The sequence below is a fragment of the Hibiscus syriacus genome, unplaced genomic scaffold (genome assembly GCF_006381635.1).
Source record: "Hibiscus syriacus cultivar Baekdansim isolate YM2019G1 unplaced genomic scaffold, ASM638163v2 tig00116997_pilon, whole genome shotgun sequence".
NCBI lineage: Eukaryota > Viridiplantae > Streptophyta > Magnoliopsida > Malvales > Malvaceae > Hibiscus > Hibiscus syriacus.
Window position 1 is genome coordinate 442,188 of NW_024063513.1, and position 144,179 is coordinate 586,366.

At 34.7% G+C, this 144,179-nt stretch overlaps 8 protein-coding genes, 1 long non-coding RNA gene and 9 pseudogenes across 10 annotated transcripts; 11 read left to right on the forward strand and 7 right to left on the reverse strand.

Moving 5' to 3' along the window:
• Nucleotides 1-3,040: 3,040 nt before the first annotated feature.
• On the forward strand, nucleotides 3,041-11,265 carry LOC120194227 (protein piccolo-like). The gene is made up of 15 exons (XM_039196605.1): nucleotides 3,041-3,439; nucleotides 4,531-4,734; nucleotides 4,835-5,016; nucleotides 5,548-5,674; nucleotides 5,756-5,950; nucleotides 6,302-6,349; nucleotides 6,499-7,095; nucleotides 7,347-7,469; nucleotides 7,604-7,711; nucleotides 8,567-8,640; nucleotides 9,530-9,581; nucleotides 9,702-9,788; nucleotides 9,859-9,902; nucleotides 10,213-10,284; nucleotides 10,363-11,265. The coding sequence occupies exons 1-15, from the start codon at nucleotides 3,338-3,340 to the stop codon at nucleotides 10,874-10,876; spliced, it is 2,529 nt and encodes an 842-aa protein (XP_039052536.1). The 5' UTR covers nucleotides 3,041-3,337; the 3' UTR covers nucleotides 10,877-11,265.
• Nucleotides 11,266-22,773: 11,508 nt separating this feature from the next.
• On the forward strand, nucleotides 22,774-24,352 carry LOC120194027. The gene is made up of 2 exons (XR_005522927.1): nucleotides 22,774-23,356; nucleotides 23,799-24,352. It is a non-coding gene; the product is annotated as an uncharacterized LOC120194027 (long non-coding RNA).
• A 799-nt stretch (nucleotides 24,353-25,151) lies between these two features.
• On the reverse strand, nucleotides 25,152-30,217 carry LOC120193827 (transcription initiation factor TFIID subunit 5-like). Its single transcript, XM_039196258.1, has 19 exons — nucleotides 29,990-30,217; nucleotides 29,464-29,545; nucleotides 29,317-29,395; nucleotides 29,089-29,186; nucleotides 28,929-28,985; nucleotides 28,738-28,825; nucleotides 28,541-28,650; nucleotides 28,235-28,342; nucleotides 27,909-28,060; nucleotides 27,452-27,562; nucleotides 27,307-27,376; nucleotides 27,160-27,199; nucleotides 26,915-27,079; nucleotides 26,688-26,764; nucleotides 26,432-26,548; nucleotides 25,912-26,177; nucleotides 25,714-25,809; nucleotides 25,530-25,602; nucleotides 25,152-25,416 (listed from the first exon to the last, which is right to left on the reverse strand). The coding sequence occupies exons 1-19, from the start codon at nucleotides 30,151-30,153 to the stop codon at nucleotides 25,363-25,365; spliced, it is 2,007 nt and encodes a 668-aa protein (XP_039052189.1). The 5' UTR covers nucleotides 30,154-30,217; the 3' UTR covers nucleotides 25,152-25,362.
• Nucleotides 30,218-40,346: 10,129 nt separating this feature from the next.
• On the forward strand, nucleotides 40,347-41,791 carry LOC120193918 (probable WRKY transcription factor 40). 2 transcript variants are annotated; one of them, XM_039196340.1, is made up of 4 exons: nucleotides 40,347-40,531; nucleotides 40,622-40,681; nucleotides 40,764-41,084; nucleotides 41,168-41,791. In XM_039196340.1, exons 1-4 carry the CDS (start codon nucleotides 40,460-40,462, stop codon nucleotides 41,648-41,650), a joined length of 936 nt encoding a protein of 311 aa, XP_039052271.1. In that variant the 5' UTR covers nucleotides 40,347-40,459; the 3' UTR covers nucleotides 41,651-41,791. The 2 variants fall into 2 exon arrangements, with proteins under 2 accessions (XP_039052271.1, XP_039052272.1); XM_039196341.1 differs by having other exon boundaries at nucleotides 40,622-40,661; nucleotides 40,768-41,084.
• A 6,158-nt stretch (nucleotides 41,792-47,949) lies between these two features.
• LOC120193920 (BTB/POZ domain-containing protein NPY1-like) lies at nucleotides 47,950-52,203 on the reverse strand. The gene is given in 5 exon segments (XM_039196342.1): nucleotides 47,950-48,555; nucleotides 48,784-49,281; nucleotides 49,283-49,954; nucleotides 50,293-50,362; nucleotides 51,671-52,203. Coding segments are annotated over 5 exon segments (1,800 nt in total). The 5' UTR covers nucleotides 51,733-52,203; the 3' UTR covers nucleotides 47,950-48,057.
• An 8,198-nt stretch (nucleotides 52,204-60,401) lies between these two features.
• LOC120193886 lies at nucleotides 60,402-65,201 on the forward strand (annotated as a pseudogene).
• Nucleotides 65,202-65,609: 408 nt separating this feature from the next.
• Nucleotides 65,610-66,384, reverse strand: LOC120194228 (annotated as a pseudogene).
• Nucleotides 66,385-66,503: 119 nt separating this feature from the next.
• LOC120193930 lies at nucleotides 66,504-67,247 on the forward strand (annotated as a pseudogene).
• A 7,491-nt stretch (nucleotides 67,248-74,738) lies between these two features.
• LOC120194443 lies at nucleotides 74,739-78,661 on the forward strand (annotated as a pseudogene).
• Nucleotides 78,662-79,753: 1,092 nt separating this feature from the next.
• On the forward strand, nucleotides 79,754-81,037 carry LOC120193951. The gene is made up of 4 exons (XM_039196371.1): nucleotides 79,754-79,946; nucleotides 80,287-80,357; nucleotides 80,466-80,643; nucleotides 80,733-81,037. Exons 2-4 carry the CDS (start codon nucleotides 80,299-80,301, stop codon nucleotides 80,880-80,882), a joined length of 387 nt encoding a protein of 128 aa, XP_039052302.1. The 5' UTR covers nucleotides 79,754-79,946; nucleotides 80,287-80,298; the 3' UTR covers nucleotides 80,883-81,037.
• Nucleotides 81,038-81,306: 269 nt separating this feature from the next.
• On the reverse strand, nucleotides 81,307-83,155 carry LOC120193841 (annotated as a pseudogene).
• Nucleotides 83,156-84,739: 1,584 nt separating this feature from the next.
• Nucleotides 84,740-85,433, forward strand: LOC120194144 (VQ motif-containing protein 33-like). Its single transcript, XM_039196533.1, has one exon. The coding sequence runs from the start codon at nucleotides 84,810-84,812 to the stop codon at nucleotides 85,347-85,349; it is 540 nt and encodes a 179-aa protein (XP_039052464.1). The 5' UTR covers nucleotides 84,740-84,809; the 3' UTR covers nucleotides 85,350-85,433.
• Nucleotides 85,434-95,096: 9,663 nt separating this feature from the next.
• LOC120194535 (ER membrane protein complex subunit 4-like) lies at nucleotides 95,097-97,314 on the forward strand. The gene is made up of 6 exons (XM_039196811.1): nucleotides 95,097-95,225; nucleotides 95,318-95,374; nucleotides 95,966-96,119; nucleotides 96,608-96,705; nucleotides 96,845-96,910; nucleotides 97,106-97,314. Exons 1-6 carry the CDS (start codon nucleotides 95,097-95,099, stop codon nucleotides 97,139-97,141), a joined length of 540 nt encoding a protein of 179 aa, XP_039052742.1. The 3' UTR covers nucleotides 97,142-97,314.
• An 8,090-nt stretch (nucleotides 97,315-105,404) lies between these two features.
• On the forward strand, nucleotides 105,405-108,723 carry LOC120194417 (annotated as a pseudogene).
• Nucleotides 108,724-108,732: 9 nt separating this feature from the next.
• Nucleotides 108,733-110,396, reverse strand: LOC120194418 (aspartyl protease family protein At5g10770-like). Its single transcript, XM_039196728.1, has 2 exons — nucleotides 110,279-110,396; nucleotides 108,733-110,215 (listed from the first exon to the last, which is right to left on the reverse strand). Exon 2 carries the CDS (start codon nucleotides 109,761-109,763, stop codon nucleotides 108,999-109,001), a length of 765 nt encoding a protein of 254 aa, XP_039052659.1. The 5' UTR covers nucleotides 109,764-110,215; nucleotides 110,279-110,396; the 3' UTR covers nucleotides 108,733-108,998.
• Nucleotides 110,397-114,917: 4,521 nt separating this feature from the next.
• On the reverse strand, nucleotides 114,918-116,300 carry LOC120194229 (annotated as a pseudogene).
• Nucleotides 116,301-117,286: 986 nt separating this feature from the next.
• LOC120194231 lies at nucleotides 117,287-131,544 on the forward strand (annotated as a pseudogene).
• Nucleotides 131,545-133,751: 2,207 nt separating this feature from the next.
• LOC120193967 lies at nucleotides 133,752-135,058 on the reverse strand (annotated as a pseudogene).
• Between the last annotated feature and the right edge of the window lie 9,121 nt (nucleotides 135,059-144,179).

The following is a 144,179-nucleotide window of genomic DNA, read 5'->3' on the forward strand; positions in this document are numbered from 1 at the left end:
AACGAAAATATAACACAATAAATTTTTTACACATCAACGTAAATAATTTAAATAATATAATTTTATATTATTACATGTACCGCAAAACTATTTTGACGTATGCTCCTGCTTTTTAATTTTACAAACACAAAAATTAATTGAAAATAATTAGTATAATATTTTTTCAAATAATCATAATAACAATAAGTATAATAAAAAAAATTATAACGAAAAATCGCACGAACTTCTAAATCAAATATGAGAAAATTACCAGAATTATTACTCGTTGACGAAATTGTTGTATTAATTTATAAGTTGGGAGGAGATATATGAGGAGATGTGAGAAACTTAACCGGGAGTGAAGGGTATTTATAACCATATAAGACGCAGTACCTGCACCGCACTATATGTAATTATTCAGATAAAAGGTATAGCGTGGACCTAAATATAATTCATACCCAGGTATAGCGTTGAGCAGGGGCGGCGTTATACCCCTACGTGGCGTATAACGCAGATCAAAGGGCGCGCTATACCCACGTGTAAGCCATGTCAGCATATAACGCGGTACATGGGGCGCTACACCCTACGTGGTGCCAAATCAGCATATAGCGCTGGCAGGGAGCGCGCTTTACTGCTACAGGTGTTAGATCGGGAAATATAATCTGACCGGTGTTAGATCGATAAATATACCGGTCACCAGTGATTTTTCGAGAAAAACGCCCTTATTAAGTAGTAATGATTGACAATATATTAGTTGAAAAACAGCGATTTTCCCAATAAATCACTTTTTCTCTCTTTATTTTTCTGTCAGACACCCTTCTATCTTTATTTATCGATCTAACATCCTTTGCAGAAAGGCGCGTCTCATGTACCGCACCTTACGCTGATGTGGTGCCACGTGGGTCGCGCCTACGCTGATGTGACACCACGTGTAAAAACCAGATTTTAATTTTGTAAATATTTTTAAAATGATGTATAATATGTAATTAATTTATGTTAGGGTGATTTTGTGTAAAAACGTCAACTTTATTTATTTATTTTCTGTGTGTGAAAAAAACTTTCTATATTAAAATCTTTAAATATTTTTTTTGCAAATTATTTTATAAATCGACAAATTTTATTTTTGCATAAAATTACACAAGACATATAATCTAGTATAGGAAAACTTTGAGCGTAAGTAATTTAAAACATTAATAATTTTATAAAAAAATTATAACTAGTATTTCTTTTACAAAAATGATGATGATGATAAGAAATATTTTATAATTTAATAAATTTCATATTTTTTTGAAAAATTTATTGACTTTTAAAATTAATTGTTTAAAAATATAAAAATAATTGATTCTTTAGCTTTACATTATTTTTTTATTTAATTTTATTCACTTTTAATCCTGTTTTATTGTATTTTTATATATTTTTAAATATATGAGTTATAATTCAAACTAATCATTTATTCTGCTATTATTCAAATTAATTAAGAAAAATTATGGTAAAATGTTTTTAAAAGAAAAGTATAAATACATACAAGAAAATCTAAAGTTTTTCCTTTCTTTTGTGTTACTCTCTAAACTTGTAACAAAATTCAATAAAAAAATGTAAAATTAAAAATATCACATATATATTTAAAATATTCTTTATTAATTTAAAAATAAAATAAAATAAATATTAAATTTTATTTTATTAAAAATGAATAAACATTATTAAATGTTGTTAAAAATAATAATTAATGAATAATAATTCATTTGATCTCTCAATTGTATTTAAAAGTTTATTTTAATATTTTTTATATTTTTAAATATTTTTAAACAATTAATTTTAAAAGTCAATAAATTTTTTAAAAATATATAAAATTTATAATTTTTTAAATTATAAAATATTTCTTATCATCATCATCATCATTTTATAAAAGAAATACTAGTTATAAAACTTTTATAAAAGAAATATTTTAAATTACTTACACTCAAAGTTTTCCTACACTAGATTATACGTAATGTAATTTCATGAAAAAATTAAAATTTGTCGAGTTATAAAACAATTTGCAAAAGAATATTTAAAGATTTTAATGTAGAATTTTTTTTTCACATACAAAAATAAAATAAAAAAGTTGACGTTTTTACACAAGAATCGCCCTAACAAAAAATAATTACATATTTATCATAATTTTAAAACAAATTTCGAAACTAACACTTAATTTTTAGTCGCGATGCATGGATTGTACCTTTCTGCAAATGGTGTTATATCGGGAAATAAAGATAGAAGGGTGTCTGACAGGGAAATAAATAGGGAAAGGGTGATTTATTGGGAAAATCACCTTGAAAAACATCATGATAGAAAATAACTTTAGATATAATTAAGTTAAAATTAATAATTTAGTTATCTTTGTAAATTAATTATATTTAAAATTATTAAAATAATTTTTTTATAGAAACCATTAAAATAAAGTATAAAAATTTCCATAAATATTATTTTAAATTTAATCATTCAAATACGAACTAAATGATCTCTATGATAAATAAATTATTGTTGTTTTTCGAGTTTTTTGAGCATCATAAATACCAAAAGTATAAACATGCAATATAAAATAATTCAGAGTTATCTTTAAAATATATATTCTAAATTAATTAAATAAAAAAAAGTATTCATTCAAAAAATGAATGGCTGTCCATATATTAGAATATTTCCAGAAGTAAATAATCAAAGAAATTCTGAATACTTTTCCCTTTTTTTCATACTTGTAAATTACATTTTTGGCAGGAATGTAATTTTAGTGGTAATAAAAAAGGGGGAAGTAAATAAGGCAACAATATAATCAAACGGTTTAAAAAGCTCCACGTCGTCCCCACGCCAACAAAATCAAAAGGTGGATCTAAAGTACGTAATTTAACTCCAATTATGAGCACGGCAGAATCCGAGCATAGTCGTGCTGCATTCCGCTTTTGGTTTTTCTTTTGACCAATGCTGGAGCGCACAAAAAATAACACAAAAATATCGATCAAAGGAGAAAAAATAAAATAAAAGAAAAGAAAATTGCTAAAATGTATATAATTAAAATATACATTACTCCCTCAGCAATTTCCTCAATTAACCATAACCAACAACAACAACAAAAAAACCCTCACCCCATCAACTTTCTCTTTATCTCTCCGGGGAAAAACCCCCGAAAACCCTAGCTTATTCTCGAGTAATTCCTCCTCTCTCCATATCTCGCTGAATCGACCTTTCGTTTTACGTTTAGTGGCTTTTTACATGAATTTCTAGGTTTTTAATGGTGTGAAATCGGGGCCTCAGACTCAGATTTGAAGGATCTGTTTCTGTATATCTAGGGTCATATATATTCTTTATACAGAGGAAAAAATATATGGCGGCATCTGAGAAAGAGCTGGAGCTACAGTTAATGGAGGCTGGAAACAGGCTCGTTGAACCCCCTTCATCAGTTGATGAGCTCATCCCTCTCCTTGACGTAATCCCTAATCCATTCTTTTCTATTTTCCCTTTATTCCGTCTTGCTCTTCGTTATTTTTTTTATCGTTTTCTGTGGTTTATCAGCTTTTATTAGGTATGCGTTTTCTAATTATTTTTGTCGTTCTTTATACGCTCTTAAGTTAGTTGGATTCCCCCAATAAATCTACTTTTACCTTTGTTCTTAGGGTTTCCTTCTGTTGCACTGTTTTGACGTGCTTAGTCGCTCAATTCTGCTACCGCTCTCACTCCTACAAGATTAAATAATTTTAAAAGTGTTCTTTTCTAATGGATAGTGTTTAACGCTCTTAACTATTGTAACTTTCTCTCTCTATATGTTATAAGTATTTTTTTTATTTGTCCAATTACTGATATGTTCAACTTAACATCTTTACTTGACTTTAAATTCTAGAATCTTTTTTTTATGCAAATGATACGCAGTAGATAATAAATGGATGAAATGGTTTTAAGTTTTGAATTTCTTTCGAATTCAAAACTGTGCGCAAGCAGTATTTAAGTGATTCTGCATGCGATAGCATGAGATTTTTCTTCCTAAATCAAATACCATGTCAAGCTTTAAGTTTATGAAATCTGAGGCTATGGATATAACAAATATATCCTTAATTATTATTATTTTTTCAAATAATCAAGTACCATCTATGTTTCACAATTATTGTTTGACAGACTAGTTAATTTTTTTATGACTGGCAGGTGATGATGTTGAAACTAATGAGAGTTAATACATAATGTGTACTCATGATGTCTAGCAATGTGTTCTTGGATAGATGGATGCAGTAAAACCTTATATAGTTCCATTGTAGAATGATCCTAGGAATTTATCAATATACTTAATTGCAGTGTGATTTCAATTTTCAAGATGAGTGCTTGCTGAAGCCTTTAATTTATGGTTAATTTTTGTACTTCTCAGTTTTGGTCCCCTTATTTCCAAGTGAATATGCTTTGTGTTGCTTTTGATAACTGCCAGCTTGCCCTTACAGTTGGACTAGGCCATGTTTGTTTTCTTTTGGTAGAGCGTTATTGCTCTACAGTTGACAACGATTGTTTATTCCTTTCTATCCTGTGTGAATATAGCAAGTTGAAAGTTGTCTTTCAAGGGTGGAACAATCACCAAGCCAATCGATGCAAAACGCACTGTCTCCGTCACGTAAAGCATTGATTGCAGAGCACCTGTTCAGACATCCTGATGATGATGTTAAAGTTGCAGTTGCCGCTTGCATCAGCGAGATAACAAGGATAACTGCACCTGATGCCCCTTATGATGATGACCAAATGAGGGTACTTTGAATTCATTGTTTTGGGATGTTTATGCAGACCTCGATCATTTTAAATTCATTTTCTGCATCTGAAATATTGATTCCCATTAATGTGTATGCAGGATGTTTTTCAACTGATTGTGTCATCCTTTGAGAATTTATCTGACAAGTGCAGCCGCTCATACATTAAGAGGACTTCAATTCTGGAAACTGTTGCCAAAGTCAGATCATGTGTGGTGATGTTGGATCTTGAATGTGATGATCTTATTGTTGAGATGTTCCAACATTTCCTTAAGGCAATAAGGTAAAAAATGAACTTATTGATTGGAGAGTTCATTCTCTGGTTGAGATTTTTTTTCATCTGTCACTCTTCAGCTATTGCCTGCTAGCTAATGTGCGATTTATAAGTTTACAATTGATTACTTTCAAGATTATTGCTTTTTTAAATTTTTTTCTCAGTTTTTTGTTTTTGTCTCTCATTTATGAATCTGTTCCTTTTCTGAAGTTCTTCATATGTTAAGCGATGACCATGGCTGTTATGAATTTTCAGATGTGGGTTTAATATGATAAACTGCTATATAGGTTTTGAATAATGAAGATTTTCCCCCCTCTTGAGTGTCTACAGTTAAACCTTCCTCTAACTAGTTACCCCCTTTTGGTCAGTTTAATGTTCAATTCAACCAAAAAAAATGTTTAATGTATGTTTGTTATCGTCATGATTTTTTCCATTCATTCTAATATATTCACCCAAATGCAAGGAGAATAAAAGTGGCTTTGTATTTCATATATTCTAAATCACTAGCTTCCTTATGATTCTTTTTGTTTGTGTTTTTAGGGATCATCACCCGCAGGCCGTCTTTACATCAATGGTGACTATTATGAGCCTTGTACTGGAAGAAAGTGAAGACATCCCTGTAGAACTGCTCTTCCCAGTCTTAGCTAGTGTAAAGATAGATAATGAGGTCTGTTGTCCTATGAGTAGCTTACTTCATTTCAGTTTTGCAATCTTGCTTACTTCAGCTAGGGTTTCTATTTCTTCTCAGGAAATTCTTCCTGTTGCTCGAAGGTTGGCTGAGGAAGTGCTCAAGAACTGTGCATCAAAGCTTCAACCGTACCTTACCCAAGCTGTAGAGAACTTGGGAATTTCTTATGATGATTATAGTAGTGTAGTTGCTTCTGTATGTCAAGTAACAGCTCATGCTGTGTACTCGAATGACGCTGCCTCTGGAAAACATGTGGTAATTACATCATTACTTGATTCCTTTTTGTTTGAGAGCAATAATTTACTCATATTGTGCAATTTTTCTATGGATTTATGCTCAGCATTATTTGCAGATAGATTATATGTATGCCCTGGTTACTCAATTAAGTGTCAATGCTTTCTATTTATTTTGTGTGTTCACCTTTTGTTCCGGGTCTTTTTGTTTTTTGTCTTAATTTTTATTTTCCTTCAAAATATCCTTCAAATCAAGACAAGTTTTTGCCTTATGCGGACATGCTATTGATGTTTTTCTTTTATATACTTTTTTGTGAACATTGAGCTTATTTGGTCTCCTTAATGCTCCTTTTTCGGGGTTGATTTTCTTTAGGATGACAAGAGCATACTGGTGGAGGCACCTTTGGAGAAGGCAGCCCAGGTATGTTTTATTTCATGTATTTATTGTCAATTTTCATTACCCTTTTTCCATGTGGAGTGAAGTCCTTTGTTTATGTTTTAACATTTTCATTGAACTTTTACGAGAGTTTAGTGCCTGAAATTGTCGTTTATAAATCATCATATTCTCAGGAGGATAAACAGATTCCTGAACAAGTGGATCCTGCAAACAAAAAATCTCCTAAGGCAGTTGTTTGTAATGGCATTTTCCGAACTGCTGAAGATGACTCGTTGGCTGATTTGAACTCTGTAAAGAAGGAAGAGGGTGACCATATTGCTGACAAGTCCAAGAATGAAACATCACCTGTTGCTGAACCAAATATATCAGAAGCTGAGGAAGTAGTTAATTCAGGTCCTACATTAGAGAAAAATACCCATGAAAAGGAGAGGAAATCTGATTCAAAATTAACTGAACCTTCTGACAGCTCCCATGTTGATGGGAAGGCAGTTGAGACCTCAAAAGATAAAAAAACTGACAGCAAGGATGACGTTGGTGCACCTCGTCTGTCTATTGGTGGGGTTCTGTCCTCTGAAAATAGAAGAGAGACAGATGATCAGCATTCCTCTCTAAAAGCAACTAAGGAAGAATTGAATGATGTTGCATCCCCAACTCCAAGTGGGACTGATAGCCATTCCACACGGGCAGCAAGACCAAAAAAGAAAGAGAGCGTGAGCAAGGAAACCACATCCTCCCTTGATGATGTCTCTAAATCGAATAGTGATTCAGAAGCAAAAAACAAATAGACGATCGGGGAAAGAGTTTACTACTGTGGTTTCCAGCGAGAATAATGCTCCAGTTGATGTAGATGGAACTAAGAAAGAAAGTGACCCTGCAAGTGATTCAGGGGCAAAATTGCTGAAGAAGTCATCAAAGAAGGTAGACTCTAGTGGTAACAATGCGGCAGATGAAACTAAGAAAGAGAGTGACACTGCAAGTGATTCAGAGGCAAAATCACTGAAAAAGTCATCAAAGAAGGTAGATTCTAGTCGTAACAATGCAGATGAATCCACTTCGAGACAACTGTCTGATAAGAAAAGGAGAGGTCGGGAAAAAAGTTCCTGAGAAGGATAGAAAGAAAATCTCAACCAAGAATGACGACGAGGTACTTCCTTTTTGGCTTTTAACTTGTAATTTTGCTATTGTGATGATGGTGTTCTTTTTAAAGCTTTATGAATTATTTTTTAGATGTTCTAGATCCTTCAACCAGGGAATCATTCTTGCTTATTATTGATTTAGGAAATGATTGGATCGCCAAAGTCAGTGAAGCCAAACAAACATGATTCTCGCATGGAGGAGAATCTCAAGACAAATTCCAAGAGAAAGAATACCCCGAGTAAAGAAAAAGTAATTTCTTTTTAAATCTTTAAAGATCAAATTTTAGTAGTGGTGTATTGTAGTTTCCATAGGTCTTATTTAAACGAAGGCGTCTGGATGGTGCTCTGATAGACTGATTCTTCATTTTTCTTGATGCATCTATGTATGTCACTGTCTGACCCATATCTAGACATAGATATGTTCATATGTTCTTTCAAGGAAACTCAAAATGCATGGAGAACTTGAAAAGAATTAACATACCTGTTTTTGACACTCGCACCCGAGTCTGAGTAACATAGGCCAGCATTATAGGTGACCTTTGATGATCCTTGTATGTTTGAACCCTTCCATTCTTGCATCCTTAACGATTGTTATGCTATTTATAGGCCATTTATTTATTTTTCTTGCTTCTGAATGTTCCTTTGATCGTCTGGATTTAACTTTTAGCTTTTCTGAAGTCCGTGACTGCTTTTATTTTTCACTTTTTCCAATTCATCTACTCTCTTACTTCCTTCGTGTTTTTATTTGTTTCTTAAAGATTTTTCTTCTTTCAGAATAAAGTCTATTTAGCAACAAGCTGCATTTAACCATCTCTGAGGTCCTTTATCTTTGGAGAGTTATTTAACATTATTTTGATTTTTCTGCAAGGTTCCAATTTTGTGTTTCCTTGTAACAATAATCCTGCAATACCATCATTACTCCTTCCTATTGCATCCATTAAACCCCACCAAAAAAATGGATTATATAGGCCCAAATAGTTTTATAGTAACCCTTTATTAAACTCTGTTCTTGAATGCTGCAATCTGAACATAGTTGAAGCAATGATATTACATGCCATTCTTCTGGAGACCATTGATTTCCTTTTTTATGTTACTTCATTTTCAGGCTTCTGTTTCTATGGAGTATGGTGAGAATCTCGTTGGCTTGAAGGTGAAGGTCTGGTGGCCCAAAGACCGTGAGTAAGTATATATATGTTACAATTGTCGCAGAAATGATACTCTGAAATAGTAACCATGAATTTTATTTGTTTCTATTTCGTCTTTGAAGTGTATGCTTGTGTGAGCATGTATCTAATGTGAATGTGCTTATATATGTGGATCCCACCCTGTCTGTCCGTCCATCCGTTTTTCTGCATTATAGTTTGTCTCAACTTTTAAGGTCATTGTATTAGAGTTTCTTTCCAGCCTTAAACCTTAATATCATGTTATAATCCTTTTTTACCTTGTTCTCACACTCGAGTATATGATTTGCTGCAAGGTGAAAATTACATATACAAGGTGTTCCTTGCCAAACATGGCATGTGTGCAAATATAAGATCTGATTGTGTAAAAAAGGAGGTTGGAATATGAAGCTAATAGGACCGATTAATGATGAAACCAAAAAACTTAGCATTGAAACCGCTGGTGTTTTTCCAATTCTGCCCAACAAACTCTTGAAATGAAAAAGATCGAAAGAGCAAGGATGATACAAAAACCATTATCTGATTCCCAACTATCTCACCTTTTTTAATCTTATCTCCTTTTATAATTTTTGTTGTAGACAGTTCAGAAAAATAAATAACTTCTATTAAGAATAAATTACTAATTATTTGGAATGATGTTGTCTAGGGTGACATATGGTTCTTTATTTGTGACTACTTGTCTGGAACATTTTCCTCAATGGTTAATTTACTTTTTAATTCTTTCATCAAGTCACATTTGTATTCTTTGGATGTACAATGTCTTTTCCTATGCTGACATTTTCCATGGAATTTAATCATGTAAAACACATATTGGAGATTATCTTTATATGAGATCTGAATTATTGCTCAATTTTCTTACTCTGCTTATTGATGATATTGTTTTGCAGGTTCTATGAAGGTTTTATCCATTCATTTGATCCCTCTAAAAAGAAGCACAAGGTGACGCATGAAATAAAAGTTTCCTTTAATGTTTTTCCTTCGTATGTTACCAGGGTTTTTCCCCCCCGACTACTCATGCTAGAATGTTTAAATTTGTTTTCATTTATCGTTTGTTTGTAGGTGCACTATAATGATGGTGATAAAGAAATTTTAAATCTTAAGAGAGAAAAGTGGGCAGTGATTGAAGATGAATCTGGGTCCGATGAGGTGAGCACTTTAGGTAATTAACTTTTAATTGTTCGTGTTATAGGTTTGCTAATTTACTTCACTGAAACAGGAAGGCGCAGCTAATCATTCAAGTCCTGATGTTTCATCTGACATGTATGTGATTCCTTTTCTGTTTCTAGAATGTTAAATTTGATTGCACCACCATCTTGGTTCTAGAAAGTTCTTGTGTATTTTGGCCTTGTGCGGTGAAACTTCACTTGGTTTTTGTAGTTTAAGTTGATACTTCTTCCATTTTGTAGCAATGTTAATTTTATCTGAATGATGGAGTTCGCTTCAGATTTAGGTATTAAACTTTGGTATGGCTTTGCATTTGACTGTTGGTTTCTAGGGAATTTGGTTCATTACTGTCTCACTGTTGGTCTGGGCTTATCTTCCTTTCCCCTTGTTCATTTTCCATATACAGGCCTCAAAAGAAGAAAGCAAAAGCAGCTGATCTCTCTAGCAAGAAAGCTAAGATGGACGCTACACCAAAAAGGTGACTAGATTCTTTCAAATGGAACCCTTGATATGGTTCTTTATTTGATTTATGAAAATCCCATTATTGGATGGTCAGGGGTGGAGGAACTTGGACTGGGAAATCCAAGGTTGCGGCCACAAAGTCTGGTCGCAAAACAAAGGATGTCAAATCCAATGATGGCTCTAAAAGTGTCGGTAAATCCAAGGGTCATACCCCTAAAACTGGTGGTAAATCAGTTGACATCGTTTCAAAAGTAAGTAAGAAGTCCAAGAATGAGGACAGTGGTGATACACCGAAGTCCATGAAATCCAATAATGAAGGAAGTGCCACACCAAAAGCTTCCACAAGATTACAAGACACTTCAAAGACGGCCAAGTCCAAGCAGGAAGCCCCAAAAGGTTCCCCTCTTCCTAAGGGCAGATCTCTTAAAAGTGGTGGCAAATCCAGTGCTCATGGCACTAGTAAGTCAAAATCTGATTCATCAAAGGTGAAAGAAAGTGAGAGCACAACCGATTCAGAAAAGATTGTGGGAAGTGCGAAGCGGAAAGCATCAAGTTTGTCGAAGATACAGGGAAGTGATTCCAGGTCTGGAAAAAAGCAGCGAAGATGAGCTTAAAATAGCATCAAACTGCATCGTCATTGCCAAGGGTTGGTTCTTGTCCAATGTGGAACTTGGCTGAAAAGAGTTATTGCGGGCAGTCTTTAGAAGTACGAATGCTGAGCCATGCAATTGGTATTTCATGTAGTTAGGCTTGTGGGTAGAAAATATTCGTAGGTAGTGTTTGTATGGTTTGTGTTTCTCTTATTGTTGATGCACGCCTTAGGATTACATCGGGTTAGCCTTTTTTGTCTTTGTACCAATGAGTTGCTTCCATAACGTAATAGATTCGAGAAACTTGTGGAAGCAGTGGCCGTGTATCTATTCAACCCCAAACCCTCTCTCTCTCTCTCTCTAATGATTGCATCTTTATTTGGTTGGTAGCAAAATTACATTTTTTTAATGTTCTTTACGTATATACTATAATTATTTGATTGGGTCCATGACTATTAAGCTATTGGTGTAGTTGATGCATCTCACTTTGTAAAGTTATAACAGGTTAACCCTTTTTCAAATGCATTGATTGACGGTTAAGCGAGGAGGGAACAAGAGTTTTTAAGGATAGAAAAAGAAGTAAAGCCTGGTTTAGTACAAACGCTTTGAAATTGAAGCAGCGAATCAGGATGATAGCAATGCGTTAAAACAACTAAAGCAGCACTTCTCAGAGATGGGTCAAAACGTAGGTATCCTATAACATCATATTAGGCCTTTCACAGTCTTTGAGAGACTAGAGCCACACTTTCATGATATACAACTACTATTCAGACCACCTAATAAAACCTCCTTTTTTCTCTCAGATTTCTCCTATGTTTCTCGAGGTAAATATATGATGATAGATAAGTATTACGTAGTACTAATTTAAACTCAATTATTAAATTTGAATCAAAATAACTGAGTTTGATGTGATGTGAAAACTATCTCGAGAGACATTTATGATTTTACGTTTCTTAATTTTTAATATAGCTTCTTACAAGTTTTTATTTCTTAACTTTAACTTTTATATTAGTCTTTAGTTATCTTAATTGTGAAATCATTAAAAACCAGAGATTATATTATATGTTTTCCTGTTATTTTTATATAAATTATAATAAATAAATTATTTATAAATTTGTTTGATTAATATTAATTGTATTTTAAACATATCTAAATTTATGATATTTTAAATGTTACAGCCGCGCAAGACGAATAGTTTCTTCCGTTTGACTCTTCATGCGTGATAGCGGTAGTGATTTCTGGTAATTTTTTCCACTTGAATTCTGGCATTGCAACTACTGCACCGCCATGATTACATTCAATGAAAATGGACTCAAACACATGCACCATAAAATATATTTATATTATTACTTAATATATTAATAATGGAATCTTTTTATTTTACAAAATATTAAAAATTATTTACATATGTTCTTATATTTTAAAATACAATTTAACAAGTGTGTCCCATTTTTAGTTCCCTCCAAAAAAAAAAAAAAAACTCCACCAAAATTTCAGAAAAAAAATTAGCTGACGTTTTTTCCCATATGTAATGGGGTAAGTGAGAGATATGATAGTAGGCTGCCCCCAACGCCAGGTTAAGAGCAACTTCCGTGGGAGACCTCCGAATTATGAAATGTCTTAAATTCATTTAATTAGTAACATTTAACGAAAGTGATGATGTGTCAGTTAATAAAAGTGATATAATTACACATTTGATCATTGATATTTATACATTCTTTCAATTTAGTCATAATATAATTTAATTCAATAAATTTAATATAACATTTTTTATTATAATTTTAATTTATTCAATAAATAAATTTTTTTATTATAATACATTTTTCATTCAACTAAATGGTGATATGTGTCACCATCAGGTTAAAGTAAAAACATATATAAACAAATCGAAAAGGGTGAGATTCAAGCCCGTGTACTACACGCATGGAGAAGGAAAGCAAGCATTGCCGTTGAGCCTAGCCCTCATTTGTTACGTAATTTGTATAAAATTTATTGTGGTTACTGAAAAAAAAATAAAGAAATAAAACTACTTCTTTAGAGACTTAAATCTAAGCAAATTATATGAATAGGGCACTCTAATAACAAATTAATATTTTGACTGTTACATTTTAAGACAAAATTTAATATTTTTTCTTTCTCATAATTATAATTTAATGATTTTAATTTTTAGATTTGAGTCGAATAATATTTCTTTAACTTTTGAGTTAAAATTTTCATTTTTAAAATTATTATTTTTTAACTCAAATGTAAAAGTTAAAGTCATTAAATTGTAATTATGACACAAAATATTCAATTTTGTCTAAAAATGTAAAAACAAATCTTATATTTATTTTTAATTTTGTATTAATTTGTGATTAGAGTGTCCTAATCATATAATTTGTTTAGATTTAATTCCCTAAATAAGTAGTTTTCTTTCTTTATTTTTTTGTAGTAGTCACAATAGGTTTTATACAAAATTATGTAAAACTGATCATAAATGAAGGCTTGGCTTAGTGGTAATGCTTGCCTTTCCTACACCATGCGGCAGTACCTGTAATCGAATCCCACCAATTTCAATTTGTTGAAATTTGTTTTTCCCTTTAACCTGATGGTGACACGTGTCACCATCTGATTGGATGAAAAAAATATTATATTAAATAAATTAAAATTATAATAAAAAAGCTCTCCAATCACATGATGACACATGCTATCATATGATTAGAGGATTAAATTTATTGAATTAAATTATAACTAAATTAAAAGAATATATAAATATCGATGATTAAATGTGTAATTATATTAGTTTTATTAACCTCCACGAACACTAGTGGTTTAATTGAATGCATTTAAATAGTTAGGGTGGTCAGATTGACAAGAATTCAAAAATGATGATCGAAATTAAAAAGAGTTATAGTTGGATGGTATCTGTTATAGTTTACCCTATAAAATATGATACGCGCTTATCCAAAATGGCAGCCTTCCAAAACGAAAAGCAACTTATCCCAGCCCCAGCCTTGTTGACTTACTGTCAACGAATATTCTTTGCAGCCCACTAGATGTAGTGGTCGGGCAACAAAAGTTGCCCTAAAACTTTGCTGCTTCCCATTACTTCAATTGTCTTATAAATGACACACATAGGGTTAAATTCTTATTACTAATATCTCTCGTATTAATTCCAATGGTGATAGCTCCAACTTTTGTGTGTATGGCTGCAATCCCCATATGCACCAATCTGCTCAAAATTCAATATAAGTAAGCATTTTTACGTGGATGGTCCAAGCAAATTGGGTCCTTTCTATTCAGTTCTTGGTTTTTGGTCCCTTGTTGTTTGCTTGTTTCGGTCAATTCTTGCTGCTATTTGAAATGTCGTACCGTATCTTTAAAGGAACACGACACCTGAAAATACGTTTCATGAAGCGACGATGACCATTAAAGCTACTGCTGATGCAAATGTAAATCTCAAATGCCCTTTCCCTTTGTGTACTGTACTTGTTTCGTCTTTAGCTTGGGCCTCCGTATGTTAAAACTTTCAAAGCATATAAAGTGAAGATTCCGTTTCAATGGAGTTGCAAAAAAAAAAAAAAAACAAAGAACTATAAAGCGTTTAGGATTTGATCCCCAGATAAATATCCTTATCCCGTTTCTTTTATGGATTTGAATGAACCCTAATGCTTTTGTTTTGGTGCATGTCGGAGAGAGTAGACAGATAATTAAAGTGATTTAGGAGCAGTAGTATTAATCCTAGGAAAATGCAAATTGTAGGAGGATCATGACTTATATTAAATGATTACCGACATGATGCGTGCTTATTTAAAGCAAGGGCACGAGAGAAGAATATTCCAACCACTCGACTCATGATAACCTTTACTTGCTTATATTCCAACCTGCCAAAACTGTACATTATAACCGGAATCGTTTAGATGCGTTTTAGGGTTAGGGTCGAACAGGTCGGTTGATTATCCGACGAACCCTGAATTACATCCAAACCGCAACTTGTCACGTGGGGTTTGAAATCCGATTCCCCACTTGCCATTGTCAAACAACAAAATATGCTGTTTAATTTCTTTCCGTCCATACTAGAACCTTTTAGAAATGGAATAACACACTTTGCAAGGCATAGAGAAAGAGAGATGGGATCATCTTTAAAATGATCAATGAATACTTTGTTATGAATATTGAGGATTAATTTATAGTCGTAATTAAGGGAGGAGGTAATCAGTAATTAATATTGAAATCTATATTTTTGGTGAATATTTTGAAAATGGGGATGGAACTGGAAATAAGTGTAAGAGGACATAAAAGTTGATTAAAACGGAGTGATGGTGGAGTTGGGAAGAATGGGTGGTCCATCGCCTATCCCTAAAGTTGTAAGCTTTCAAGTATTTAAATCATGAATTTTTTTTTTTTTTTTTTGTGTGCGACTTTTGGAGGGGCTTTAAGGGCGTGGCTTCTGCTTCGCACATGCACACTATCACACAGCGGCGGATCCATATATACACACACATGAAAATAGATACGTTTACGTGTTCCTTTTAAATTTTCAATTTTTTTTCAATTAATTAATTATTTTTATTAAAGATGTTCACGCTGACTTTGTTTATGTCTATCTCATTAACTTATATTAATCAGTCCAATGCGTAACATAACTCTCTTGTCGCTTTCTTTGCTGTGTAGAAGTTTCTTCTACCTCTACTCTCCGTCAACTAATAATAATAATAATAATAATAATAATATAGAAAATAAGATCAGTTGATGGTTGATTAATCAGGTAAAGACCTTAAATTATTATCAAGTTGTTAATTGAAATCAGTATTATATTCAAATATAAGACAATTACTGCATTTAATGTACTAAAAATTAGTGTTTTTGGTAAATATGTTGTTAAACCTAATGTATTAAAAAACTACTTATCAATTAGTCTAGTGGGATGAGGCATTAAATCCCTTAAGTAAGGTCAGGGGTTCGAATTTTGGTAATTGCAAATGGATTAAAATGGTTTTGGAGGGGACGTTCTTGTTTCTACGGTACTCAATGATTTAACCGATCAATAAATCATATATTAGTGTTCATACCAAAAAAATGCGATCACATGATAGTTTGGGGACTAACATGGAAGTTAAAAAAATATTTTTTATTTTATCACATTAGATTCCTTATAAAAATTTGTGATTTTCAATCTTTTTAGTCGTAACCACAAATCATTACCCTAGACATAAATGAACATTGTTTCATCTTCCTCTACAATATTAATTTAGAATTTTTTAAAATCTTATGAAAACTTTTAATTTTAAAATAAAAATTCATCAGTTTTAGGGTTTAAAAATTTCTCATAGATTTAGAATGTTTATTGGAAAATATGAACGATGAGGAATATTATTTTGAAAAGACGAACAACATATCTCGAAACTAGTATAATCAGACGATCGTTGAACGAGATTAAAGTATTAGAGCATCAACATTTAGATAGATTTTTATTGTGTTTGACTGAGTTTCATAAAAATATATTTCGAAGAAAAAAAAGGTGAGTTACAAATGTTTTTATAGTGATATTACCACGAACAATAATCGATGACGGATAACGATTGACCGATAATAGTGATCTAATGAGTTGACAATTCTTTTACAGAAACATAAGAAAAAAGGATCAGCTCATCATATCATTGACGAACGACCAAGTGCTCTAATTAAACCCATAACCAAACTTTAATACTATAGTTAAAAAATAAATAATTTTTAGCGACTAATTGTATAGTTTGTCCTAATTTAAAAGAAATTGAGACAACTTTCAGCAAATCATATTTATTATTCACGACTATAAAAAATATTCCCTAAAAATGATATATGTATTTTGTTAGCGCTATATATAGAACAAACAAAATTTACAAATTTGGGCCAATCATAATAATATAAATGGACATCTTTTAGAGGTTCAGATTTCATATTTTTTTTAATAGTAGGAGTTAGTATTATTAAAAAAGAGGCCATCATATCCAAGAATTTGTGAAGCGTTTGTGGGAGGTTCGTTTTGTTTTCGCTCCAAGAGAACATAACCAAGCGGCGGAGTGCATGGCGAATTTGGCGTGGAAATGGCCGTTTGGGTTTCATGTTTTTCACAGCCCATCCGTGGAGGTGGGAGCAGCGTTCTTCGAAGACAGCCGGCGAGATTAGCAGCAGCTATGTAAATCCTGTTTTGTTTCCTGCCTTTCCATTAAAAAAAAGTGAAATATCTATAATTACTATAAAAGTTTATAATAATTATCGTAAATTAAATATATAATTTATACATTTTCCTATAACATTGAAACTAGTCATTTTAAATCATATATGAAAAATGTTAAAACTCAAGCAAAAGACTAACAATAAATAGATGTGAATAGTATGTGAAGATACTAATTTTTTACCCATTTTTTTATTATTGATATTATTATTATTATTTTATTTATTATTATTATTATTATATTATTATTACAAACAGGCCAAAATCGGGGCCCAATTACAAATCTGGAAGCCCAACCAATGGCCTAACTAAAACCCTAAACTAATTTGGGTTTCAACTAGGGTTTCTAAACCCTAGCACCCCAGCCGCCTTCAAGATTCCAGAAGGCCAGCCGTCGCCTCTGCCAGGTGGTCCAACGTCCAGCTGCCGACACTCTAGTGCCACGCCACCTCGCCGTCGAAGCCTCTAGAAGCTCTGCTGCCACGACTCTGATCGTCCACGTTGTTGCCTATGGTGAGTCACCACCATAGTTATGGTGACTCACCGAAAGCTTCCTAAGGGACCGGTCCGACGAAAGCCTCGGTGGTGGCTATAAAAGCCACCACACCTGCAAAATAAAAAAAAACAGGGAGGAAGAACCGGAGATAACAGAAACGAGAGCAAGAACCCGAACAGACCACAACAGCAAGCCAAACAAAACCCATAGCAACAAATCAAAAAGCAAAGAGAGAATAGAGGGAGAAAACTTACCACCGAGGAAGCTACGCCGTCGTCAGAACCTCCACACGCCGTAAAAGAAATTGAAATACCGAGAGTATTTCTGTAGATCTAGGTAACTACAAGGCTTTTTAGAGAAAAAGGACATCGAATTCGTCTTTAGGACGTTCTGATTTTTATTTTGGGAATTTTGAAATTTTCCGCCACTGGCAGCGGTTGCCGGCGGTGGTTGTCAATGCCGGAGCACGGCTGCCGGCCGGTGGTCTCTCTCTCAGTTTTAGAGAGAGGCGAGAGAGTTAAAAATTCTCTCTCAGTAAGAGAGAGGCGAGAGAAAGAAGAAATGAGGATGCTGGCCCGAAGGGCCAGCCGTTTAGGGTATTTAAATACCCTCTCCCAAACGATGCCGTTTTGGGGAGGGTGTTTCTGTAATTTCATAAAGGGTAAACCCCGTCCGTAGTGCTCCAAGTTTGTATACCTTGCAATTTAGTCACTGAAAGTAATTTTTGCCTATTATAATTTAGTCTTCGAAGTTTATTTTATTTTATTTCAGTCATGTCCAGTATAATTATATATTTAGGATGAATACTGAATTTAGTCCCTTATAGTTTAGTAATTATTATTTTAATCATAAACAGCATGTTTTAATTTGTTTTAATTTAATATTTGAATTCAATATATGTTTATTTTAGTCACTACATTAATAAATAGGTAATATAGTATGTTTAGCCACTATATTTTTAAGTAATTATGAATTAGGTATTTAATTATATTAGGTTATAATTTAGTCACTAATTTTAATTTTTATTTATTTTTACAAGTTTTATTTATTTTAAATATATAGTTTTAATTTTGTTCATTATATGTTAATTTTATATGTTTACTTTTAATTATTATTACTATTATTATTATTATTTAGCCATAAATATATATATTTATAATATTTATTTTATTTATTAAAATCTTATTTAATTACTTTTAACTTATTTTAATCCTGTTTTAATATTTATTTATTTTTCAATATTAAGAAAGGGCAGTCTTAAAACAACTGGATGTCCATTTTCTGATATTTTTAAATAAATAAATATCCTATTTTATAAATTATATATTAATTTTAATTATTTATTTATTTTTTAATATCAAAGAGAAAATAGCTGTCTTAAGACACCTAGAAGTCCTTTTCTGATATTTTTAAATAAATAAATAATTTTATTTATAAATTTATATAAATTAATAAATTTACTTAAAATCATAATTATAATTTTGAAATAATAGGATTATAAATTAAATATATTTTTAATTTTTAAATTTCTAATAATAGAGATAATTTATAATTAAAAAGTACCAATTTTGGGCGTTGTAGGGGTGCTAATCCTTCCCTAAACGTAACCGACCACGAATCCCTTTTTATTATTAAAAAGAACGAATTTTTGGTTAAAACGCAGATCAGTTTATCTTTTAATCGATGTTTTCTTAAAAACTCTTTTAAAGGATGATTTTTAGGTATTCGACCTACCTGACCCAAAAGGCCGATGGCGACTCCCAAATTATTTTAAAAACCATTTATTCACATCACTTTTCCCGCCAAATAAATATTTTGTGCCCGAACGAAAACCGGTTACGACAGTCTGAGTGAATCAACTATTAAAAGACCACTGAGAATGGTAAACCAGTGCTCATCGTCATGAGAAATAATCCATGAACACAAAATCCCGCATCCAAATTCAAATTTGAGGGTTCACAATAGGAAAGAACATCAGGATTATAAATAAATGTTATCTTGATCAGTCGTGGAGTCGTCAAAATCAACCATGGGAAAACATAAAAGAACGACCAAACGATTGGAAAAAAAAACAAAATACGTGCAAGAAAGTCAAAATTATTCTTATTAAAAAATAAATAAAAGACACAAAAAAAAGAATCGACCTTCAACAACCAGCATCAAAATTAATATTATCGCCTACTAAACAAAATAAAAAATAATAATCTAATCTATGAGAAACTACACAAACTAAAAAGAAAACAAAGGAATGTTCACATTTCATAATTACAATTATAATTGAAATAATAATCAAAATTAACCATTATAATATACTATAAACTAATAACAAAAATATTTGAATCTAAATTATAATTAATTACATAAATAATATTTTTTTGATAGCGCATTATTCTAATAGTTAAACGACTTCCACACTTTCTTTATTCATGGTTCGATTCCGGGATTATTCACCTAAGTATGCCCTACACAATTATAACGATGATTGGTTTTTTTATTAATCTGGATATATCCAATATATTGACTGACTAATCTAAATTGGGTTCTGCAAAAACGAGGGTGACCCTCCCAATACAGTTTGCTCCATTCGCAAACGCTAAGATTCGAACCACTGACCTTGCTCAAGAGACCTAGTGCCTCATCTCACTACACCAACTTATTGTTTCATAATTACTATTATTATTAGAGATACACTATTACCTAAAACAATTATAACTATGGAACATCATAATTTAATTTTCTTGCTAAAAATGACACAAATCACATTTCGTGGACGACATCTTTACTTTCCGCTATCTGATACTACTCCGTATTCTAAATGAGAAGGACAAGTTATCCATCCTATATAACGATGAAGTTATAACGGGAGAAGGTGCAAGGGTTTCCTCTTCTCAATCTTCTTATCGTTTCTCTTCTTCCTTCCTTTCCTAAAAGGTCGGGGATGGGGGATTTCTTTGATTTTTTTTTCAGTGGTATTTACTGGGTTTGTTTTTGTTTTTGTTTTGGTATGAACAAAAAACCCTAAAATCTTTTGAAGCCTTCGTGGCCACACATTACTGAAGACGTCAAGGGTCTTGAATTTAAGGTCTTGGTCTTACTTTTGGTACACTTTTCCTTAAACGGGTTTAGTTTATTTAGTTTTCAGATCTGACTCATTCATTTTAATATATATTTTTTGGTCTCTGGGTTCATGTATTATGTAACAGTTTTGTTTCTTTGTTTTGGTAAATTTCTGTGTTGTTTGCTTTGTTTCCCATGGGAATTGATTTACTATTTCTTTCATTCTTTTTCTTATTCATTTGTGGGACGTAGAAATTGACAGAAGAGAGTGAGCACACAGAGGGAATTGTATAAGGCTATACTTTTGCTTTTGCGTGCTCACGACTCTTCCTGTCAGCTTCCGTTGCCGGAATTTGATCTTAATTTCCTTTTGGTCACTTCTCGGCCTGTTTTTGTTCCATCCTCTCAACACTCATCTCTTAATATATATCATTGTTGATTTATCTCATATGATCTTCCCTTCATTTCTGGGATGTGTTGATTCCGACGCCACCGGAGATATTCTACTCTGAGATTATGCTCTATGTCTGAATGGATCTTTTTTTCCCTTTTAATATGCTCGATATGTTTAATTTATGGATTTAAATAAAAATTCATATTTTCAAAGCGTGGCGTTTGATGCTACTGTGCGGGTTTAACGGCAAAACTATGAATAACATGGGACCATTTACGTTAATCAATTGCCTATTAGTAGCTAGCTTACGCCTGTATGGTCCTCCATCAAAAAATCATCTTCTCTTTGTTTTCCTTTTTCTTTTTTTATTACTGCGCATGCGATCATATTCAGTACGCAGGATTGGAGTTAGCTTTCACCTGGATCTTGCAGAACCTGGCTGGTTGCTTCTTCTCTCAGTCCCAAACGAAGGTTTCTGTTTGGAACCCTACTCTCGTAAAACTGATGCGTTGCTTGTTTTACTGTCTCTGACTAACGGGTGTTCTTTTTTTCTCTCTTTAATTTAGTGAAAATTTAGTCATTTGCAACTTGGTTTTACTGATTTTATTCTGTACCAGGGGTGATTTGTAGCTGTGAGGGCTGAAGCGAAGAAAAGCCCTGGGGGGACTAGGTTTTGGGTGTGGTGATGAGTCTTCATTCACAATTTTTATGGACCTGTATCTTCTCTCTTCCTTTTTTCCCATGTTCCTTTTGCAGGATTTGAGTTTTGCAACTTTAGATGGAGATGTGCAGAAGCAAATCTTATAGAAAGGTCTAATTTTCTTACCATCGTTAAAGCCAAATCTTCTTTCGTTTGAAGTACTCGCATATGTCTGTTTTAGGAATAGTTTTTGGAGACATACAGCACTTGCAGCATTGTAACGTTTTTTATTATTTCTTGCATCTTCGAAAAGCATTTAGTTCTATAATGGACTGCATCGAGGTAAATAGTACCCATGAAATCAACAATCTTCGAACTTTAAGATGCTTCTTTGTGAAACGATATTTCTGACTTTGCAAGTACCTGCAGATAAAGATGAGAGTTAAGAATACGTAGCAGGTGTATGCCTATAATGGTTTGCTTAAAGCAAAAACTTTTGGTTCATGTATAAGATTATCTATGAGTCGTCAGCATGTTATGCTGATCTGTGGAGGCAAAATATGATTAGTCTTCATTTAGAAATAAATAACAAAAGAGGGAAGAATAAAAGATTGAATTAAACGGATTGCAGTGTCATGCTTACATGATTCATTGTATCATATGTGGCAACTTTCAACTAATTTGCCTTTTGAAGCAGCTGAATCCATGAATAATATGTCTGCATTACAAAGCAATGGTTGATAGTTCTTTCACCTTATTTTGATTTACTTCATCAGTTTTGGCGCCATCATCATTTTGGCTGCATTCTTCTCCGCTATGTAGCTCCAGCAGAAGACTGGAATAAATGGGGTTGTCTGATCAAAGGTATAGTCTGGTTTTATGGGGTTAACATTGATACACCAAACACTGAAATCCTCAAATGATATGGTTTCAAGAAGAAACATTGAATAGAAGGTATTTTGTATGCAATCATAGTTATTTAACTGGGTGTATTGTGGGCAATGGAATTTATCTTTTCTATGATAGGGATAATGATGATGATGATGATAATAATAATAATAATAATAATAATAATAATAAACAAGGGTATCATAATTGACTCGTTTCCCTCTCACTATTATATAAATGAACAAGCTAAATTGGCTGGCTGCTTTTATTTGAGTGGTTTTTGCCTTTACTGCTTTTTTGCTTTGTGCAATGAGAGTTACCTACTATATAAGTCACAGATGACTTGATAGACTTTGAATCGATGACCGAATTGTGGGATCGTCAATATCTGCCTGTCTGCATATACTGTTTTTTTAGTTCGTGAAAATGAAGCAACATTTGTTTGTCATCGACCTTTCATGGGAATCTATCTTGGGGCTATATGGCGGAGTGAATGCTTTTCTCTTTGATGCAGTGAAACAATTTCAATTGCTGCGCATTAGTTTATTTTATTGGGACTAGCAATGATAGTTGCTGTGCTTTTTTGTTTTGTTAATGGAAATCATTAATACAAGGCTATAAGTTGCTTCCCTTTTAGTGTTTTGGAGAGCTTTTTACAATAATACATCAAATTAGTTTCGTTGAATGATTGATATGCACGGGTTTCTTGTTTCTATAGGCTCAAAACACTGCACTTCTGATGGATTCTCTCCTGCAGCTTCCTTTGAAGTGGCAAGCGCATGTGGGGAGCTGTTTTTCTTGTTTCGGAGTATCTTGTTACTTGATAGGTAACATAATTTGTCCTTAATTATGACTACTTTTTTAATCTTTTAATCGTACAATATGCTGATCCCCTAAGGTGAAATCAAACGCTATCCTTGAGTGAGGACAGCAGTAGTTTCTCAAAGAGGTTGATCCATATGCAAGCTTTAGGCAAATCATAACCTTTGCACTGTGTTCATAATCTATGGAAAATATACTTTTGAAAGATCAAGCTGTGGGTTTGAGATTAGACTTTTTGCTATTACGTTGTGGGGGTTCTGAATTTTAGATATATCTATCAGGAGAGGTGCATACTTATTTTTATCACTTTTCTTCCTCGTTTCCTATCATGTTGTGTACAATTTGGGATGTTTTCCATATTGTAGGTAGTTGAGACCATCTTAGTTTTTGATTATTAATATGGGCACCTTCTGCCCTAAAAGCGAAAAGCTTGAATTCTATTTCCAGGGACAACTGACAAGACCTGCTTGGGGAAATCTTTATTTAGATCAAAAAAAATAGTAGAGGCTGAATATGAACCTGTAGTAGGGTGCCAGTGAAAGCTCTCTACTTGAAGTGAAAGCATGTACTCTCTTACTGGATACCTAGTTGCATCGCGGCAAGTGGTGAAGAGGAAGGGGTTTTGTGCATGAATGCCATGGGAAAGAGGATATATGCAAAGAATGTGGGGAGGGGATGGTGGAGGCATAGCCATATGATTTGTACGACCAGTGGAAGTGGGACTCTCTATCTCGCTTGACACGTTCTGTCTATGCTGCTTTCTGGAATTCGGTCTTATCTTCTTCTTGGCTTCTAATAATTACCGACAAAGGCATGCATCACCACTTGGTTACTGTGTTAATTTCGGTGTTCATATTTTATGCATATGATTTTACTAAATGTACCAGCTAAATTCTTAGCTTTGTAACCATTTGCTTTTTTCTTTTTGGTTTGTTCTTATCTCCTTCCTGTGTAACCCACACCTTTATGTCAACCAAGATTGGGAACTTTTAGAGCCATCTTATCATTTGTAAATAAATATGTTAAATGGCATGTAACCCGATTAGGGCGGTAAATGAGACGAGACAGATCGCAAGTTATTCGAGATCGACTCGATCAAAACTCGATAAATACTCGGATCGAATGGACTCGAGCTCGACTCGAGTTCTTAACGAGCTGAAACGAGCTACTCGATATTCGACTCGAAAAACTCGTGAGCAACTCGAAAATATAATATATTAAAATTTTATTTTAAAAAATAAATTAATAATAATATTAATATTTATGTATTAATTTTTTTAAATACAGTAAGATTTCATGTATTTAAAGTTCATGTTTGAGACTTATCGAGTTAAGTTTAATTTTTTTTTCATTTCGAACATTTTCGAACTGCTCACGAACTTCAATTAGAATTTCGAGTTCGAGTTGATCTTAAAAATTTTAAACTCGCGAGTTTTCGAGTCGAGTCGAGCTCCATTTTAAAATTTTCGAATCAAACTTAACAATATTCGAACTCGACTCGTTTACACCACCTAATCCCGATCCACGACTAATTTAAGCACTGCTGAATTCTCGTATGTTCTAACCCCGTGTGGGATTTGAAGATACGATTAGACATTCATCTTATTTTTTAAAAATGGGAAAAATTATATAAAACATAAAAAACGAAAAACAACCGACACCTTTCATAGCTCCAATCAATCATGCTCTATATTATATTATTATATGCTTTTAAGGGAAGCACCGCCAAACTCGTTGAGATTTGACAGCATGCGTCCTTTCCAATTGTGAGAGATATCATACACTTCCAACCCGACAACGAAACAGGAAGCTTGTGTTTGATTAATGATTCCGTGTCATTACAATAACAATAACGAAGATGACAAATTTATTAGACAGAGGAATGGTACATGGGTTAGTTCATGGTAAAACCATAATAGCAGCACATTGTTACTGTGCAAGTGCAGAGAAGGTAGACTGTCCTAACTGCGCCCCAACATCAAATTTGAGGTCATGGGGGGGAGAGATTTTTTTACATGTTCTTTGACAGCGCCCCAGCAGCAAATAGCAGATTCCTTCTAGAAAACTGACCCAAACATGAAGTTCATCATATATACTACGTACTATTATGACCGCCATAGAAGGCGCGCGCACACAAAATTGAAATAGAAGCATCTGATTCCCAAGAAAAGAATTTACCTGCAAACTATACACCGGAGTGGACTTGGTTGCAAGGGTTTTCAACAATCTCAGCCTGATTGTATTCCCACTCCTGTTGATTCAAACCAATTTTACCACATAAATAATGATTACTACAAGAATATATGACACGAGACTATATATATATCACACAACCAAATTTGTTGCACTGCTGAAAACCTACTTTTCTTCATTCCTGGGGACCTTTGCGCTTGTTGTTACATCCCACAATTTTACAGCGCAATCAGCAGATCCAGATGCCAGAAGCGAACCTTCGCAACTGAATGTCCAAGAACAGGGAAGAAATGTTAAGAAATTCAAATGTGCAATTAAAAGAATTTTCAAGATATGATTTGGATTATCTAGGAGCTATATTTTCCACCTGAAAGCTAGTGTCCACACGCACGATGTGTGACCCATCAAAGGTGTAATGCACCTTCCGCTTGAAATGTCCCACATCATGATCATGCCATCTTCATCACCAGATGCCATATATCGACCATCAGGCGACATTGCTAATGACAATATCATACTTCTATGACCAATGAAAATTCGAATGCATTCTCCATTTTGTACATCCCACAATCTGACTGTTTTGTCACTAGATCCCGTGGCAATATAGTTGCAGTTTGCATGCCATTGCACACACTGAAACAAAAAGGTTGAACCATTTGTGACCGGTTGAAATATAATACAACATCAAACAAGAGCATGTACCCTGCTTTCAAAAATAAAAAGAAGAAAACTCTGCAAGATAGACAGGGAAAATGTTTCCTTCTAGATATCAAAATGGTGCGACTTTTTTATGGGTCAGATCTAACAGAAAAGATTGGCCGCAAAGTTGATTATAAATTTAGAGCAGCATGTCAGAGAAAGAAAGAGAAAGATACAAGACTACTTACATCAACATCAGACAAGTGCCCTGCCATTATTCTCAGAGGTTGTATTCTGTCCATCGACCAAATCCTTGCTGTTCGATCATGAGAAGCACTGGCAAAATAGTGACCCGCAGGACTAAACTGCAGGGAGGCAAGGACATCAAATGTATTAGAGGTAAAAACAAAAATGAAAAAAAAGTGTAGTTCTAAAGAATGAAAGGGAGTGAAGAACTTCAAAAGTAGTATTTATTATCAAACATCCATGGAAGATCAGATGTACCTGAACATCCCAGACAGGATAATTATGACCCTTGTAGCAAACAAGATTTGCATTTAGTTTTGTGCTCCATAAGCGAACTGCAAGAAGTCCATGTTTTTAATGTTGCAATAAGTTTCAATATAGAAACAAAAGCGAAGTACTAAGACAGAAGGGAGGTGGGGAGAGGTGAAGAAACCGAGATGTGAGGGAAGACAAGCTCTATGAGAATGCATTACTGTATGACATACTTGTGGTATCTGCTGAAGAAGAAAGAATAAAATCACCAAGAGGACTAAAGGTGGCTGAATGAACTGGTCCTGAATGACCCTGAAACAATGTATATGACCTTTTCCCACCATTTTGCCCCACAACATGTTCACTTGAAGTAGAATCATTTTCGGCCTGCAAAATAGCTGACACCATACTTTGTGTCAAACAGAAATATAAACAGGTATATTAGAATTGTAGAGTAATATAGAAAGAGATATCTTACAACTGCCACCTTGTTGGCCCATTTTTGCCATATCCCAAACCTGTGGTGCAGAAATCAAATTAGCAACCAATAAGTTTCCTTTAAAGGGAAAAGGACACCAATAAAGAAGCAATCATATATCGGGCAAGCTATGATTTAAGATGCAACCTTCAGTGATGAGTCTGAGAAGCCTCCAGCAACCAAAGATCCATCCTGGGATATTGATGAACAATTCAAACTGACACAGGTATAATGCACGTTAAATATCTGAAAGCATTTAAAAATGACGAAGACTATTATTTATGGACATTACCCATTATGTGTGTTGAGGAAAGTATAAAAGCTGACAGATGGCAATAAAACACTGCTCAATTGTACACGATTTCTTAAATCCTCAAGAATAGACTGCTCTACTTCTGTTGACCTGAGGCAAGCATTAAAAAATAATTTAAAGAAACAACATACGCACAGAATAGCAAACCAAGACTCGAATAAAGAATAATGTAGAGATGTCTATTCAAAACTTATTTACAACCATATATTGAACCCGTTAAGAACTTATTATAACAGGCATGCTAATAGAAGCGACGCACATCCAAGCACTTTTCTCCATCTCTCTCTCTCTCTCCATTTTTCTCATTTCACAGAGTAAAGAAAAGAAAATTGATAATTCTATGGTGGTTTAATTCAGTGAAAGTTTACCACAGTCTGTTAAGAATCAATATTACGTCATCTTGCAAGAAAAATCACGAGGGAATTACTGAATGTACATTAAGGGCAAAGGTAGCTTTGATTTGACTCGTGGTGCAGCAGGGGTTGTGCTAGCCTCAGTACGAGCACTTTTTGCTGTTGCATTAAGACCTTTCTCCTTTTTCAACTTTTTCGTTGAAGCACCTTGCTTTCCACTTTCAACTGATCTTTTCTGAACAAGAAACAGATAAAGTAAATTAAAGAACAAAAACCTGATTCTGCCATTAATCACACAATTTCATAATCCTACTACAGTATACTTGAACATCATCTAAAAACTAGCAAAAGTAAAACATATTCATTCAAATGCTGAAGGAATACAATGAATTGTTACAGCAAAAAGTACCTTAGTCTCATCTACATCCCCCTCTTTGTTCTCTTCTTCTGTCTTTTCAGAATCAGAAAGCAAACTTCCTGCTTTCTCCATGCGTTCTTCTAGGGAGTCTTCAAGCAACTATGAGATGTATAATAAGTTAAAAGTTAAAAAAAATTAGAAATATGTGAATAAGTATTCAAATGTGTATTTAAGTGGAGTACAAATAGGATTCAGTATAGAGCTGATGGCAGCAGGAACCCTTTTACTTTTACTAATGGAGGGAGAATTATATCTGCTAAATCCATAGATAATTATAAGGCCAGTTCAGCAACTCACTCCCCAATGTATTTCTTTCTGGTTTATCTGATTAGCAGCGTCCTGGAAGCTTCCAATAAGTGTTACAACCTCTGCATCATCAGAAAGGGAACTGGGCTGTCCAGAAGAAACTGGAAGGAAAAAAAGAAAACCATAATCAGACAGCACCTATTTTGCATATATAGTATGCAGAATATGAGCAATGAAAATGGCATCACCTTGAAAGTTGATGTGTTCATTTATGACCCCAAGCATTGCAGTGGATTGCGTTTTATGCAAATATTGCAACAGAAGATCATACGAATACTGCCGAAATGATTGACAACAAATTCAGCAATTAAAGAGGAAATGAATAGATTCTTTTCTTAGCTTATTAGCAGTTACCAAAGAAAGATTTTACAGCTTTTACCTGACATATCTTGATGTTAACTTTACTCTGCCTAAGAGAACGAGCAAATTCCATCTCCTGATTAAGGAAACAACAACTGATGGTGAGTACCAAAAAAAGCAAGCGACTCTAGTATGTGGTATGTAGTAAAAAAAAAGGAAGAAAGAAGAGTATGTTCCACCTCCAAATGAGACTGAGAAAGAACCCCTTCCAACTTTTGAAGGTCTCGTGAGTGCATCAATTCATGGTCTTCACGAAAAGTATTGAAGAAAGTTCTAGCTGCAATAGAAATCAAAATTATTTGAGACAAACTTATCAAAGGTTTTCCCAGTAGATCCCACTTCAGGAGGTCAATAACAGCACAGGATTCAAGAAAAAAAATCAAAGTCTAGTATGCTTTAATAAATACCCTCTTGCAGATGTCCTTTTGCCACCATATCCATGAACGAATGTATAAAGACAGGATAAAGCACACGAAGCAATTCATGCTGCACGCATTCAAAGACTGTTATGTCACTGATTCAAACACTCACACACTAAATATAAAATTGATTACCTTATATAAATCTAGCGAACTATAAGTCCATGACCTCAGTTTGCTATACCCATCCTGGTAACGTGCCACATCATCCTCCGACCTGTAAAAAAGCAGAGTGATCAGAAACAAGGAAAAGAAACCTACAATAAAAAGTGAAATTCAACCAAAAAAGGAAAGCATTCATCTTCTACACAAAAACACTATCTGTATTTAGCATTCTTTACTGCGCCATTGAAACAGCATTCATGTTTAACAAACATGAGACTTATTTTAATCCGACATGTAAGTTAGGTCATTACGCTGGAAATTGCTTAGTTAGGAGTCAATGTTTGCATTTGTTTGGAATGTTATCGAACCCAACTTCTACCAATTAACACTATTCCACATAATCTAAACAAAGTTTCAATTCTGAACTGTTCCCCTAGCCGGAATTAAAGTAAAACCGAGCATGAACACCAAACACTGATTCCGCACTCAGTTAACCAAAACGAAGGAGATGGGAAATTGGTGGAATTTGAGAGTTAGGGTTTGCATTTGAACTTACTGGGAGAAGCGGTGAATGAACTTAGCTAGTTCAGGGTCGTTGTGGAAATCGATAGGAGCGGAGTCCTTATTCTGAAGATCCTCTAACAATCGCTCCGCTTCTTTGAATCCTTTCTTCTTCAAATAAGCTGCTACGAAGTTATTCACTGCCTGCATATTTTCCATTGTTGCTTTTTTCTTCTACAACCCCTAAAACTTATCGAGTAAAAACAAACATACGCTTTCGTCTTCCCAATTTTTTCTTCTATGCTTCGCTAGTTTCCTTGAACTATGATGAAGTGGGGATTTTATATCTGGGTTCGGATCTTCGTAAGTCCATGACTATTTGGATCGTTTTTACTGTTTCATGGGCTCACTACAAATAGTTTTATGAGCCCAAAGTAATGGATTGGGTCACAGATAGGGTTGTTCAAAGTTATGTTTTAAATGAAATAACTGATCAAATCAACGTTTTTTCCGGTTAATTGCAGGTTCAGACGATTAATAGTTGATGATTTTTTCAAATTTCAGTTATCGGTTAATTAACCAAATTAACCGAAATTATTATATATTTAATATATTATTTATATGTTACTTAGTCTTAAGAGTGTTTAAATTTCTATTTTGACTAAATTAACCGATCGAATTAATCAAAAATATTAAATATTAAATATATTATTTATAAATTCCGGTTAATTCGATTAACCTGACAAATTAACTGAACTTTGTTCACTTCGGTTACAAATTTTCGAAAAAAATCGATTTGATTAACAGTTAAAGGAAAAAATAATGAATTTTAAGTAATTTGGTTCAATCTATTAACCAAACCGACCAATTGAACACTCCTATTCATGGATGGACAGTTAAAATAATTATTATCAGTTGATCGTTGGTACTAATCGTGAATTTGATCACCGATAACTCTTATTTATATAAACATATCAATTGGGAAATACTTAGGTCAAGGGTGACTCTTCCAGTCTAGGGCTATGGCATACTTAAGACTCAATTGAGATTTATATAAGAATGGCATACCTAAGACCCAATTGAGATTTATACATGAATTTACATATTACCCACCAAGAGTGATGGTGGTAGTATTTAAATTTAGCTTTATAAACTCAAATTTCTGAACTCCAACCACTTGTGCCAACACTCATTGACTCTCGCCAGATGTTCATCAACTATGATTGTCGTGGGAAATTGTCACGATTTAATTTTAAAGAGAAAAAAAATCCATAAATCATTTCCTGGTTAAAAATTATTATTTTTTTGTAAGCTTAATTTTTATAGTTTTCTTAAAAAATTATTATTAGTTTACATTATTTTAAAATTTCAATTTGATTTGAAAGAAATACTTAAATTAAATAAATACTAAATTTTAGATTTCAAAAATGACGATGATACAACGAAAGTAATTCGTGGGTTGATGAAGATATTTTTTGAAGAAGAATAATAAATAAAATCATATTTTTGTACCGACACTAAAAACATATCAAATATATTAAAAACATTTAATCCAACTAATTTATTATTTATCCTCTAATTCCAATCTACCCGACCTTATCCTTTTTTTCTTTTTTTCTTTTAGGATTCCCATTAGTCTCAAAGACAAAGTTTGTAACCTTTTTTAAGGTTACCACATTCCCCCAACATAAACAATGGGAAAGATACATAAGCTATAACCAATATGTTTTTGCCCCGGTCACGCCCTACACTTTGGACATTTTCCCATTACAAATTTGGTGCACCCCACCATCATAAAACATGAATAAAAAAGGGGTATTGGGGGTTGTAAATCATGATGATCAACTCAGACAAAACCATAAAAACCCCAAATAAAAAGAACGACTCCCACTACAACTTTGTTTTGGTAAATTCAACTCTCTGGTAGTGGATTTTCATGTAAGATTATAGGGCGTCAGCCAACACACGTCATATTGCTGATTACATGAAGGGGATTGGGTTAATGGAATAATACAAATTGTATTGCTCTACTTGTTACAAACTTTATTATATTCAGGTTCCAACGTGAACCGATTATTCTTTACAATTAAGTTGGTGGAGCTTACGAGTGAATGAATTTAATAGAGGGGTTGTCTTTGAGCGAGGAGAATTATAAGAAGAAAGTTTTATGTATACTGATTTAAAATAATAATAATAATAATAACAACAAGTTGGTTGTTAAGTTTAATATTGAAGTTATGTTAATGTAAAAGAGATTGTAAAGTTTTATAAATATATAAAATAGGTTTATAATCTTCAAATTGAAAACACGGTGCAAATATTTCAACGAGTCTAAATAGAACCCAGATTTGGTCATTTATTTTCCTAGCAAGTAGCAACCTTTGATAAACAAACGAACGAGGGAGCTATTATATTCCTACACGCAACTTGTATCGACGGTGATCAATCTTTTGCCACTCATTGGGGAGCGGGTTGTAGCATTTTTCTCTCCCAGCCGCCTAATTAACCAAGTTGTTCACGTTGGTTGGCGTTGCCGACATCTCCGGTGCCTGTAAATAAACTTCCATGCTTGTTTTGAATTTAGGGTTACTTGGAACTCCAGGTTCGTCTTTCAAGTATTGGTCAAGACCGTGGATTGACTAGAGTGACATTTACCAAAGAAAACAAGGTTGCCAACTGCCACCCAGTATGAAACTTTGAATTACTTTTGTGAAAAATTATGTATCTTGACACGGTGAATGAAGTAAATTAAATTGAAAGATACGTTCTTATCTTATAATTGATTAAAAAGATATAAATCCTATATAATTATTTTCTAAAAAAATCATTAATCAAGCATTATAATGCATAATTAAACTAACAGTTGAAATGTAAATCAAACATTGTGATAAATAATCAAACTAGCGTTTAGAAATGTAAATCAAGTGATAATTTTTCAGTTGTTAAAAGAATTCGAAAGGCTTTGGTCTGAAGGTTTTAACTTGTTTAAAATATTAATGTCGGGCAACGATCTGAGATTTGTGGGGACAAACTTGGCAGAAAGAGTTTAGAAATTTTGAACACCAACTAGAGTTAATAAAGCGTGTTAAGCTTCTTTGCATCAAATCTCTTCTTATACCCATTTAGATCAATTTCGGCCTAAACAACACACGTGTGTGCAAGAAAATCCAGAGAAATAACCTAGAAAAGCTTAGACTCTATCATGTTATTATTTTTATTTGACTTTAAATATGAAATCATATTAGGATTTATTAAGCAACCACAAAAGTGAATATGGTTGTTTCTAAATAGGGCCGTGGCTGGGGGCGCAAAGGCGCAGGAGCCCCAAAAAAATGGGACCAAAAAAAATATATAGTGGCGTTTTACCAATAAACGCCATATAGATGGAACTATTGCGACGTTTATTCAAAAAAAACCACTATTATTACGGCTTTATTGATAAAACGTCATTATAGATGGATTTATTGCGGCGTTTGTCAAGAAAACGCCACTATTATTACTCCGAAATTGAATATATCTAGAAAATAGGGGCCCCTTTATACGAATTTGTACAGGACCCCGAAAACCCTATCACGACCCTATTTCTAAATGTTCCGGTCTAAACAGCTGCGTGTGTGCACGTTTATTGTCAATTAACAAATAAAATTATGAACATATATTATTTTATAATCACTCTAAGCTAATAAAAAATTATTTTTTATTATTTTTAATAAATTATATTTTTTCAGACTCATATAATAATTATTATTATTTTATTAATACTTTCTAGATTATTAAAAGAAATGGTTTGAGAGAAGAAAAAACAAAGGGCGTTGCGCAACTTTTTCAAACCGTGTGGGCATTCTTCTGCTTTTTTCTCCTATCCTTTTGCCATTTCAGGAGACAATGAGACGTAGACCAAAGAAATTGAATCCTAAATTAAATTACACCTTTTCTTTCTTACCGCGTCTCTTATTTGACATTTATTTATTGATTTCTGAATTAATCAAATATTTTTTTTAAATATTTTTATTTTTAAATGAACTACGACTGTCAAAACCTCCAGCGTAAGTATGGTATGGTTACTTAAAAAAGAAAAAAAAATATTAACTTAATTCCGCTATTTGGTTTGTAACAAGTTGTGGGAAGACGAATAATTAAAAGATTAAACACAGTGATTAGTCTTAGTACAGTCACGCATAAACATGTATTAAATCGTGCATTCGTGCTTACAACTATGTGAATTAATTAATTATACAATTGAAATCGGATAAACTAGAGTAGGTCTCACCAACCAAGGCTATCTTATCTTGTTTAGACGTGATGATGGTTAACAATAAGCCACATTGTAATTGAAGGGAGACCACTAGAATAGAGATTAGGGATGATAAAGGGTGATGTGGATTTTTTTATCGTTCTAACTTCTATATATGAAATATCAAATATGTATCTTTATTTGATTTATCCCATCTTAATTAGTAGTATTATAAAAATATTTTTATCTATTTACACTTTTATGTAATCTTTACATAAAAATTATAAAACATAATTTAAAGATTAAACACAAGATCATACCGTCAACGAGTGTTGGCACAAGTGGTTGAGATTCAAGAATTTGAACTTGTAAGGCCAAGTTTAAATCCTACAACCGTCATTCTTGGTGGACAATTTGTAAAGTCTTATCTAAATCCTAATTGAATCTTAGGTATGTTGAATCAAAATAGAGTAAAAACTCTAATTGATTAAAAAAAAAACTCTCTTTAGAATAATCTCACAAAATTGCAAAAGGGAAGAACTCTTAAGAAAGCTTTCAAATGCTTATAATTAAGCTTTGATTGTTGGATGATAAAACTCAAATACAAGTAGGGTATTTATAGGTTACAAGAAACAATCTAAACCACTCATTAAAATAAACACTAAATAATCTAAACCATTGAAATTAAAACATGAGAAAAATACTTAATTTTCACCTAACTAAATTGATGTAAGCAATGACATCAAAACTAAATTGATGTAAACAATGACATCAAATTAATTTAGGTGTGAACATATAGGCTAATATTTAATTTTCAACACTCCCCCTCAATGTTACCCTCCATTCTTTGAATCACGCCGTGCTGACGACGGAAATGTTCAAACTTTCCAACACTCAAGCTTTTTGTAAACAAGTCAGCAATTTGCTCATCTGTCTTGATTTGCCTCATCTCAATCTCTTCTTGCAAATTTTTTTCCCTAACAAAGTGATAATGTACTTCCACATGTTTAGTTCTTGCATGAAAGACACAGGATTCTCCGCCAGCTGAATTGCTGATTGGTTGTCACAATACAACGAAATTGCATAATCTACTGGTTGATGTAGATTATTCATAAACTGTATCAACCATGTACTCTCTTGAGCTGCCATTGCTGCTGCTCGATACTCAGCTTCAGTGGTTGACAATGATACCGTTGGTTGTCTTTTGCTACACCAAGAAATTGTTCCGGAGCCAAACTTAAACACATACCCAGTTGTTGATCTCCTGGTGTCATGATCTCCTGCATAATCAGCATCACAATAACCAACTAACTTGCAGTCTTCACCTTTCTTGTACAAAAGACCATAGTCAATTGTATTCTTCACATATCTCCGTATTCGTCGAACTGCTTCCAAATGAGGCTTCTTTGGATTTTGCATATACCGACTCATCACACCAACTGCATAAGAAATGTCAGGTCGAGTCAAGGTTAAGTAGATCAGACTACCTACCAATTGTCGATACATTGTTGCATCTTCCAAATCTTTTCCTTCATGTGCACACATTTTGATATTTGGTTCCATTGACGTTGAAGTTGACTTGCATTCGAGCATTCCAAACCTCTTCAGCAAATCTTTAGCATATTTCTGTTGACATAGAAATATTCCTTCGTGTGTACGATCAACCTCTAGACCAAGAAAGTGCTTAAGTTGTCCAAGTTCCTTCATCTGGAAATGAACTGATAAATTCTCCTTCGTCTAAAGAATTTCTGCCTCATCATCACCGGTTATGATTAAGTCATCCACGTACACTAGCACGATAGCTAGCTTACCTTCATTGGTTTTTGACAAACAAGCTAGAATCTGCAGGTGTTACTGAATAACCACTTTTCGTTAGAAATTCAGCAATCTTACCATACCACGCCCTAGGTGCTTGTTTCAATCCGTAGAGTGCTTTTCGCAGCTTACATACATATTCAGGATGATCTTGACTCTGAAAACCCATTGGTTGGGTCATGTAGATCTCTCGATCTAGCTCTCCATGAAGAAAAGCATTCTTTACATCCATCTGCCACAAGTTCCAGTCTTTGTTGGCTGCAAGTGCAAGTAAGACTCGTACGGTTGTAAGTTTCGCCACTGGACTAAATGTTTCATCATAGTATAATCCATACTGTCGAGAGAAACCACGAGTTACCAATCGCGCTTTGTACCTCTCGATTGACCCATCTGGACGGCGCTTTATCTTGTAAACCCATTTGCAAGATATGGGTTTCACATCTTTTATCTTTGGTACAATATCTCAAGTTTGATTTTGCTGAAGTGCATTGATCTCTTCTTTCATAGCTGTCATCCACTCAGAACTCTTCGATGCTTCTTCGAACGTCTCAGGCTCCGTTGCTTCTTCAATTATGGCTGCATTGGCATATTTGGGATTTGGCCTTCGTATTTTTGTTGACCTTCGAAGTTGAGATTGTGGAATTGATTCTTCTGTTTCACTAGGCCCACCTTCTTCGTTTGGTTGTTGATACACGCCAGTTTGCCACGGATTCTGAGTCACTCTTTGTTCGACATCATCGCCATTTGGATCTTATGATTCATCTGAACTTGTTTGAAGTTGAACATCATGCTCCCCCATCTTTTGTTGTAGTTTGTCTCCAAATTCTCTCGAATCTGGCAACACCTCCTTCTTTGAGGACCACCAAGAAGATGCTTCATCAAATACCACATTTCGTGACGTGTAGCATCTTCCACTAATTGGATCACAACATTTCCACCCCTTTCTCTGGCTGTCATATCCCACAAAGATACATCTAACAGCTTTCTTGTCAAATTTACTCCGTAAATGATCAGGAACAAACATAACATACACAGCCAAATACTCGAAAGTAGCTAACTGTAGGTTTTATGTTCCATAGTTTCTCAAAGGGTGAAACAAATCCTAACCTTGGTTGAGGAAGTCTGTTGATCACAAAGGTTGCAGTCCTCATTGCTTCAGCCCAAAACCTTCCAGATACGTTCTTTGCATGTAGCATACTTCGACAAATTTCTGCAAGATGCCGGTTTTTTCTTTCCGCTACACCATTCTGTTGTGGCGTGTTGGCACAAGTGTACTGATGACGTATTCGGCATTCCCTTAGGTATTGAGAGAACTCGTTTGATCTATATTCTCCTCCGTTGTCTGTGCGCAAGCAGCATATCTTCTTTCCCACTTCTCCTTCAGCTGAGTCTCTGAACTCTTTAAACTTTGAGAAAGTATCAGATTTTTCTTTCATAAAGAAAACCCACACATACCTGGAGAAGTCATCAATGAATGTTACCATGTACCGCATACCGCTAATTGACTGTTGCTTAACCGGTCGAACACATCAGAGTGAACCAACTCCAAAGGTTCTTTTGCTTTAAACTTTGACTCGTCATATGGTAATTGGTGTGCTTTACCATACTGGCATCCCGCACAGACCGTGTCTGTTCTCACGTCTAGTTGAGGAAGCCCCTTAAGCATCGACTTTTTCACCATCACACTTAGCTTGGAATAGCTAACGTGACCTAACCGCATGTGTCATAGATCTGATGTCTCATTTTTCCTTGTCCTGTCTACATATGCAGACTCTGTTGACATCACGTAAATTGATTCCAAACATCGTCCCTCCATTGTTGGTGTTTCTGTGATTTTGACGTCACGATAAACCTTCACGTCTTGGGGACCAAATAAGACATAATGGCCTGATGATGTTAGTTGAGCCACAGATAGCAAATTTTTCTTCATTCCTGGGACATGGTAAACATCTTGGAGTTGCACCTGGTTAGTATTATATCGAGGAGTAACTATTGTCTTACCGATGTGAGTTATCGGTAACCTTGAGTTGTCAGCTGTCACCACCACACGACCTCCATTGTACTCAGACAGGTTTTGCAACTTCTGTTTGTCACCCGTCATATGATTTGAGCAGCCAGAATCTACGATCCAATCATTCTTGTAGTCAATCCGTTCTGGTGTTGTTACCGTGAGAGCTAATTCATCTTCCTCCGTAGCAAATAACACTTTAGCATCCCAACCATCTTCACTATTCTCCTTCGAACAAGAAGTAGCAGTATTACTTTCAACAGGCTTTTTCTTGGTCCAACAGTCTTTTGCCATGTGGCACATCTTCCCACAATTGTAACACTTGCCATCAAACTTTCTACTATTACCGCGATTCTTGGAAGCTCCCCCTGAATGAGGGCCTCCCTTTCCTTGGTAATTTTTCACCTTGTCACCATCCTTTTAGATCCATTGCCAGTATACCGTTGAAAAGTGCCTCTGCTTTTGCTGGTGTAGAGCGCTTCCTCTTCACCCTTCAACGAGACTCCTCCCATTTGCTTGGCCATGGCTTCTTGACCTGCAAGCAAATTTTCGAACTCAACAAGCGATGGTTGTGTCGGCCATCCCTGTACAGCAGCAACAAACCCTCGATATTCGGGTCTCAAACCATGGACAATTATTCTTTTTATCCTGGCTTCCCCAATAGCAGCTGTCGGATCTAATTCTGAAATTTCACGGCATATCGACTTCACCTTGTGAAAGTATTGGGCAACCGCCATGTCGCGTTGCGCCATTGATAGAAGTTCATTCTCGAGAAGTTGCAATTTTGTATCGTTCCTCTTCGAAAAGAGTGTAACAAAAGTGTCCCATGCTTCCTTTGGTGTTTTAGCATCCCGGATGTGCTCCAACATTTCTTCTTCAATTGTGGTCTTTAAAGCAAACATTGCTTTGCCTGCTTTAATTTTCCACTTTCGCAAGATTCCATTGGCATCTTCTGTCGCCGGTTGTGTAACTTCACCACCACCGACAACCTCCCAAAGGTCTTGACCTTGTAAGTATGACTCCATACATGTTGCCCACGTGTTGTAGTTTTTGTTGTTGAGCTTCTTGATTCCTCCAACTACTTGAAGATCACCCATCTTAACGGCAAGGCTTTGACTACACCGAACAAGCTTGAGTAACAAACGTGCAGAGTACTAAATTACTCTAAACACAAAGAAGCTCCACAAGGTTTGTAATAACCTCGACAATAACTCAAGAAATATTTTCTGATGTGGAAGATCAGTTAAAAACTGCAGCCACAGAGCATACTCAGAATTTCAAGAGATCTTAAAAAACGTGGCTCGGATACCAATTGTTGAATCAAAATAGAGTAAAAACTCTAATTGATTAAAAAAAACTCTCTTTAGAATAATCTCACAAAATTGCAAAAGGGAATAACTCTTAAGAAAGCTTTCAAATGCTTATAATTAAGCTTTGATTGTTGGATGATAAAACTCAAATACAAGTAGGGTATTTATAGGTTACAAGAAACAATCTAAACCACTCATTAAAATAAACACTAAATAATCTAAACCATTGAAATTAAAACATGAGAAAAATACTTAATTTTCACCTAACTAAATTGATGTAAGCAATGACATCAAAACTAAATTGATGTAAGCAATGACATCAAATTAATTTAGGTGTGAACATATAGGCTAATATTGAATTTTCAACAAGGTATGCCATGTACCTGGACTGTGGGTCACCCTTAACTTAAACTTTTATTTTATGTAAAAAAAACACAAGATCATATCGTACCCAAAAAACACGATTATATAAATCCTTTAACAATTCACGTATTATTAAATTAAATTAAACTTTATAAATATATTTTTTTATTTAGCGACATCATAAGTCTGATAAGATGGAGTATATATAAAACTGTGAGATTTAAAATATTATGAACTAAAAGAACACGTTGGGCACGCGACAAAACGTGTATTTATTATTTTTACGGTGGTTTAGAAATGGAAGAAAGAAAGAGCTTGGAAGGAGAGGGGTGAGCTGGCCTGATAGCGAGAAAGTGGACAAGATAATGTTAAGGTCAACATGAGGAAGCTTCTCTAGTTGTTTTAGTCATTGCGAGCTCAAAATCTGTGTCCTCTTCCTCGTTGGGGGGCTTCACTCTTTGACTCTTGACCTTGACACCGCCTTTGGAATTTCAATATTTCTTTACTCGCCCCTATACACAAAACCAAATTCTATTTTTTATTCTCTTATTTGTTTGTATGAATGTAGACATGTTCCCAACGTGAGCGGCCTATTTCCAAGTGGGATGTCGCCTCATTTCCGCTAACTTTCCTGGATAATCCAAATCCCTCTATATATAATTCCCCATATTCCTGGCTTCTGGGTATTAATCTCTTATTCCCTTCACAAATCCTTCATACGCAACTCTTCTTCTTCTTCAGCTCACCCGCTCTTTGCTTCTGGTTTTCTTTTGTGGTATAGTGTAAATTTCAGTGATGGAATCAGCTTGGGTGGGTACGACCCTGGATCTCAACATCAACTCTTTTCATCGTACCAACGAAGCTGTGGTGAGTTCGGGTTATCATCAGTTGAGGAAAAATAAATTGGTTTTTGTTGATTTAAATCATTGGGCTTATAAAAGTTTTTTTTTGAAACAGAAGAGAGAATCTGATGGGAAAATGGTCGACTCTGATGTCAGAGTACCAGTTAAACAAGAGGTCGGTTTCTGGGTTAGTTGGTTAAAATCGGACGTCTTGACTAGATCATTTCGATACTGATTGTTTATTTTGGTTGTAACAGGCTGGAGTTTTGGTGGAGGAATTGAACAGGGTTAGCGCCGAGAACAAGAAGCTAACCGAGATGCTAACAGTTTTATGCGAACACTACACCTCTTTGCAAAACAAATACAAGGAATTGGTGAGCAAGAACTCAGAAAATGAAGCTGCTGCAGCATCTTCAAAGAAGAGGAAAGCAGCCGAGTGTGAGGATTACAGTAGCACCATGATTGGGTTCACTGAGAGCAGCTGTAGTGATGAAAACTCATGCAAAAAGCCTAAGGAGTGCAGTACGACCAAAATTTCAACATCTTGCGTACTCACAGATCCTTCTGATAACAGCCTGGTAAGTCTCTAGACTTTTAATTCATCTTGCCAGATAAAGTTAATTAGCCTCCGAGTATCTGAAAATTGTTGTTATGGATACAGATTGTGAGAGATGGATATCAATGGAGAAAATATGGTCAGAAGGTCACAAGAGATAACCCCTCACCCAGGGCATACTTCAAATGCTCCTTCGCCCCGAGTTGCCCGGTGAAGAAGAAGGTGCAAAGAAGTGCTGAAGATCCATCGATCTTGGTGGCTACTTATCAAGGAGAACACAACCATGCACAGGCTGCATTATCGTCATTAAACCCCATTAATGGTGGAGCCACCAACAACCCTCGTTCAGCCGCTGTTTCTTCTTCTTCTTCTGCCCCCGCCAAATCTTCGGCTCCCGTTGTAACTCTGGACTTGATGAAACCAGATGGATGGGATAATGATACCAAGAAACCTACCCAACAAGTCGATCGACCGGCGATTCAACAGATTCTAGTTCAACAAATGGCGGCTTCATTGACTAAAGACCCAAAGTTCACAGCAGCACTAGCTGCAGCCATTTCTGGAGAAGTGCTAGACCAGAAGTGGTGAAATTCAACCAACTTGGGGAGATATCCATACTTGTCTGGTTTGTTCTTTTTGTTGAAATTGGTTTGAGGGAGTTAGAATATAACTGATGTAAATAGAATATTGAATCTAATATTAAAAAACAGAAGGTAACTCTTCGCTTCTTGCTTTTGTTGTTTGATACCTTGACACGCCAATTCAGAAGGGAAATCCATCTGGCATTTGCATGGTGAGAGACTAAATTGCAGTAAACCATAGCTCAATGAGAAGAGCGTGAGCTTAGGGATCCAGATATCGACACTTATTATCTAATCCTCTTTAACGATTCCCTTTATCTAGTCCATATATTGTTCCCGAGCTTAGTCAACTAAATGTCCTTGAGCTTAGTCAACTAAATGTCCTTGTCCAAAGCATAATTGAATCAGAAAATATTCAATGTGATCTTAAATAAACTTGTAACAAACATTTTTGTGTACCGAGTCCAGGTTAATTGGACCAAAATTAATATTATAATAAAGTTCGTGCATTAAAACAAAAAAAAAATTATTGATTGAAAGTTTAATTGTTTTGGGGTTACAAGTGAAAGTTTAATTTTAATAAGAGGTAAATTAAGATAGATTTTATTTATTTTTGTCAATGCAACACATTTCGTGTACGAATTGGATGCTGTGGAATAAACCAAAATTTAAGTGCTGACTTTTGTGCATCTACCGGTGAATGACAGTTTAGGTAGTATTTTATATGAACGTAGACATTTTCTAACAAAAAAAAAAAAGTGTTTAAACTATACATAAATTCTTTAATAGCTGTCTAAATTATTTTTTAACTCATCTAAGTGTGTAATATTATAAACGTTATTTATTTAAGTGTCCGAGCTACCAATGACGTTGATTTTTTCATAAGTGACACATGTCACAATATGGTGTTTTTAAAATTTTTATTTAAAAATAAAATTATATATATATATATATATAAAGAAAAAAAAACATTTTGAAATAATCCAAAAAATTTTGAAAACCTTTATTTCAACCTTTAAACCCACGCCGGTCATCGTCTTTTGTCGTCGACAAAACTCACCCAATCTCATCTCCCCTAACAGCTAAAACCCCCATGAAATCGTGAGTGATCAGTCGCAAATAAATGTTTTGAACCCTAAGTTGAAAATCACGATCTCGACGGCTTATGACTAGGAGGATGGTATGGACTATGTCGGCAGCGGTCATGGCCAAAAAGGAGGGTGACTGCGGGTTAAGGATAGGATTTGGGATTTTAGATATTTGGTTTTTTTTAATAATTTAAGAGAAATCAGAGTTTTTTTTATTAATATAATAATATTTTTTAAAAATAAATTTCAAAATCACTAATTGTGACGCCTGTCATTTAACGGGTAAATTAACGTCGCTAACAGTCTGGACACTTAAATGGGTAATGTTTGTAACGTTAGGTACCTAAATGACTCAAAAAAATAATTTACGTACATATTCTAAAATTTAGGTATATTTTGATGACTTATTTTGATATGCCTTTTTCTATTATTTTTGTAATATAGCATTCAGTCACTTCTCAATCTTTTCATGGCTTCATTGAAATGTGAATTATATAAAATTAAAGACTCCCATTATAAGAGACGTAATTCTCCATCATTCTACACGTTTTTGAACTTTTTGATTTTTCTCATAGAAGAATCCAATCTAGTTTTTTTTCTCTTACAACATTCTTCTCATTCATCCTCCTTCTAGACGATGTTACCTTTACCTATAAATCACTTTTTTTCCTGTATTGTGACTTAAATTCATTTCTTCTTACTAAAAAAAATTAATAGCCCGACTCGTTTGATGATGACAACAAAAACATGTGCACATATTCGATGGATCCAATAGAAGGGTGATGGAAAAGCAGTAGAATTGAGGATGAGAAAACATTGAAATGGCTAATCATCTCGAGATATTAAGATCATATCATAATGACATTTGCATGCCTATAGCTAAAAGTTGATGCATGCATATATTTTGCCTCAAAAATTTCTAGGCATCCTACAGGGGGCGCGAGAGGACCTAATTAAGTGCCGTCCATCAGCTCCGCTTCAAAACCAGACAGCAAGTAAAAGAATGGGCAGACAGCAGGTAACGGCAAACCATGTCCAAACCTTGAATGATGGCTTTACCATTTTGGCCCCGCCACCTTCTAAACTAATTACGACTTCTTTTTCTCGCCGTCTAATTATAAGCAATACTCTCCTCCACTGTTAAACTTTTCTTGTAAACATACAAAATGCACTGCTTTTTTTCCTTTCATATAAACTTATATTTATCCTTTTACAAATGACCTACTAGAAGAATCCAGTTGGTTACGCCAGCTCACCTATGTTGTTACACCCATTTTAACAAACCAACTAATATTTGTTTTTATCAGCTAACATTCTCCCTACGTTTTATGGCTCATCACCTCTAGAGATATGCAACCTGTCGCGAAACATGAAAAAATAGGCCCTCGACAAGGGTTTAGTTAACCATCTGCACACTGATGTGAAGCAAGAACATAATTAACGGCAACATCACTAGCAGCGACCTTTTCCCGAATAAAATGTAAATCCAACTCAACATGTTTCGAACGTGAATGAAATATTGGGTTTGCACTCGTAAAGATGACACTTGTATTGTCGCTCCAAATGGCAGGTTGATTAGAGCACACTATACCTATATATTTGAGCAAAGTTGTAAGCCACACGACATCATTAGTAACTTCTGCAATCCCACGATACTCCGCTTCAGTGGTGCACCTCGAGATTGAGTGTTGTCATTTAGACGACCAAGAAACCAGATTTCCTCCGAGGAACACACAAAATCCAAAAATGGAACGACTATCATCAACGTTGCTTGCCTAGTCAGCATCGACAAACGCTTCAAGTTGAATATCAATGTTATTCTTGTGGAAGATTAACCCATAATACAAAATCCCACTGAGATAGCGAAGGATGCGCTTCGCGGCTATCCAATGTTGTTCACATGGGGCATGCATATATTGAGCAACGCGATTCACACTAAATCCAATGTACAGACGTGTATGATTGAGATATAAGAGAGCCCCACGACACTTCTATACATTTGAGCATCTGGTAATAGACTTCCACCATTTTTACTTAATTTGGGTGATAAAACTATTGGTGTTGGAACTGGATGACCACCACGCATGCCAGCTTTGTCAAGCAACTCAAGAATGAACTTTTGTCGTAGAACTAGCATCTGATCACTTCGTGTAACCTCCAATGCCAAAAAAAAAAATCAATCTCCCTAAATCTTTTAGAGAGAATTCATTACCTAAGAACGTCACTACTTGTGCAAAATCCTCATCATCATAACCCGTGATTATAATGTTATCAACGTATATAAGAACATACTCCAACTTGTCACCAAGTCGACGAATAAATAAGGAGGCGTCGGCCTGAGTACCATTTAACGACTTACTTTTATTTGCGCGAGTAAAGACGTACTTTTATTCGTGCATTTAACGACTTAAAAGTTGTTTCTTACCGGGCCTAATCCGGCGCTCAAATCAACAATATGAATTAGGTTTTTAATACACTGATTGGAATAATAATAAAACACAGAGTTACTGGATTGGAAATTAAGAAGAAAAAGGGAAAATGGCCCACTAAATACAAAAATGGAACGATGCTGGGCAAATTATGAATATAGTCTTGTATTTTAATTTAACTCTTTTTAACTATCCGCTTTTAAATTTTAGAATTCCACTCCTAATTCATACAATATAGACACCATATTTGTTTTAGTTGTTTAGGTGTTCTTAGACTCTATAATTGGCTTAGATTCAAATCCATTTTTGGTCCGTTTTATTTAATTTTTCAACACTATCTACAATATAAGATATGTACATGACATATAATAAAGTAAAGAGTTTGTCCATATGATTTAGACATGTCTTGTTCTTCCTTTAAGTCTCAGGTATGATTCTTTCCTTTAACACCAGTATAATTTAATTCATTTTTCATACAATTAGGATAAAATTGATATATACATAAAGTAATGAGAACCAAATATATAATTATACCAATTTTATTATATATAACATTTTTTATACGATGATATTAATTAAACAATTAAGTGATATGATTGACAAAATTAGCATATTAAAAAAATCACGTAATATTCAGTATTCTTTTTTTTTAATTGTAATTTTTTTCTTATTGTTTTATCCATATTATCATTTGATTCAATCAATTAGATTAAAACCTATTTATTAGTAAGCGGTCGTATGTATACTTTATTTAATTTGTTTTATTCGTGTATTGCTTCATTTAATTCGCATTATATAATTTTTCAGTAAATTTATATAGAAAAGATGAATAATTTTCCAAATTTAAATAATTAACTCACTTTTTTATTTTTAATACAAAGAAAAATAATGATATTTTCCCCTAAAAGGATTTTTTATTAATTTAGAGACATTTATATGAGGGAATTCGAAAAGTTTTATTAAAAATTTTAGGAGTACAAAGTTATAAATTTTTAGTGGGTGTAAAATAAGATTAGAAAATACAAGGGGATAGGAGTGCGGTCCCCTAGTCAATCCCTATTAAGGTGTTTATAAGTACTAATATTTATTTTAAAGATATTAAAAACTCAAATACCATATAATCCCTGGTACTAAAATTTAAAATTTTTAAAAGTAATAATTATTTCTTTAATTATCTAGATAATTTGGTATGTAATTGAATTGTTTTCCTATATATTTTAAAAGTTAAAATCACAATTTTAAAAACACCGACAACGTCGAGACCCCGCCAAGAAGCAGCAAAATGATTTTGGCTTTGTGATGCATGGAAGCTCCCACGTGGATTCAGGTTAGAGTGTGAAGCATTGGGCTTCTCAGGCGTGTGTTACAATTTTACATGCTACCCTTTGACCATTTCTTACGCATCTGTCTCCAATTACAACCACCGTGGCATAGGCTATGAATTGGGAATAGCATCAAAATGAATACTAATGCACCCTTAACTTACGTTTTCCCTTTAGGAAACCTGAGAGCTTCAACTCAATTAATTACGATCCAAATACTAACCTAACGTCCCCAAACCCTAATTAGCAATATCGAATTTACTAAATACCTCAAAATCCACTGAATTGGGGATTATTAAAATAAATATATAAAAGTAATTAAATATAATTTTTTAATAAATTAAATATAAAGTTTAAATAGCTTTTTTTTATGCCAAAAATATATATTTTTTATAACGGGCAATACATGTCTTCAATTTAAAAAAGAAGATAGAGCATAGTATTTTTTTAAAGTTTCGATTAAAACCCACAAAATCAAAAACTTTCATTTCCCTCCAAATATAAAACGCTTCACTGTTCACTCTCTGTGTGCTTTGCCCCCCCTGCTGCTCATTTGTTTCTTCTCTTTCTTTTCTCTTCTGTTACGCAGAAAAATATTGGCTCAAACTCAATGCCGATGAGAATGGTTTTGAAGTTCAAGCCCCTACTTCTATCTCCCTTCTCTAAATCCAAATCTCCACCTCCTTTGCGCATCGCCGACGTTCTTCTACTCCAAGACATGATGAAGATCGCCTCCTCCACGAGGAAGGTCGCACAGGATCATCCAACTGCTCCAACCCCCGGATCGCTTGTTCTTTTGCTTTCCCGCGGAGATTCCCCACCAACCCACCCGAGGAGACAATCGAGGTACAAACAAAACTAGGAAATCCTTAATTTCCCACGTCTAATTTTGATTCAAATAAAGACATAAAAAAACAGGTTCAGATGATAGTCATTTTAGCAGTTTTTATGGAACGTTTATGTCAGAAATTGAAATCTTTACAAATTCCCCAATGATGGTAAACTGTGTTGTTTGCAACTGTAGGAGTGTAAAAGCTGCAGTCTAAGCCATGGGGAGGTAATTGTTGATGTTGAGGAAGAAGACGGTCGTGATTCGCATTGTGGGGTTCCTCCGTATGGACTGGAGAGGAAGTTGCATGAATTGCTGGAAACAAGATAGTAAGAGATAAAATAGCTAGAAGATGCTTTGGAAAGTGCAGTCTAAGCCATGGGGAGGTAATTGTTGATGTTGAGGAAGAAGACTCTCGTGATTCGCATTGTGGGGTTCCTCCGTATGAACTGGAGATGAAGTTGCATGAACTGCTGGAAACAAGACGGAAACAACAGATAAAAGAGATAAAAGATGCTTTGGAAAGTGCAAAAAAAGAGCTTCGTGAAAAGGAAAGAGAGATTTGTTGGTGGAAAGACACTGCACATCTTATGTTCATAAGGGAACGACAAAAAGAACTGATATTACATTAATTTTTCAGCAGCTGACCCCATTTTAGAGTACTTCACACGTGATAAGAACTCCCCCTACTTCTTTACACTTGCTGCAGTTGCTGAACTTCTTTATAAACATCTGCATATCATCCCCTAGGAAATAGAATGCCTCCTGTGTTTTGCAGAAGAAGCAGAGGACTTGGTATCTCCTGGAACCATTGAAGTCGGGCTTTGTGAACTTCCAGATGTCTCAGAACTTTTGTTCTCCCCCTGCCCTTTTCCCATCACCCACAACTTGTCAAATATTCTCCTCGATCGAGATGGCAGCAGCTGCATCCCACTTTTAGTGTTTCTGCTATTCTTCTTCACCAATTTACAGCCATCCTCTTTTATCTTGATCTGATCCATGTGTTTCTTGATGGAGTTGCAATCTTCAGTTGCAGTTTTCTCCCATTCTTCAGTATTTGTCGTGGACCGGGAAGTGTCGTGTGGATTGTTGTTAAGTGACTCAAAGTAAAGAACTTGAACTACCACCCGAAGTGGAAGCCTATCGTTCTGCGCAGCATGCATCGACGCATCCATTGTGAATTTCTTGACATCCATCAGACCACACAGCTTCTTCCTTTCGGCCTTTGTCAAGCTCGGATGCTCCTGCAGAAAACAACACTTCGTTACAAGAAACCAAGCCGCATTTGAATAATTTTGATGCCATATCATACACAACCAGTTGTACAAACAACCCAAAACTCCGAAAACCCAACAGACTGTCTCAAGCAGCAAGATATTTGATCTAGTAATTTGAATTTTACAAAAATGGATAATACATAATTTTAGAATTTGAGAAGATTAAAAAATCGGCACCCATAATTAAAAGCCTACCTTGAGATAGATGTCAATGGCTTTATAGAGTCCATCATGAACTGGCCTAGCAAACTTGGGGATAGACTGCGACAAGTCGAAGAAAGTGACAAGCGAAAGATTTGGGTCACGTGCAATTTCTTCAAGATATGCATCCATCAGTTTACCAACCCTCAACATGGTTCCATGCCCCAGAACAAAATCGGTACATCCCACATCACTATTTCCAAGATCTAAATCTCTACCGCACCTTTCATGCATCATATACCGATTCACGATAGAACGCACCATCTCAACATCGTATAAGGTAGTTTGGGAAGGCCGTGCTGGGATTAATAAATCCTTGAGAGAAGCTTCCTCCAACTTTAAACTTATCCTCTGCACTAAATCTTCCTTTGCCGAATCATCCACCCCAACCAAAATGGCAACTTTCAACAGCTTTAGCAAGAAACTGCACGAACAACTCACACCCTTGTCCGAAGGTAATAAGCAAACAATTGTTTCCACCAGCAATTTGTTTCTCCTGTGCATCAGAAACCAACGCATCAACAGAATCTGGCAACCATCTGGTGGTGTACGTTTTAAGCGCCTCGCCTATGATCGCACCATTCATTCTTCCCTTTGATTTCACAGCAGTCATGACTCGTTTGTAGAGAATGATATCTAGCTCACATATATCTTCCACCCACCAATCCTTTGGTACAGATTCAATCTTTTCTCTAAATTCCATAACACACTCTGCTATCTTTTCAGGGGCTGACAACTTCCGCTTATATGTGTAGGACCATGTGACGTTTGCAGGGTCAACAGATGTTTTCGATGCAATTGAATCAATGCATCTCCCAACAATCTTCAGGTTCTCAGACCATGGCAGAAGAGATTTGGTGGTTTGTAGAACAATGATGGAATCTTTCCAGCTACGTAATATACTAGAGTTGAGAAATACTTCGATTTTGAAAACTAGGTTACCTTGATCAAAATCCTCGGTCATCTCTAAGTATTCAGCTGCACAACGAGCAGCCACCACATTGTAAGCATTTAAAGTAACAGTCGTACCATAGCAGAATTTCGCACAAATTTCAAATGCTTTTGGTCCACCAGGAAAATCAATCATATCAACTTCATGAGTGTTCTCTTCACTAGCTTTCATCAACAGCTTTTGCAATCGATTGCTCTTAGATATTAGAGGGAACTGCAAAGGCGCATTAAACCACAACCAAAATCATCAATTATTATAGCACAGCTGCTCTCCACTGGCAGAGCATTCTACAACTTAATTCATAAACACAACAGTTCGGTTACTCTTGAGAGAATGATTCATTTACAATCCAACTACATTGGTAATTATGCTAAATTGCAGAATTTTGCAAACTTACACTGAAATGATGCTAATAACAATATTTTCAATCAGTTTAAATGGAAATGTAAATGTAAATAAATTAACATAAACAAAAAGAAGGATATAAATTCAGAATTCACAAACACATGCACCTAAAGGAAGCTTAAAAACATAGCAGAGTTTGAGCATACCTTGTGAAGGTGAAATTTTACATCAGCAACATTTATGGTAACATCTGCTTCTAAATCAGATGTGACGTACCTGCATCAACAGATATTCTCTGCTTAACTACACGAAGAAGAAACTTAAAGCTAGATATATGAAAGAACAGCAAAAAGTACACACGAAGTTGCATTCTATTATAAAAGACTAATTGTGGTTTTTATGGTTGATTTATCTATTTTACTATTACACAAGCCATACGACCTCTACTTTTACACAAGGGACTACAGCTATTTCAGTATCTCAGACTAATAAAACAAAGTAATTCTAACTTTTACATTCCATGATGCCATTAAACATCCATGAAGCTGACGACTAATCAAAATAAAAGAAACTATCTCTGGCACATGAATTTTTTATGTCTGAACTTTTAAAATTTTAGTAGACGAAATCAGATTTTTAATAGAAAATACAAATAAAATATATAAAAATTTAAAATTTTTAGGACCCGCCTCTCCTCGGTCAGTCCCTGTTAATTGTTATCTCATTAAATCATCCGTTTAACGAATGTATCCATGGTACTTAGACTACATCACTCGTACCGACCATGATTTTATCAACAAAGTGATAAACACATTCGGCTTTAAGTTGTTACTAGGGGGAGACTTATAGACATGTTATGGTGTAAAATTGAAGCTTGTTCCTTGCTGGGAGAACTGGGAAATGTCCGAAAGTTTGGTAAAATATGCCTACAGCTTACAATAAGAGATTCTTAAACACGATGATTAAAAGGACTGCAACCCCAATATGATTTTCCCACATTTGGACCACTAACTCGATGAACAAAAATAAAGGACGTGTTCAACAGCTGGACCACCGCCCTGATACTCATCTCTTTTTTCACTCTCCAGTTCCCTTCCCCTCACAAAAACCGAACAATAAAAGTATAATATTGTAATGAAAACACCCATGTGGTTAATCTGTCACCGATCCAAAGCAGAATCAAGAGAGAGAAAAATAGAAAAATAATACATGTTAAAGTCCAATGGAATGATTAACCGCAAAAAGTGCTCATTTTTTTCTTTCTAAAGCTATGTTTAAAAAGAAGTCATTGTTTACGATACCAGCACACAGAACAGAAGTAATACAAAATATAATAAGATATGCATATCCAGAAGAAGAAGAAGAAGATAGAAACTAGAGCCGATGAAATTGCAGCACGGAAGCTGTAGACTAACATGAAAAACATAAGAAATCACAACGGCATGCAAAATAAGAGGCAAAAGCAAATCAAGCCACGATAGCAGAATGCTAAGGTCCAGCTTAAAAGCGTCAGTGATGAAAAATGTTTTGTGTATTGCGTTTTATGTCGAAGAAAGAATGTGGGGATAGTGAAACATATCTTACCGGATGCATTTGCCATCAGCTTGAAAGGTATCAGGTTTTGAGCCAAGCTTCATAAACTTCATCTTGTTCTTTTTTTCCTTGTAAATAAACCGTACAGAAGATGAGAAAGAACAGGAGAACACACTTCAAACAAATACGAGTTTTGCCCAAGTTGCTTGTGGTTGTGAGATGCCAATAAATGATACCATGTACCAACGAAAGTTTTTCTTTCTTTCTTTGCTTCTCTCTCAGCTGAGTAAAACCAAACCAGACCGGAAACCGAGGTTCAAAGAGAAATTTTATAGTTCAAAAAAGGAAATAAACATACATCTCTATCTTGCTCAATACACTGGAATTCTAAAAAGAAAACAGAACAAAGTAGACAGCAAGAAGCCAATGAGAGAGCACTAATAAAACATTTGACCAAGACGGGGAACATCAACAGCCCCTACTACCTTATCCTATTCAAACTTTCTTCGAACGCGTACGCTGCTCTCAGTCTATTTCACTGTTCACACACTTCACGATAACATGGGTAACCCTTAAAAAAACTCACAAGACAAATGAAAACCCATAAAAAAACTTGATGGAAACAAAAAACCCATAAAAATATATTCCGGAAAGATCCAAAACCCCAAACAGAAGTAAAAAAGCAAAAAAATAAGAAGCAAAACGAAGTTGTGGCGTAAGAAAGAGAAAATTTGAAAGCAAAGCTAACAAGTAACGAAGAAAGGCGAGAGAGGTGAAGGAGGACTAAAAAGCCAAGGTGTCATGTGCATGAATGATGGGGTTGTTTTATGTAAGCTACATCATATCAATAAATTCTCGCCGCCTTCGCTTTTAATATCAGAAAATTATCTTTTTTTTTCACTGATATTCCGAAAAATCACATTTTTCATTTAATATTTTTGATTAAACATAGTTCATATTATATTTTTTGATTTAACACATTTTACAGAAAGGCGCTTATCCTGTAGTGTGTTTAACGTTGATTTGGTACCACGTGAAATAATATGTATCCCGTGAGACGCGTCTTATGCTGACATTGGACACATATGTGTATAGCGCAATCCCTGGGGCGCGCCTTAAGCCACGCACAGTATAGCGCGAGACAGAAGTCGCGCCTTAAATTTGAATCTGACACAATTATATTCGACGCGGCCTAGGACTGCACCTTAACTTTATCTGATATAATTATGTAAGGCGCGGTGCAAGTATCGCATCTTGTATAATTATAATAACTTTTATCGGCTATAAATACCCTTCCCCTGGAACTCATGACATCACCTCTCAACAAGAATTAATAAAACAATCCGATAATCTTTTTATATTTGATTCAGAAGTTCATTCGATTTTTCGTTATAAGGTAATTTTTTTATATTTTTTATTATACTTATTGTTTATTATGATTATATGAAAAAATATTATACTAATTGTTGTTAATTAATTTATGTGTTTGTAAAATTGGAAAGCGGGAGCATACAACGAAATAGTTTTGCGGTGCAGATAATAATATAAAATTATATTATTTAAATTATTTACATTTATGTATAAAAATTTTATTGTGTTATATTTTCGTTAATATATTATTTATTTAATCAAGTTTGTTTTAGTTTTTTTTGCATATATAATATTACCGCACTTTTAAACTTAAAAAATGACGCGACTTTCAGATATTGTTTATTATGATGGTGAAATTCGAGAAATTGAAACCGGCGTTTTTTCGTATCAAATGAGCGTGTTAAAATATCATTTAAGATAAACATAACTCTTAAGGAGTGATAACGAAGATTTCGATGAAGATTCATGTTGAAAGTAGTAGAAGAATGTCGTTGTTGCAGTACAGATTTCCAACATCTTTGTTGTCATTAATTTATACAACGTTCGAACTTTCGAATAATGATATTGAAATGATGGTTGAAGCTCAAAGTAATTATTCAAACGTCGATATTGAGATGTATGCAAATTTTGTTAAAGTGTGTGTTGTTCGGGGTTAATTATTAAGCTCCCACTATTAGCTGGCTGAACAAGTTGATTAAGTTGACAGCCCGACGATAGTAATGTGTAATGATTTTAATGCCATAATGGGGAGACATTCATCCGCAACTCCTTACGATATGTACCGAGGTGAGTCGACGAACAATCCGTATGTCAACATCGCGTCCAGTTCAAGGAGAAGACATTTATCTGCAAATCCCTTTGACCTTAATATGGAGATGTCATCGACGCAACAATCTGTGCAATTTTCATTTGACACGATGGCTTCAAGCTCCAGGTGGAGGAATTCAACTACGAGCTTTTTCGATCTCAATGTCGATATGGCTTCCAGTTCAAGGGGGAGGCGTCAAGTAGTAAGTTCTTCGACCTAAATGTGGAGAGTATGGAAGAACCATCATCTCCACCAGAAGAACCGTTTCGTGAGATATATAGGGAGTGATTGGGGTGTGAAGCGTCGGGTAGGTGGGTAATTAAACCTAAGTAGCGTGCGTCTTAGTGACGCGTGACAGATTCTCAGGTAAGGCGTAGCTCCTGTCTCGCGCTATACCATACGTTGCCTAAGGCGCGTCCCAAGGGTCGCGCTATACACACGTGTATCCTATGTCAATATAAAATGCGTCTTATGAGACGTGGCTTACCACACGTGACATTAAATCAGTGTTAAACACGCTGTTGGAGAGCGCTGCAAGCGACGCGTCTTTCTACAAAAAAAAATATTAAATCAAAAAATATATAATTTGTAAAAGGTGGTTTTTCGAAAAAAAATATCCTCTCTTTTTTCGGGGTCGAAATCGCCGGTATTAAATCAGCCCGATCCGCTGAAAATATCAAAAGATATTTCTCTCTCCTTCAGCATTCGACGCAAATCTCGATGAATCTCTCTCTGACGAACCCGTCAATCCTTTTATCCTTCCTCTCTCTCAATATTTTTACATTGTTATTTCTTTTAATGTTTTAAGTTACTAACTCGGTGATTAAAGATATAGCTAGAGATATAGGATTTAAACATTAACAATATTTGAATGTTTTATTATGAAATGATTAAAAATATTTAAAATAAATATTATTATTTATAGTTATATTAGTAAAACAATGTTTTAAAAAATAGAAGAAAAGTGTGTATGGAGACTGTCATACAGGGTGGTACCTTCTCTTTTAATGCCGTTTAAGTACGCCATTTTCAGCTTTACCGTTTCACCCTTGGTTCATTGTCTCGTTTCCTTTCTCTTGCCACCGTTTTAGCTTCGTCTTTTGGTGTAGCACGATGAATTCCGACACGTGTCGTCGAGAGGTTTCATACGGCTTACGTGGCTATTCGTCAATGGATAACTAGATATCTTGATGTCTTCCGGTGGTATCGAATACAGTCTTGGGTTTATTTAATTAATTAATCGAATAACAGCCGATATTCAGATTTAATTACATTTTAATTTATAATATCCTTCAATTGAATTGATTTAAATGTTAATTTTTTTCTTAATTATGTTAATGCATTTTTAGTATGAATCACATTTCAAATGTTATTGGCTGTTAAAAGACACCATTGGCGGGGGCGGTATTAATTATTTTTCCACTATTAACTGGTAATAAATGATTATTTTTTAATGAAAGCTGGTAATATTTTTGCATGAACAGCTATTGAAGAATGATTTTTAGATGTCTCTGGATAATCATTTAATTTTTTAATTTAAATAAATAATAAAAAAAATTAACTTCAAAATTTCAAAATATTTGTAAATTTGAGTGCCGAAACAGACGATGGCAACCTGAGTTAATTATAATTAATGGACACCGCCTGCGTTCCACGCTAACTTAATCCTTTGATTATATCACTATTTTGATAGCCTTTGAATCTACCTAACTAGTACTACTATTTTTAGGGGGGACTTTGGTTCAACAAATATAAAAGTATCTTTAACAATAACATTATTATATGAATATTGTATTATCTTATTTGGATTTAACAAAAATATAAAATTTTAGTATTTGATTTAAGAAATATAATATTATTTTATTATATATTTTATTAAATTATCCGTTTGATAGATGTTTTTCCAGAAAAAATTAAAATTTTATATTATTTTACTAAAACATATTACTTTATAGTTGCATTCTAACACACCAACAATTTCTCAAATTAAAAACCTTAGAATTTTCCCCAAAAAAACCTTAGGAGGGTAGAGACTCGAGTTTGAAACAAATTTTCCTTTTTTAAAGTTAATTATAGTCAATGGTCAACCGTCTAAATAGTGTGAATTAAAATTATCACATGTTAGAAATTTTGTTTGAATAACTTTATTTTATAATCCTTCATATCAGATAATGCTTTGAAATGATTTAGAAGTTATCACATATATATATATATATATAGATGATATTTTAACTTAGGAAATATTATATTGAACTATTAAAATATTACTAAAAGTGATGATTAACTAGTTGTATAATATAAAATGAGTATAAAATATATATCATTTTACTATTTATCTAATTAATAAAAATAGATAATAAATAAATAAATAAATTATTCGTTACCTTAGACTCAATTATTGGGTTAAAATCGAGTTAAAATTCGGTTTGGATCGGATATGATAGATTTAATTCAGATTGATTTTGGTTTGGGTTACTTTAGGTTCGAGTTAACTTCAGTTCAAGTTGCTTTTCGGATCACGTTGATTTCGATTCAATTATAATTAGGGTCAAATTCGGTTTGATTCGATTTATTTCGAGTTATCATATTTGAGTCTATATTAGTCTTGGATCAAGTTAATCGGTTCGAATAATCGGGTACGGATCAATTTACCAATTCTACTAAGGTGTAAACTCCTCAACCATATATTTTATCATATCATCGTTAGATTTTTTAAATTAAATTAAAAGTAGGATATTTATTGTCAAACTAAACTTACTGCCGAGTCTCTATTATTTACTGAACACTGAATTATTGAGAAGTGATTCATTGCAGGTCATTTTCATTATAAATCAAGTACCAATTAATATTTAATTAACCTCCATCTTCTTATCCTAATTGTGCTCACGTAAAAAACACGCAACTTTTGTTGGTGATAACAAATTTATATCATCTATTGTTGATGGTTTATTGTTTTTAATTTGGACAAATAATTATAATTAATGAAAATGTTATTATTAATTGATGTTCTTTTGTGAGGAGATTAAGGTAAAAAGGGGGGAAATGAAAGTAAATAAAAAGAATAAAATAATTAAATATTTTATTTCAATCTTTTTTAAAGTATAAATATTTTAACTATACGATAATTGGTGTTAAATTTATAACGATGATAGTTATAGGTAAGCTTACTTAAATGAAATAATCACGGTTATTGAAACAAGTTTGATTAAAATAAGTATATAAAATTTTTATATTTTTTATTAAGCTAAGATGATTACAAAATAGTGTTTGTTTTAAATACTCTCAATCATTGAAAATATAAATTGGTTTGTGTAAAATTTGTGTATTAATTATGGAATTGTAAGTATCATATGAACATTAGACTTTATATAAATAGTAAGTAAATATATTATTTGTGGAAAATATATTTAGATAATATCTCCAAAGAGATAACAATTCTATTATATTATCGCGTCTAAAATTTTAAATTCATCGCATCATAAAATAAAACGGATATGAATCAAAATAACCAATGTCGCAAGTGCAATTTAGGCTCCAAACTGGCAGTGGACCTACTTCTTTTTTTTTTTTTTTCACATAGTGCAACCACTCCAATGCTATTAATTAGGTGATTAATTACACTATATGGACCAGAGCCCTTTTCAGCCATTCTTCATTCTTTTCAAGGGACAGTTGCCTCCTCATTATTACGTTGTTACCATTCGACATCATCTACTGATGAACCTTTACTTCAAACACTTAATTGATCGGACATATATGAATTTACTTATACCAGCCTCCTCTTTAGTTGCTTCCCCCTAGTTGTTTTTTTTTTGTTTAATTTGAGCCAAACCACTTGATAATAATTTTCTGTAATGAAAAAGGTTCCCGCTGCTTATCGATGTTTTGTGTCTGTGTGCCTTAATTATGGCCGCTAATTTGTGGAGACAGTTCATCAAAAGCCACGTACGAGTCAAATGATTAAGCATACCTAACTCTTTTTTTGGGTGGAAAAAATGGTATCATTTAAGATGAAGTGCAGGGCGTGAGCAGGAGGCATCATAAATAAATGATGATAGGGAAGCTGAGGGTCCCCGCAGCAACGAGGGGTGTGGCGAGGAATGTGGATGGCCTTTTCCCTTAGCAACGAGCTGGATATGGTGGACCAGGCAGCAAGGCTTCAATCCATACATTTATTGACCTCGAATGCAGTGTGATCAGATTAGGTTATTAAGGTTTTTATACCTTGGTTAAATTTTAAAAAATATCAATCAATATATTTATTATTTTTAACTTCTTCTGATTTATTAAAATAGAAACTATATAGAAATCAAGCTTAATTAGTGTGTGCATGAATCTAATATCTTAATTTGGGGTTTTATAAGATTGTCGATATAAAATTTGCTTCTCTACCGTCTCTCTCTAAAGGAGTACATTTTAGATGATTATGGGGCTTTGATCAGGTATACTTCTTTTCAATTTTCTTTTCATTCTCCTTTCTTTCCTTTTCCAATTCTTAATCTTTGACAAACGACGATGACAATAGCCTTCGATGGTGTAACTTTTCGATATCTTTGACAAAACGATGTCTGTTTTAATGCTCATTCTCTTATCATTTTTCTATTTACTTCATGCTCCTATCTTTATTCAATGTTCTGGATTTTCATGATAAATTTGACCACTCGAGCGACACGACGATCTATCTCCTCTAATGATCCTTATAATGTCACCTTTTGTTATTTGTTTATTTGAAATACTTATTTTCCTTTGAAATTTGATTGTTATAAAAAATCCTCTCTCTTTTTTTAGCGAATGAAGTTTTATCTGTTGAAGCTCTTCTAGCATTTTAACCACTGGTTTCATCGGTTAAATTTTTTTACATTTATATTGTCTCATTAGGGCATAAATCTTGTGAACGGTTGTTGATTTTACTATATATTTATTTATCTGAATGAATATATCAAGTTTTGATTAAAAATTATTTTTTAAAAAATTTTAAGGATTATGATGTTTTTTTATTTTATACAATAGAATACTCGTAGGATATTAAAAATAATAAAATAATATAAAGTATACAATTTAATTCTTTATTTTCAATTACAATATACTTTTACCACTATCTTTAAATGTATTGAGTTTGAGTAATTGCGTTACAGGATATATATATACATTATTAATTGATTAAAAATGTTATTAAATCTTATTATTAAATAATACTTTATAATCCTCTCAAACTAGAAAAAAAAGAATAGATTCTCCCGATATTTGTTGCTCTTAAAAGCTTAAAGCTAGACAATATTGTACTTAATTTATTACTAGGTGTGAGCAAAACTCTATTCGAATAGAAAAACTCGACTTGAAAATTTGATTTTTTTACTCTACTCAAATATTTCAAGTTTAAATCGAGTTGTAAAACACAACTCGAAATTTTTAGTAATTAACATATTGATTTTTAAGTTTGAGTCGAAATTTGAATCAAGTCTCTCGATTTTGTATGATATGTAAATCATATATGAAGAAAATATGAAAAAAAAGACAAAAAATATGTATTGTACATGGTTATAAAATACCATTTAAATTGGAATCAAGTAATGTCATAATAATGTAAATATTTATGATTAAATTTAAAATAAACTCAAAAATTTAACTCGACTCGATCTAACGCTAACATCTACTGCTTACGATACATTAAACTTTACCCGCCTCAATAAGAAAAAATATTTGCACTTATAACTTTTTTTTTTGTGGGGGTGGGGGCACTCAAATGGATGGCTGGATATACATGTTGTGGTGATAAATTACATATATCAATTAGTTGGACCATGTATGTACCACTTTGACCAATCGTGAAAACGAGATGTTAACTCAATAAACGATTAGTTTCTGATTTCTGGTTACTTGATTCGGCCGTCTCGGTGATATGCTTTGTTAGGGCCTTTGGATCCAACAAGTCGTGTAGTTATTCTCTAGCTCCCTTGAGGATTTTTTGAAAAGGAATATAAATTGGTTTTAGCCTGTACATAAAAGAATGCAAATGGTTACATCCGATAATCATATTGTATTGTCAATTATTGAGACATTCTTTACAAATCTTTATAAGTTTTATAAATTCATTTTATCTGACGTAAAATACCAGGTTCATAAAATTCTAGGTTTATATACTGCTCGTAATTAATCAATCATGTATAACAAATCAACGATGAGTAAATGACGAATGGTGTTAAGACTTTCCTACACTATTCTATGCTGCCAAGCTTTAGTCTATTTCTTCAGTTCTCTCCCAAACATATTTAGCTTTATAACCTCCTCAAATACCCTAAACAGAAGAATTAAAGTTTCAATGATTTCCTTCAGGTTTAACTACAACACTTGCACTTGAAACAAATCCTCGCCTTTAAAGATGTTAAGAATTCATCCAAGCCACCCACGACTTCTCACAGTCACAGCAATCTCAATTCTCATCATTGGGCCTATATTAGAAGATCCATATCCGACACTTGGAGAGACTTGCCATGAAGAGCCGTTGACATAAAAAATAAAGCGCAACAAAAGGGAGTAAAGACACGCGGCAGAAGAATATAAATAACAAGAACGTAGATTAGCAGGACGGATAGGACTCCCGACCCGGTCCAGTGGCTGGTGCACACACTTTCAACCCAATGCTTCCATTCTCCTTCTCCCCCTTTGTCGGTTGCGTTCTCATTATTATACTCCCTCCCCGAGACCTTCCTTTCATTTTTCCAGATCTGATCGCCTCACCATAACAACAAATGGAGTCTCGATCGAGATCTATCCTCAAACCGACCTCCATGATGATCTCGGCCATTCTCTTCCTGTCCGTGATCCACACCTATCATTGCTTCTATCTTCCTGGTATCGCCCTCGAGGACTTCCAAAAGGTTTCCTCTCGGTTCCTCTTTACATTTTCTTTCTCATTCGCTTTCTCGCTTGATCTTTTCTCTCTCTCCTCATTTGATCTGTTTTTGATTTCGTATCTAGCAGAATCATAGGATTCGTATAGGACCTCCATGAAAAAAAAAAGGAAATTAATGAAAATTTTGCGTGTGAAGACGATGGCTGTAGAAGTCTTATTTCAGATTCCGGTGATTCCTTGAAATTTGAATAGATTTTGTTTACAAGTTAGTTTCATTTTACTTGATCATTTCTCTTCAACCTTCATTCGACCTTTTATTCAAACCACTTAAGAGGTAACTTCTTATATTATGGCCTTTTTTTTTACATTATTCGCTCTCTACATTGTAGTTTGCGGATCGAGTTGTCTAATGCAAATTAGGAATTGTATCTCGAAAGATATTTAATTTGCACGTTGTCATAATGGAAGCATGCTTGAATTTAACGGTTATTAGTTATCCAAATCTTGTCATGTGGACCTAATTGACAATGACGTAGATTAAACCACTTCGGATTCTACACTACACGCTATGGTATCTGGGAGTGCTTATTGTGAAATTATTGTGGTCTTGTTAATTTATTGATTGTTGGTGTTTTCAGGGAGATCCTTTGAAGGTGAAAGTGAACAAATCGACCTCTATAAAGACAACTTCCTTACTCATATTATTCACTCCCCTTTTGTCCACCACCAAAGATAGTTGACAGTGCAGAAAATCTTGGGGAAGTGCTTCGTGGTGACCGTATTGAAAATTCTCCTTATGAGGTCAGTTTTAGTATTTCTGATGTTGATGGTCAGATTGTTTACTTTATGGCCCTTAAACCATTTTCTTTGACTATAATTATGCAGTTTAAAATGCGAGAGCCTCAAATGTGTTCTGTTTTTTTACCGGATTACCCTTGATGCTAAGGCTGCAAAGCAGTTTAAGGAGAAGATTGATGATGAATCTCTGAGTCAATATGTAAATATTTGTTTCTCCAACATGAAATTCATCTTTGTTACTTGTGATAATTGTTCTCAAGCTTCTTTGATTCTTTTGACAGGATCCTGGATAACCTGCCCCTTGTTGTTCCAATTAGAGGGCAATATCAGGGTTCTCCTATTGTTTATCAGCTTGGCTACCATGTAGGTCTCAAGGGCCAATACACTGGGTTAAACTACACATCTAATTCCTTTGTTTGCAGATATTTTAGCTACCGTTTTTGCTTACTTTGTCTGATTATATGCAGAGCAAAGAAGAAAAATTTTTCATACACAATCATTTGGTATTTACTGTCAAGTATCATAGGGATCCACTGACTGACTCAACCAGAATTGTAGGATTTGAAGTTAAACCATAAAGGTTAGTTCATCTGAGTGCTTGCTTCTAGGTAAATTTTTATTTCTAGGCGTCCGTGGCTCATATTATAGTATGATTTTATGGCTCTTGTTTTGTTTAAAACAATGCAGTATTAAACATGAATGAGGGAAATGGAGGGAGAACACTCATTTAACAACATGAGACCCTCACACAAACGCACTGTTTTAATTCTAACAGTCCGCAAGAAGTTGAAACGAACAAGGAGATCATATTCACCTATGATGTTGAATACCAGGTGCCCTCTTCAACCATAAATGACTTAGGATTGAGAATTGCAAAGTTAGTTTTCCCCAATGTGCTAAAGATGGAGTTGGATCATTTTTTCTTGAAAGTTTTGACATCTGCCATCTATGAGGTGCTAATATTCTTGTATCTTCTTGCGCTGTTCTTTCAGGAGAGTGGTGTGAAGTGGCATCTAGATGGATGCATATCTTTTAATGAATGATGACCAAATACACTGGTTCTAGAATTGCAAAGTTAGTTTTCCCCAATGTGCTAAAGATGGAGTTGGATCATTTTTTCTTGAAATGTTTTGACATCTGCCATCTATGAGGTGCTAATATTCTTGTATCTTCTTGCGCTGTTCTTTCAGGAGAGTGGTGTGAAGTGGGCATCTAGATGGGATGCATATCTTTTAATGAATGATGACCAAATACACTGGTTCTCAATTGTCAATTCTCTGATGGTTGTTCTCTTCCTTTCGGGAATGGTAGCAATGATTATGTTAAGGACACTTTACCGTGATATTTCTAAGTAAAACGAACTTGACCCAGGAAGAAGCCCAAGAAGAGATTGGATGGAAGCTAGTCCATGGGAACGTTTTCAGGCCTCCATCTAATTCTGATATGCTCTGTCTATGTTGGCACTGGTGTTCAATTTTGGGCATGGTACTAGTTACCATGATCTTTGTCGTTCTTGGATTCCTTTCCCCTTCAAACCGAGGTGGTCTTATATTAAAATAGCTAAGCAGTTAAGGATTAGTTAAGGGAGTTAGAACTGTTAGTAGTTAGTTGAATTAGTTGTAAAACCTCTAGACTTGTGCTAAGCTTCTATGAGCTGCTATAAAAACAATGTAACTGATACACTGAAAGCAATGAGAAAGAATTCAATGTGTATTGTATATTGAAGCTCAATCTAGTTTCTTAACAGGTATCAGAGCCAAAGTCTTGAGAATTTTGGTTTCACGCTTCTAAACTTTCTTTCTCTCTGATTCTTCACTCATGGTGCACAATGGGTCTAGTCAGCAAACTGCTGACTCAGTTGTCATGGATCTACAACTTTCAGTTTGTTCCATTAATTTCTACAACTTCATGGCTGAAACCGCCGCTAACTCTGTCGTTGTCGCCTCTCTTTTCGCTATATATGATCCCCATCTCCTCCCGCAACAGCATCAAGATATGATTAACTGCCATAGCCTTTGCCTCGCTCGCTTTCGCGAAGCTGCAAAGAAGTCGAATCACTCCGCCAAGAGAATACTTCTCTGAGATCAGTCAATCGCGACCTCAACAAGCAACTCAGTGCACTGATCCAAGCCTCGGTCCAGAACCACTTTGCATCATTTGATTACAACACCACACCGTTTGAGTTGGTGAACTCTTTGGGGGACTTTATCTCGGTGGTGACGGTGTAGGAAAGGAAGAAGTTTTTGTTGTGGAAGATGAAGTGGATTTTGAGAGGGTTATGTTGCCCGAGCATATCCGTTAGGTTCAATGGATATCTGAACATGATGTGAAGTTGGAGCAGCGAGCCATCGTGTAAACTCGGGACTAACTCTGGCCGCAACTGCAAATGCTTCTCAACAAATCAGTGGAGCTGCGAATATGAAGCAAAAGGTTTACGTGCAAGGAGGATGAAGAATTGTTAGTACTTAAGCTGCGAAATTGTTGTTATAGAATAGGTTTTTTTTAGAAATTTTTTGTTGAATGTTCATTCACATTAAAAGTTTGCATCAATTCAAGTTGAACGGAGGGAAGCATCGTCACTTTCGATTCAAGTCGAACGGAGGGAAGCATCGACTCTTCTGATTCAAGTCGAACGGAGGGAAGCATCGGCACTTCCAATTCAAGTCGAACGGAAGGAAGCATCGGCACTTCCGATTCAAGTCGAACGGAAGGAAGTATCGGCACTTCTGATTCAAGTTGAACGGAAGGATGTATGTCTTACCTTGAAGGAGGAGGAGAAGTAGAGAGAATATTAAAATAGCTAAGCAGTTAAGGATTAGTTAAAGGAGTTAGAACTGTTAGTAGTTAGTTGAGTTAGTTTGTAAAGCCTCTAGACTTGTGCTAAGCTTCTATGGCTGCTAAAAAAACATGTAACTGATGCACTGAAAGCAATGAGAAAGAATTCAATGTGTGTTGTATATTGAAGCTCAATCTAGTTCTTAACATCTTATGACAGCTATGCTCTTACTTTGGGTCTTCATGGGCATTTTTGCTGGCTATGCCTCTTCTCGTCTATACAAATGTTTAAGGATCAGAGTGGAAGAAACTAGCTCTAAGAACCGCTTGCTTGTTCCCAGACATCGTCTTTGCCATCTTCTTTGTCTTAAATACTCTCATATGGGGCCAAAAGTCATCTGGGGCGGTATTATTCGGGACAATGTTTTGCTCTGGTAGTCCTGTAGTTTGGAATTTCTGTTCCACTTGTTTTTGTCGGTGGTTACATTGGGTTTAAGAAGCCAGCAATTGAGGACCCAGTGAAGACAAATCCCTGAGCAGGCTTGGTACATGAACTCTGTTTTCTTTATTCTGATTGGAGGAATACTTCCATTTGGAGCCGTCTCATCGTGCTGTTCTTCATTCTTACCTCAATATGGCTGAACCAATTCTACTACATCTTCGGCTTCCTCTTCTTGGTCTTTATTATCCTCCTGATCACATGTGCTGAAATAACCATTGTGCTTTGCTACTTCCAGTTATGCAGCGATTACCTGTGGTGATGGAAGTCGTATCTCACGTCTGGCTCCTCAGCATTGTATCTTTTCCTCTATGCTACGTTCTACTTCTTCACGAAGCTGGAGATCACTAAGCTGGTTTCGGGGCTACTGTACTTTGGGTATATGCTAATTGCTTCATATGCATTTTTGGGCACCATCGGATTTTATGCATGCTTTTGGTTCACTAGGCTCATCTACTCGTCTGTCAAGATCGATTAATTTGTAGAGCAGGATATGGTTTATATGATATATAATCTTGATTCAAAGATGTATCACGCTTTCAGATGATATAATCTCTCATAGGTTATGATTCAAGTTTATGTAATATCTTAATGCTCAAAATTGAGTCAAGTTTTTTTAATTGATTGGAGAATAGCGTTTTCTAATGTATGTTGAGAGAAACTTCGCATAATTCTTTATCAAACGTCTTATTCTCTTTTACTTGCATTGGAAATTTCTGTGAAGATTTCAGGAGAATCGACAGCACGCATAACTTTAGTTTGTTAAAAGAAAAGAAGAAAACCACATGCAATTGATTAATAACGGTGGACTTCTTACTAGAATTTTGAATCACTTGAGAGTTACCTGTACCATCTGATATTATCAAACCACGTGCTATAAGGAATTTAATTTTATTGTTTGCAAAAGAAGAAAACGCTAGTACAAAAAGCTCTTAGAACCTAGTTATTATTGTAGATGCTACTTCCTGGGATGAGTATACTGGGGTCGGCAACGCCTGCGGTCACCTTGACAACATCAAGTGCACTAGCTTAACGTTTCTTCCTGGTGTACATCACGGAATATGCTATGACCCCGGTGATGAGAAGGCCGCCGACTGTCATAGTAGTCATGGAAACCGGAAGCCTGCGTGTTTGGTGCAGCACTCCTCCAGGGTTGTGACCTGGTGGCCTCTTGGATGCTTCCACACCTGCTTCTCTTACCTCCTCTGGACTCATCCCGTGGGTATCTGCGTTTTTTTTCTCCACCCTTCAACCATTCTCTAACAACTTCAAATTTGATGTTCTCAGTAACTTTAATGCTTCCTTTATATTCCATAAAAGGCTTCATCAATGGAAAGATCCAATTTGCCAACCTTTCTTGGAGAACAACTCGTATCGGTTGCACGTAATCTTGTCATGCCAAGTGTTCACCCTAACAGATGGCAGTAGCACCGCAACTCACTGTTCATTGATGGAAGCCGCTATAGACCACAGCCCAACTTTGTTATTAAGTGAACACAAAATAATGGGCTTAAACTCATGAAGACCGGCCTGTCTTGGGGAAACAACCCTTTTGTATAGCTGATGGCTCTTTCACTATATATTTAACCGTTGCAATGGCCAAGAAACAGTTGGTCAGACACCACAGAAGGCCTGAGGCCAACATTAGCAGTTAGCACCATCATCGATGTAACGGCTAGTTTCTAATTCTCTCTCCTGTTCAGCCTCACCTATTATAAATACAGCGAGACCCTGGACTCCCAACTCAGTTTTCTCTTTGTTATTTATAAACAAGTTCACTTCACTTCCTTTTTCTGCTCAGCCTTTTGTCCAAGCTCTGATTATTACCCATGGCTGTTTTGTCAAGAAGGAAGATTTCTTCTTTGGTTTTCTTTTTCTATTTTTAAGCTTTACAGAAGCTAAAGAAATCTTGGTTGGTGGGAAGCCAGACGCCTGGAAGATCCCATCCTCTGAATCAGATTCTCTCAACAAATGGGCTGAAAATTCCCGTTTCCGTATCGGCGACTCACTCGGTAATAAAATAACATAATTCGAGTTTAAATATAATGCTGCATTTCTCTTTGTGGCACATTCTTTTGTTTTTTTTACTTATTAATTCGGTTTTGGTATTTATATGTTTCAGTGTGGAAATATAATGGTGGCAAAGACTCAGTACTGCAAGTGACTAAGGAATCTTACACAGGCTGCAATATCTCAACCCAATTGCAGAGTACAAGGATGGAAACACCAAGGTGAAGCTTGACAAGTCAGGGCCATTCTACTTCATCAGTGGAGCCCAGGGCCACTGCGAGCAAGGCCAGAAGTTGCACGTTATCGTGATGTCTCAAAAGCGCAGGTACACTGGAATCTCACCGGCACCTTCTCCTGCGGAAATTGAGGGTCCCGCCGTAGCTCCTACAAGCGATGCCGAGGGGTTCAAGGCCAGTTTCTTGTCACACTGGCGTTTTGGCATTGGGGTTATTCTGAGATGCGTGCGTAGCTTTTGGTTTGAGAATAGATAGGATTTTGCAAATCCGGGGAAAGATTTTTTTATTTTAGTAGCTGAGATTACAGCAGTTGTGATTCATTTATACAAATGGTTCCATCATTTGCTAATTTTCCGATTCATCAAGACCCGCATTATTCTGAGAAATACAGCTAAAGAATTCTGTAAACCGCAGCCAACACATCATAACTTGTATGACCGATACAACTGAACCAGAAACTGAGACAAAAAAAGGTGACGCATAAGTAGAGTGGGCTTCTGTCACTGGCTTCCGGAGGCCAACACAATTGAACCCGAAACTGCAACACATCTAGAGGTGGCAAACAGGTCTTTCAGATCGGGTTTGGGTCGGGTCATTTCGGGTCGAATAATTTTGGGTCTAGATTAAATTCGGTTTAATTTTATTCGGATCAGATCTGGTTCGAATCTAGTTCGGGTGTACGGTAAATCATATCGGGTCGAGTATCAGGTCAGGTGATTATTGGATCGATTGTTTTCCAGTTCGTATCAGATCGGTTGATTTTTGGATCGGGTCGGGTATCAGGTCAGGTCAATATCAGATCGATTGATTTCGATTTAGGTCAACCTTTAGATCATGTCAAAATCAAGTATATAGAATAATTGATATATGTCTTCTTTTTTGTTAATTGTATCATTTAAGTTTAATTTCAATTCTCAATCGTTCAATATTTTAAATTAAACCATCATTTAGAGATGATAAATCGATAATTTAACACAAATATGATCCTATAATACGTGTTAGAATTTGTTATCAAAATTTTATATTAATATGCATAAAAGTTTCTAATGAAAACTATTTAAAAATAATTTTTTATTAAAATTTAATTTCCAATTATAAAGTTAATATTTTTATTAATTTTAAAATAACACATAAATTTATTTGTTAAGTTTTAGTCATAACATAAGTAACTTTATATCATTTTATTATAATATAATATTATTCATTTGTTTTAGTTGTTTTCTATTACTTTTATTATAAATCTAATATTTTATAAAAAGTAGATAAGTAAATTTATTTATTATTGTTTTCAATCTTACAATTATATTCTTACTTTTATATTCCTCTTAAATTTTCTATTATTTTATTATAATATAATATTTTTATTAAATTATCAATTTTATTTAAATTAATTTATTATTGAAAATAACTTTTTATCGTTTAATAACTTTTATCAATTTCATATGTTCGAGTTAAATTCGGTTCAGTTGCTTTCAGATCGGGTTAAAATTCAATTTGGGTTTTCTTTTGGTTCGGGTTGCTTTCGGTTCAAGATACTTTTGGTTTGGGTTAATTCCGCTTTCAGTTCGGGTTAATTTCGATTCCAGTTGATTTCAGTTTCGCTAGATTTTGGATCGGGTATGGATCGGTTCAGGTATCATGTCAAATTTAATTATCATGTTAATTAATATCAGGCATTGGATCGGGTAAATCGTTCGGATAATCGGATTCGATTCAAGTTTGCCAGGTCTAAACACATCTATCGTATGATGTATCGTTTAATAAAATTATTTATTTATCAAATTGTTTCAAAAATCTTTTTTTAAGGAAACGAAATTATTTTATTATCATCCTCAAGCCACACAAGGACAATAGCCAAGATCGGGACTTTGTTAAAAACCTCCATAAATTTAGGTGGAGGAAAAAGAGTCTCCCAACCTAAGCCACAATGAATCAAATACACACATGAATGATTAAAAAAAATTAAGAGTTGTGCCCAACTAGAAGTTATAAGCGCGAACTCTAACAATAGAGAAGATTTAGCAACAAGGCTAATTCACAAACACAACCACAAAAATTCTATATCAGAGAGCCCCACAACGATATTAAATTACTAAAAGCCAATGGTCAAGCCCTCAAACCGTTCCAGAGATCTTTCTTCAACACCCACCATCAATTATGCATCGTCAAATTAAATAGACTATCGTAGCTCAACAAAAATACCGCTGCTCAACCTGATCGATTTGTTTAACCAGAGGTACTTTGCTTGGAAACCTCTGTAATCACAATACTCTCGTTCAGAGTGATTCCCACTTTCCCCAAATTTCCAACATCTTAAACTGCCAATCTTTTTATAAACTTACTGCATCTCCAAGGTCAAACATCAATTTAGGAGTAAATGTCTTTACCATCCATCCAAAGCTTCTAAGACCTCATGTAGAAGCTAGTCATAGGCATTGATCAGAATTAGCTACTCATCGGACCTCTCATTTGATTATTACTTGATCACTAATATGATGCAATAAACATTAAATAGACAAACTGTCAAAATTCTTATGCAGCAAAGAGGATCAGTTGGCTGAACAAACCGCCACACGGCTCTGTAAAACATGTTCACAGCACGGAGAAAACTGCAGGAAACCATCAACTAGTTACAGGAACTTTCATCCACACGGAAGGAAAAACTCCTTGGGAACCTTTTTGAGCTAGGTTATGTGCTTCTATATTTTTCTCTCTATGAGCAAAAGAAACCTTCCAGGATCGACTTAAGCAGGTCGTCCTACATTAACGAAAATTTCAATTTACCTAATGAAGGTACAATCCAAGAACCATGCTCTGCTCTGCTGGTGCAAATTAAAGATATTGCAGATATGCATCTTGTAAAGTCGATGAGAGAGAAAATCGCCCATGGCCATTTGCTTTTGGCATAAATTCCAATTCTCATGGTCACTAAATCCACGATACTCTTTACCTCCCAAGCTTTGTTGTTGAATATCACCTCATTGCGAGCCAACCAAAGGGACCAAAAAATGTCGAAAAATGCTAAATGCCATAGAGGATTCACCGACAATTTTGGTGATAATGATTCCCATATTAGGAGAAGATTTCTCGAAGATCTCGGTATAACTAGATTAACACTCCAACATTTGCACCACTCCTGCCAGACAATCCATGAAACCTCGCATTGATAAAAAAGATGAGATGATGTTTCCTCTACCGTTCCACAGAAAGCACACTTATCCCTTTCTATGTTTTAAACTCCTCACTTCAAGAGTTCACCGATTACTGGGATACGGTTTTGGATTGCTCTAAAAAAAACTTCACTTTCGGTGGAGCCAATCCTGCCCAAACAGATTTCCAAATGCGATCAATAGACTCCTCATCGCAAACAACAATCTCATAGAAAACCTTAGGTGAATAAGTACTCGATGAACTTCCAAACCATTTGAGACAATCTTGTAATGATGAGTTTAAAGCAGCTTGATTAAGAATCTGAAGAAAACTTCTCCATTGAACTACCTCTCAATCAAACAAGTTTCTCCTAAGTTCAACCACCCATTCCCATGTTTCGTTTGCTTTGAACCCAAACTCACTGACTTTACCAGACTTTTCCTTTGCTAGTGCGAAAATTCGGGGGAACATGGATTTAAGTGGGGCTTCCCCAGCCCAGGGATCCTCCCAAAAAATGATTCTCTGACTATCACCAAGGATTAATTTTAAATTGCCCATAAAAATGCCATTATACTTGAATAGTAGCTTTGAAATATTTTTCCAAATCCATGAAACTTTACCACGCTTAACTGGATTAGGAATGAGGCCGCTCGAAGCATCACCCGTTTTTGCATCAATCATCTTTCTCCACAAACTATTTGGCTCAAAACCATATCTCCACAATCATTTTTTTAAGAAGCGATCTATTTCGAACAAGGATATCATAAAAACCTAACCCTCCATAATCTTTCGGTTTTGCTATATTGTCTCATTTTATCCAATGAATAGGTCGATTTGGCGAAAGCCCCCAAATGAATTTTGCTACCATTTTATTAAGTTTGGTCGCAGTAATCTTCGATAGTTTAAATAAACAAGTGCATTAAAGTGGTAAATTTGACAGGACAACCCTTACCAAAGTTAACATTCCTCCAAAAGAGAGTATTTTACCTTTCCACCCTTCCAATCTGGCTTGAAATTTATCAATGATGGGCTACCACAACGATTTAGAATTACGTCGATGACCTAGTGGGAGCTCGAGATAGCTACTAGAAAATGTCTCGGTATTACATTTGATCGCTACAACCCGAGTCCAAAACACTAGTCTATATATTTATTCCCATCAGTTTCATTTTTTGCATATTTAATTTGAGTCCAGATGCAATCTCGAATATTTGAAGAACCCTATTGATATTAGAGATATTATTCTCGGATGCTTCTGAGAAAAGGAAATATCATCAGCGAATTGAAGGTAAGAAATTTCCAAGCCATTGCTGCTCAATGACACACCTTTAACTAGCTTGGAACCGACCGCTTTCTGCAGAAGCGAAGTGAGAGCTTCCCCAATGAGATTAAACAAGAGTGGGGAAAGTGGGCATCCTTACCGCAGACCTCTACTTATCGCAAATCTAGCTGTTGGGGCTCCATTTACCGACACTAATATGGTTGCGGTAGAAATACACATTTTAATCCACTTTCGCCATCTGTCCTCGAAACCCATCTTTTGCAAAACCCAATCAAGAAAACCCCAATCTACATTATCGTAAGCCTTTTTTAAGTATGCCTTAAATGTTACAGTTTTCATATGCTCCTCTTACAGTAATCTATCACCTCATTGGCAATTAAAACACAATTCATAATTTGTTTGTTTGGCGTAAAAGTGAACTGAGTCTCGCTAACAATCTTGCTGATGCAACATGATAGTCTCCTCGAGCGAACCCGATATATAATTTTATAAAGACTACCCACCAAGCTAATAGGTTTGAAATATCAAAGCTCTTCGGATTAGGATTTTTCGGAATGAGAGCTATATAGGAGTAGTTTAATGAGGCATCCTTTAGCTCCCCTTGGTGGAAGTCATTAAACAAATTCATCACGTCAACTTTGAAGGAGTGCCAAATTTTTTTGTAAAAATCATGTTATATCCATACGGGCCAGGAGCTCTTGAGTCATCCGCTGAAACTATAGCTGACCAAACTTCTTCCACTGTGAAAAGACGCATCTAAACCCAAGGCAGACTCGATATTCAGCTTCTTCATATCAACATTAAACAATTTCACTAGCAACGTAGAAATCTTATTATATATTCCACGAAAATGGTTCAAGAAAGCTAGACAAATATGCTTATTATCGCTAAGGATTTGATCTCCTACTTGAATAGAGGATATAAAGTTTCTTTTGTTTTGAATTGAAGCAAATGCGTTGAAAAATTTGGTCAAACCATTTAAGGCGATAATTTTGGAGCCATTCTCGTTCCTCTCTTCTAAGTCTCGTCCAAAGAGAAGCTCTGTAGGAATAGATAGCCAATCGGACGTTCTCTGAATCAGAAGATGATAGAAGATCCGCTCCTAACTTCTCGATTTTCAATTCAATGTCTCTAATAGACATAGATTCTTTGTTTTTGACCTCCTTAACCCAAAGCTTTGTGGTTGATTTAACTATATGGAGAATGTTACCCACTCTTGTTCCATAGTTTTCTTCAATAACCCTCTTAGTTGATTTCACAAAATCTGGGTCCTCCAGCCAATGAGTGAAATGTTTGAAAGATCGAGCTCCAAAATTAAAACCTCTCTGGAGATATTAGGAACTTGTCAAGTCTGCAAGCTTTTGGTTTCAATCCTGACCTTTTCCATGTGAAGGAGCTGTCAGATAGAGGAAGTCAACCAAATTGTTTATCTGTATGAACTCCCTTTGGATGTTAGCAGCGTGAATATTCATTGGTCCTGAATTTCTCCGAGCTCAACAAGACTTGGTTAAAGTCTCCTCCTATTATCATGGCAATTTAAGGACTTCAATCATCTCAGACATGCCTTCCAAGAAATTTCATTTCGCTCGCTTCATTAGGAGCATAAATATTTAAAAGACCACATCAATTTAACTCTTGAATAGATCAGATCAAAAGTATGAATCTGTTATTGATGTTGGTAGATTCCAACTGAAAGAAGCTCTCATCCCATAAGGATAAAGACCACCAGAAGCTCCACTCGATTGAGAGAATCCCATTTTTCCTCTTGCTCCCCAAAGTTTGAAACTTAACCAAGCTTCAACCATGCTTCTGCATAACTAACTTGGTTTCCTGAATAAATATAATTTTTACTTTGCTAGTTGAGACAACTCTTCTGACAACCCTCAACTTTTCCGCCTGTTAAGACCTTTTACATTCCACGTAATAAATTAAAATTCGTGCTTATACAAGAAACTCACAAAGACAATATTTCACATAGCCACGATTCAGCTTCACTGCATTTCCACTTCTTCAACCTCCGTAAGCGACTAAGAACTACATCATCTGAAGCATCAAAATTAACTCTCAGGATTTACTAACTTCAATAATAGTTTCCGCTTCAGAAAGAATTATCCCACTCGAACATCCACTTGAGAAGATCTGGGAAGGCAAGTTGAGTGAAGAACTATCCGTGCAATCAGTTTTTTCCCTTTGGATTTTGCTCCTCTATATTCTTTTTGTATGGTATGAGCTTACATTTCCAAAACTCGAAATCCCCCTTCTGAGGGCATTTCTATATTCTTTCTAGTCTTACCTTTTACTTTTTGACTTGATGGAATACCATTATTGAGTTGAAGAGCACTAGGGTTGGTTATTTCTACATCGTTAGCTTCAACCGGGACATCTACCAGATAAGAGTGTTGATCGAGTGAGTCGATCACAGTGGACGGCACGGTTCGTGCTCGTTAAAAAAATTTATCGTTAGCTCGACTCATTGCTCGTTAAATTTTTGCTCGACTCGTGCTTATTTAAAAAAATTTATTACTCGACTTGATGCTCGTTAAGTTCATTGATCGTTGTTTGCCTTGTTTCTCTTGAAGTTCACAGAATTTTTTACTTTATTTTCTTAACTATATGTAAAATCTGCTAATAGTGTATAAAACTTAATATAAACATCAAATAATAATAGTAAAATATTAAAACAATGTATAGTACATTAATTAATAATTTAGTATTTTTGTTTATTAGAAAATTAATATATTAACAATTTATCATTTTTTATTAGTAAATTAGTAATTTTTTGAACGAAATAATTTTTAAGATAACTAATAAAAAATATATAAAAAAATTAATGACATGCTTTTGAACTTATCGAGTCGAGTTAGAGTTTGTTTGACTCAACTCGTTAAAGTCTCACGTCGAGCTCAGATTTGAGTCAACCTAAATTAAGTTTTTAAATTTTACCAAATTTTAATCGAATCGAATTTGAACTACTCACAACCAGCTTAACTCATTAATCACCCTTACACCTAACAATTGGATAAGAAATAAGTACATTTCAGTTAAAGGTTTTATGCTTTATTATGTGCGGCAATAAAAGGCGTGTAAAAAAGAATTTTGAGAAAAATGGTTTTAAATTGTGTTGGAAAAAAGGATGAAATAAACTTTTAAAAGTTTAATAATGATCAAATTAGAAATAATAATTTTGTTAATACCCCCATGTAGATCAAAATGTCGTAACCCAAAATGTAATGATTAAAATCAAACTTTTAAAAACCTATGACCAAAACAGAACAGACCAGAATAAAGAGCATAGTTCCTTGTAGTTTACCCAAAATAAAAAGGACAGTGGAAATGGAAGGGATAACGCCATAGAGCGGAAGAAAAATCTGAAAGGCCTAAATTCTGCGGTCATGGAGTTGGCGGGAGTAAAATCAAGTCCCAATCTCTCTACTTGGAATATCCAAACCTCACTTTGCCCTCTCTCTCTCAAAACAGATCAGATATTTTAGGTAAGACAATGCCCTTTTCTCTATCGTTCTTTCCGTTCTCATGGTCCTTCAAAGACAATGCAAACTGACCAATCTCTGATTACTTGCTCTTGATCCTCGGTTTGTTGGCTACTCTTTAATGACTTTTTTAATACTTTGCTCCATGTCTGCTTGCTGTAATAGTCTCAATTATAGTTGTATTTTAGCTGATAGTAAGTCTCCTCTTTTAGCCATAAAAATGTGACCTTTGGAGGTAGTAGGAACATTGGAAAGTTCAAGCTTTTTCCTGATGGATATATGGTGACTCGGAAGAAACGGAGAAGAAAGCAATTTGGTTTCTACGTGGTGAGAAGTTCATCTGAAATGGTGTTGGGAATAGAAATACAAAACAGCTTGTCTACCGATGAAATTTTGAGGTTCTCAAGTCGATTTCGGACCCGAATTCTGCTCTTGCTTACTTTGAGTCAGTTGCAGAGCTGCCTAATGTCGTTCACACCACTAAACTTGTAATCATATGCTTGAAGTCTTGAGAGTTCATGGAATGGTGGGAGAAATGAATTTTGTGTTTCAATTTATGCAAAAGCAAATCATCAAGAGGGATTTGAATACATACTTGACTATTTTTAAGGGTCTTGATATCAGAGGGCTTAGACAGGCACCATTTGGACTTGAAAGAATGAGGGATGCCGGGTTTATTCTGAATGCTTATTCATATAATGGATTGATCTATTTGCTGCTTCAATCTGGGTGTTTTAGGGAGGCTCTGCAGATTTATAGAAGAATGGTCTCTGAAGTCTAAAACCTAGTATTAAACTTACTCGGCACTCATGGTAGCGTCTGGGAAGAGAAGGGATACTGGAACAGTTATGGATTTGCTAGAAGATGGAGTCTTTGGGATTGAAGCCAAATGTTTACACTTTACAATATGCATTAGAGTGCTTGGTAGGGCTGGGAAAATTGACGACACATTGGTATCTTGAAGAAATGGATGATACGGGGTGCGGACCTGATGTTGTTACTTATACTGTTCTCATTGATGCCTTTGTAATGCTGGGAGACTTGATCAAGCCAAGGAAATATTCGTAAGGATGAAATCTAGCAGCCATAACCTGACAGAATAACCTACATTACTTTGTTGGACAAGTTTAGTGACCTTGGAGACTTGGACATGGTGAAAGAATTTTGGAATGAAATGGAAGCTGATGGTTATGCCCTGACGTGGTACTTGCACCATTCTTGTCGACGCTTTCTGCAAGTTGGAAATTTAGATGAGCTTTTGATATGATGGAGCATGAGAAAGCAAGGGGTCTCCCCAATCTTCATACAACACATTAATCTGTGGGCTATTGAGGCTAAATAGGGTTGATGAGGCATTGGAACTTTTCAGAATTGGAATCTCTAGGCATTAAACCTACTGCTTATACATACATACTTTCATTAACTATTATGGGAAGTCCGTGACCATGGAAAGCTCTCAACCTTTGAGAAGATGAAAGCTAGAGGAATTGTTCCTAATGTATTGCTTGCAATGCATCTTTGTATAGTCTTGCTCAAGCAGGAGGCTTCATGAAGCAAAAGCTATTTTCAACGAGCTTAAGGTAGTGGGCTTGCTCCAGATTCGTTACCTACAACATGATGATAAGTGCTACAGTAAAGTTGGGCAAGTGGATGAAGCCATTAAGTTACTCTCTGAGATGTTGGAAAATCAGTATGAACCTGATGTAATGATCATTAATTCCATGATGACATGCTTTTTAAGGCTGGCCGAGTGGACGAGGCATGGAAATGTTCCACAAAATGAAGGAAATGTCACTTGCGCCTTCAGTTGTGACCTATAACACATTAATAGCTGGATTAGAAAAGGTCAGTCCAAAAGGCGATTGAATTGTTCCAGTATGGCCAGACATGGGTGTCACCCTAACACTATAACTTTCAACATATTGCTGGATGCCTTTGCAAGAACGATGAGGCTGATTTGGCTTTGGAAATGCTGTTAAATGATGCCGAGGAACTGTTTGCCTGATTTCTGACTTATAACCTGTTATTTATGGCTTATAAGCAACAGAGTTAAGGATGCTATTTGGTCTTTCATCAGATGAAAGTTGCTTTACCCTGACTATGTGACTTTGTGCACCCTTCTTCCCGGCATTGTAAAGGATGGGCAGTTATGGATGCCTTCAAGATTACTCAGGACTTTATTTATCAAGATGGGATCTATACAAACGGGTCATTTTGGGAAGATTTAATGAGTGGGATTTTGATGGAAGCTGGAATGGATAAGGCTGTTCAATTCGCTGATACATTGGCATGCAGTAAGATCTGTAAGGATGAGTCTATATTGGTGCCTCTAATTAGAAATTTGTGTAGGCATAAAAAAATTGTTGCAAGAGAACTGTTTGCAAATTTCACAAAAATCTGGGGGTTATCGCAACACCAACAACTTATAATTTGTTAATTGATGGACTACTGAAGTCCATAACACTGAAATGGCCTGGACCTTTTTGAAGAGATGAAGAGCTTTGGTTGTTCTCCGGATATTTCTACCTATAATTTGTTGCTTGATGCTTGTGGAAGTCTGGTCATATTGATACACTCTTTGAAGTTTATGAAGAGATGACTTTTCGTGGATGCAAGCCTAATACTATTACTCAGAATATAGTCCTTTCAGGTCTTGCAAAATCAAACAACATAGAAAAGGCTATGAATATTATTATGATCTCATAAGTGGTGATTTCCGCCCGACTCCCTGTACATATGGACCTCTTATAGATGGACTACTAAAATTGGGAAGACTCGAGGATGCAAAGCAATTGTTTGAGGAGATGGAAGAATACGGATGCAAAGCTAATTGTGTTCTTTATAATATTCTTATTAATGGATAGGAAAAGCTGGTGATGTAGATACTGCTTGTGAGCTATTTAGAAGGATGGCTATGGAGGGGATAAGACCAGACTTGAAGTCCTACACCATTCTTGTAGACTGCCTCTGTTTGGTGGGAAGAGTTGATGAGCTTTGCACTATTTCGAGGAACTGAAGTTAACTGGCCTTGATCTCGATTTGGTATCTTATAACCTTATGCTTAATGGGCTTGGGAGGTCAGGTAGAATAGATGAAGCTCTCTCTCTTTTGATGAAATGCGGAATAGGGGTATAACTCCCGATCTTTACACCTATAATTCCTTGATACTCAATCTTGGGATTGTCGGAATGACGGAGCAAGCAGGGAAGTTTTATGAAGAACTACAACTTATGGGTCTTGAACCCAATGTGTTCACCTACAATGCTCTAATTCGAGGGTACAGTGTGTCTGGAAATTCAAACGACGCTTATGCAATCTACAAACAGATGATGGTTGGGGGCTGCAGTCCTAACAGGGGAACATTTGCTCAGCTTCCTAATCAATCTTGAAAGCTTAAATGTATTGATCCTTACATGCTACTCATTATACCTGGCCGGTGACCTCAGTGTACAGGGCGGAACAGGTACTTCCCTTTTTTAATGCTTCTCGTTCTGATTTAGAGATTATTGTGAACTTTTCATTTGATGTCAAACACACTGATTAAAGTGTTTAAGTTCCCTTCATATATTTCAGGTTTTGTTAGTCTTGCCGACGCTTCAAGCCTTCTAGCTGTGGCTGTTGATGTTTCCTATCCAAGTGTCATCGAGACTGAATATTTCATGTACATCATATACATGATGTTATGATGTCGTACAATGGTTTTAGTAAGTATAGATGCCATACAGAACCTTTCATCTTTGTTGCCTTCGGCTTGCATTGTGCCATTGTCTATTGCTCCACGAGTAAGGAAAATAAAATTTTAGATCATACCTTTTATTGGTGTAATATGTATATTGGAAAACATCTGTATTTTCTCCATGGTCAATCAATCGTCTTGTTCATTTCGATGCATCTGTCTTGCTAACTTCCTTTTTAAGGCGTAAAAACTTGGGGAATTTTGCTTGTAGAAAAAAGCAAAGTAAAACTGATTACTTATTGTCTATTTAATCAATACAATGCAGAGAGAAGATTTGTACGGTGTCGTTTCGCATTTAAAGTACTTGAATGTAGAAAACAACATTCTTCCGTTGCATGTTACTGCTGTGCCGTCGACATGTTTTTCAATGTTAAAAGCAAGGGGGTATAATTGTAATTGAAGCTGACTTGTTGCTGCCAACACAACAGGTCAGAAACACCATTTGAGGACATGTCAAAGGTTCTGTCTTCGGAAATAACTGCAACCCTTTCAAATAAAGAGTTGCCATTAATCTATCTCCTGCCTTTTCTGCTTCCATAATCCATACCCAAAAATCATCCAAAACTGAAATCCCAAATGGACCAAAGCCTGCACAATAGAAAAACAAAACCAAATACAAAATGAAAAGGAGAACGGGAAACATGGGTGGAAAGCAAGACGGAGAGAACGAAAGATGGATAGGTGGGAATAGACATGTTTTCAGTTGTCCTATGTAGCTCGTGATCTTTCATCATTCTCAGACTCTTCTTCCCCATTTCTACATGGGCCTTTTTGGGCTCTCACATCCTCTCTTACCAGTTTCAGAGGTGTATTATTAGTATTTTTATTGATTTTAATCTATTTCCATTCCTTCCTTTCTCTCCCCTTCCCCATTTTTTTTCTTTCTTTCTTTAGAGTACCAATTTTCATCTCATCTGAATAAATTCTTTGATTTTTTGGGTCTTGCTTTCTGTCCGAGTTTTAGTTTGTGTTGTCAAAAAGATAATAAAAACAAGGGCTTTTCCCTCTCCTTTTAATTGTGTTTACAAACTTTTTAATGGATTGTAAATTATTTGGGCAAAAATTTATCTTTTTTCTATGATATAAGGGCTTGTGAGTTTTGTTGTTGTTGTTGTTGTTGCAGAATCTACGATATAACTTCTGATAAGTTTATAAGTTTTATTATTCGGTATCAAATCTCAATTTTGATAAGAAACCATAAAAGATGAAAAGGGTTTCTCGAAATTCTCATAGGCAATATAACAGTTAATCTGTTGATGAAGAAGCCAGGGCTAGAAGAAAGCATCAAAACCTACTGCATGAGTTCTTGGAATTGCAGAAGGTTAGTCCTTTGCCTCAATTTCTCTATTTAGTTGTGCTTTATTAATCAACCAGGCTGCATTCTTTGATAATCAAATAATAAATTTCTTGTTTTGATGATATAGCCTGCGAGAATGATATTTTCTTTCTGCCCAAGATTTTTACTAGTTTCTTACTGGTGAAAAATGATAGAACTTTCCTAATTGTTGGAATGTTTATAGGTCTATATGAAATATATTGAAACTTAATTATCACAAAATATATCTAGCGAGTGTTCATAAGTTTACATGTCCAGTTATAAGGATTCTAACTGTTCGTACTTTCAGTTAGCAATTGATTATTTCGTGTCGATCACCTTCTAGGAATTTGTTTCGATGAAGAACAAATTGGAGACGGTTAACCAGATGCAAGGAACCCTTTTGAATGAAGTTCGGTATGATATATATTTCCTGAATTTATATGGACTTTTGTATGTTTTAATCAATGATCAAGAAGAAGGTTCCATGAAATAAACTTATATTCCTTTTCTCCTGAACTGTAGATTCTTGAGACAGAGGTACAACTATTTATCAATGATCAAGTCTCAAGAATATGAACTACAAGAAGATTCTGTTCAATCACAAAATCCCTACCTGCAAAGCAAAATGGCTAAGAAGCATGGTGTCAATGAATCTATTGAGAGGAGACTGAGATCTCTTCCTGATTCACATCCAAATGCGGTAATCAACATTAAATATATAGCTTCAGAACTTGTTGTGCCGTTATCTGTTGGCATATTGGAATCAATCGAATATTTTCCGTATGGCAGGTTCATGAGGAAGAGAGCGGGAGAAGTCATGTAGATGTTCAGGCGGCGTCGGGAAAATGGAAGAAGCCAAAAATGCGTTTGATCAATGGCAAAAGAGTTGGGAAGAGGAAAATCTCATGGCAAGATCAGGTGGCTTTGAAGGTCGTCTAAATGTGATAATATAATAAGTATTGTTTGCACTCGCAGGTTAGCAGGATTAACTGTCTCCCTGCTAAAACTTTTGATTGTTATTGATACAGATTAGTACTATCATTGTCTTACCCTTACTTCTTCAAAACTGTAAATCAGGGAAATTTTGCTCAGTTTGGTATTAAATGAATACATTGGATTTTGCTTATATCAGAGTCAATTTTTTAAAGTCATGCTCATGTTAACCTATGTGAAGTATTATTTTTGTTAACCCTTGATCAACATGGCAATCTGGTACTTTAAACAAAACTTCAGCCATTAAAACCAAAAAAATTGAAAGTAATCAACTATACATGTTATAACTAAAATTGTCATGGTGGTATAGCTGTGACAACCACACCACCCCAATTACATGATTGTATATTTTTAAGAAAAGGAAACAAAGCATATATATATATATTGTTTTCATGTCATTAATTCAATCCTGCTCGAAGCCATCTATAAATGCATATTCCAATATTTGAGAAATGTGTTCTCAAATCTTCTCAGAAAGAGGATTAGGTACCTCCCACCACCAGTTGCAACTATTCTCGACTTCCCTATGGAGTCGACTCAGTGTCAAGTTGATTTGAAATGGCAGGATTGCTGCTCTTCAGGTGAGGCAGATTTGATTGGTTTCTTGAACTGCACTAAGATCATGGTCATATTATCGCAACCCTCGCCATTGGCTGTTGATGGTGCTAAACATCTGTCGAGTACCCTCTCACAAATAACAGAAAGCTTGCTTTCCTGCATTGCAAGCAGTTCGTACTAAGTATACGTACATCAAAAAAGGTAAGGAATGATCAAGCAAATTTGCGTAAAGTAGGACGAAGTTAAAGAAGCTTATGCACATACAGAATGTAGTTGTTCATGAATAAAGTCTACTAGCATCTGACTTGACATGCAATCCCTGATTTAAAAAAAATGAAAAGGCATTAGACATTAAATTCAGGATCGATATCTTGTCAGTGTGAACTTCGAAGGGTATAACCATACAATTTTTGAAGTGAGATATACTAAATACTAAATTCTAATTATATTATAATCTAAATGGAAACAGCATTAGATAAATATACCAGATTCCATCACATGCCAGCACAAGAAACTCATCATCGTCACAGAGCTCAACCTAACAGCAAATTTGTAAGATGTGTAAGTTAATACTCAATGCTCCAAAGATATTTAGGATGATAAACAAATATTAGAGCGAAAATGGAAAATTTATTAGTACAGTGGTCTGGTCTGGTCATACTGCTGACAGAGAATATACTCACGGTGTTTATAGATATCAAGCAGGGCAGTAAATTACCTATAGCTCTTGAAAGATTCAAACTGCCATTGACACGTCCTGCGTGGATAAAACCACCGACCTTTAAAATCCTTTCTTTCTCTCCCTCTAGATCAGGTTTGTGCTCTCTAGAGAGATTATATGCCTACAAAAAGAAGCCACATGAGAAATAAATCAAATAAATCACTTATTCAGAGAGAAAAGAATGTTCCCTACAATGACACTTACAATTAATGCCATAGTTCAAAGTTACAATAGCCAGTCCATCCACAAATAGTCGATAACAATATTACACATTTTAGTAGCCACTCGAAATGAAACTAGCTAATTTCACCAAATTAACAGAATATTACCTGACCCTTGATATCACACAACGAGAATCACCAGCATTTGCAACAAGAAGTTGGTTGTTTCTTATAACTGCTACGCACGCTGTGCTCCCAGAAGTTGGTCCAGAAAAGTCAGAGTGAGGGCCCTGATTACAATTTTTAAAACCATACATGAATGATACATAAAATTGTTGCAATTCATTGAACAAACAAATTAATGCAGGTTGTATAACAATATTATGCAATCGCAGGCAAACCTGGATTGCACATTTATGATCCCTGCCTCACCCGAAAGGGTAAGTGCAGGTTAATCGATGCTGCATATATACACCAAATCAGATTCAAGATATAGAAATGAAGTTCTGTTCTTCGATCTTGGTTTCCATCATAATTTGTGGCAAGCACCAAATTTCAGTTCAGCATTAAGGACAATAAGGTGAGTATATTCTCTATGTTTTCATACGAACCTCCTCAAAGGCCCAGTCATCAGCTTGGTCAATACCATCAATACCCTTTGGGGACCATATCAATCCTTCAATCATGCCAGTAAACTTGTCTATTTTATCACCCAAAATAGCTAACTCTCTCCATCCTCTTTGTCCAAGCATCATCTCATCCATTCTGCGCTAAAACGTAACTCGAGTTGGAAACGCATGAAATGAACAAAGGGAAAAGGGCATTCAACAACAAAAAAGAAAGGGTGGAGGCTGGCAAGGAGGGAGCAAAGTAGGTAACGGAAGCACCATCATTTGTGGTTTCTCCTTTCATTATCTTCTCAAAGGCTTGTAAAAGCATTTAAGTCTTTGATGAAAGAATTATACAACCAGATATAAGTTTAAAGTACAATTCTTAACCAAAAAAATGGCATTGCTAAGATTACATCAGAAAATCAACAACAATGTTCTCTAGTAATGGCATATTGATAGTAAATTCGACAAGCATGGAGCATGAATGAATGCATAAGATAGAAAGGAAGGAGAAAACGAAAACAAACTGCAGCGACAGCGAGTTAAGCGCTTTGGGACAAGGTAAGGGTTCCAAGACCCATTTTTTGTTTGGATTGGACCGGGAAGAATGAAAGGGAATAAAAAGAATCAAAGTAATGGATTTTCGACATTGTTGATGGCTCAAAAGCCGGATATCAAGCTGGGCTAATTGTGGCGGCCTGATACTGCTGCAACGTGCTACTTAAACTATTGCATTAGTCTGATTAGATGATTAGTTGTTATCTTGCTTAGCTTCTTTAAATGGCAAGTAAAGAACATGCTCCTGTTTCATTTGTTAGATAACCCCTCCATTTTCAAAGTTAATTTGTTCCTGATAAGACGTGTACCTAGTGCTTATGGACATGCATACATCATTTGCTGTTTATTTAATCTCCGTCTAATGATTACCAACTTGATCAAGGCCTTAATCAATTAGGATGGACCAACTTAAAAATACACTTTCTAATTTACTTTTGTTTATGAAGTTCATTAATTACTTGAAAATTAATTTATATGCTTACTAATTAATTTTTTTTATTAAGTTATGGTGATTACAAGGAAGTATATGTTCCAAGTACAAACGATCAATTATTCTGTTGTAGTTGCTAGTGCTCGAACTCGTGACCTCAAAAATAACAATAATTACTTTAACCATCGAAGTAAATTGATTCGTACACCTACTAATTAACTTTGTTATCATACTTAAGCTCAAAAATATATATATACCACCACTAAAAAACTATCGTAATACATTGTTATAATATGGTATTATTACGTATCATTGCCAGTGGTTACATTGACTTATAAAATATTAGGGTAAACTGCTTATTTGGTCACCATCTATTATATAGTTTATGTTTTGGTCACTCAATTATTATTTTCTTAAACCATACTTAATATTACATCTTAGTTATGTTTTGATCACTTATTGTTATAAAATTAAAATTAATATGAACATTAGTATCCGAAGATAATCTCTACTAGAAAGTAGAAAGCAAATATGAGATTTATGACTCTCGACATAACGCCATGTGCCCGTGCCACACAACACAATACCAACACGAAACATCAAAGCAACTGTTGAACTTGTTATCAAAGAATACATATACTGTCGCTGACAACAGATGTATACAGTATGCAAACGTCCCATCAACTATTCTCTTTCATTTCTCTATAAAACAATAAAAAATTTACTTTGTTTGATCTTAGAACAAATTTTGTTTCTTCAAAAGCTGATTGTCTAAACAAAATCGATCCCTCTTTTTAAAGAATATTAGCTAGCTAGCTAGCTCCTCGCCTTGAAATGGAAAAGCACCAAAACGACACAGCTTCACCATCACCTGCAGCAACTACTTTCGTTCAGGCCGATGCAAACACTTTCAGGGACCTGGTCCAGAAACTTACAGGATTCACCAACGACACGGAGAAACTTCCGTTAACTTACCCTGGAAGGCATCCTTCAAAAATCTCCCTTCATGGTGAATCAACGGCCCCACGCCGTCCACCTTTCAAGCTCCAAGAACGTAGGCAACACGGTACGAGGAAGCTGGAGATCAAGCTTGGCCTCTCCACTCGACGCAACTCACCCGTTTCTCCCAGCCAAGATCTCCGGCTCGATTCAACGATTCCCAGTCCGGTGACTCCACTAGTATCCGATTCACTCTTTTACTCCAATTCTTCTGGTACCCTATCACCATCATCTCCTCCTATGGTTTCGGAGGAGGAAAAAACGATTGCAGAGAAGGGATTTTACTTGCACCCATCACCATTGAATACGCCTAGAGGAAGCCATCCACCGGAGCTCTTAACACTTTTCCCGGTTCGTCAGGAGAAACGGGATTAGGGTTTATTGATTCGTTGATCATTCGTGTGTTAAATACTTAGAAGGTGTTATAATTATTGTTGTTGTATTGTACGAGTACAGTAGTTTCATGGAACTTAATTATCGAGGTGGAAGATTAGTAATGCTTAGTTACGTTTACTTTTTTTTCATCTAATTAATATCTCATATGCTTCTCTTGTGTTCCTCTATCAAATAATATGGAGGTTTAAAACGAGATCAAATGTAATGGCAACATTGCCAACCTGAGGATGAATGGTTTTTATTATTTTTAATTAATTTGATTAAGATATATTCTTATTTACTTTAATTATATTTTATAATAATTAATTAAAACCATCGTTAATTCATAATATAAGAAATAAAGATAAAATAATAAGTGTTTTAGCTAACGTACTTATGTAATTATATATTATTTTGATTGATTAAGTCTAATTTGATTAATAATGCTATGACTTGAGATAAATAATATTTAACCATTCGAATTTTCTTTAATATAGATATTATACTTGTAACACCCCAATTTAGGGGTTAAATTTTAAGAATTATAAAGTAGTGGATTTAATTGGTATTTTGGGAGGAAAATTGAGGATTAAATTAAAAAAATTTAAAGTTGGTAGACCATTTTATAAAGTGCAATAAATTCAGTGACTAAACCCATGATTTACCCAATTTTCTTTTAGAGAGAATTTTAACATCTTCTCCCGTATGTTTATGCATAGGGTTTTCATCATTTTTTTTCTTTCATCAACTCTCCTTTCAACTCCGATCTACTCGTCGTTTGACCTTCGATCGACGAACCGAAATCATCATCGTGTTCGTTGTCGACCGAGGAACAAAATCCCTCAAATATTTCTTCGTGAATCGTCGTCGTTCGTCGTTAATTTCAATCGGAAGTATTATTGGTTTTAACTCGATTTTCGTTGGTTTTTCGTCGATTCACGACGGCCATCCGTTTTCGACACCTCCCACACCATCCTGTTCCTTGTGTCGTTTCGCATCCACCGGTGTCCTCCGTTTCTCCGTCGTCGCCGGTGCGTGGAGGGGTGAGAAAGTCAAAGTTTCCGACGTTTTGGAATCTAGCTCTCTGTCGTTCAAAATTGTGAACCGATCTTGATAAGTGTCTCAAAATGCCTTAAAATATTTTTTAAGAATTTTTCTGAAAATTTTTCGATATTGTATCACTGTTCACGCGCCGCACGCGGAGTGGGCATCGTATGGGTGATAATTTTGTAATTAATTTATGTTTGGGTGCTATTTGTGTAAAATTTAGGTGTTAGTTTAGTAAATATTTGCAGAATGTGGCTAATTTGGTAATTAATTTCTGTTAGGGTGATATTTGTGTAAAATGGTCGAAGGTTGATTGTTCATGCGTTGACCACTATTGACCAAAACTTTGACCGGCTTTGACCGGGTACTAAACGACCTTTGACTTTGACCGAGTATACTTATCCTGATATTTTTCAGCGTTCCAAATCCGATTCCGCAGTCCGTTTTTCGAAATTCGGACTCGAAGGCCTCGAAATGCCAGTCAAACCCGTTGACTTTGATTTTGACCGAAAATTCCAAATTTTAAAAAAATTATATTTTATTCTTTCGACGTCCTGAATCCGAATCCGAAGTCCGTTTTGCTAAATTCGAAACCGGTAAGTTGGTTTTAACTGATTTATCATCCGATTCGATCCGTTTATCTCAATTAAGCTTTGTTTCTGATATAATCTTTGTTGATATGGATACGAGGAATTATTGGAAGATGATTTCAAGATTGAGGGTGTTCCAATGGAATTTAATGGTCGATCAATATTGCACGGAAATCTAGGTAATACTTTACTACCTCTTTATGCTTATTGGAATATGTTGATATTGGTAAATGCATGAATAAGATAATGTTGGTCACTTTTGTGGAGTTGATTAGTTTTTACACTTGATCTGAATACGGTAAAAAGGTTCAGTAACTAATTATGGTTCATATGACTTTTATATGGAACTGGGGAATTGTTAGAATTAAAATTACAAGTTCTATGTTTAGTGATAAAGGAATCAGTTTAGATCTGTAACATATAATTTATTTCATCAAAGGTATTTGGATGGAAAATTATGAGAATATTCTGATAGGATAAAATTACGAAAATACCCTTATGTTGTAGGATGACAAGAATTGTCCCTGGAAGTTGGTTAATAATTCTGAAAAGACATATTGATCCGATATAAATATTTATGTGCATAAGCAATTAATCATAGGATCTCTAAATTATATTATTTTTGTTAAGAGTTAATAGCGAAATTATCTGATTAAGAAATTACGGAAATGCCCTTGAGAGGTAAAATAGTCCGAGTTGACCCTGAATGAGAAAGTACTTTAAATATGTGTACTTAACTTGATTAAGTACGAAATTGTTTGTTAAGATTATGACTTAGTGCAGAAAAATTCATGATATTCCGTTTGTAAAATCTAAGAAGGCACTTGACCCGAAAATATTCGAGTAATGAGTAAATACCTGAAGAATAATTTATCGGTGGTATTATGCTGTCAGAATTGTTCAAAAGAACTTAAATAAATTATAAGATTGAATTTAATAATAAGATGGGACGGAAGAAAATGATTAGAATACACTGAATTTATAGAATGACCAAAATACCCCTGTAATGGAAATGATCCAAGAATACCACCAAGCTCAGGAATGATTGGATATCCTCGAGCTCTGAAATGAATGGAATAAAACTGAACACTAAAATTACCAAAATACCCTTATAGTCTATATTAAGTAAATGTCTTGGAGTCTTGGATTGATTAAGGAATCCAAATAAGCATAAGTGTGAGACTACCTTTAAAAGTTATGGAACACAACTTAAGTGAGCCAATCAACCCTAAAGCTATGTCAATACATGAATGGCATAGATATTACTGGAATACGTGTTCGTCTTCTCAAGTTGGCTTTATGATAAATTTTGGAAATATTCAGCTCAGCTCAACTCTAGATCGCATTCAGTACTAAGAATTGGACGTTTGTTCGACAAATCAACCATGAAGACCAAATTGAATGGATCGGAAGTACAATATGTATATGAAATTAGGAACGTTTGAATTACTCTGGAAAATCCCGAAGTAACTGGTATGAACTTGAATGCTAAATGAACTAAGTAACCTCAATGACTAGGATTAAGTAAGTGATTAGGATAAGCCTGGAAATTCGGATGAACTTACATGATGTATCATCCCTATGGATTATGAACCACAAATCAAGTATATCAGTATTTCATGATATCGTGGAAGCGTGAAAAGGAAATAAAGACCATTAGAGTATTTGTTCGTCTCCTTAAGATATGTTCAGTGATGACTCAAAAGTTGATTTACGGACAATAATTGTTGGTATTAAAGAGTGAATACCTGGTAGGACAACGAATGGACCGATCAACATGCATTAGTTTTAGGAGTTGTTAAACTTAAGTTATTTCAATAATCCGATAAATCGACGCATACTATAAATGTCCTGAATCTTCATTTCTTCCTTATCAGCTCAAGTTATATTCTGAATAACTGATGATTCCGTTAGTTATTGAACTATTCTTATAGTGATTCTAAATACTGACATTCTATCGGTAAACTGAAGATCCTTGTTTCTCTCTCCAATAAGATTATACAGTATCTCTGAAGAATATCTGATAAATATTTTGATTCTCTAGTGTGTTCCACATATACTACATGACAGTTTTATATGTTTCAAATGAGTTTAACGAAAGTATTGATTTACTGGTTTATGAACCATGTCAATATGGTATGTGATCACCGATTACGGTTTTCATCGAAAAGTATGAATTGTACATGATTTATGAAATAATGGAATTTACTGGTTTATGAATTATGGTTACCTGAAATGAGTTATCTGGTTTCATGTTTTCACTGGAAAATATGAATTGTTCCTGATTTATGGAATCATGGAATTTAGTAGGTGTGCAGGTAGGTGTAAGGTTATGTGGAACCTACACGTTATGGAGTGTTGGTTGGAGGGAATAATATGATTTTTTATAAACATTTTATGGGAGGGTGTTGTTGGAGGAAGTTATCGTTACTACAGGCTCCTCTGCTTTGTGCTCAGGGTAAGTCCTTACTTGGTGTGTAGGTGGGTGTATGGTTCTGGGGAACCTACACATTATGGAGAGTTTGGTTGGAGGGATTAATATGGTTTTTGAATAAAAATATGTTTTTAAACTACTACTGTTTAAAAAGAAAAGATTTGTATCTCTTCACTAGTTTTATGGGAACACACTAAATAACTTATTCTGATCTCCTAAACTCAGTCATCCGAAATATTTCTCTAAACTGAAAGCTCACTATCTGATACTACCTGAAATATCAGTAGGATCTCTGCTCAACATAAAGGTTTGTAGATGTCTGATCCGATAAGGAAATATATGTTTATCTGTATCTGCACGTTCTTCAGCATTATCTGGTAGTTTTGTATTACTGAGCTTCTCGAAGCTCACTCTATTACTCAACATTTCAGGTTAAAAGAATTGTATCTGTGTAACTATCGTCATCAGTATGGAAGTTCTTCCGGCGTTGCTTCCAAAGAATGATACATATGATTAGGGGCATGTAATTGTATTTTGTTTTATATATAAGTCTTAAAATCTATTTTATTTCTGAATACTGATAAATGATTTTATAAGTTTACGTTTTGATAAAAAGATTTAAATTTTCCGCTATTTTTACAGTAGGTCGCTCCAGTGACCCTAATGTGACTTCCCGGATCGAATCGGGTTACCCGCATCGGTCTGAATTACCATACTAAAAAATTATATATATTATCTATTGACGCGGTTTCCAGTTGCTTCGCATTATTTGCGTTGAATTTCCAAGCAATTATGTTTGGTCTCGTATTTTCCATATGTTGGTCATAACCTTTGTGAAAACACATTTGGCATTAATTATTTTTCGCACCATATCCTTGGCTAGTAATTGCTACGACCTCAAAATTAAGACGTTTGGATCTTTTTGGACTCAAAGCTTTGGCGTAACTGGGTTGGTTTAATGCTTCGTCTACAGTCTACTAATTCACATCTGGGCAACGTCAAATTTACGTGACCCCAAATGATTAGACATTCCATTTCGTGTTGCTTCCATTCTCAATTAAAACATCGAAACCCGGTCAATAAAGCAACAAACCGAGTCTTGTATTTCACTTTGACGCATAAATTACGGTCAATCTTGACGGAGACCGTTCTTATGTTTAGCGTTAGGGATAGTAAACGGGCGGGTGTAGATACCTCTGTATCATCACGGTAGTAGATTCTCAAATTTATTATCTAACTAGATACCAATCATTCATTTTGTATTTGTCTATATTCGTTAATACTCGTTGGTAGTAACCTCACAATTTACGTAAACAACAAAATATATAACTACAATCATTAATAAACATAATAAAATAAATCAAGAATTAATTGAGTTTATACTATAATATTTGGTTAAATTATAAGTAATGTCTTGTAAAATCTAAAGATTTATAGAATAGTCTCTGAAATCATACATAAATTCATAATGGTCCAAAATTTATATTGTAGGTAATTAGTGGAACGGAGGATGCCAAGCGGTTAAGGTTTTGAATCCATTACCTACCCGATACCCACGACAAGTATGACTTTTTACATTCACACCCACCCACTACCCATCAAACTTATATCCATTTCCACCCTAATCGGAGCGGGTGCGTTAAGAAATCCATTGTATCCTTCTTTCATCCCTATTTAGTGTCCACATATAATTGTTGAATTAAACATTTCTAAAATATTTCAAATAATATTATATCTACATAATCCTATTGTCAAAAATAATTTGATATTCGATGAACTAAACATTTTCTAAATATTTATTGCGTTAAAGCAAAAGAAAACAAAAAAAATTTCCTCTATCGTTAAAACGCAAAACTAATCCACATTCTCAAGTACCCCGTACGACACTCATGACTTCGTCGTCAACGTGATTGTGCGTTGCCTTATTTTGGACCCCAGAGTTTTGTAATGATCTGAAGCAATTATATGCTGACGCTAAACACATTTTAAGATGATGTGTGTTTCACCCCCAAAAAAAAGTCAAGCAATACATCAAAATGTGCCACATAAGGAGAAACCCCATGATTGTGAACTCGACACTTCTTAACTTGAAATTGTCAATTGGACAATACACTTTGATCATTCCCCCTTGTAATGATTGGCCTTTGAAATTTGTCAATGGTAGTGGATTGGAGAGCACTCCCACACTTGGCTTTTTGTGGAAGAAAGAAATTCCAAGTGTCCCAGGAAAACAAACTTATATATATATATATATATTCCAATTCCGATATATACGAGTAATGTTTGTCGTCTTTCTATGTACAAGGTACCTGTAACATGTCTAGAGCCTATTCCATAAATCATTTAGGTTTAAAAATATATTTGGTATATTACTAAAGAATTATAATTTTATTTCTTATTTTAATATTTTTCATAGTTATTGGTGATATAATAATATAAAATAATGTCAATGATAATGTCATCGTGATATATTTTTTTTATAAAATTAAAATAAAGAAGAAAATTAGAAATCTTATAATTGATGGCTTAAAATTCCTAAAATTTTATTTTTCATCTTAAATATCTAAAATACGAATCTTAGTTTAAAGTTTTACGTTTCATAATAAAATATTATTATAATAAATAAAAGTCATCAATAATATTGCACCAATTGAAAAGCTTGTTTCAATAGTAAATATAAATAATTTTATAAAAGAAATTCTCTACTCAAATTGAGTATAAAAATGAAGAGGGAAAATCAACAAAAAAAAGTGTGAGTATCGTAATTTTATACTAAAAAATAAAATTTCATCTCATAATAAAATGAAGACTATATTGATGGTTTAAATAAAAAAAATGAGTACAACTAAAATAATCCATTAAAAAATCAATATGACCAGTCTACTAATTTTTAAAAAATGTTTTTATTGCTATTTTATATATATTTATGACTCTGATTTTAAAGTTTTCTCTTAAAAAATACGAACCAACTTACATACTGATTAAATGAATATAATTAGCTTAATTTAATAAAAAAATCTCTTAAAAAACAGACGATGATATCATTATTAACCTATAATATAATTTTGTGTTAACATGTGATAATTATAGTTGAGTAAAAAACTCTAGCCGTTTTATTCATCCTCCTTTTTTTCTTCTTCTTTTTATAATTTGTATCAATTTTATTAATCAATTTAATTTTTCTTCTTTAATTTTGTTTAACCGACGGCAGCATTTGTTTTAATGTTGGTTACCGCCAGCCGATTATCTTTTTTTTTAATTTTTTTAATAAGAATAATTATATTTTTGTGACATTTTCTCTACATTTATGACATGTTTATCTATTTCATTGTGCATGTTTTTCTCTAATTTTTTGGTAGTTTACGATTTTTTGTCGTTGTTTTTGTTATCTTTTTTCTCAGGGTTTGATTTAACATCCTCAGACTGATTAAAATGACGCTTATTTGTTATCATGATGATCTTCCCTGTTTATGACTCTCAGATTGATTTAGATACGCGTTTTGCGTTCGTTGATAGTTTTCTCACGTCGCTTGACTTTGATTTACGATTTGTCGGTGGTCTTTCAGTAGATTCATCCCCTATTGTGATTTGTTTACCGATGTAATCACATTTGTTCGTATCTTATTTTAATTTGAGTTTTTGGTTATATTTTTTAACATTTTTCTTCTTTAGTCCTTATGTGATATAGGTAGCTAGTTTGTCTCAATAGTAATAGGAAAATGTCATAATTATATTTTAAGTTTATAGTTATACTTGTAAATCTTTATTGTAATTTTGCATATTTTCTATTTTTAATAAAACTAACGACTTTCTATAAAAAAATGTTAACATGTGATATAATTTTGGGTAAAATACACAAATGGTCCCCCGACTATAGGGTATTATTTTATTAAGTTTCCTGACTATTGAAAGTTATAAGATGGTCCTCTGACTATAGAATGTTGCTTTGTTAAGTCTATTGACTATTAAAAGTTATAACACAACTATTCATTATGTTCCAAACTCGTCATTTTCCGTTAAAAAATGGACAGTTGTCTAAGTTGGACATTAACATGATAACTGAGATATGATAGTCGCTTGAGATTATGGATCAAATTTTATCATATCACAGTCAACATGTTAACTGTCAGCTCAAAATGTAATCAATTTTTACAGAAAATAACAAGTTTTTGGAACATAATGATAGTTGGATGATCGTTTTGTAACTTTTAATAGTTGAATGACTCAAGAAAACAACACTCTACAGTTAAAGGACCATTTTATAACTTTTAATAGTCGATGGACTTAATAAAGCAAAACCTTATAGTCAAGGGACCATTTATATACTTCATCTTGTAATTTTATGTTTACATGTTATATATATATACACAAACAAATTAATCCTAGTAATCCCAAAATAGATGATGAGTAACGAGGATGAAAGATATCAAATAATTCAACCTAAACACCTCTTAATTATTTTTTTCCTTCTAGATGTTTTGTGGTCGAACAATAACATGAGACATTACTTAAGTGATATTAAGTTGTTTACCACTTAAACCAATCCCACTGATAACTCCTCGCTATTCTATTGTAATTATCATCTTAATTTCTTAAATATATAATTTCCAATTAACATAATTCTATTGTATTTTTTTTAAATCACAATATTCCCCTAAATCTACCCAAAACTGTTACAATTATTACAAACAGTGTAGGCAAGACCTATAGAGTATACTCATATACACTGATGCCGCAAACAGCACAGAAATGAATGTTAATAGCATCTAATCTGTTGATCTTTGTACTGGAAAATTTCAGTATACTCTTCCCAAATTTGCATCCTGCTTGATACTTGAGATGTAAAAATGTGTTTAGCTCCTTTCTTGCCAGATAGGGTAGACCATAGCAAACCAAGTAGGCTTCAAAATTAGTGAAATAAGGTTTATCTCCCTTCCCCCGGTTTTACAATGTTTTGTTTTGATTAATCCGAACTGATCTGGGTCACACATTTAATTTAGGTGAGTGAGTGTCCCAATGAATATTTTTTGCATATAGAAGAATTCGAACTCAAAACTTACTCAAACAATATCAAATTGCTTATCACTTTAATCAACTCCGTTAAAAGATTTCTCTGATTCAGTTTTGGATTCAAACCATAATGAAACAAAGATGAAAATTTTCTAAATAAGTGATTGCAAACCTAGATAATTTCATTCCAAATAAAATAGCATTAGAAAATAAGTGATTTCTAGATTCATCGCCACTTCTAAACACGAAGCATCTATCATCAATTACCGCGTCTCTTTTAATGAGTTTGTTTATCAAATTTATTTTTCATATATCTAAATTATTAGAATAATAGGCCGCATAATAATTAAAATTTAATTTACACATTTTAAATATATTCAATGTCAGATTTAAACTGTCGTTTAATTCTAAAATTAGTGGCTGGACTAAAAGAAGGATCTGGTTGAAATAATATTAACTACTTGAGGATTCGATTAGAAATTGAAGTTTGAGAATAATATTAGGATTTGTGGATGACTAGGGAGTTAAACCCTTAATTTAAACAATTTGGAATGAAGTAGACAACTAATTAAAAACAAAGTCCGAAATCAAATCGGCGTAGCAGCCAAAGGCAAATACGAAACCCAGAAACAACAACAGAAAATAAAAAGAAAAGAATAAAGAAAGATGGAGAAAGGGAAAGGAGTTATGGGGTCCGGCCGAAGATGGGCTGTTGATTTCTCCGATAATTCCACCGCTCTTTCGTCCCGTGACATCCGCGATCCCCCCGGCTTCACTCGTGCCTCTGTGGATCAGGTTTCCCTTCCTTCCTTTTTTTTTGGGTTTAATTTCTTAAATAAATGCATTAACTTTCAGTTTTTATTAGGTTTAACTTTGTATTTTGGCAGGACGATTCGACTGTGAGTCGCCAAAAGAAGGATGCTGAATCCAATTGGAAAGCTCAGGTATGTTTTTTTTTTTTTTAAATCATGCCTTCTGTTTTAATTTTCCCGATACGAGAAAAGTAAGGAGATGCTTAACTAACGATTGAAACTGATTTTCTTTTGGATCCTAAAGACTTGAAGTTTTCAAATTTGTTGTGATTTAACTATGAACGTAGATGAAAACAATGGATTTAAGTGAGAAATTTCCATTGCAAATCGTGAACAACCGTAATGGATGTTTAGGCTAATAAATTCATATTGAGTTTCAGCATCTGGGTTTTTTCTAGTTATACGTAGGGGCTTTGTTGGTAGATGTGATTGCCTCATATATGATAACTGTTTCTGCATTACCGGTCCCCTGTTTACAATATTTATAGCCAATGCTATCTTCTTCTCTTCGTGCATGATTGAGGGTTTGTATTTGGTTTAGGTCTAGTGATCGTCTGATGCACATACAACACTTAACCTTTTAGCTGGTTTAGGAGTTCCTTTAGGTAAGAGTTCAGTTTTTGCGGTTAGTTTCATAGGTAAGAGTAAGACCAGATATGTTAGTATAAGATGTAGCCGATCAAAATATGTTGTTTAAGATGATATTTCTTTTATGTTGAACAGAAAGCTTGGGAAGTGGCACAAGCACCATTCAAGAATTTGCTAATGATGGGCTTCATGATGTGGATGGCTGGAAATACAGTGCACCTCTTTAGCATTGGTATCACTTTTTCTGCACTTTGGCAGCCTATTAGTGCTCTTCAAGGTGTTGGGAAGGGTATGTGGCCTCTTACTACTAATTTTTCTCTTATCCTGTATTGTTACCTTACTGTTTTCGTTCCCTGTGTTCTTTGTGCTGCGTGATTTGCTCTATTTAGTTTTGAGTGGTTCGATTGTCGAAAGAGAAAAGAATAAGGTGGGTAAGAATAAAAGATGCCCTAACCAATAATGAAATAATTAACCCATTAATAATTGTATGTGGTCCTAATGAATGCCACTTAAGCATCCAAAAGAAACCTATCTAGTATTCTTCTATAGAGCTTCATTGTTTTTGCTCCATAGTTCATATATGATTTGCATCTCTTCCTTTCTGTCTAGGCTCAATAGCCAATTTTCTTCTTGAAAGGTGTTTAAGATGCATATGAAAGACGATCTAAAAATGTTACGGTTGTGCCAAAATGCCACCTATTGCTTGGGATGTTATGGTCTGCAATTTCCATTTCTATATTGATTCATCCGAACTTCACTTTGATTTTGCTTTTGCAGTTTTTGAGCCTTATAAAGACGGTAAAGTAGAACTTCTTGGGCCTAAGTTGCTTTTCATTGCACTTAATTTGGGTGGTTTAGCACTTGGTGTTTGGAAGGTGAGGTGCAATTTCCTTTTTCTTAAAGTTCCTAACGATGTTCCCCTTTGAAGATTATTGAACAGAAAGAAAGGGAACAAAACCTAAGTTATCTATCATTGTGCATTTTGTTTGCTTGATTATATTTTTGTTTTGACAGCTTAACACTTTGGGGCTTCTTCCAACACATGCATCGGATTGGGTGTCATCCTTACCCCCCGCTCAGGTTGATCAGTTTTTCCTTTTCCCTTGATTTAAAGTTTCAGTTGAGTTCTTTTTCCTATGGAATAATGAAAATTTTCATCTGATCATGGAACATGTGATGCCTCTGGATTTAGCAGATAAGCCCGTCTTTTTGCTATAGATGGTGTTATATGGAACCTTTTCACTAAATCTTGCTTTAAATTGATAAAAATTTCAGGAGGTAGAGTATTCGGGTGGAGGCATTCCACTATAATGACATGTTTGTTCATATTTGGTTCTGTGATCAATTTCTGGAGGTGATGAGAGGACATAAGAAAGGCTAGTGGGACTTTTTTCTTTTGAAGATGGAGAACACTTTCAGATTTTTTTTATCTTAAATTTTATGAAACATGTAACTGTATTGATTACGAACATGGGTTTATTTTATTTTGTGACTAGAGAATGAATTAACATAAAAGTCTAAAATTATGTCTTAATATAAAATTAAGTGTCTGAATTTTGTCTCGAAAAACGTTTTAATGTTTAAAGAATTTTTCATTAAAATTAGATATCTAAGATTTTCATTTGAGCACTTTTAGGTGTATCGATCAAGTGACACTAGTTAAGTTTTGGTAATTTTGAGAACTTGTTTTAAAATTAAAAAAATAAAAATATTTTTTATTAAAAAAACAGTGAACCCCGTGTGCCAAGGGCCCCCCACAACACATCACGCACCTTTCTTCTCCCACCTTTCTCAAGTACACCTTTCTCCCTTCCATGGTTGTCGACGGTCGGCCATGATCGTCACCGTTATTGTTGTTAGGATTGATGTTGACTTTTGATAAACTTCCGTTGATATTTCTTCGTAAATTGTCATTGTTTGTCATGAAGAAACGTTTGAAGGTTCGTCGAATTTTAAGCAATGTTGTTGTTTTTCGTCGATTTCGGTCGATTTTGACGTTTATATGTCACACCATCATCACCATTCGACCCATCATCTTGTTCTGTTCAAAACCTATCCACGTCGTCGCTCTGTCGGTGTTCTTTCGGCTATCTACCATGGTAACATAGTTAAAATGAGATTTTTAGTTTTTTTTAGTTGTTTTTTTAATTTTATTAAAAGTTTGGGTTCTTTTGTAAATAAATTAAGGTTTTGTTTTTTGTTTTTTTTTTATTAAAAACAATATTTTTTTTATTAAAACAATATTTTTTATTATTAAAAAAATAGAAAATATAACGGTGGACACTTAAAAGTAGAGATGAGACGGGTCGGGTTTCGACCAAGCCGACCCGACCCGAAAATTGTACATCTTTCACCCGACCTGACCCAAAAAATATATATCTTCCACCCGATCCAATCCGAAATAATAAAAAATATTTTTTATTCAATAAAAATAATGATTTAATTGAAAAAATATATATAGAGAGGGTATTATTATAATTATTTCTAAATATATAAGATAATTTTTTTCGGGTCGGGTCGGGTATTTTCACCATAAACTCGAATTCGATCCGACTCCGAATTTTAAAAAAAAAATCCGATCGGGTCGGAACCTGTTAGGTTTGGTTCCTATGCTCCTCTACTTAAAAAGTGTAACTGAGAAAATGTTAGACATTAATTTTTAGGTACCAAATCGTTTTTCGAGGTAAAGTTTATATACTTATTTGTGTATTAAACTTTTTTTCTTATTTAAAAACAAACAAACAAATAATCCCATTGTAAGTTATTCTAATTTTCTATGATAATATTGAAACTAGTTGGTACCATGAATTAATGAAGAGTGTAGTTCTTGTTAGATGTTGAATGATCTTTAAATGTTTCGTGTGAAGAAGCTTGGCCAAGCGCAACTAAATGCATGACTTAACCCATCTACCCTCTGACAGAAGAAGCTTAACCCATTAATGCAACTTTAAATATATCATAATTCACAGGGCATGACCAGCTTTGGGAGTCGAAAATTTCCGTGTTTTCACTGACACCTAATCTCTGCAATCTTCTCATCCTTGTTTTTTTCTCTTTTGCTCCCTTTCCGTTACTCGGTCGCCTGTCTTTGAACTTCTATGCAACATCATGCCCTGCTGCGGAGTTGATGGTGAGCAACACAGTAAGATCAGCTTCGGCCAATGATCCTCGTTTCTTGTGCTGGAACTGTTTCTTGTGCTGATATTATTGCTTTGGCTGCAAGAGATGCAGGCAATTGTAAAACCTTCCCGTCCTCGTTTTCATTTTCTTACCATATCTGCAATCATCTTTAGTTGTGGGATTAGATTAACCATAGTGATCCTGTAAGTCTGTAACAGGCTGGTGGACCGGCATTTCAGATTCCAACTGGTAGAAGAGATGGAAGAATATCAAACTCTGCAAATGCAGGCCCAATATCGTAGATACAAGCTTCACCATGGATGAAATGATAAAGCTCTTCAATTCATAAATGCAGGCTTTAACGGGTTAATATTTTGGCTTCACAGGTGCACATACCATCGGCTTTGCTCGTTGTAGTGCATTCAGTGATCGATTCCGACAAGACTCCGCATACGAAATGCAAGGAGTTACACATAGCCTACAGCTGTTACTGCTTAGTACTCCGCATTTAAATATCAGAATAGTAGCAATTACATAAGAGTAATGGTATCATCCAAAATCATTATTATATGATAACAATACCTATAATGATAATAATAATCTCTGTTATATTTACAATCGCGATAACAATTTAAATTCCTACATAAACATAATTTCTTTAAACACGGTGATTGCGGAATTTGTAAATTGTGAGATTTTAAAGACAACATGCTAGAAACAGGAAAAGATGTAAAGGTCTCAAAAATAACAAAAATGATAATATCTTATTTTAATAAACGAATTAAAAATATGTAATTATAATCATTTGATGATTGATATTTTTATAAACAATGTATTCATGTACTCAAAAGTACCATGATAAAGTTTTTCATATGATAACAACTGGGAAGTTAATGAGGAATTGCTGATGAATCTGCACTGGAAGGAACTTGTTGTGTTGCATGAGTCCCTTGGTCAGTTTATGTGTGATTCTTTGTTCTGCAATCAAGAAACACCCACATTTTTTTTCTCTATTTCTTCTTGAAATAGGTCTGAAGATCAATATGCTGGATTGAGTATTTACATTCCTTTGGAGAGGCCTATGTTTCTACAAGTTAAATTGTTTTATGTGCTGTAAAAGCTTTAATTTTATATTTTATTGGCTAGTGTTCTTGGCAGGGACTCGCATAAAATTTTATGTTAGTAGGATCCCACTAAGGGAAGAAGAAAGAAGGAAGGATAATGTTTGATGAGTAAAAAAAAGGCTTTTCTACCTAAATATCACCCTATTATTATAATATTCCCGATGTAACACTATTTTCCAATATTTCTAAACTAGCACACATTCGGCTGATGTGGAAGGAAGGAGTGTTCCCGGGAGCGCGCTTTAACAGGATTTTTATTGACAAGGCAGAAGGCGCGTTTCAGGGGACGTGCCTTCCATGGGTTTCTGCTGACTGGGCTACCACGCAGGAGAAGGCGCTTTGCAGGTGGGCGCCTTCGCGAGATTCTGGTGCCACGTCGGAAGGCGAGTTTCCGGGGTGCCTTCCATTAATAGGGCAATTAATTCCCACCCATTTTCCCACCTAAACCCCCTCCTCCTCCCCTATATAAACCCCCTTAACCCCTATATAAACATCGACCACAATAGGAAAAAAATGTCCAACTCTTTTATCATCACTTAACCGTTAACCCTTACTTATGTAATTGCATTTTCTATTTCAATGTATGTCTTTGTTTCTAATATTTCAATGTAATTGCATTTTCTAATTTCCCAATATATGTGTATTTTCTACATAAATTTCTCACTTACCTCTTACTTCATGTGATTAACATTTTCATTTTAATCGAACCTTACCCTAAACCACTTTAATCTACACAACCCTTGACCACTCTCACCTTAAAAATCCTAAACCACTTTAACCTACAAAATCTTTCACCACTTTCACCTTAACGAATCCTATACCACTTTAACCTAAAATCACTCCAACCTAAATAAAAAATTAAAAAATACTTTCGACCATTCTTAAATCATAACCAAAACCTTTTACCTAATAAAATCAAATTCTAATAACCCTAAACCACTATCACCTTCAATGTTAAACCCTAATTCAAAACCGAGTGAAAATCGAATTCCCCCAAAAGAGCTTTCGGAAGGCGCCCCTGAAACACTCTTTCCACCGTGGCGCCACACCAACTGGAAGGTGCTCCCTCTGAAACGCGCCTTTCCTCCACATCAGTAAATCCCGCGAAGGCGTTCCTCAGAAACGTGTCTTCTCCCCACATCAGCCGAATGGGTGCTATTTTGAAAAATATTAGAAAGAGGGTGTTAAAACGAGAATATTAGATATTTAGGTAGAAAAACCTAAAAAAGGGGGGACAAATAAAGGTAGTTCAAAGTGGGAAATGTAAATGGCCACATACTTGAGGAAATTAAATTAAATAATTAAAAAAAGGTCAGCAGCTTTTGAAGATTCTGAGATGGTTGGATTATCATGGAAAATCAAACCTGAATACTGGAAGCCGAGGTCCGAGGCTGCCACTAGCTAGCTATTACTGGTCTTCTTTTAAGTCTGAAAAGTGGAGTAGAAAATGTATGCATCCTCCTCATCTTTACAATTGGTAGCCTACCATCCACTTCTGTAATTCCATTCTATTAAAATGGCCACTACCATTAATTGCTGAATTTTATATTATTTATTAAGAACTCACATATACAAAAATAGATCAACATGAAATAAATCATACTCAAGAGACAGTTTTTAATGTGATTCAATTTTGTTTACTTTTGTGAGTACAAATCTTTTGTATCAAAACATTTTAACAACTCAATTCATATATCCTAAAATATTTTTTTTCAATATGCCTGTAAAATTATTTCTACAAATATAGACCTCAGTAAAAAGCACAAAAAATTTAAATTGTAATTTGCAGCATATAATCAATATAACACACAAATATGATTGTAATTAATAAAACTCAAATTAAAAAATCATACATAATGGACCCAAATTTGGAAATGGAATCTTGTCAATACAGCTAAAATGGCTAAATAGTCTGTGATGCAATAATTTGGTTGTTTGCTGAAAACATAACTACTGAATTGCAGATGAGGAATTGAACCCACACCTAATTCCTTTGGTTTCCACTTCATTTTTTCTTCTAATTTAATCAAGTGTGACATTAAAAATAAAAAAACCCATATTAAAAGAAATAGGAAACTGGACCCAAAGGGGGGGAAATAGTATATGAAAAGTTGAAATTTTAATATGATGATAAGTGGTTAACCCATCAAGCTCTCACTTGCAGTGGGGACATGAGAAAAGATTCCCAGCTTTCAATTTCAGTCACCACCCAATACGAAAAGGGTAAACTACGCTGAATGTCATTTTTATTTTAATTTTTTTCTTAACTTTATCGCCACATTTTGTAAAGTAATATTTTCCTCATTTATATTAATTCAATTACTTAATCGTGAATTCTCGTTATAATAATAATACGATTTGTTAATAAAAATGTAAGTGACCGAAACGTTTTCTTTATAACTCAAGGATCAAAATAAGAAGAAAACCAAACGAAAACAACCTACGTTATAATTCATCCATACAAAAGCAACGTAGTCAAACGGGATTCCCATCATAAAAATCCGTCACTAGCAAAGGGTTCCAACTATATTAATGCGTTCCCCACTACCATTACTTATGCAGTTATGTTATAGGCCCCCTAAAAACTAGTTTCCAAACACATAATTGAGGACTTATTTGTTTTATGTCCATACATTATAAGTGATGGACCCTATGCTTATCCGTGGCGGATTCATAAATTAAAGAAAAAAGATCTAAATTTTAGTATTATTTTCTAAAAAATAAAGTGTATGCAATTTTTTTTTATTTTTTCTATTTCTCTTAATATATTAAATTAAATTAAATTTTTTTCCCCTAAATAATGTGATGCACTTAGCCTGTAAGAGCTTAGTGAATCTGCCACTTACTTGCATGTCTTAGTATACATTGACAATGATGTCCAACAAGTAGCAATTCGTTATATATATATATATATTAAAAGTATATATTTTATAAGATAAATAAAAATAAAATTTTAAGATAGAAACTATTAATAAAATAAATAATTAATCAAAATAAATTCAGATTATGAGATGAACCAGTCTTGAAATACACATGCATCTATCATTATCTTTGTTTTCATCTTCCATTTTCTTTCATCAAGATCCGATACATATTCCGATCATAATTAAGATATCATACACAAATGAATTTCAATATTTATAATCTTTTACTTATTACATTAATATTTTGTTTAAAAAATGAATAAAAAAATGTTATACATCTCATTTATCTATATCTTTTTACATTATAATCTCAAAATTTTAATATTTTTTTGATTAAGTTAAGATGATTACAAAATAGTATATGTTATAAATACTTTCAATCATTTGATAATAAACATTAAATCATCATGTTATAGTTGCTGGTGCTCAAACTCGTGACCTTTAAGAACAACAACGATTCATTTAACCACTGAGTAAGTTGGTTCGTACAAATTTTAATAATTTTTAATTATGTTTATGAAATTAAATAAAATTAAAAAAGGGGCGATTGTAATGAAATAATGTGTAGCAAAAGATATTATCTTTGACAAATAGTAACAATTTTGTAACACTTTCCTATCTTATTAATTTAAGCTTCTGTACACCTCAATTATTTGTAAGGTGCATATGTATTGGCCATTGCACATTTTATTTAGGAATGACATAATATTTATTTTTAAATCTGATTCTTAATTTTCTATAAAAAAATCTTAGAATTTAATATTTTTATTTCAATATTTACATTAAAATTTTTAATTCTTTTAACGAGGTGATATTTTAAAATTATTTAACGTCATCATTTAAATATTATATATATATATATATATATATATATATTGAATAACAACATATCACTATTTAAAAGTGTCTTATCATTAATAAATGAGTTAAAAGACCATGTTAACTACTTTTTTTATCAAATAGTGAAATTAATATGAACCGAAAATTATTTAAAGATAAAATTAAGAAAATATCATACTAAATATTACTTTACCTCTTTCGATTACTACCAGTGCCTGGGACTTTCAGCGGCAGCCGGCATGCTTCTATGACTACGACTCTTATGTGAAAACTTCCACTAAAAGGGAGTCTATACATTCTACCACTACCACAATCTTTTTGGAAAAACTTGTATCAATAAATTCATGCCCTTTAACTAACAACAATTGGTCTAGTAGGATGAGGCACTAGGTCCCTTAAGTAAGGTTAAAGATTCGAATCTTGACGTTTACTAATGGAGCAAATTGGGTTGGGAGAGTCGCCATTACCTTTGCAATACCCGATCTGGATTAGTCAGTCAATAGATCGGATATCAGTGATTAATTCAAAAAAAATCATGCAATTTATTTTAAGAAAAAAATTGCTTATCTTTTGCCCCCCTCTATCCAAGTTCACTTTTGTAAAAACCTATTCAAGAAATTAAAAGAAAAAGTCCATAATGGGATTGATTCACATAAATATATATAAAAAATACTAATACTAAAAGACGTAGAAAGAAAATAATTAGTTATTTGGGAGCTCGATCGTCGTCATACAAATTATAAACAAGTTTGCTTTAATTTATTTTGCCGGGCAACCATGACCACATGCTTTGGATCATTCCATTTTCATTCAAGAAATTCACGAGACAAAAGGAAACCCCACCATGTTATATATATATTTCATATTAGCCAGCTGCTGATACATAACATTACTCGACGACATTCAGTAATATATGCTTTTACGACCATTCAATCGAGAATAACATAAACCGGATAATGTCTGAATACACAATGATTAACGCTGCCGATATTCCAAATTGTCGCAATCTGTCACTTCATTATTACAAGACCCTCTCTCAATTATGGCGTTAATTTGCAGCACCGGGGACCCAATTTCCCGCAAGCAGCACGCAAAACATTTACACAAGTTAATTAACTCGTGGGGTTCATATTGCTGCCGTGAAGAAGCTTCTCATTTGATGTATACTGAGACAAAACAAAGATAATATTGTAGCCAAAAGTAAGAAGTACGGGTTTTAAGCTTAAGGCGAAACAAGATAAAAAAATATATTGCTTTTAGGTTTCCTCTTGATCAAACAATAACAATCAACGGAACTTTATACTCAAAGAATAGTTTTATTACGGTAAAAAGGATGGACAGTTGAGCATGTTGTATGGAGGTAAAGTGAGATGGAGTGGAAAGAATATGATATTTCCCTTGGTGGGCAACGTGTTAGCTTCCTAGTTGCTGGTATAGTTGGTTAATTGTGCAAAATGATTCATGATTCAAGGATGACGTGTAAGAATAGGTGACCTATAGTTTACAAGGATGAGGCAGAGAATATATATATACATATATGGAGTGTGGGTATAGAATGAGAAATAAAGCAGGACCATGGGTGGCATCATCGTTTCCCAAACCTTTCTCTCTGCTTGTCTTGTTGTTTTATGGGTTGTCTGCTCTTTGAAGGAGGGCTACGCCTTGGGACGAACAGCAACCGTGGAGAGCCATACCATCCAAGTCGCCTCTCTTCTACCCTCCTCTATTTGCAGCTCTGGCTCTGCAACCCAAGGTTAATCACCCCCATCTCTCACTCTTATCTCAATTTCCTCCATTGAAACTCCACTAACCCTCTCCTCCGTCGTACTTGTGATGATGATAGATAAAATATTGCCAACTCAGTCTATCTATCCAAACATCGCCAACTACGCCCGTAAACCAACAAAAAAATACGAATGAGAGTATGTTTTTGCCTTTTCGTTTAACTTTAACCGAATAACTAAACAAATGTAATTTTTTGTTCGTGTTCGTTCATTAAAGAATATCTCTTTTCGTCTTCGTTTATGTTCGTTCGTTAAAATGATAAACGAGCACAAACGAATGAATATAAACAAACATAAACAAACGAATATATAATTAATCGGGTTTAAATTTGAGAAGAGATTTTTCTTTTCAAATGGTTTTAGGGTTTATATTTTTCTTTAATTAATTTGGATATTTTTTATTTGGGTTTAAAATTAATCGAATTTTGAAATATTAACAGTTTTATGATTAAAATATTAGGTCTTAATATTTTAAACGAGTTTAGAGATTGGATTGAATATAAACGAACAAACATAAATAAACGAAAAGAATGTTCACAAATGTAAATGAACAAACAAGTCATTTGTTCATGTTCGTTCATTTAATTAAACGAACATAAAATTTTATTCATATTAATTTGTTTAATAAATAAATGAACATAAACAAATTTAGTGCCGAACGATTCACAAACGATTAGTTTACATGCCTATCGCCAACCGATTCTAGCTAACCATTCCGGTAGGATCCTGTTTCTCCAATCCGTAAGAAAATTAAGAATAATTGAGTGTCCTTCTTAATGACTTTTTGGACGGTTACAAGGATAAGATTACGATAAAATATTAATTATATAGAATATTATCTGATCACATAAGTTATTATACTTTTTAATACTTTATTTACCAAAATATTTTTTTTCCAAATCATAATATCTACTAATTACACAATTTACTATAAAATTATAATATTTTAGATAAATCATTGAATATTTAATTTAATTTTAATCATGTTTCCAATTGTTAATTATTAATAGAATTATTGATATGATAATTAAATTAATTTAGGTAATAATATGTTTTCTTAGTACAGTACGATGGCTAACGTAAGGCGTATGAATATGATTGGTAACATGCTTTGGTTTGTCGTTAGAACATTACTTTTCAATCTTTAGCTAATGCATTATTGGGCAGTCACTTTCATCAACATCATACGGTCATACCTAATAATAATAAACAAGCCAAGGATGTGAAACAATGTTAATCCTTTGCTTGTGGTTAAATCATCAAAATTAACAGTTCATGCAGTGATCCCATCAAGGGACACACTTCTAGACCTACCCACCCAGTTCCTAATAATTCAGTTTTAATTATATCAATTATTAATAAATTAATATTTGATATATTATTGTGAAATTATAATTTTATAAGCCTGTTAATGATGATATGTGTCATTTTCTTCTAATGACTTCTTGATGGATGATCCCCCGTCAAGAAGTCATCTTAACATGCGAATTTGTATATGTGATGCATGGCTTCCACTTTCAGCACTAAACAAGAAGTCATCCTTACAAGTCGTCCACAAGCATGGTCCATGCTCTCAGCTCTATCAAGATAAAGCGATATTCCAACTCACGCTCAGATTCTCCTCCAAGATGAAGCCCACGTCAAGTCCATTCGCTCAAAACTGGCCAAGAACCTTGGCCGCTCCACCAATCTCGACCAAAGCGATGTGGCCAATCTCCCCGCCAAGGATGGCAGCGTCGTCGGTGCTGGAAATTACGTAGTCACCGTAGGTCTAGGCACCCCAAAGAAAGATTTGACTCTCATATTTGATACCGGCAGTGACATTACGTGGACACAATGTCAACCTTGTGCAAGAAGATGCTATAAACAGCAAGATCAAATTTTCGCCCCATCACTATCCTCATCATATTCCAACATTTCATGCACCTCAACGGTTTGCAATTCACTAGCTTCCGCAACAGGTAATTTTTCATCGAATTTTCCAGGCCTGGATTCAAAGATTGTTAATTCGCTGTGTTTTGTTTTATGTGCTTGCAGGTAATTCACCCGGATGTTCATCAACAGCTTGTGTCTATGGCATTCAATACGGAGATTCGTCTTTCTCGATCGGAATCTTTGCAAAAGAAAAGCTCTCCTTGACACCAACTGATGTGTTCGATGACTTTCTATTCGGTTGTGGCCAAAACAATCAAGGTCTTTTCGGAAGAGCAGCCGGTTTGCTTGGACTTGGCCGAGATAAATTGTCTTTAACTTCACAAACAGCCGTGAAATACAAGAAATTCTTCTCCTACTGCTTGCCATCATCTTCCAGCTCAACCGGTTTCCTCAGTTTCGGATACAGCGGCGTCTCGAAATCAGTAAAATACACAACATTGTCCACAGTCTCCCAAGGCTCATCTTTTTACGGAATTGACATTGTTGGGATAAGCGTTGGTGGCAAAAGGTTACCGATTTCAGCCTCTGTTTTCAGTGCTGGTGGCGCCATTATCGACTCTGGAACCGTCATCACCAGACTACCGCCAACGGCCTATTCGGTGTTGAGCTCTGAATTTAGAAAACTGATGAGCCAGTATCCGACGGCACAGCCACTTTCGATTCTGGACACATGCTATGACTTCACCAAGTATTCTTCCATTAGCGTGCCTAAGATAAGCGTCTTTTTCGGTGGAGGCGTTGAGGTTCCGATCCCCCGCTAAGGGAATTTTGTATGCTAGTAGTATCTCACAAGTGTGCCTGGCGTTTGCCGGCAACGGTGATGACACAGATGTAGGAATATTTGGGAATACACAGCAAAAGACGCTGCAAGTGGTATACGATGGCGCTGGAGGGAAGCTTGGGTTTGCTCCAGGGGGGTGCACCTAAGTTTTATAAAGCTTATCGAGAAGAAAATTCTTCAAGTTAGCTCTCAAATCAAATCATAATTCACATGATAGCAAGATTGGCTTAAGATTGAAATAATCAATGCACTAATAAAAGTCATCACTAGTGGATACTTCTCTGCCCTTTTCTACCCATGTATCATTCAGGAAAGTAAAATGCGTGCTGCAATGTATGTACATTTATATAAAGATACGGTTTTCTATGGCTTTCAAATCATAAAATACGTCTCCCTTTCGTAAAGTTCATATACAATTATGTGTCTGCATCTAATCTGTCCTTCCCCCATTGGAATCGTGGGTCAAGCAGCTTTCAGTTGTATTTTTCTGCAGCTTGTACTCAAATTAAGCAACAATCATAGCAGGAAAAAAAGTTTACTAAAGGACAAAAGATTGGTTTCCATTTCCAGCTATGCGATTGCATTCCCAAGGTACATAATGTAAAAGGATTTTTAAAGTTTACAATTAAAACCAATTAGCTGAGATTCGTAACTGAAACGCTAGCAATTACCAGGTCCAATTTCCACCCTCTGGTCTGGGATGTTATAGAGCATGTTTCGCTTCTGATGTTGATGATTACCAATGATTGCAAGGCCGTCAGTTTCAGCAAATGCCAAGCAAACTTGAGACGTGCCATTGGCTTTCCAGGTAACTGCTGTTTCGTCCAAATTTAAGTCCAAATTTTTAAAATGCAATACCATTGTAGGTATTTCTGGCTTACCATACCCCTCCAGGTTATAGCACGTATCCAGTACGTTATCAAGAGGAGGGACTGGAGGGTATTTCGACATCAATCCTTTGAACTCCGAGCGCAGCTCTGAATAGACCGAAGAAGGTAGGCGAGTGATAACAGTTCCTGAATCTAAAATGGTTCTGGGAGATGATACACCAGAAGAAGTGCCAATATTGACTCTTTTCTGGCCTATTGTTATGGCAATAAGATTTACATAATAAAAGTTGGGATCTGATGTGTCCTTCAGAAGCGGGGTGTAAGAACCAGAAAAGGGGCAGTTCTCACGGGCTTTGTCCCCAAAATGAACATATCCCTTCGAGTCTTCCAATCGAGGAAGACAATAACAAAATACCTTGTGAAACATTGCTGCAGTTTGGGATGTAAACGCATTGCTACCACCATATCCTGTGCTGGCCGGACCTAAGCCTAGTATCCCATTTGCGTCGTCAAAGTTCCCTTCTACATGAGCGGCACAAAGGAAAACAAATTTAGGAATCTCATACTCGTCCTCTATATGAAGCGTATCGACCATATAAGTTCCGGCGACTTCGGATTTGTCGTTGTATTCTCTTCATCATTTTCATTGCAAGGCGGCACGAACATGTGGTATTAGAGTAAGTTGAGGAACAAGAAGGATAATACAGCGACTGGTTTCGTTGTGTCGGACAGGGAAACATCGTAGGAGGTTGGCACTGTACCCAGGTTTTGTAACTGCCCGTGTCCATAATCAAATGAAAAGTCTGTACGGGTGTGCCAAAACCAACTTCCACCATATAATTGCCAGCGCCTAGTGAGTCTTTCAGAAAATCATGGTCTCCACCCTTCCACGGACACCTGCACGCCTATTGTATACCCCGGAATAAATGACCTGAACACGACGATCGTCTTGGGCGAGAATCTGGCTCGAAACGGCTGTTGATTTCTTTAGGCCAAATGGTGAGCAGGGTCCGTATTTATGGACCACCCGCAAACCTTTTTCAGGACCTGAAAAATGTGATGTTAGTATATATACGTTTCATGTAATAATGTTAATGCTGGGTAAATTACCTAAGCAGTGAGATGGAATGGCGTGTGAATTGTTTTTCTCCACCTCGGTAGCACCATGACCAAATGGGTTATTAAAGAGAGAAGAGGGAATAGCACAAGAAATATGACCAATGGCCATGAAAGCTGAGAAACCACTCATATTTCGTATGATTGCGGTTCCACTTGCTGTTCTTATTAGTTTGGACAAGCATATATAGAGTGAGAGATGAAGTGAAATAGTAGTTCCAGGAAACTGTGAAATGGAATTGTTTGCAAGGGCCGAAGATTCGAAAATTGAAAGTTCTATTTGGGGTCAAGGAACACGTCGAGGACTTGGGGGCCCAAAAATTAAAGTCTAGGTGTTGAAAAATCACGTCTCTTTACGAGTCTCCTATGACCGTAAACATTACGGGTCTTTTTTCACGTCAACTTCTATTTAGGGTCGTTTTTAACCTTTTCTTTTTGGTAATAAAGAAGAGAACCAAACTAGCTAATTTAAGTCATTCAGCAGAAGAACTTCCACAACACTAGGAGCTGTAGTGCACGACACCAATCGAGTTCCCTCTTGCTAAGCTAGCCAACTTATCTTCCACAAGATTTGCCTCCCTATAGACACGACTTAGCTTAACCTGCCACTCCCCATTATAGGGATGGGCATGGGTTAGGTTGGGTAGGATTTTTGGTCCACTCGATCCGACCCGAGAACAATGACACTTTCACCCGAAATCTGACCCGACCCACATAATATATACCTTCCACCTGACCCGAGCTCGACTCGACTTTTTGAAATAAAATTCGAAACCCGGTCTGACCTGACCTGAAATAATAAAAAATATTATTATTTTTCAATAAAAACAATGATTTAGTTGAAAAAATATATAAAGGGGTATTATTGTAATTATTCATAAATGTATAAGGTAAAATTATATATATTTTTTCGGATAGAGTATTTTTCACCCTAAACCTAAATCCGATTAAAAAAATCGATATGATCAGGTTGGATCGAAACCCATTGAATTCGGGTCCCATACCCATCCCTACACCATACCGCATCTGCTCCCTATTCAACTTCACAATTGCACAACTTCCGTTCGCTCGACCCTAATTTATCTTAAATGATTATTATTATTTACCTATCCAAAGTTTAAGATTGAAATTCAATTGATTTAACCTAAATATTTAAATATTTTTTCACTCAACATAAATTCTAATTTTCACTTACGGTTATGTTGTTATCCCTTCAATACTTTTTTAGATGTTGTCTTCATCAAAAGAGCTTTCTTCTCTCACTCTATCTTTATGCCCGATCCAATTTTTAAAACTTTGTATATATGTGCACCGTCGACACCGACACCAACCATTGTCGATTTATGGTCAGTGATCTTCTTTAGTTGAACCTAGCCATCGAAACGGTCATCTCTTCTTTATAATTTCTTTGATTAAAGGTTTTCTAAAACGTTTCAAGAAACTATTAAATCACCTCGAATCTTTTGACTTTTTTCAACGTCAATATAAAAAAATTAATAGTTGAATTACGCTGATTTTTAAGTTTGTTACACTGATTGTTGTGATCTCATTAAATATGACATTGACTATTATCATCTCATCTGTCATCGTTTGAATATATAAAATGATATTTCATCATCTAAAACCGTAAAACACAGAAAATAAGCAAAGAAAATGAAAGAGAGAGGGTGAAAGGAGGCGAAAGGAAAATAAAACAAGAAATTTAACTGCAACGGCTAATTCATTGGGGTGAAATCGAATAAAAATTGGATAAATTTCGACTTTTCACTCGTCTCTACACGTTCAGCCACTTGAATACTTCGTAATATAAGTGCAACGACCGACTCAATTTGGTGAATGAGAATACAAACCAAACGGCCCAAAAAAGAAAAGGGGTTTACAAGATACTTTAGATGATGTGATGTGAACATTGTCACATCGAGTAAATTGGGCGTCTAAGAACCAGTCTCATCATTTTGCTTTATGACGACTTATTATACACGGGGAAGACCCAACCGTTCATATGTTGAAGACAAATTAATTTAAACAAGGAAAAGATAAAGCATATTCTGTTGATTTCAAAAGTGAAGTTATGCTTGATTGGCAAAATGCATATTATGAATCAATCTCGATTTTATGTCATTTTTAATTCGTTCTCGCAATATTTTAGTTTTTTGAATTGAATCATTTAGAGTTTTTCCCCTTTTCTTGGGAGGCCAAGGCCATCCTCATTTTCAGCAGATGCCCAGCAAACTTAGGGCATGCCATTGGCTTTCCAGGCAGACAGTTCCTGAATCTAAAATGGTTCCTGGGGATGATGCACCAGAGGGAATACTCACTCTTTTCTGCTTTATTGTCATGGCAATAGGATTTACACGATAAAAGCTGGTGGTTCATTGCTTGGTTTACTTAGACGCGATCAGCCTGCCAGCCGGCTGTTTAATCAATTGTTTACTAGTGTATTTATTTATTTTAGTTAGAAACTTGCATTACTGTTTTGTCAAGTCAGAATTTTTAATTTCAGAATACACATCAACAAAGTTAACAGATTTCACTGCAGTTAAATTGTTTTTATTAAAAAACCATCTTTTGAAATATGCTCGAAACTAATACATGCAGTGGTGCTGAAATCCAGTATCCTCTCGTACCTGAACAAGATTCTGATACGAATTATGGTGCTTGGATTCAGTACTCCCGGGGATGAATCTAATGATTTTCAAATTTCTTGTTCTACGTTAATCTCTGGCCATTCGAACACTAGTAATATACCGTGGCCGTCCCGTGTTTGATTTTGCCCCTTGAACCACGTCTAGCTAAATGGACCTGACGTTCCATTGTCAATTTGTTGCTTAATTTTTCGGAACCCAAACACCAAGGTAGACCACCACTCAGGATTGACTAAAGGGGTTTTACAACATGAGAAAACTGGACGTCAAGAACTGCTCTCATCCTTAATATTACAGTTATTCCAGGTTGATTTTATCTTTGCTTCCCTCTGTTAAGTGGAAATTACACGTAGTTTTATTGATTGGAAAATTACCGTGGATGATTAAAATGGAATTTTTTTTAAGGTTGATGATAAAAATATTTTTTCCCAAAAAAATCAATAATATAGCTAGGTATAGTTTACCAGGAAAGGAACTTTATTTGATTGACAATAGGGTTACACAATGAATACAGAGAAGGAAGCAAAGAAGCTAAGAGGAAATATTGTTGGTAAGATACCAAAATGTTTATCTTTTTTTTATCGAAGATGACAAATTTAAAAATATTTATAAAGAGGCTTTAATTTTTTTTTTAAAATTAGATCAATTATGATATTTAATATTATAAATTTACCATTTATATTTATGTTCGTGTCGTAAGGACAAGAGGTTGACGAATGTTTTATTTGAAGAAGTCTTGAGTATTTTGAATACCAAAACAAAATTATTACACAAAGTAGTAAATAATCTTCATCCTATAAGAATAACCTATAATCATGTTTCAATTTTATAAACCATACAATATCATTGAAATGATATATTTTACTCTTAATCAATCTCATATTTGTAACTTAGACGCCATAACAATTTTAACATAAATTATTGTACGGAATCATTAATTGCATTGCCATGGGGCCCAATACTTGGAAGTAAGGATAAAACCATCCGAGTATGGGTTGTTCTGCGTACACTGGCTAGTATACAGATAAAATAGGGTGTTATTGATTTTGTTATTATTTAAATAATAAAATCGATAAAAAATGATCGAAATATCATTATTGATCGGTTATAATAATTATATAGGTAAATGTGGTAAAAAATCGGTCAAAAAATGATGTTTAGTAGCGTTTTACCGAAAAAATCATTTTTTGACTGAATTTTCATTTTTAGTTGCAAATCACATGTACGTAAATGTTAAATGAATATGTTCACAAACGTTAAAACGAATTTGTTTACAATGCTAAATAAATGGGCGAACACCTTTAAAAATAAATTATAAACAACAAACATAAACACAATAAAAAAAAATAAACAAACATGAACACATCTTATATATTGATTCAAGCTTGGTTCATTACACCCGTGCTTGTAAGGTGTACTAGAGGTTTTAGTTTATTGTTCGTGCTTCTTCAGCCATTGTGGAGACTACTCTGGAGTGTGAGATCTCATTGAAGTTGCAGAAGGTATATCACTGGGAATTTCATTAAGATGCAAGATTTCAACAGTGTTTATGTGAGAAGACCCGTTAGTATCTTCTTCGTATCTTCTTCTTCCCGCTCAATGCTGAGAGAAACAATACCCCGCAATTCAATAACAATATGTAATTAGTGTTCAGAAGATTCAATATTAACCGGAAGAAAGAATTGTGTTAAAACATTTGAATCCAATCCATCCATGTTCCGTTTAGAAATGCATTTTTTTCCATGAACGAAAATCGGAGCCATGTATGATCTACAACCAATCATCCCCTCCAAGGAGGACCCGGATTCTCTTAACGGAAAGGAAAAAAAGAAAAAAAGAAGTTAGAAAATTTTAAGAAGAAAGGTTTTAAGATTAACCTCTGTCGCATCGTTTGTCATTATCAATTTATCATCGCCACCCCCGGATTTACGTACTCGATCCCTTGCCTGCCGTTGTTTGAATCGATGGCGTTCTGCATTAACCTTCGTTCATATTTTCATTATCGTTCCCGTCATCGGAATCATGGTGATAACCTTAGAGAGTCCTATTGCACGGATGGCCGGCGCTGTCTCAATCGGGACGTACCGGAGTCAATCACAGTCGCAGATGACATCTCCATCCTACAGACCCTAACCGCACCGATTAATTTTTCCGGTAACTCATCCTCGGTCTGTCCTTCACACAAATCCCATATCGATTATTACACTCGTCGCGTATCCCAATGCGAGGTGTAAAATCGTGCTGGCAATCGCCGAGCTCGCAATGTCAACGTCGATTTCCAAGTAATTAGCTCCTCTATGATAATTACACGTCAAAGCTTTACCTATCAAGCACGCACCATAGTTGCCCACCGTTTTTTTGACGACCCACGGTCCCTCAACAATCCGGTTAACCATCTTGAACCGGTTGATTCCTGAAGGCATCGTCGCCATGAACGAACTGATAAAGTAACGTATCGAAGGGATAGGATCCTCCGTGGCAAAATAAAAAATAGCGCTATAATTATCTTTACTCGGGACCTGGATATTGACGGCAAAAACGAAGGATTTCATAGATTCGCCCTCGGATTGAGCTTTTTTAAGGCTTGAGAAATCGGTTATCGGGACGGAGAGTACGTTTCGAGCTTGGTAGTGGACCTTGAGCCAGTCCATACCGATGGGAGAGAGTAAGTAATCTCCGGCGGGAATCGTAGTGTCTCCGTTGATCGGACCTAGGGTATTCGATGTCTGATTTCTCGGCGGAGCCCTCGTGATCTTGAGTAGTCGGGCACATTATATTTTCTTCTTCTTCTGTTTCTAAGAAAGACGAAGAAAAAGAACTCTTCTTCTCGCCGTTCTTCACCCCCCTTTTAATAGGAAGACAAATTTGAGGCAGAGATCAAAAAGTTGTTTTTTAGTTTTTTGGGAGATGAGCCGGTTGTAAATAAGGAGAGGGGGGAGGTGATGGGAGTGGCGTGATCAAAGGTTGAGGAGAAAGTGCCCCTGGATTCCCCCCAAACTACGATAGTGCCACTTTATTTATGACGGGGCAGGGCACCTGTGAGGCTATTACTATAAATTCTCAGATTTCTAATCCTATAATACTTGAATTTGCAGAGTAATTAAACAAGTTTAATACACTAGCAACACGTCCGTAATTTTAGCCCGTGTGCAACTCCACCAGAAACGATCCACAATTATGGGAAAATCAATAGAGGAAAATATTTTTTATTAGTTAAATTATCATTTTTATTAATATTTATATGTAGCATGGTATATCTTTCATATTTATATATTTATAAATTTAATTTTAATTATAAATATAAATATTTCACAGACAAATAAAAAAAATTCTTTTAAAAAAATTAGTCAAATATGTGGTTAACTTAACATGTAATCAGCTTACCGTTAATCTTTAATTAAGTTAATAGATGGGTGAATAAAACACAATATCAGATAAATATTTAAATACTCAAAGTGATCAGTCAATTTAATAAATATTTTTTTTATGAAAATTATCACGAATTCGTTTGGTATTGTAGAAATTGTCGTAAATCTCAAAATAAATTCTTACGTGTCCTATTGGGCTGAAATGATGGTCCAGGTGATAATCAATTAAGATGAGAGTGGGCCGACCTTTCTTCGACTCTAATCCATTTTTTTTATGTAGAATCCGGAGAAACTACCGTCGGAAGCCAAAATTTGCCGCAGTCGGGAGCCAAATTTGTTTTCGCAGGCCAGCCCTGGATCTCACGGTTCCTTCAACTCTCGTTTTCCTCAAATGAATAGTGTTCACTGACTAAGGTTAATATGGCGCCTGACTTCTTTCGTACTTATTTCTTTGATTGACCCGATGAGGATGCCTTCGCTACTCTCAAACTTCATCGCCGTCTCTTCGCCCGTAAGTGGTGCCATTCTTTCTGTTATTCGTATTTTATCCACTGTTGCTTCCGTCTACATCAGCATAGACAATAATTTGATTTGCAATCTGTTCCGAGCTTAATTTCATTTGATGTTAGTGTACTGTAGTATTTTTGTTTCTGGGGAAAAATAATTGTGAAGCTCCTATTAGAACATCAAGTTGGGCGTTTTCGGAACTTCCCACTAGTCTGATATTAGGTTGGATCGTTATTGTTTCTAACTGGAATAAAGAACATTTTACTCTGTTTGTTTGTTATATATTATTGCAATTTGTCTTTGCGACCTTGTGGAATGTATTTTTTACGTTTACCTTAGCTCAACTTTACATGTTGCAGCTGTACACCATGACAGACCTGTTGGAACTATCTTGTGTCGTTTCAGTTCTTTGCAAGTTCAGATGAAAATTGGAACTGCAAGGATCCCGGACACTAGGCACTCATCATACTTGTTGCATCGAAATGTGTAAGTGCATGGATATTTACCACTTACATTGATGCAATCGCATTCAGCGAATGCTAATGATTAATAATCGTGTTGTGAATGTGGAGCTTCATTAGCGCTTACGTTGTAAGTCATTTGTGCAGGTTTTTTTAAGGGTTTTGTCAGTGTACATGGGGAGAGGCCTTCTGCCGAGTATGCAAAGTTGAGGAAAGAATCTCTGGAAAGTGAGTTCGGGTATAGTTGGAACACACAGCACAAAGTGTCTCTGCCGTCTACAGATTTGGTCCATTTTTAGCTTTGTATAGGGCAGCAATCGTTTCTTTTCATGTATTAAGTTAACCATTTGGCAATTCCTTTTTAGGGACATTAAAGAGCGTGCTGCCAGGTATAATAAGAATTAGATTCTTAACTTGTTTTGTTGAATAACTTGAATTGTTTCTATTATTCATGGATGCATACATATGCACTATATATGGAGCATCTAAAATACTGGACCCTCGGCATAGTCTGGCAAACTTTATGCTAGAAGATTACATGTTTTAAATGTTGCAATTGCATGTTATTTCAACATGGACTTTGTTAAAACTATAGTATCTTTTTAAGAAAAAGCCTTCGTTATCTTTTGGACAGTGCAAACTTATTGCAATTTTTACACTTTCAGTTTCGGGAGACACTAATTCGCTTGGGTCCCTTTTATGTTAAGGCAAGCTACTTTATCTTTGCTTTACCATTTTCTGTATAACTTCTTTATTAAGTTGTTTATTGGGCTTTGTTTGTTCTAGCTTCTTTTACCGGAGTTTGCAAAATGTAGCAAACTTGACCGTTCAATCCTGCCCTTTTGTGAAGTTGAAACCAATTGCATGAAATTTTCATTATGAATCTGAACTCTGAATATTGATGTCAACTTCTGATAAGGACTTTGAAGATTCGATGTTCCTCATAGATGTTTAGGGGTAGACATGCATGCTTATATTTTTTATAGTTTGCTTTGTATCCAAATAAATTCTTCTTCTTTTCATTTTACTTCTAGAAGCAAAAATAGTAGCAAAGAACAAAGTCATACCCATTTTTTTTTATTTTAATCCTCCCGAGTAGAACTTAAACTATTCACCTACTTTTATTTGGGTACACAGCTTGGGCAGGCTCTGAGCACTAGACCAGATATTGCCACCTGTTTATTGCCAAGAGCTTGCTAAGTTACAGGTACACAATCATCTCTGCTACTATAATTTGGGCTCATATCCAGATCTATTCCTTATTAACATTGGCATTGATCTTTGTTCTTTTGTTAATGTCAGGATCAGATTCCCCCATTTCCCACCCATGTTGCAATAAAATCTATTGAAAATGAGCTGGGTACCCCAATTTCAGAATATTTGCTGATATAAGCCCTGAGCCTATTGCAGCTGCATCTATAGGACAGGTGTATAAAGGTCAGACAACCATTTCCGTAAAATTGAAAACATACATTGTGCTCTGCTTTTCATCATATCATTTTCTCATGTCAAAAGTATTCCAGCTTTCTGATAGCACCTTTTTCTGGACTACAGTTTTAATAATTGTAAAGTTGATGTTTGCTTCATTGCTTTAAGTCTTGCAGCTCACCTTCATTCTGGAGAACTTGTAGCTGTTAAAGTACAGAGGCCTGGTATGTCACTCTTGTTGACCCTTGATGCATTGTTATTCCATATGATCGGTGGTCAATTAAAGCGATTTGCAAAAGCCCGGAAAGATTTGTTAGTTGCTGTAAATGAAGTGGTGAGTTCTCCATGTTGAGTGTGTAGATATTCCAATAATGTGTACATTTGTATTATAATCAGTTATTATACATGCATTTGTAAATAATATGCACATGTTTTGATCTTCGCAATAGAGGTGCCTAGCATCTGGATTTTATGATTTGCTATTATGTGTACAATGTAGCTCATGTTATTCATTTTCGTATTGTTTTCGTATAGTACCTGCATTTGCATTGTTATCTTTCATTAATGAAATTGTGCATGCTTATGGACATCTTCAGGTCTCTCTTAAATGAACAGGTAAGACACATGTTCGATGAAATCGATTATATCTTGGAGGCAAGAAATGCCGAACGCTTTGCCTCTCTTTATGGTGACTGTCCTAGTAAGTACTATATAATTGTGTGTGGACCCTAGGGTTCATGTTAAGTAATTTTTAAGTGATCAAATGATATGGAATATATATTGAATTTTTAGGCTTCTTCAAGAGTAAACCTATGAAAGGGGTTAACTTGTGACACTTGACTGGCATCATCTTTCGTGTGTCATTGGTTGTTTAATCTGTTTAGTATTCTGAGGGGTTCAACTTCACAGCTCACTTTAAAGGAGGAAAAGTTTCAAGGGTAGATGTTGGAGTGTAGTTTTATAGTGAAAAAATGTTACATGATTGCATGGAACTGTTGCCACAGCATGCTTTTGTATTTGATCCTGTTAGTATAAGCTTTTGCTGCACTTTGTTTTAATGATTTATAAGTGGTTATTTATATCTATACAAATTCCTTATGAGTACAGGCCATGGTCAACTTGTGATGAAATGCTAAAGACGGGACTACCACAAAACCAAAATTGCAAGGGGAATAAAGTGCCAAAAATATATTGGGACTTGACACGAAAAGCTGTGCTTACATGGAATGGGTAGATGGAATTAAGCTTACGGACGAAACTGCCTTGAAGGAGGCATGTCTGAACCAAAGGGAATTGATTGACCAGGTTTAATTCATTGTTTTGTGTGAGCTTTTGGCCATTCAGTAGTCTTAGTTTTGCTCCTTTTATATGTTGTAGCTTGTTTAATCTGACTTTACCCACCTGTTCATGGGATGTTAGGGATTATACTGCTCTTTGAGACAATTGCTTGAGGTTGGGTTTTTCCATGCTGATCCACATCCAGAAACCTTTTTGCAACAAGCAGTGGCTCCCTTGCATTTAGACTTTGGGATGATGGGGGATATCCCTCGCCATTACCGTGTAGGACTTATCCAAGTGGTAAGAGATCAAGTGCCATTTTATTGATAATTATACCAGGTTGCTGCTTTAATATCGTCATGGTAGTCATGACAGGTCCTCTATGCATGTCGTTAGTTTTTCATGATATGATGGTCTGGATAAATCAAGATTACATTCACCATTGAAAAGCAATTAGGGCATAAGCTCTCATGAAGCTATATATTATTTCAAAACTGGAGTTTCATCTTTTTCCTCTAACTCTTGAGCAGAAAACTTTTTTATTATATTTTATTTTATTAAAGATGACTCACTAGTGCTTTCATCACATGTGCAAGTTTATAGTGCTATTTTATTCATGTTGATGTGATAAAAATATGGAATGAATAAAACAATAGTTATTAACCTAGGCTCTAGCCTCTAAGTAGTTTTACCTATTTAGTGGTTACTATTTCGTGCATAATTGATTCTTATAGCCTCTAAGTAGTCATTACCTGGTTAGTGCTTGCATCACATATCATAAGCCTCCTTTTGCATAATTGATTTTAGAGCTTGTTTTATTATTTTGTAATCCACGTTTTTCATTTTTTCATGTTTGTTATTTTATATATGAAGAATGTTGATGTTGAGTTTTGCTAGTTATTTCCATGAGGTTGTGTTCGTGTTGATAAGTTCTTGCTTCTCTCAGCTTGTGCACTTTGTTAACCGTGACTCTCTGGGATTGGCAAATGACTTTCATTCTTTGGGATTTATTCCTGAAGGAGTTGACATACAATCTGTGGCAGATACATTACAGACGTCGTTTCGACAAGGGTACTCGACAATCTCAAGACTTCCAGTTTTTGCTGTAGTCGCCTTACCTTATTATTGAGATAGCCTCTAAGTAGTTGTTACCTATTTAGTGGTTACTATTTCGTGCATAATTGATTCTTATAGCCTCTAAGTATCATTACCTGGTTAGTGCTTGCATCACATATCATAAGCCTCCTTTTGCATAATTGATTTAGAGCTTGTTTTATTATTTGTAATCCACGTTTTTCATTTTTTCATGTTTGTTATTTTATATATGAAGAATGTTGATGTTGAGTTTTGCTAGTTATTTCCATGAGGTTGTGTTCGTGTTGATAAGTTCTTGCTTCTCTCAGCTTGTGCACTTTGTTAACCGTGACTCTCTGGGATTGGCAAATGACTTTCATTCTTTGGGATTTATTCCTGAAGGAGTTGACATACAATCTGTGGCAGATACATTACAGACGTCGTTCGACAAGGGTACTCGACAATCTCAAGACTTCCAGGTTTTTGCTGTAGTCGCCTTACCTTATTATTGAGATCCATCTCTTGGCAAGTAGATTTAATACACTACAAATTCCACTCTTGTAGATTGAGTAGTTCTAGAATTTGTCCATTATAATTGTTAAGTTGCATGACAGCTCCTATAACCCTTTTTTCCCACTGCTGGTCACTTGTCTGGTCCATGTTGTAATTTGTCTTTACTATTTAGAAGTGAAAGCATGACACCTGTAATTTCTTTCTGTTTCTTTGGATTACAGAATATAATGAACCAGTTATATGATGTCATGTATGATTTAACTTCTCTCTACCGCCGGACTATGCTTTAGTGGTAAGCTCTTGGTTCGCTGGAAGGAACAGCAAAAGTTCTTGATCCTGATTTCAAAGTTGTTGAAAGTGCATACCCTTTTGTGATTGGGCTTTTGGCTGATCCAAATCCTGATATGAGAAAAATTTAAGGGAACTTCTCATCTGTAATAATGGATCCATTAGGTGGAACCGCCTAGAGCGCTTGGTAGGCTCTCTCTCTTTGTTTTAGAAATGCAGACTAGTCCATATGTAAGGACAATTTCTATTTGAGTTCACAATCCGTCTTCATACTGTTAATGACCGTGTTCATCCATGCCATAGCGCCATATCAGAACAGGCATCCGAATTGTCTGAGGAGCCTACTAAGGCAGACGATAAAGGTTTTGCATCCCTTGGGATGGAATCATTTGATATGCGTTCTGTTGTTGCAAGCCACAGAAGATCTCCTGCTTTTCACTCTATCTGAAAAGGGTCACTAGTTCGGGTCTTCCTCCTGCGCGATATAATTAGTGCAGCAGATTATTCCTACAGGATAAGTCATGGGTTGTAGAGTAGATGCTGAAAGTAAAGCAGGAAAACACAAAACCAGAGGTTTGATGTCGTCTGATTAAAATCCCAAACCTGAAAGTAAAAGCTTCAATTAACATAAACGAGCTTGTGTTTAATACGTGTTTGGTTTGGTGTAATATTGCAGACCATACAATTCGGACAAGTCATAAGTGGTTTGGATCACTCCGTGCAGACAAGAGTCATAAGTGGGTTTGGATCACTCCGTGCAGCGGTGAAGTTGGCCCCAGAGGTATGGACGCCAATGTTCATCCGCTTAGCATTGAACCCACAAACCCATAGCTTTTTAGCAGACTTGATATCAGCCTTGATGATGCGGCTCAACAACAAAGTTCCAGAGACTTTCTGGCTCTGTATGTCTACCCAGATACACAGATGGGCAAAAGCCCAAAGATCACATAATCCATAGGACAGGGAGTGAAGAATTCTGAGATTAGGTTGTTATTCCATTATTTTAATTAAATTAGGCGTCCGCTATGTACTTCCATTGACAACTGATGCCACGGCATCAGAAGGATAATGTAATTAATTTGTAAAGAAAAGAACTGGGTATAAGATACTGTAGGCTCCGTTGGTTGCACGTATTCCGTTTTATGGAAAAGACTTCCCCTTTTTCTGGTGTTTGGTTTGGAAAAATGAATTGCAGTCGAAGGAAAACCAATTACGGTCAAAGGGAAAAAGGGTTGGAAACACGGGCAAACAACTTACCGAAAAAATTTGTGCAAGTCATTTCCTCTTTCACGGCTTCTTTCAATTTCTCCAAATGCTTCAACCAAGACTTACACAGTTCACAATGTTCACCCATTCATCAGTAATCGGCTCTTCTCATCGGATTCTCACGGGTTCACATCATCACCCTAAAGCTTCTCACGGTTCTCTTTATTTTCCCCAAATCCTTCAGCCTAGATTTACACAGTTCACCATCACACCCATTCATTGGCAATCTACTCTTCCCCTCCCAGTTTTCTTCCTCTCGGATTCTCACGTGTTCCCATCGTTAACCCTATGTTATTTTTTTTGTGCTTCAAACATTGTCATTTATATTCTTTAGATTGTAGAAAGTATTATAATTTTCTTTCTTTTTCTTGAAAAATATGTAGAACTATATAAACTTACAGCATTTTTTTGTGACAGCAGTAAATGAAACACCTTAGACTGATAAGATGCTTGAAAAATCCTTTTAATTTAACCTCTTTAAGATGATGTATTTTGCTTTTGCTCACTTACTTTGAACTAGAATTGAAGTCTTGTTCATTAGAATTACATACTTTATTCATTGTATCTGTCACACCCCAATATGGGTTATATTCTTTTTAAAATATTGAAAATGAATAACCACGAGTGGGAAGAATTATTCAACAACTACAATTATTATTTTTATAATATGTAAATTAGAAAATCACACAATGGAAGATTTTTAAGAGATAGACCGATTGTAAAATAAGAAAAGGGAGATTAGAAAGCCAAGCCAGAAACCCCATCAACTCATCGAATTTTCAAGTGTTTCTTAAGATCAAGGTTAAGGACTTGGAGACTGGAGCATGTTTGGCCACGAATTCAAGATGGGATCAGAGATAAAAATCTAGGTTTCAAAAAAGAAGATTTGGGATCTGGGCATGAACTGGGGGGAGATCGAGCTCAGAACCGAATGGATAATCGGGATAACCTTCCACCCGCGCCTTGGTTGCATACTTGAGAGAAGGATTTCATGTCGTTTGATGATAAACTCGTTTGAGAACTAAGCTTAACTCGTCGTCAACCAGTCTCGACATGAAGATAACAGAACCGTAACTCTTCAAGTTTTTCTAGAATTGAAAACCCAGACAAAAACCGACTATAGATACTGCTCTAGAGCTGATCTGTTTGTTTTGAACACTGCTGTGCTGGGAATGGCTGGATGTTGTTCTTAAAGAAAATGTTCACGTGTTTTGCCTAAGGTGTTGTGGTGGATCCATGAAATGCGAGGTAATTACTTCAAATTAGACTATGTAAAGCATCTTCTTTTTGTAGTTGGTGTTATGATTGATTCGTATGTTACAACTGAATACTAAAGAATAGGACTCAGGAACGTTTGAAGAAATAACAAGGAACTGATGCAAGTTGCAGAAGATAGTGTGCTAAAAGGGTTTTACGTGAACATGTTCGTGAATCTCTTGGAGTGCTCAATGAGGATTTACTCTTTGCCTTAATAAATGAAATTGAAATATGGGAAATGAAGTATGATTCCAACAGGAAAATCACGTGGATGGTGACTTAAAAAAATAAAGGGGAAATCGCATCATGGTTCTCAAGGTTTGGTAAGAATTTGGTCTTGTCTCACAGTTTCCTTAGTTTTTGTTTATGGCCATAGTGAAAATTAATTCGGTTCAGTCCCTAATTTTAATGATTAATTTTAAGTAACCCCACAAGTATTCGATTATACTAATTGAGTTTTCAATTATTATTTCAATTCTAATAAGTTATCTTTATTTAAGGAAAATTATTTGGATACGAGTTAGTAATTTTAATGGTCTAGATCGAGGGAAAATATTGGAAGTTGAATCAAATATCGAGGGCGTTCGAATAGAATTTAAATGGTCGACCAGTATAGCACGGAAAATCAAGGTAATACTTTACTACCTCTTTATGCTTTATGGAACATGTTGATATCGGTAAATGCATGAATAAATAATGTTGATCACTTTTGTGGAGTTGAATAATTTATACACTTGATATGAATGTGTAGAAATTCTGGAACTATACGGATCGAATGACTATAAGAGATTGATAATTGTTAGATAAATTACAAGTTTTGATTGGTGATAAAGAAATCAGCTCTGGGTTTGTAACTTAAATTTTATATCATCAAGGGTTAAATGTTAAAGGTACTTGGATGAAAAATTATGAGAATACTCCGATATGGTAAAATTACAAAATTACCCTTATGTTGGAAAACGATAAGAATTGTTTCTGGAAGTTGATTAGTAAATCTGAAAAGACATATTGATCTGATAAAACTACTTATGTGCATAAGAAATGCTAGTTTTGTATAGGAATACGAATAACCGGTTTTTAAAACCAAGAGGGTTTGTGCAATATTGAATTCTATTAAGGAATTATTTCAAGATAAGAGAATGTTCGAGAAAGCAATTGATCATAGGATCTCTAAATTATATAATTATTTTCGTTAAGAGCTAATATTGAAATTATCTGGTTAAGGAATTACGAAAATGCCCTTGAGAAATAAAATAGTCTGAATTGACCCTAAATGAGAGAGTACTTTAAGGATTTATACTTAACTCGATTAAGTACGAATTTAATTGCTAAGATCCTGTCTTTGTACGGAAAATTTATAATATTCCGTTTGTAAAATCTGAGAAGACACTTGACCCGAAAATATTCGAATAAGGAGTATATACTTAAAGAGTAATTTATCGAAGGTATTCTGCTGACAGAATTGTTCGAAAGGACTGAAGTAAATGATAAGATTGAATTAAATAATAAGACCGGATGGAAGGAAAATGATTGAAATATTCTAGAATTATAAAATAACCAAATTACCCCTGGAATGGAAATGACTCAAGAATGTCACCAAGCTCAGGAATGAATGGATATACTCAAGCTTTGAAATGAATAGAAAAATGTTGCACCAAAATGACCAAAATGCCCTTTGACCTAGAATAAGTAATATCTTGGATTAATTAAGAATCCAAATAAACATGGATGTTGAGCTAAGTAAAAGTTGTGGAACACAACTTAAGTGATCAACCAACGTTAGTACTCATTATCTGAATGATATAAGTATCACTTGAATGTTTGTTCATCTTCTCAAATTTGGATCGATGATAATTCTGGAAGTACTTGGCTCAGCTCAACTCTAGAGCGCATACAGTACTAATAAGTGGGTATTCGTTAGTCAAATCAACCACGAATACCAGAATGACTTTATTATATGAATAAATTGAAATGAAATGAAGTACAACGTATTTGAAATTCAGAAACGTAAATATTCTGGAAACTTTAAAGTAATCGGGATAGACTTGCTTACCAAACGAACTAAGTAACATCAATGACTAAGGATTAAATAGGTGATTTGATGAGTTTGGAAACACTGTTGAACTTACATGATGATTGTCATTATGGGTTATGAGCCAGGATCAAGTACGTCAGTATTTCCTGATATGTTGAAACGTGGAAATGAAATAAAACCGTTGGAAGATTATCAGTGGTGATTATGGGGATGATCTATGGATATGCATTATGGTATTAAGAGTGAATACACTTGAAGGATAATGAATTGACTTGTTGACATGCATTAGTTGAGAGTTGTAACTCGAGTTGTTTGATAATATGATCGATAGTCGTAGATTGTAAATGACTTGAATCTTCGATTCTATATTTCATCTAAAATCACTTCGGTCATGTTAAAAAAACAAGTAACGCAGAAGGAAAGATTGTGAATATCTCATTTGGTTCAATGGGCTGAAATCCTATGAATTCAAAGTATATTCCTGAATACCCTGATGTTTGGGTAATGGAATCACTCGCAGTAAATCTGAATTTAGAATATTATGTATAAAGGTTCCTGAACGTTTTCCTAATGCACCGAAATATAGTGGGATTCTAATGTATCAACCTTAAATGTCTGGCTAGATCGGTTAGTAATCGATTCTCTTCAATAGGACCTTGTTCCTGGAATTCGATCAAATTTCATAAGTTTCATGTTATCCAAAATGATAACTACAATGGCCTCTGAAAATACTTGGAATCTCTAGGTGTTCCCTAATTATTACTGAACTGTTTTATGGTTTTAATATGAGATACACTGAGTTCTTTGGTTATTGTTTTATTGATGCACCAATTTCATGTGATGATTTATGGAATTTGTGTCACGATGCAATTGAACTTTTGGATTGAATTACAATAGTATAGCTCTGATCAAGCTAATAAACAGAATGGGCCTAATTTGACTCTTGGGGCCCCAAGATACATTAGTTGGCTTCCCTTGCTGTGTGCTTAGGGTAAGCTATATGGACTTGGACTTATGGCTTAAGGATACAAGCTATAAAGCTTATCCTTAGGTTGGCTTTCTTTTTGCTGTTGCTTAGAGTAAGCTATATGGAAATAGTTTTGGAAATTACTGATGGTGTACAAGAAAAAAGTTTAAACTATGATTTTCAAAAGTTAAATTTCATTATGATTTTGAGATTTATTGAACTATCATTTGATAAGTGTACCTATGATTTATTATACTGTTGGAACACTAACATCCTATTCGATCTCCTGAAAATGTCATACTTTGAAAGGTTTCTTATGAACTGAGATTCATGGCTTCTACTCGATGAACTTCTAAGGGAACCCCAATTATTCTGCAAACTGGTATAGTATGATTCAATAAGGAAATTATATGGCTTTCCATTATCTACATGTCATGTAGCATCATCTGGTAGTTCTGTTTACTGAGCTTTCCGAAGCTCACTCTATTACTCAACATTGCAGGTTAAAAGAATGTACCAGTGCACTATCGACATCAGTAATGTAGTTCTTCCGGCGTTGCTTGCAGAGAATGGTACTGTGATTAGGGGGCATGTGAATTGTATTTTTTTATATTTGAGTTTGAAAAACCTTTTATTTCTGAATAATAATAAATCATTTATGATTTTACATGTTTTAAGAAATTTAAATTTTCTGCTATTTTACAATGGATCGCTCTGATGGCCCTAATGTGACAACCCAGATCAGATCGGGTTATCTGCATCGGTCTGGGGGTTACAGTATCCAGCAAAAGGTAGTATTATATTACACACTTCAGTGTTTTTCTTCTTAGTTTTAATTGATGTGCATTGTTTATGATGTGTAATGTTCGTTAATTGATATGATTGAATTCATAAATTTATTATAAACTCAAGACGAGTAAAAATCTTACTTTGCCTTCGAGTTAGATGGATGTGTATGGAACATTATTATTTTTATGATCGATTGATTTTAAATTAAGACGAAGGGACGTACGTACTCTCACTTGTATGCTTCAACGTTCAATCATCTATCTAAAACCACTGGGTAGTGGGGTTGACTTAGTCTTTTTCTTCAATTATTAGTTCTTCTGGTTTTACAACGAAGAACAAACCAGATCCAACTGGTAAGCTAACAGATACGGAAACAGAATCATTTTCTCTCTCTAAAACCGAATGCTAATCTCCAATTTGGAAGTCTCGTCTTTTCTTCCCTATAAAAATCTTACTCTCTCACCCCTACAATCTGAAAACCAGAGAAGCAAAGCAATATGGAAGCAAAATAAAGAAGTAAATGGTGTTGAATCCTTTTTTATTCTTATTGTTTTAAAATGGTAAAACAAAAAAAGAAGTGTTTGCTTATCTTTCATTCGGTCACATCGGTCACGTTTCAGGGAGGTGAAGAGTCGAAGGGTCTCGCTGTTTTAGAGTTAAGAGACCTGGGCCGATACCATCAGCATTTCACCGGAGAGTTTCAAGTTCGATTGGTTGAGTCCTCAGATTTGTTCAGACGGGAAGAATCGTCGTCATCCAAGTTTATCACTGAAAAACATTCAGCCCAGCAAGCACATCCAAAACCCATTCACCGCTCCCTGCCTTTTCTTGCAAACCATTAAAAAAACATCCAAAACCCATTTCCGTGCATGGCCATACGACTTCACCCGCGATAGATGGAGCATCTTTTAAGTCAAGTTCCATCGTAAAACCCGCCATAAAGGGCCGTAGGAGGCGTAGTTGGTGCTATGTTGGTGTTGTTCATGATATTAGCTTATAGGTGAAATTAATAAATTTGGTCCAGGTAACTGTAACCTTTAAGGGTGCGTTTGATTTACGGAATGTAAAATTATCAGTAGGAATAAAATATTATTAGGGAAGATTACTGGAATGTTGTATTTTGTTTTTTGGTTTAAAATAAATGTAAGATTACAATGTTTGGTTTAAAGGAATAAAAGATTATTGGAATATATATTTATCAAATTGTATTATATATTTTTTTTTAATAAGTTGAAATCTACTATAATATTACTATAATTAATTTATATTTTTCTTTAAAAATTTTAAATTCATAAAATTCATATAATTGTTTTTACAAAATTAAAAAATATGTTAATGAAAGGGTAAAATTTTTAACCCCTGAACTTCATATAAAATTTTAATTAGATTTTTTTTGTAAATCTAAAATAGTTTAAGGATAAATTTTTAATTTAACTTTAGTAGAATTTTTATTATTTAACTACAGAAGAAGGATATTTTTGGGAGAAAAAATTTAAAGATATTTTAGTCCAAAACGTCAGTAATATAACAATACCTAAGGGAAGGGAAGCAATCACATTCCCGGTAATATACCCCAAAAAATCTACTATTGGTAATAAAAGATTACCGGGAGCTGGGAATGTTGGCCAACCAAACGGGGGAATGAGTAAGCGTTAGACTTTTATTTATTGAATTGGATAATTGATATGTTCGCCTCCTGTTAAGTTCTTATTTGGTTATGCTTATTCAAGGCTTTATTTAACATGTTATGCACGAGAGTAAGACCTTCAGATCTATGCATTCCAATTTCGGTTTTAAGTTGGCTCTGGAATTTTTTTTTTTATTTCTTTGCAGGTTATAATTCATAGTTGGTTCAATTTTAATATGGTCCTCCAAGCCTGAAGACTGTTTTTTCCTAATAATCTATTAATCGGATACATGTTTTTGCTATTTCCTGGTTTGGATACAAGGCGTCAAAATCTTTGATAAACTCCATCCATAATATGGGATATCTGAATTTGGTTTTGCAATCTTCTAGCCAGGTTCATGAAGATCGACTTGTATGTGGCAGGGGCCTTAGGTTGCTGCTTGTTCTTCTTCTGTCATTATTGATACTTTTATCTAAAATTTTGTTGGATTGATGCTCTTCTTTGCTTTGCAAATTACTACCTTTTCCCCCTAAATTCCATATGGTTCAACACCATATTTACCGTTTTGTATGATGCGAGGAAACCAGCTACGAGATCTTTGATATGTCATTTACGAAGCATGCAATGTTGGTAATTTTTCTCGTCATCACAAAATGACGTAACTTGAGTTAATTACATTCTTTATGGGTAAAGACTTTTGTCGTGTTGCCTGTATTACTGCGACGAGTTAAAATTCTTATTTCTATTGTGGCTGAAAATTATCTCTGTAGGAACTTGGAGAGTGGGAGGTGTTCTTGCAGTTTCTCGTGCATTTGGTGGCAGGCACTTAAAGCAGTATGTTGTTGCTGATCCGGAAACTGAGGTCTGGTTGGAAGACTTCGTTGAAATAAGCTTGTGTTCCTCAGATGTAAATCATACATCATAATTAATAGAAATCTCTAATGACAAACCCTGCATGAAAACTCTATAGGATTCCAGATGATTTTCATTTTGTACTAGGATTCCTATTGGTTTTTTTAGCGTTTTGTAAAATCTGATATCACTTCTTGAGGTTGCAGGAGGAAAAAGTTGACAACTCTCTTGAGTTCCTTATCCTTGCAAGTGATGGACTGTGGGATGTTGTATCAAATGAGGTAGGGAAAAGTTTGTTTACTTAAAGCCTTGTCGTTGACGAAAATTAGTTAATAGCTGCATCTTTGTCTTCGATCAGGAGGCGGTGGCAATGGTAAAGCCAAACAGGATCCTTAGCAAGCAGCAAAGCAGCTGATGCAAGAGGCATCCCAGAGAGGTAGCTCAGATAACATTACTTGTTGTGGTCCGTTTCTTGGTCAATCAAGGAGGTTCTTCTCGCAATCCTTCTGCCAATGGAGGAGGTTCTCCCATTCTCCTTGGTAATGTTCTTCCATTCAAGGCGGTTCTTCTTGCAATGTTTCTTTCATTCAAGAAGTTCTCCTCTCCGTCCTCGCAATGTTGCTTCCCTTCAACTGGGTTCTCCTCGCAATGTTTCTGCATTCAAGTAGGTTCTCCTCGCATTGTTTCTGCCAATCAAGTAGGTTCCTCGCATTGTTACTTCCATTCGAGGAGTTCTCCTTTCAATGTTTCTGCCATTCGAGGAGGTTCTCCTTGCAATGTTTCTTCCATTTGAGGAGGTTCTCCTTTTTCTCCTCGCAATGTTTCTGCCAATCAAGTTGGTTTCCTCGCAATGTTTCTGCCAATCAAGGCGGCTCTTCTAGCAGTGTTTCAGCGTAAGCAAAGCATAACCCTTGCAACAACCCATGGTTTTAGGTTCTGATTGAAAACCGAGGTTAAATGAACTTCAATAGTAGGCCTATAAACGAACCGAAAGCACACGAACGGAGATATGTTCATGTTCGTTCATTTAATAAATAAACGAACATAAACGAACACGGACATAAACGAACAAAAAATCTTTATTCATGTTCGTTCATTAAGAAATATAGCTTGTTCATGTTCGTTCATTTAATAAATAAACGAACACAAACGAACGAACATAAACGAACACAAACGAACAAACACAAACAAACAATAAACGAACAACATAAACACAAAAAAAACTTATTCGAACACAACAAAAACTAATGTAAAAAAAATAAGCAACAAGAATAACAACTTAAAATTCAATAATAATCTGCAACTTTAGAGTTAATTTTTCGAATACGATAAAAAATACATCATAAGCTATATCAACATAATAAAGTATAAAGTTAATTGTTCAACAAAACAATCTTCTTGAAATCTAAACAACTTCAATAATCTTCGTAATATATTCAACTTGCCCTCTGTTCGAACATAAATGAACGAACATAAACGAACATAATCAAACGTTCACGAACGTAAATGAACGAACGAGCCCTTTGTTATGTTCATTCATTTAATTAAACGAACGTAAAATCTTATTTATGTTCATTCATTTAAATAAATAACATAAATGAACTTCTCATAGTACATTCACTTAACGTTTAATTCATTTAAGGCCTATCCAATAGTAGCTAGTTAAAGAAACTATAGAGCACGGATATTTATAAAGATAGTAAGACGTAAAAAAAAAAGGTGTGTCGGCTACTGATGTACGTTACATCTGTTACAGATTTAATCAAAATCTCATTCCATCTCTAATTTTATATTTCCCCCAAAATCGATGAATTCCGTAAACTGTCACCGTAACAAAGTTCTCTCTTCCCCCCCCCCCTTCTCTTTATCTAAAAAACCCAGAAAAAGGACATGATAACTGATACCAAGCATGTGCTAATACGACAACAATTGACAAGAAACCACCAAATGGCTTTTGAATGGCACATAAATGGGTGGTGTAATGCGTATGCAGAGAGCAGAACGTTGAATAGACCACTTGGAAAAAAAGCAGCAACGTGATAAAAAGCTACAACGGGAAGTAACCTTAAGGCCTTATCTTCGTAAAGACCCAATGACTCGGGGTACAAAACGGAGTGAAGAGATGAACAATGCCAGCCATTTGTTACAAAGTTAACAATAATTGGTACACGCTACTTAATTTGAATAAATAAGAATAAATTTCATCATAAATCACATTTTTTCATCAATTATGAATTGATAGTTAAATAGATTTAAATTTCTTAAACAAAAATTAAAGGCAAAATGGTGATGTAATAAACTCAATTTATTATTTTTATCCCTATTGTATTTTCGCATCAATTTAATTTTTAATATTCCTCATCATCCTATAATCTCATCCTTAACTTAAAATCTTAAATTATACATTTTAAACCTTAAAATATAACCCTAATTTTTAAATTCAGATAGAATATAAAATGATACAATTGAATAATTTATTTTAAAGGTTAAATTGATGCAAAAATCATAAATTTGATACGAGTAACCCTTACGCCTTCACAAGATTCAACCAGAATTAATCAACTAATAAACTTAATACGAATGATAACTGCAGTTATGATGGAAGGATTGTCTCAAAGAGAGTGAAAATCAACAGCTAGTATTTCCCTTTTTCTCTTCGACCATGTTACGTTCATCTCTCTATTTCCTCTTGCTAATTAGAGTTTAAGACAAATGAAACAGTCCCAACAATTTGAAGGAAAAAGAAATGGACGTTAAACAGCATGAAGTTGGGAGAAAAAAAGGGGTTTTCTTAGCCTGTTCCAACAATCAAGTGCTCACGAATATTTTTATAAACCCCCAATGCTCCAATGGAGTGATAGATTTTGATACCCACCTTTAAAAAATTCATTAAATCACCATCATATCATCATTCATGGTTTCGTTTAAACCTAAACAGAAAGCAGGTGGAATAAAAAAAGGAGCGCTGGTTACAACAGAAAGAAAAACTGTACAACCAATGGTAAAGATAAGTGGCTGGATTACACCACCACCTTCTTCTTCACCTACTTATACACAACATAAGCGTTCATTACTAACCTGCAAAATAACACCTTGAAAACCCAGAATCTCTCGGCACAAGAAGCATTTACCATTTTCCAAAAAACGAAGCATTTACCAGTCAAATAAAGCAAAAGCACTTGAGAATAAAGTTTCAAAACTTAACATGAAACATATTATTACTAAGAGGGTTAACTTTAAAACGACGGGACGACTCCAAATCCATACGAGTTACAACCGACTTCGACTTCGGCGTCCGTACGCTTCGCGAACTTCCTTTGATCCTAGGCCGCATCTCTGCGTACGCCTTTCTGGAGGCGTAACGGATCGTCTTCTCGAATCTTCTGTTTTTCTCTTTTCTCTGTACCTTAGTACCTCGCTTCTCTGTCCGCCGGTGATAGCTGCACCACCGTCTGATGTGTTGACTCAGTCCCTTTGCTGCACGGATTTGATATGTCTATCGTCGTGCTTCCATCTGGGACCACCCCAACATCCAACGACGATGCTGATACCTGCAAGTCGATAGCAGAAAACAAAATTATAATTCTATTTCAAAAAAGATCACGAGATTTTCAAAGCACTTTTCCTTACACTGTGGCTGATAAAGTTTGGGTGTAGCCATAAGCGAAGGGTTTGGATCCAGTAAAGTCCACGTCGAAGCAGCGATCGTTGACCGACGGAGTTTGAACTCTCTTGTTTTGGACAGGGACCACTCCGTCGGATCCAGTGCTTGTCTGCTCTTGGGGCTCCAATTTCGAATCCCCATGCCCGTAATCCATATCCAGATACGGATCCATCTCCGGGAACACGTACTGCCCCGTGTTCACTTCCGCGCAGTCCACTACCTTATGGTTAGGGTTGGGAAGCAGCCACGAGGCCGCCTCGGCTTCCTCCTGCTGACGTCATCATCTCCGTCACCTTCTGAGAAGTAACGCTCGTCCAAAGTTAACGACCCCGTTGGGCTTGACGCAGTCGTAGACGGGAGTTACGGGGACGCGCTCGTGTCGGCGGGCGAGAGGGTTGGCGGAGTGGATGTCACGGTCGCAAGTGACGCAGAGAGCTGCGGCATCGGCCTTGCAGGTGACGTGTGCCGGTTCTTGCTCGCATACTTCACACACCCAAACTCGTGCGTGACGCGAGGCGAGCTTGTTGGCCGCGTGGATCTTGCAGTCACAGTTGGAGCAGAAAACGCCGAGTCAGCCCGGCAGAAAAAGTCGCCGACGCTGAATTGCAGGAATCACACAACTTGGACGCCATTTCAACAATTCACTTGGTTCACAGTTCCCCCTCTCTTTTTTTTCCACCCCTCTTCTCTTGCTTCCGTGGATGCGTTGAATCTAGGGAGGCTACGAAGTGTAGCTCTCTTAAAAGTAATTTTGATGGTCTGAATAAACGGGGTTTACTCTATAATAATAATAATGATAACTGCGTTTTGTTGAGAACGTAAATTCAAGTATACGTACTATGCTAGAAGTCATGTTTTCAGAACCGGATCGTTAACGAATCGGTCATGTTATCGATTTATTGGTTCAACTGATTAATCGTTTTAATCGGTTGAACCGGTCCGACCGTCGAAGACGACGACGTCATATTATTTAAAAATTAAATAAAAATACAAAAATATTAATAAAATAATTTTTATATCACAAGTATATTCAAAGCAAGTCATAAAATATATAAATTAAAACTATAAAATCAATTAAAACAAAATGATTCAAATTAACTACAACATAATATTTAAGGTAAATCATATTAAATAATAAATATAATTTATAACTATAATTAAAAATAAATTTATGGCTATAAAATCATAACAAAATGATATTGTTTGGTTTTTTAAAAAAAAACAATCTCACAGGCTAAGAAAATAGAAAATATCCCAAAGTCTAAAGAGTAAAAATGATAACAAAACAATCTCACATTGCTAAGAAACATAGAAGAGCATCACAACTAACTTCTATAAATAATATAGGTAATTTGGCATTCAAAATCATGGAGCCTTTTGATGAGCATTGAGTGAACTATTCTTTCACTTCAATCAAGCTCGAATTTTAGGTTTCAATTGAGCTTCTAATTTTTTTTTAGTTTAAGCCTTTTTGAGTTCAAATTTCAATATTATATTTCTAGTTCGAGTTGAACTTGATAATTTTTAACTTGTGAGTTTGAGTGGAGTTGAGCTTACTTTTAAAGTTTTCAAGTTCGAGTCGAGCTCAACAATACTCGAGTTCGACTTGGCTCTTTTAATAAACGACGTTTGGTTTAATTTTTTTTAAAAAAAAACAAAATTTTTGATTTTTTCCGGTTTTCAGCCGGTCCGGTTCGAACGGTTCAACGGTTCTGACCGGTTCACTAGTAGCGGTTCAACCGGTTTAGATTGAACCAGACTAGGCAACGGTTCCCGGTTGAACCGATTGAATCGGTCGGTCCGGTCCGGTTTTCAAAACAGAACTAGCAGTTGTAAAGGCACGAAAATACGAAGGGTTGCATCAAAGTCATATACTAATATAATGGGTCAGACAAAAAGACTTCTCTGAGCGTACGTTAACGGGCTTAACGGTTGAGATTTCCGTCCGTCGTGTCTTCGGTGGAGTGGTTCTGGTTGTAGCTGCCATCTATTGCCAATATCTTTCTCAAATCGTTGTTCTTTGCTTGATGGATTGGAGAAAATTTTTCGGGAGTTCCACAGGCCAAAACCTAAAGTACTACCCCCGATTATCAAAAACAGAACTCCCACAATTTCCCCTCCTTCTGAGATCCTTGAAACGGACACATCGAAATGGAAGCTCTCTCTTGTGGGACAATTCTTAGGGCCGCCTCCAAACTTCCTAACCATGAAGCGAATTGCCGAAACCCAATGGAAGAAGGCTTTTCAAGGTGCTCGATTATAGGTTAGTCTAGCTGGACAGAACCTTTACATTTTTTCTTTTACTTCAGAAGCAGTTAGGGGCTGGGTCATCGAAAATGGCCCATGGCATGTTCTAAACAAGCCACTTATACTTAGGAAATGGGAAGCCAATTTGAAACGCTTGAATTTTGATTTATCTAAAATTCCGATTTGGATACATTTCTTCAATGTTCCTTTAGAACTATTCAATCAAGAGGGACTAAGTTATATTACTAGTGGAATTAGAGTTCCAATGTCAATGGATACTATTACTACTGCAAAAACCAGATAGAGTATGCTAAGATTTGTGTTGAAATTAGTGTTAATACTGAAATCCCCAAACACATTGAAGTTGTTCTGCAAGATGGCCATTCAACTTCGATTTTCGTTGAGATTCCTTGGATGCCTTCTAGCTGTAGGAAGTGTAAGGTATTCGGTCATACTGATAAAGGGTGTTTGATGCAATTTATTCCTAACCTTACCACAACCAAATCTGAAAGAAAAAGGATGAATCTTGTTCAACTGCTACTGCTGAAGAACTGAAACATGCAGAATTCTACCAGTACTGGTCCAAATCTAATAAACGTTTCACAAGTGAAAGAAGCAATTATAAAACCAAGCTGTACTGAAATCAGAAAGAATGCAAAACCAACTTCAATTTTCAGTGCTGTTGAGACCGAGTCTATTACTGATCTATCTCATAAAGATGTTACACAGGGAAAAGGATTTGTTACTGATTATACTGTTGACAATGATACTTCTAAAAACCCTGTTGATGTTAACCAGCAAAGTTCTTCAGACACTACTGCAATCAATGAAGAATGTATCCATTACTGTCACTTGTCCCTAAACGGAAAGATGCATACCTATAAAAGACAAGCTATTTTTACCGGATCAAAGAACAGGTTCGAGGCTCTCAATTCAGTGGATGATATTTCTACTCCCATCGAGGGTCAGTAGAAGAAACCAAGAAATGCTTCATTGGGAGTAACAGAAATAGTTAAAGAACTCAAACATAAAAAGAAACAAGTTGGAAAATCTAAAAGTTCTTTGGTTGGGGAGAAGGATCCTCTTTGGAGATTTTTCCCAAATGATTATCTGTTTCTGGAACACTAGAGGATTTAACAATCCTCTAAAGCAAAATAAAGTGCTTCAAAGGGCATCACAGAATAAAGTTGATATCTTATGCTTGCTAGAAACTAAAGTCAAACTTGAAAAATCCAAGGACATCATCGATACTAAACTTGATAGCTGGAATGTCATTTCCAATTATGAGTATGCTGCTAACAGGAGGATTTAGGTGTTGTGGAAGAAATATTTGGACATCGCTACTCTTTTCATAGCTGATCAAATTATTACTGTTAAAGGAAAATTTCTTGGAAATCCGTTTGTGATTTCTGCAGTTTATGGAAATAATGAAGGCATCAATAGAAGACATATTTGGCACCAAATGAATGATTTGGACAGTAAGAGAGGTAATCTTCCCTGGATCCTCGTGGAGATTTAATATTACCTGCGCCCGAATGAAAGCTCCGATTATGAGTTCCTTTGCCCTGTATCGACTTCTAATATGAAAGAATTTCAAGACATAACCCATGATCTTGATCTCCACGACCATCCTTTTATTGGCCCTCTTTTTACATGGAGCAACAAACAATCAGGATCTTACCTTGCAAGGAAACTTTACAGGGTTCTTATTAATCCTATTTGGGCTCTCACATTCCACAACTCTTATGTTGAATTCCTTGTCCCTGGAGTTTCAGATCATTGTATGGCTTTAACTTGGCTCTCAAAAGAAACCCAAACTAATTGTCCAAAACCCTTTAAATTCTTTAATTTTTGGACGCTACATCCTAGCTTTTTGGAAATGGTTGAGCAGTCTTGGCAAACTCCTTTCCATGGGAACCCCATGATGATTATGTTTCTTAAACTTAAGAATATCATGTCAAGCCTTAAGAATCTTAACAAGTCTTGCTATAGTGACATATCTTCTGGGTTATCCAAAATAGGCTCGAACTTGAATATCAGCAAATACTCTCTTAAAATGAGATGACTATTTTGGAAAATAGTAGCAATTCAAATGAATTATTTATTCTCGAAGAAGCTGAATTATTTTTATGAAGCAAAAGCCAAACATCAATGGATCAAGAATGGAGACAAATGCACAGAATTTTTTCATTCTGACGTAGCAGTCAAGAACAAAAAGGAGACTATTCGATTGCTTGTTGATGACCACGGGAATAGGCTTGATTCCTTCGATACAATGGCTACTGAAGTGATTCAATTCTTCACCAATCTTATTGGGACGACCGATCCTAGGGTCAAAGACATTGACCATAACCTCTTGAAATAAATCCTTAATTATTCCCTGCCACAAGAACCTGTCTCAATGCTTGTTAAAGATGTCACTACCGAAGAGATCAAGAAAGCTATTTGGTCAAGACAATGACAAAGCGCCTGGACCAGATGGATACACTCCACTTTTCTTCAAACATTCCTGGTCCATTGTTGGAAATGAAGTTGTTGCTGCTATTAACTTATTTTTCCAGCATTCTAATATGCTTTTAGCTTTTAATGCAACCTCAATTGCTTTGATTCCCAAAATTCCCAATCCTTGCAAAGTCAAAGACTTCATACCAATTTCATGTTGTTCATTCATCTACAAGGTGATTACAAAGATTTTAGTTAAAAGAATGACAAGTTTCATGCCAGGAATGGTCTCTCTCAATCAATCGACTTTTATTAAGGGCAGGAGCATCGTAGACAACACACTCATTGCTCAATAAGTGGTTAAGGGGTATGGAAGGAAAAACATATCTCCAAGATGTACAATGAAAATTGACCTTCAAAAAGCATTTGACACCCTTCATTGGAACTTCATTATTTCTGTATTGAAAGCACTTGACTTTCCCCAAAGATTCATTGGCTGGATTCAAGCTTGCTTCACCGAAGCTCGATTTTCAATTTCTTTTAATGGGAGCTTAATAGGGTTCTTTAAGAGAGTTAGGGGCATAAGGCAAGGTGACCCTCTTTCACCTTTCCTATTTGTTTTATCTCTGAATGTGCTATCAAGATTTCTTAATTTAGCAGCTGCTCGAGGACTTTATAATTATCATCCTAAATGCAAGCAACTTGGTCTCACTCATTTATCCTTTGCCGACTATTTACTAATCTTTTGTAAAGGAAATGCCAAGTCTGTTGCAGGTGTTGTCTCGGTGCTTGAAAAATTCTATGAGATTTCAAGACTGAATTTGAACGCTGCAAAATGCGTTTTCTTTACTGCTGGTACTGATAACCGAACTGTTGAGAAGATTAAGTAGTTTACTAGCTTCAGCATTGGTTGCTTGTCAGTTTGCTACCTTGGTATTCTTCTAATTACCAGAAAGTTTTCCATTAAAGATTGTGATCAGCTGATCGATACTATTAAATCCAAACTTAATATGTGGTCTGGAAAAATTCTGAGCTTTGTTGGTCGTCTGGAGCTAATTTGAGCAGTCCTATTTAGCGTTTCCAATTATTGGTGTAGGCAACTCTTGCTCCCTGAAGCTGTTATCAATAAAATTGACCAACTATGCTCCCGATTCTTCTGGAAATGAAGTGACAAGACTGCTACAGGTGCGCGAGTTAGTTTGAAAAGATTTGTCAACTTAAATCCGAGGGGGTCTAGGATTGAAAAACTTGAAACTTTGGAACAAAGCTTGCAAAATCAAACTTATCAAGACATCCTAGCAGGAGGGATCGTTATGGGTTGCCTGGTCAAAAGTAACGTATTAAAGGAGAAAGATTTTGGCATATTGAAGAAACCCCAATTTCAACTGGAACTTCAATAGGATTTTAAAGCTTCGGTCCGAAGCTTCTCTGCTCACGAATCATACTATCACCATCAAACATATTTGGAAATTAGATTGAATGGAGACAAAGTAAAATTGCATCCTTTGATTTGGTACCCTTATCATATTCCGAAACATAGTATTATAACATGGATAGCTATTCTTGATCGACTCCCGACCCGGGATTGACTTTTGCGGATGGATTACCACTTGGAGAATTGTGCTTTGCAACGGAATAATGGAAACTCAGTCCCTATTCGTTGATTGTCCATTGGCTGCTAATTTATATGACTCAATATTGCTTCATAATGAGTTAAAGAAATCATTTTCAACATGAGAAGACATGATCACATGGGCAAGCAATAACTGGAAAGGCAAATCTCTTCTCTCAACAATTTTAAAGATTGCTTGGTGTGCCAAAATCTATGTACTATGGGAGGAACGTAATAGACAATTTTCCGAGGATGTACAAGGACTGTGACGACCTTTTTGCTTGTATCAAAGTTTGTTTCTACCAAACTGAGGGTGGTTAATATTAATATGTCTGATAGTATCAATATCTTTCTATGTAATTCTTGGGGTAATGATTAATCGATCTTTTGTCTTGTAAGTATGATGTACATATATTTTTGTGATCGTTATTTTTGTAGCAGTTCTGATTCGTCGGGTAATAAAATTGAATTATCCAAAAAATACGAAGGGTTTAAATATTTTATGAAGAAAATATAGTAATAAATATTATTTCAGCATATTATATAATAATAATAATATAATATAGAATTTTCAATTTTTTTGATAGAATATTAGGGTCTGTTATTTCACGTAAAATGTTTTCTGGAAAATATTTTCAGTGTTTGATTGGAGGAAAAATGGTTGGTCGTAAAACATTTTCCTGGTCAACATAATTTCCTTTATGTTTTCTAGAAATGACTTACCGTCCGAACTTTTCACTTCAAAAATAAATACTCATTTTAATATCATTTTAATCAAAATATTAATTATTAAAATATTTATAAATATTTATTAATATTATAATAATATATTATATTTTTATATTATAATAAATAATCAATTATTATAATAATATAAGATTATATTTTATTTTAATAATATAATAAATATTAAAAATGTATATTATTTATTAATTTATAGAATAATATTATTAAATTGTTAATATTATTATACATTTAATATGAATATAATAATCTAATAATATTTAATAAATATATTAAATAAACTAATTAATATTTTTTAAATATTTATTAGTTTACTAAATAATTAATATATTTTATAATATTTTTATTTCAATAAAATATACCAATATTAATATTTTTATTAATAAAATTATAAAAAAAATATTATAATAATAAATAAATTATTTAATCTTTTAAAAATAATAATATAAGTTTTATGATAAATAATATTATTTATTGTATTTAATATTTGTAATAAATAATTTTTAAAAAAATTATCAACTAGCGGAAAAATGATTTAAACAACATCTTCCAAACATCGTAAAACATTTTCCAGAAAATATTTTTTTAGAAAATAATTTATTTTACGAAAAATATTTTCGGAAAACGTTTTCAGTGAAACAAGCAATTCGTCGTCATATAATCAAATATATATTGTTTGATATTTGGTATTTGTTTACTTATGACAATTTCTTACATCTTTCAAGGTATAAAAGATAAAATTTTAAAGATTTAAGGACTATTTTTCTCTTTAAAAAATTTAATTTATTATTTTCGATTTTATGTATTTTTACATTAATTTACTTTTAGAAATCGTTTAATTACATCATTATGAACTCTGAACATTAACTTAAAATTCTAAATCTTAAACTCGAATATTAAACTTGAACTCTAAATTCTAACTTAAAACCTCAAATAATAATAAATATTTTAAATATTAATACAATATTTTAAGAATACAACATCATGCCTATTGAGAATCTATCACTTGAATGTAAGATTTCATGTTAGAGGATGAATTTATACAAATTTTTAAAATTAAAAAATATATAATTTTAAAGAGGATAAACAAAATTTAATAAAAATATAAAATTTTGAAAATTTTAAGGATTGCCCTAGATCCTACTTGGCTAGTGGTAAAATATTGCATATTTATCTATTTTTTTAAGTTAAGTGATTATATAAGTAATATCTGTTGTAAATATATTCTTAATCATTTGATAATAACAATCATCTTATTACAGTCATGGTGCACGAACATATGACTTCTACGAATAACGACAATTCCTTTAATCACTAAGATAAATTGATTTGTGATTTTCTAGTCATTTGGAAGAGTTAAAAATCACCTTTATAAATAAACAATGATATTATCTTCTATTATTATACAAATATAATTTTGTAATAATATTAGACAATAATACAAGTCTATTTTGAAATACAATACATATAAACATAAAAAGTATATATTATTTAAAATAATTACTATGAAACAAGTACTAGTTTGGAAATTTTAGTAAAGGAAAATGGAGTTGGAGTCAAGTTGGCTACGTTAAGTTGTGACGACGCGTGTTCGAGGAGTCTATCTAGTGGGCCAGGGAAATCCAGGAGTCACCAATAAAAAAGTAACACGTGGGAGAGAGGCTTAGCCGAAAGAGGGAGGATCGTAATTGGGTTGGAAATTAGTGGGAGGGGAGGAGAGTTGTCATTTTCAATTGGAAAGGAGGGGCCCATGCCCATTGGAGAGTTGTAGTTGTAGAGAAGAGAGCTTTTGCGGTGGATTCTACCGTCCTTTGGTATATGTTAAGGAAATATCTTAGTTTTATTATATTATTTAATAAAATAGATAAAAATTTATTTAAATTATTATTTTTATTTAAAATATTAATATTTTTTTAATAATTTTGATAAAGTATTCAATAATAATAATGATAGAAATATTAATGTTCTCAGTAATTTTTTATCAGTTTATTAAAAAATAATAACAAATCGTTAGCGCATTTATTTCGTATATTAAGGATGTCGCATATGAGACTTCTATGCTTTTGACGGGTTATGGTTCGTAAAAGTAAATAATGGGTTTAAAATTAGAGGTGGGTATGAGACCGATGTCGATGGGTTTTTTTTAAAAAAATATATAGGGTTTGATCGGTTTTTTTATGTTATGTCCAGGTAAGGTTGAGTTTGGGTTTAAGGTGAAAATATTCAACTTACTTCGAAAAAAATATAATTTTACCTTATATATTGAGGGATAATTAAATAACACCTTTCATATATTATTTTCAATTAAATCTCTATTTTTATGAATAAAAATATTTTTTAATAAACATATTTTTCGAATTAGGTCAGATTTGATTCGAATTTATCTTAAAAGTCGGGTCGAATTCAGGCGGGTGGAGGATGTAAATTTTCGGGTTGGGTTGATCGAAACTCGACCAAAACCGACATGTGTCCATCCCTAGTTTAAATCTTTTAAAGGACGTGTACTACTTTATAAATTAAAAAATAGTTCAAATATTTATTTTTGTAAAATTGAGCCTATATAAAAAATTTAGTTTGAAGATTTTTAGTTTTTTTTTTCTATTTTTGTTTATTTTTGTAATTAATTGTTAACCCAAAAGCTATAAAAATAAGGTAAATAAATTTTAATTCTTTATGTTTAGAATTTTTTTTATTAAATTAGCATCTAAAAAAGTAAAAATAGATATTAAAAACTGTATTATTCCATAATTATTGTTACATATGTTTAACAATTAAAGTCAAACTTAATAAAAAAGACATAAATATATGAGATTCATTTTTTTCCTCTTAA

Excerpts from the sequence above, each read along its gene's own strand:
- LOC120194144 (XM_039196533.1), top strand. The coding sequence starts at position 84,810 with ATGGAAAAGCACCAAAACGACACAGCTTCACCATCACCTGCAGCAACT.
- LOC120194535 (XM_039196811.1), top strand. The coding sequence starts at position 95,097 with ATGGAGAAAGGGAAAGGAGTTATGGGGTCCGGCCGAAGATGGGCTGTT. Across the intron at positions 95,226-95,317 it reads CTCGTGCCTCTGTGGATCAG|GACGATTCGACTGTGAGTCG; the intron begins GTTTCCCTTCCT and ends GTATTTTGGCAG. Across the intron at positions 96,706-96,844 it reads TAGCACTTGGTGTTTGGAAG|CTTAACACTTTGGGGCTTCT; the intron begins GTGAGGTGCAAT and ends TTGTTTTGACAG.
- LOC120194418 (XM_039196728.1), bottom strand. The coding sequence starts at position 109,763 with ATGGTCGATACGCTTCATATAGAGGACGAGTATGAGATTCCTAAATTT.
- LOC120193827 (XM_039196258.1), bottom strand. The coding sequence starts at position 30,153 with ATGGAAAATATGCAGGCAGTGAATAACTTCGTAGCAGCTTATTTGAAG. Across the intron at positions 29,546-29,989 it reads TTCATTCACCGCTTCTCCCA|GTCGGAGGATGATGTGGCAC; the intron begins GTAAGTTCAAAT and ends GCTTTTTTACAG. Across the intron at positions 28,061-28,234 it reads GGGATGTAGATGAGACTAAG|AAAAGATCAGTTGAAAGTGG; the intron begins GTACTTTTTGCT and ends TTTCTTGTTCAG.
- LOC120194227 (XM_039196605.1), top strand. The coding sequence starts at position 3,338 with ATGGCGGCATCTGAGAAAGAGCTGGAGCTACAGTTAATGGAGGCTGGA. Across the intron at positions 5,017-5,547 it reads CATTTCCTTAAGGCAATAAG|GGATCATCACCCGCAGGCCG; the intron begins GTAAAAAATGAA and ends TTGTGTTTTTAG. Across the intron at positions 10,285-10,362 it reads ATGGACGCTACACCAAAAAG|GGGTGGAGGAACTTGGACTG; the intron begins GTGACTAGATTC and ends TTGGATGGTCAG.
- LOC120193918 (XM_039196340.1), top strand. The coding sequence starts at position 40,460 with ATGGAATCAGCTTGGGTGGGTACGACCCTGGATCTCAACATCAACTCT. Across the intron at positions 40,682-40,763 it reads GAGTACCAGTTAAACAAGAG|GCTGGAGTTTTGGTGGAGGA; the intron begins GTCGGTTTCTGG and ends TGGTTGTAACAG. Across the intron at positions 41,085-41,167 it reads ATCCTTCTGATAACAGCCTG|ATTGTGAGAGATGGATATCA; the intron begins GTAAGTCTCTAG and ends TTATGGATACAG.
- LOC120193951 (XM_039196371.1), top strand. The coding sequence starts at position 80,299 with ATGAAGAACAAATTGGAGACGGTTAACCAGATGCAAGGAACCCTTTTG. Across the intron at positions 80,358-80,465 it reads ACCCTTTTGAATGAAGTTCG|ATTCTTGAGACAGAGGTACA; the intron begins GTATGATATATA and ends CCTGAACTGTAG. Across the intron at positions 80,644-80,732 it reads CTGATTCACATCCAAATGCG|GTTCATGAGGAAGAGAGCGG; the intron begins GTAATCAACATT and ends TCCGTATGGCAG.